Here is a 143468-nt window from a genome sequence, read left to right as displayed (position 1 = left end):
CTTGCGCAAGTGGGATATTTCCTAGCAATTGTGCATACCAATTAAGTGTCTTCTCAAAACACCTGAAAAATTAAAAAATAGAATAATAAGATAAAATAGAAGCCCACCCACACACAGATCCTGCCATTTCCCTACGTTATGAACTAATATGTACCTAGAGGTGGAAAACCTGGCTCCTGAACATTTACAGATCTGTACACAATCTGGACACAATTCTCCAGTGTTTTATGCCAATTACATGTGTGCCTGTGTCTGAAAAATGTCCTTTAACTTCCAGAATGAGGAGTTTGCAAGAAGCCTTTTGCTGCTAACAGCAAGTATCAACTGATTCATTACTGTTCACAAGACTTGAATGTTTTGGAACAAGAAAGCCTGAATTCTCCTATTCCCCTGAGTCGCAACAGTGAGCAGCACATCCCATGCCTCATAGCCCATGAGGTTATGGAGGGCTGGAGGACTCTCCTGGAATTGCAGGGACCTTGCAGAAAACATCAGAGATGTCAGCTATCAGGTAACTGTACTTCCTTCTTCATCAAAGCTGGGCAAAGGCCTTAAAAGTGCAGTCAGAGGTACTACCAGTCACTTCTTACTCCTGTCCATCAAACAGTGAATACAGGATTGCTATGGCTACTAACAGACCACAGCTTTCTACTAACTATTCAAGCCTTGTCTGGACTCATCTCAGCTTGCCTAGAGCATTTTCTTTTAGGTTAATCCCCTTGTAAAAGTAATTTTTTTATGACTGTGTGGTGATTGCTTTTTCTATTTTATTTCCTTATCTTTGGTTAATTATATTGTACAGCCCTCATTTTTATAGAGTCAAATGTAACAAGCAGCTCATCTGTCCTAATGAATGAAGTAGACTTAAATCATCTAGAGCAAGAAAATAATTCAGGTGTAAAGGCAAGGTAGAACAGCAGCTGCCTTGAGAGTGAGAATGCAGGTTAGAGTGGAGAGGAGCACAGGTAATGCACGACCAGAGAGAGGGCATGGGACAACATTGGAGGCTCTGGGGATGCAACTATCTCATTAATCAAAGAACAGCAGATTCAAGGAATGTGTAAAACTGCTATTCAGGTGAATAATGTGAACCAAAGTAAGATTCTAATAAGTATAGACACTCCAAACAGAAAATCTGGGTGTAATGCGGAGGTGCATATTAATGAAAAAACTGAAGTGTTAAAGCATGCTAGAAAAAAATAAATGGAAAATGTTCCCAAATGCACACTAGAGAAAGAGGGAAAGACTTTTAACACCACCTCCATAGCTCTATCTGTGTAGGACTTAGGAGATTGATGACACAGTAACTCCTAGACTGAAGACAGTGAGCCAAAGGGCAGGGGAAGATTGTGCATAACAGCAAAGACTGTGTAAAGGAGTGTGTATACAGCAACTTTAACTGCATCATTACTGAAGTATTTTCCAGAATTACACTCCATTTTCCTCTTCTCTTCATTATTCACTAATTATACTGATAGCAATTCAGTTGCACAAATAACATTTGACGTTACAGACAAGGTGTGTTTTCTTTCTGCAGATCAAAGAATACAGTTTTGAGTACAACACTACCTCTTGTTCATGGATGGTCTTTGTACAGGCCTTGGACCCCCATGGATGCAACAAAGAGCAGCATATTCATCTGTGTTAATGTATGATCAGGCTATAAATTCAGCACTGCCAGTGAGAGAAAGATTGCCAGAATCTCTTACCAGCACAAGGGCATATTTGTATTTTGCTTTCTGGGCTGAACTAAGGTGACTCTGCTTGTCCTCTCCAAGTGTGACAGCTCCAAACATGAAATCACACCATCATAGTTAGCCCAGAAATGAACACAAGCCCTGCTGGGAGTCAGCTTCAGACTACCCAGGTTCAGCACTGCCCTAACACAGCCACAGCACTCCCAGTTCACATCTGGCTGATTCTGTCTGCCTGCAAATCAACACAGACACATGCTTGAAGATACAGCCCAGAAATCCAAAACATTTGTGAAAACTTTTTGTATTCTCCATTTCCTATCTATTCTTTCTCTCCCCCTCCCTCTCTCTCTCTTGCTTCTTTTTATCTCTTTATATTTTGATTTTCTAACAGATTTTTGGGTCTGGCTCCTCTCCAGGGCACATGGATGGTTTACGAGCAAGAACTCTGCCTAAAATTTCACTAGTGGCTTAGGCAGGGACAATGTTAACAAGAAACACTACACAGTGGTTTCTGTGACAAGATGGCCACAGAATGGCTGGTCATCCCAAAGCAGCACTGGAGATGAACATCCAGATGAAGAAGTACATCTCAGCCCACTACAGCTCAGCACAACATGGTCCTCAAGTGGATATTCCTCTTCATCAAATGCTCCAGTGCAGTGTAATGCCAGCAGCCACAAGAGGCAGTCAGATCTAGTGTTCATTTTAAAAACAAATCAAATGTTACCTGGTTGAGCAATGACTAGTGAGCACTTTCAGCTGTAGCCAGAGAGGATGATGTGGCTCAGAAGTACAAACTGATTCAGTCTAATAATTGTCAGAGCTGAGAGTTTCGGGAGGAGATTTACAACGGTTCTGCAGCCTGGCTTTAGCCTTAAAAGTTAGGGTGGGGACTGTAAAGAATTGGCAGCTGATAACAGAAATGGAATGAAATCAAAATATCTATCCTTTGTTTATCCATCATCTTGAAATATTTATAATGGTCCAAGTAGCCCTCCACCCACCTCACACTTGAGCTTTTTAACGTGTGTCCAGATTCAAGACTGGCAACATCTTGAGTCCATCTCTGGATTAACCCAAACCCTTCTACTTTGACCATTAACAGATACTTCAACAAAATGAGACCAGAATCTCAGCTAGCATCAGCTTTCTATTTGTTGTCTAAATCCAAATTAATATTAGGTGTTACAAGAATAAAATAATGCCTAATGAGCCTGAGAAATGACATCCTGAGTGAAGACATGCAAGGCCTGACTTCAGCCAACACCCTTTTGTTTGAAATATACATATATATAAATAAATAAATACATACATACATACATACATGCATGCATAAAACAAATTTAGGGCCAACTGCCCTTAATAGAGCAATGTATATTTCAATACAATACCTAACTGGATTTTAAGAGTTCCTCTGACTTAAGCTTAGCATTTCCCTCCACTCTAACTATTTTCTTTAAAAAAGAATTGTATACATAGAGTCCATATTAAAATCACGACTGTCCATAATGCTCCTAGAGTTCACATCTGCTTTTTTCTTTCTTTTTTTTTTCTCTCTTTAAGGAGATGGTTGCCAGTAAGGAAGATTACATGCTGCCTTGAATTTTCCCAGAATACGTCCCCTTGGATCCAGCACTATGGTTCAGCCTTTTGTACACATGGAGAGGGCAGCTGGAACATTTCAGATACAGATGTGAACCTCCCCAGAGTTAATTATTCACATTATTGTTTGCATCTTCAATTTGAGTTACCCAGCTTGTATTAAAGTCCTGCATACTATGCACTAGTTTTGGTGAACCAATAACTTCTGGGAATTTTTGGCTGCAACTACTGATTCATACCTAAATTCCCAGACACTTTTTTATTTGCGTAACTGTTAGTGAGACGGTGAACACATAGGTAGGAAAAAAAAATCTACCAGAAAAGCAGTTATTTAAACAATTAGCAACACAGAGGAGACTAAGGATAACTCTTCTAAAACCTTTTAGCTGCATTCCTTATTCTCCACTGCCTACAGGCATCCCCTCCCTTTGGTGATCTGAAATTCCCAGCCCTGCAGATTGCTGTCTTGGTATACTATTTTTGCTGAAACTACAAGGCAGTTTATCAAAAGGTTTTTGAACGATGACACTTTCTCCCAGACCTGAAGGAAAAGCTCACTCATTCCTTCCATATCATCCTTGCACTTGCTACAGAAGAGCTGTGAGGTGTTTACGGTGATCTGTTTCAAACTTCTTTAACATTGGATGCTCTGGTTTTATGGTCTGACAACTGATTGATAAGTCCTCTTTTGTGGGCTGAGAATGACTGACCTTTTCCTCTGGGATTCCCATTATAGGGTAGCCCTGCGTCCTCTTTCTTGGCCAAGTGCCATGGGAAAGACAGCTTGCAAAGACAGCTCAAAGGATGATGTATGAATTTAAAAAAAAAAAAAAAAGAGGAAGAAGAAGGCTTTGAAAATCATTCAGCATGACTGTGCACACATAGTTTAATATACATGAGTCTTTTTATCCTGTAAGGATTCTTTCTCACAAGTCTCTGTTGACCTTGAATGTTAAGATGAGCCTCATTCTAAATAGGTTTCCCTGGACATGTCTGATCTCTAAGCACTTTTTTAAAAGAATTATCTGCTGGGATCAATTCCCAAACAAAATCCATCACACTCAAGACATGGATTTCCAACTTCACAAGCCATTAGTTAAGCTGGAAGAAGAAATTGCAGCAACTACCATGGGCTTCCCTGAAAGTTATACGATCTTGTCAGTGCCTCAGAGGCCAAGCGAGACCATTACTGGGGAATGGCTCACGGGAGGAGCAGAGGAAGGAAGAGACAGCTGCTTAAGATGTGGGAAAGTCACTCATGCTCCCTGAGAAACTTCTTGGATTCCCTCTGATTTAATGAGGTGTCTTTCCTTCACCAGTTACTGCAAAGGTACAGTTTCATTAAGCAATTGGTAGCTTATAGAGCTGCATTATCTGCTTCATATCCATACCACAATTCACTCATAACTGTAAGTCATACTCTGAAACTCTGAGATTCCAGAAAGGTCAGAGGAGAAAAAAAAAAAAACAAACCACAAACCAAATCAACAAACAAATAAAAACCAAAAACAAACAGTGACAGCAGAAAGGTACAAGAAAGACTGCTGAAAAAAGCTACTGAAATACCTTGCAGCAGAGGAATAATGGAAATGGAAATAACACTGCAAAATATTCAGTCTAACTTCTGTACAAAAGAGGTGACTAAAGTTACTCAGGCCCAAAATTTTCAGGCTGGACAAAAGCTCCCAAAGCATTTTTTTTTTTATATATCTAGTCATTAAACACTTTTCATGAAAAGCAATTTCTCAGAATCCCTCAAAGTTAAGGACTCACAAACCATTGTGCAAATTAAGAATTTAAACATGCAGACACTTTTCAATCTTGTTTGCACACTTCTTTCACTGGATTTTTGCATGGATTTCCATTGGATTTATCCTGGACTTGTTATATTTGTATAAGGTAGAAGTATTTCATTAGTTCTATGGCTTAGGACCTGTCACAACAATGGAGAACAGGGGGAGGTCTGGGAAAGTATTGGGATACCCATTGCCTTGGAGGATTGCTCAGGAATTTGTCAGTGTATATTTTGTCAAACATTCAAATGAGATGGGCACAGATGGAGGGAGATTTTTTTCTCTCTTACATATTAACCAAGTACTTCCCCAGACACAGCAAGATGCTCATCACACTATTCCTGACGAAACATATGCAAGTGTAGTGCTCACATTATCTACAAATTCAAGCACCTAGGGAAGTTTGCAGAGTGGCATCCTGAAGTTAGAACCATTAATTTATTTTGTTCCTATAATGTCCAAACTTAACAGCATTCCGAGGTCAAGTCACGTACTGGGAGGTATGTTTGCTATCTGCTGGCTATGATCAACAGAAAACTCTTTTTTACCATAAATACTAAGATAATAAGAGGAGGAATCATAATAGTGAAACACACCCTGTGGTGTCATTGCCACAATCCATTTTGGGTTCAGTTGTAGGGTGGTCAGATTTTTATTACAGATGAGTCAATTCTGGGGCCTGTCAAAATAACTCATTCATCTAAAAGATCTGCTGAGCTTGCTACTGCTTTTGAGCAAACCTAAAAGATTTGCCAAGGAAGAATTTCATAGGATAAAACAATATTAAATCCTATGGTGTGGGCCTCAAAATAAAGAAAATGCAGCCATATCAGATTATTTGAATTTTATGCATACATGGACCATCTGATGCTGAACATTTTCATCTGTAGAAACTTAACTCTACTTTTGCCTCATGAGTTAAATTTAGATTTAAATTCAGATCAAGTTTAAGGGTTAGATATACTTTCTAAAAAGTTCATGACAGATCTGAATTACCTGGAAGTCCTTACTCAGCTATAGATGTAAAAAATAGTATCAAATCCAGCAATTTCAGTTGTTAGAGCAACAAGGTCAGAATCATAAGCATTTGTTTGAACTTCAGTCAATACTTGTTACCAAAGTGAATGATAGAGATATAATCTAATACTTTTAAATTAGGGGTAAAAACACTTAGACAAGTTGATTTTTGGATTTCCAGAAAGAGAGAATGAGTAATTTCACTGAACAAACAGTAACCACTGTAACAAAAGCAAAATGAAACAGTCGAGGAGAAAGAGTGGAGAAATGGGTGCTTTAAGTCTTGAATACTTTTATGTCGGTTTTCTCCATACAGAGACACTGACATCTCATATTTGTTATAGTGTTTGGCACCATCACTTTAAACCAAGACACTGCTTCATCTGATTGGCCTAGGAAGTGAGCATAATGCTGTTTCAAACAGGACTGAAAATGGTACCAGAGTTTCAATAGGGATAGTAGACAGCCTCAAGGATTTGATCATGGTGTACACAGAGGAAGAACAGAACTTTACTCATTGGTAAGGGACCCAAGTATACCTGATGAGCAGGGGCACCTTTCTCCAGCATCAAAGGCAATGGAGCAGCATGAAATTCAGACATCTGAAAAGTCTAATGGCTGAAAATTAAAATAAGCTGTCAGTCTGCTAAAAATGATTTTTAGTTCAAAATAAATCAAACTAACAATTTACAGATGTTTGGAAAGAAAATGTTTAAGTTACTCACTTTCAAAGCCTGAGCCCTCCCTACCTTCAGTCTTCTACTTGTATTTTAATGGTTGTGGTGGCCTTCTGCCACTGTCTGCTCCCTCCTGATGCACAGCACAAATCTCATGAGCCAGCAGGTCTTGTACTCAGCCTTGACCCTGAAATCACATAATTTCTATTATCTTCAGGCTTAAGCAGTGGAGATAGAGAGAGAAACCCAAGAATTGATTATTCCTTAACAAAAAGAATTTATGAAGCATATATATATTTATATTTATATATATGTTTAGTGGAATTCTGGAAAACTTAAGCAGTAAAATAGATCCTCAGAGAAAGAAGAAGAGCACACCGATCATTTAGGATTTCTGCTTGTACTTTCTAAAAGCACACGTATGAAACCCACTTGTATTGACAAGCCAGAAAAGGAACCTCAAATTAAGTCTTCGAAGCTCACATGTCCAGTTGAATGCTTCCAGCTCTGAGGGAAGCTATGTGACTGGTGGATAACAGGAAGATAGGTCAGCCCCCACTGCTGCACCAGTGGCTTTGCCTCTGCTCCCTCAATCCAGAAAAACCTTAGGTGAGAAAGGATATGGCTCTTTCATCTCTTTCATCTACTGGTATTTCCATTAATGCTGTCCAGTTTATACTGTTCTGGCAACTCAGTGAGGGTCTTTTTCTACATTCTTGCCTCCATTATAGGAATTGATGGGAATTTTTTCAGTATTATATTTTTTCCACAAATATTTTGCCTCTCCAGTTAAAAACAAAGTGTATTGACACCATTATGCTCATGTCAGTCTAGCAAAAATTTTCTCCTGTTGGTTCTGTGTTCTGGGGGAAGAAAAAGAAGGGAAGAGGAGACTTTGATACAACCAGTTCATTATGAAGGACATGAATGCAGCGGAGAGAAGCAAGCCTCAACTGACTAAGACTCAGTGCACTGGCTTTTCCCCAGTGAACATATCACTATGGGTCTTTCTTCAAAAATGAACTTTGGAGCCTAAATCACTCTTGAAACATGATCAAAATTACCCTGGAAACATTTACAACATCAACAGTAGAGATGCAGAGAAAACTTTTCTAAATCAATCTCTTATGCATTTGTGCCACCTAGTGAACAAAACCCAGCTGAACTGCTTTTGTCAGAGGGAAGACAGACCTTGGTGTCCTCAGAAATGCCTGTTGGCTCTGAAGTGTGCTTTGGTGGCTCACTGGGTTGACTGCCTTTGTCCATTGCCGTTGAGCTGCCAGTTTCAAACCCTAGAAGGACAGCAAATGAATGTGACCTGAAAAACCAGAGCCACAAAAAGCTCTTCTGTGTCACAGGGAAAAAAAGTCAAATAGCTGAATCTCACTCATCCTCTCACAGTCCCGTAAGTGACATTAGCAGTAAGTGTGTGCAACAGAGTAATGAGCAACTCAGAGTCATTCTGGGTTCAGATATATAGAGTATAACACCTAAATTTAAGTAACTAGTGTCTGCTATTATGCAAAGGGAACCTTAATATTATTCAAATTAATATCCACTTGGACTGTAAAAACCATACTGGTATTATCCTGGGACACAGTTTCCTATATAGCTCACTGCTAATTTGGGACCACAATACATTATGGAGACATAGCATTATTCATAGTAATAGCAGCCTTGAGGCCCCAGCCAAAAACAGGGAAACCTGAGCATAGCTGTGATTTACAGCCTAATCCAATAAGAGGAGGGGAAAGGAGAAATCCTCATTTTACAGATGAGAGCAATGAAGTTACATAGTCAGGCAGGACATGCTTATGCCATATATTTTAGGCCAAATCCACGGTCTGGTGATGATGGGTTAGTATCCAGGTGTATACAGGGTACTGTATGCATGTCTATGAGGTTCTCTTGTCTCTGGTGTCAGGCTCCTCAAGGCTTCTAGTACTGCTCAGACAAGGGGCTAAGGAGGTTTGCAAGGATTTGAAGCCTGAATAAGTCTCCTAAAATGTTCATTGATTTTGGTTTAGTTGGTGTAATTTAAAGTTTTAGGTGTGGACCTTATTTCCAGACTCCAGACCAAAATCCCTTGGCAAGTGTTGCTTCATTATTTTGCTTTGAGCCAATATGTGTATTAAACAACAGCAATCAGATCGTGTGGAAGATGTTTATTTACCACTATTTCAAATGTAGCAACTATCCAAGCACTGACTTTCCCTGCAGAGGAATACTCAGTTGCAGGACAAATGACAGCTCCACACACTATAAAACAGTGCCATCTAGTGCATACTGGATGCTAGATTAAGCAACTTTTTCCCTAGAGGGGAAACATGTTGAAAGCAACTGCTGAGCACATATTCAACACAAAATTTCAGATTCCAATTTTCTGTAAAATTTAGGTTGGGAGTATGCAAATTAATTCTATCTGTTCAGCTTTTGAGTTCTTTCATTGCTTATGCAGAGAAAACATTTTCCTTACAACTAATTCATAGCCATCCTCAAAATTAGGCATGTATTAATTACACTAGTATTGGTTTCACAGCCTGTGTACCAAATTCTCCTGTGGAATAATAAAGCAATCAAAGAATGAATCACTTGTAAGTCTCAAGTAATTAAATTTGATTGCTTATTGAAACCTGCTGATACGGCATTTATAAGAGCTAAACACCCAAATTTACAAACCACTGTTTTGCTTCTTAGAGAAACATTGCAATTCAGAAAACCTAAAGATGCTGCTTATAGAACAGAAGAGCATAAAAATAAAACCTGCCAGAGCATCACCAGATGATCCTCAGCACACCTGCAAGAAAGCTCATACTGGAGAAGCCGGTGGAGCTTTTTCCCCAAATTTTCCACATCTCTGCCATGCTAGGACATGCTTAAAGCTATGCAAGGTAAAGCAGATTGTGTGTTCTAAGTTTCATCTGTAAAGTCTGGTGCATTGCAAAACTAAACCACTTTTTAGGTTGGACAAGTCAAGCTCCTGCCCATGGTAAAAGATAATGTGTGACAGTTATCAAAAGGGATGTGTGACCTTGCCCTCATATCCCTGTCACAGAATGGTCATTCTTCCTTAGTGCCCATGGGAAGCTTTCTGCATCTTCCTGCTCCTGGATATCTCACCAGACCCTTCAGGACATCAGTTACCACTGTAATTTAAAAGGTGCTGGATGCCTCCTAAGAAAGTACAACCAGTGCAAAATGGAGAAAATACTAGGTTTGTTACTGAAACTCTTTGTTAAAGGCTGCATTATTTTTGGTCCCAGATATACATCAATATCTTCAGCCACACTTGTCTGATTTCAGCAATTTTCATCCAAAGTATTTGTCTCACCAGAGGTATTACTATGCTAGAAGTGTACAGGCTGCAACATTGATAATGCAATACACAGATATCTTCCTCTGAACCTGCAGTGATCCAGCTGATCCACACCCACAGTAAAGACCCTGGTACCACTGGAAGTCTCTGCTACTGCACAAGGGGCATAGTCTTAATTTTTGCTCTGATTTAAGGGGTCTGGGGCTGTTTCAGCAATACCAGAAATGTCAGCTCAGGTGTATTGGATTAAGTCCAGGTACATAATTGCGTTCTTCCTGTCTACATTTCCCTTTTGCTTTTTTGTTGGATGAACTATTCCTCACGCTGCAGTCTAAATTGTGTTTTGCTGCTCTATATGCTAAAAAGCTGCCATATTCCACCCCAAAGCTGGCTGTATTTAAAGGATGGATTAACTGTTCTTTATGTATGCAGTTTGGAACTGGATTGCAAGGTCCATTGTGTGTTTTAGGATCACTGTTATTTAAAATAGTGGTTTACCACTGGTATCTTCCCTTAATATTCTAGTCTCAAAAGAAGCATATGATAAATAAACCACTGCAGAGAGTGGGTTAATATCCACAATGAGCCAAAGTCAGTGTTTGGTTTGAGTCTGCTGCAACGTTTTTTTGGAGGGGGCTGGGAGGGAAATGGCCTCTTCAGAATTAAGGAAAAAATAATCCACTTACATCATAGAAAGTTGGAATCACATCAAAGGCTGTGAAAGCTCAGAAATTGGCAGCTTGAGATCCACTAAGAACTGAAATGAATTTATACCTTTTTTTAATAAAGCTGGAACAATGATTCAAACAACTTAATCCCTTAGCAATTTCACAACCTTTTGCTATTTTTCAGAAGTCCCTCTCTTGTCTTGGTGTGTCAAATCACCCATTTAAATCTTTTGCATATTTAGGACCAAATTGTGCTCTCATAAGTGTTTGATGCTGTTGAGTTCAATGTGCTTGGGAGAGCTGTGGAGCTTGGCCTCTGGCCTTGACACAGAGGGGATGCCAAAGTGGGGCAGCACAGCTTGAGGACAGCACACAACTCTGTTCTCTGCACAGTTATGCTCTGCTGGAGCCTTTCAGTGAAGGGCAATAAACCTTCATTTTTAAAATGGGAGTAACACCAACCTATCTCCCAGGAGAGCTGAAAAGTTTAAGTTTAAGCACATCCATGTGACAAAGACTGTATGGTATCAGTGGGCCACCACAGACTCACTGGCCTTTCTGAATCAATGTACATATATAAATATATATAAGCATGACCTCTTCAGCCCAAAATTGTCAGTGGAGCATCATTTAGATGCAGGATGACTGATGAGATGTAGCATCTGATCTGAAGTGTAGGGCATGGTCTCTTTGGTGAAAGAATAAACATTCCAGCTGGACCTGTGGTGCAAAAAATGCCTATGCCATGCCCCAGACGGGCAAAGGGCACTAAGGCACAGGCCTAGAAGCTCCTCAGCCCAAGAAGGGGGTAAATCCATGGCATCCCCTCTCCCAAGTTTCACCTCAGCACAGAATATTAATAAACCATATGTGATCCCTGTCTATTCCCCTTTTGGAAGTACCTCAGTGGATAGCCAAGAGGGTAAAACTCATGAGAGGAAGGAGACTGATCCTGTACTTAAGTAGTTGAAGTGCTCAGCTGCAAAGAGGATCACCTGGGCTGTTTCCTCCTTTTAGGGGCCTGTTGAGGTGTTGCTTTTTCCACAGCAGATAAAGAAAGAAAATAGCCCGAGAGATCCCAAATAATCCCTTTCAGATAGAAAGTCTGACTATTGCTTTAGGTGCTGGTTTCAAGCTCTTAGCTGCAGGCCTGACACAGACAGGCCAGCTTCTGCTAGCACCAGTGTGCTTTCTGGAGTAAACATCACCCTTTCCCTGAAATCATGGGATGAAGATTTACACACACAAGCACACACATGCCTGTGTTGGCTTTCTGCAATGTTAATCCTGCATTCTTGGTGTAAATTCACTTTAGAACATTTCCTCTGTTGACAGCCAACTTCACTAACTAGCAGCATCCTGCTATCCCCCTGCAAGAGCTCAGGACTCCTGTGCTGCAAAAATGACATCTTTGAACAGGGGGACCGCATCACTTTGAAAGCCAGAGAAGGGGATAGGGAACATCCCAAGCAGGTCTTCTAGAGATAGGTGAGAGAGATTGCTCACAGCTTCCACTGAGAATCATGACAGTACATGGAAGAAGATCAGCATCTGTGGAAGGCCATGCCCCTAGCCACCTCATCTGCAACTGATCTCTTAAAAGATGGTGAAATAAAGACTTGCCAAGATATCACAAGAGCCCTTGCTAGTGCACTTCTTTCTCATTTTAATATGTAGTTCTAACCCATAGAACCTGGTTAGAACCTGGTTCTCCCAAATCTCTCAGTTGAGAAGCATTAATCCCCAGCAGTTTGGCCATTCTTGTCCAGAAAGTACATAGAGGAAAAGCTTAAATGGGTAACATTTTGGTTTCCTTATACAAATGTTTGAAAGCAATAAATCACATTTGTCAGTGAGGGCTTAGCCTCCTCCAGTTCTTGACTCAAGGTCCTGGTCTGTCTGACACAGTCACATTCAGATACAGACTAGCTGCCCCGTAGCAATGTCAAGTGAGAGTGCTTTACAAGCACGATAATTACAGCAGTTAATTATTTGCACAGTGTCATGGGTGTGCCTAGCAATAAAAGCCCCTACACCAAGGACCTTACAGTCTAATCTGGACGGACATAATTAAAGTATGACCCATAGAAATAAGAGCAGAAGCGAGTCGAATTTGAGCTCATCTCCTGTTTTGTCTGTGGCACACGCCGACCCCCTCCTGTTGTAGCCGGAGTTGTTTTCCAGCGGCGCTCGCAGCTCCCGCGGGCCGGCAGGACCAGGACGGGCAGCGGATTCTCTCCATTCCTGAGGCTCTGCCGCCCTCCCGCGGCCGCTCGGGCTCGTCCTGCCGGCCTTGAGCACAGCCTCCAGCCCGCCCTTCTCTTCCGAGATGTCATCTCGTGTCTGCGTGCAGCTGGCATCCTGCAGCTCCCGGGGTCAATACTCTGCCAGCTGAGGTAGACCTCTTCTCTTTTTTTTGTCTCAGAAAACAAAATATTTTGTCTCCAGAAAACATTTTACTGCCTTTTCCTTCAGAGCATAAGGTGCTCATAAAATCATGGAACCACAGATTATCCTGAACTGAAAGGGACCCACAAGGATCACTGATGTCCACCTCCCAGGATTGTCCAAATGCTCCATGAGCTCTGTCAGGCTTGTTGCTGTGACCACTTCCAGTGCCCAACCACTCTCTGGGTGAAGAAACTTTTCCTAATGTCTAATCTCAACCTCTGACACAGCTCCAGGCCATTTTCTCAGGTCCTGTCACTGGTTCCCAGATCACGAAGAAATTAGGTCCAGAGGATGATAAGGTGTGGTCAGTAATACATATTGACAAAGGGACAAACCAGCAGCCACAGCAGAACCATGAACTTCTGGAGCTCTTAGATGCATTACAATCCAGCCTGGATCCTAGGGCTGAAAAGAAACTCTTACAGCTAGGCACACTCACTCCTGAAAGGCTGTGCTGAACCCTCCTTGCGTGAACTGAACCAGAATGTCCTTCTACATCTGTTTGACTGTATCCTTTGATCAAATACTTAGTTATAAATGCCAGCAACATCTTTTCAAAGAACTAACTCTGAAAAGCAGAAAAACTGCATGAGTGAAGATCTGAAGTAGCCCTCAGCAACTGAGGAAAAGGACTTTAAAGGACTTGGGAAGACTTCTTAAGAAAATATGAAATAGCAGCAAGAAAAGCCACAGATTTAGTATTTTGCCTGGGGAATCTTCCCAGCTTCCCATACGCACCCCTGAAAAAAAATTTTATGGCGCCACAGATGATTCTTGTTGCATTTCCATGAAATAAACAAACAAATTTACACAGTTTTACAGAGAATCGACGGGCCCTTTGTCCACGCGCATGTCCAGGAAATGACAGTTCAAAAATCTGGGCTATCCCTGTCACACAACACAAAGGAAGAGATTAGGAGTGTCCCAGCCAGCTGAACAGCAAATGTTTACTGCATAAGAAAATTGTGGTGATATAAATATTGTTAGGTTGCCAAGGGAACTGTAAAAAACTTCACACCGTCCATAAATGTGTACACGTCTTTAGACAAAGACGTCTCTATGGCTTTGGGACAGAATATGAAAGACATGTCAAGCCTTAAAATATGCTTGGAAATGTTCAATGTGATATTGGAAAATCCAGACAATCCATTAACCTTTTACATGTGTATGTATACACGTAGTCATATGTGGACAAAACCAGCAAACTGAATAAAACACACAACACCAACAGTTTAAATGGACTTTATATGGACACCTATGCTTTAAGTTTTTATTGTCATTTTTACTGAAGTATGTTTTAAATATACTTTTAATAAAATTAAAAGAAAAATCACATCATAAATACAGGTTATGGAAAAAGAAAAGCATGAAAAAGATAGAAATTGTTCCAAACTCAACACAAAAATGTGTTTCACTTGCTCAGAAAAAAAAAGACCATAGGAAATGTCTCACTTCCAAAACAACTCTGCCTATTTCTGCTTCACTTTTATTTTCTTCTACTCCTTCTACTCAAAACTATGAAGAAATACTTTTTAGATATATACACACACATTCTTTCTGTACTCCTGAGTTCTCAAACCCCAACAGAAGAATCACCTACAAATTTCTTTCCAGTTTCTAGAGAAGCTTCCCACAGTCACCACCCTCCCATTAACACTTGATTAGTTATTTTCCCTCTCTTTTTAATTTGCACCACAGAATGCCATGTTTAACATCCAAAATTTATTCCTTATTGCTCAAGCCAAATCTGTAGGTTTCTTTACCTATAGCACGGACAACAAGGATTGTAACACTTGTTCTTCTGTACAAGAGCAGAGTAGATTATGTACTGCATCTCTCAGCTTACACTAGTGAAATATGAATAAAGATGCTACACACCACCTGACTAATGCAAACCCAAAGCCTGTTTCTGCTATGACTGCTTTGCAGCTCTCTGTGTGGTGTAAGGGAAATATTAGTGTAGAATAACATTACTCAGCTGAAATGTGAATGAATTGGAAGAACTGAAGCTATAGAAGTCAGGAAGTCACATCCAGCTTCCCATGCTAACGTCAAGAAAACTGGTTCTTTATGCTTGTGACAACTGCACCCAACTGTCCAATAAAAATGAGCTCTACTCAATCCAGTCATATTTCTCTGGAAGCTATGTTCATAAATCAGTTGGCAATTAACTTTTTTCCGCATTAAAATATCTTTGTGTATCTCTTGGAATGCCTGAGCCTCACATTGTACATCATACAGAGTACCACCATGCTACAGACACAAGAATTAGCAGTGATCTGGATGATTGTATTATCTTGCCATGTAAGAAAAGAACAGTGTAAACATACCTGGCAAACCAATATGATCACTTGCATAGCAAATCGTTTTCTTGGTCTACATTAATTTCTGAAGGATGTAGTTTAATAAAAAACAGCAGAAATAAATAGATATGCCATGTAACCTAACTTTTCCCAGCCCTTCTATGCTTACAAACAGTTGGAACTCTTTGGAAAATACATTGCAGACAATCCATTTCCAATATGAAATAAAATTTCAACCATTTAAATTTTTCTTAAAAATAGAAATTTCCAGTATCTCTTTTTCTATGTCCATGTAAAGGAAAAAAAAAAATATTTTGCCTATGAGAAGCAAAGCAATTAATAATTTTTCCTCTTCTCTCACTCCATTTTCTCATAGAGATTCAGAGGAGAGCTACTTTAGATGGGTACCAAACATAAAGTGCTTCCAGAAATCAGGGACAGTATGGTCTTAGACAAAATATATTTGCTCCAAAAATACTAAAAAAGGGTTCCCAGACAAACTGCTGAAAGTCTGGAAGACCCAGCATTGTTCTCAAAGTTTTCTGGCAAACCCGTGCTGGGGAGAATTGTGATGTATCTTAAGACTAGTGAAGATCCTAAGGTATCACCCCAGCGATATAGTCAGCTACTCTGTTTAGGTCAGTATTGTCCCTGTAATGACTCACCAAATTCAGCATTTCACAAAATAAAAAGCCATGTGAAATCTTAAATATTTTACCATGCCTACATTTCATGACTCCACCTCAAGAAGAAAATCACTGAAAAAAAAATCAGTCACTACAGAAATATTTAGAAGTGTAACTTCCAAACAATGCTCCTCATTCAAAACTACTTACATCTTCTTGGATGCTTCTAGCTGACAAATTAAGCTAACTTGTCAACATCAAACTAAATAAGTAGTAGATTCCTCATTAAAAGCTATTAGGACAGATTTTTTTTTTCTTTTTAATTTCCATGCTGAATCTGAAGTAGATTGGGAATGGAAATGAAGTACATTGGAAATGTGGAGGTATCAGTAAGTCAGTTAAGATTTATTATTTCTCTCCAAAATAAGTGAAGAACATACCATCTTGTACAACTTGGGTATCAAAAAACTTTTCAGAATTTGAAAGTCAACATAGACATAAAACTCTTTCCACAGGAAGTATTTGCAATGACCTCAAAAAAATATAAATGAAAGAAAGCAGATTGTGCAACAAAAACACAACTAACTTTGTAGTGGAAGTCTATTCATATTAATCATATCCAAGCATGTGCATAAGAAGAGCTTACATGATCCAGGGTCTGCTTTGAAAATAATATTCAGTATTGCTAACACTCACATCTGTACTTAGGCTGTACCTGCCCACATGTAAGCAGTCAGAACCATAAATACTAAAATGTCCATCAACTTACAGAGCTATGTGTCTGCAGCTTTGAGCTTTCTCTCAAAGCATAAGTGCAGAATTAACAGTCTCCATGAGCAATAGGTGAAGAGCTACGATATTGAGAATTCACAACTTTCCTGAGCTTTAATAACATAAATTAGAAATTTATTAGAAAGCTGTCTGCTTCAGGACAGACAACTGGAATCATGTGAATTTGGCACTTTCTTGGGCATAGTCCTAAAATTCAGGAGAGGAAACATGCTTTGTAACTCTCTCTCCCTTATGAGCATCTGCCCAATCATGGTTGAAAAGAGACATCCAAATGCACTCCAGCTTTTCAGCTGGGTTGCAAAATGTTCTCTGCCAAAAATGAAAAGGACATTGTTGGAAGCTGAGCTGCTTTGGGCTGCAGGGATTATCTTTCATCATTTGTGTGTCAGAACCATCACTCAAAAACGAAATACCAAAAATGTAAATATTCACAGTGGGCAGCTGTTCTGAATTTGGAGAACATCAGCTTCTGTTGGACAGTGGTTTACTGTTTGCTAAAGCTTTTTCATACAGAAAGAATCCAGTTTTTTGCAGGATCTATTGATTTCTGTGGCCATCACTTCCTCAAACACAAACACTCTGTGTCATAGTGGTATCCTGTGAATGGCTCTTGAAACTGTTCTCAGGAGCTACAAGCCTTGACTTTAAAAGCAGAAATAGCTTTTTATCACTGAGTGCTCCCAGTCTGATATGGAATCACAAAAACAAGTTTAGGAGCTATTCTTTTCCTGATAGATCAAGTGTTCTTTCAGATATATCAGGACTTGAAGAATTCTATATGACCAAAGTAGTATGCTGGGCAAGTCAAAGCTCTAATTCAGCCACCCTAGTCTCATAGATTGAAGTCCTCCCTGATGAAACACATGTTCTTGTTATCTTTCTTTAAAAGCAAATTATCTTTTTATTCTTCTGAAGGGATGAACTTGTAACTCCAGGATATTGGGATATTGGCCAGAACTACTCTGCTTGAGGTACAGAGGAGACAACTCAGACACTCTGCAGACCCTTGAATATGAAGCAGTGAGTCAGGAAAGCACCACAAGCTAGTGGACTGAGACTAGGAATAGTCCCAATGATTACACTCCCTCTGGTTATAGTTTATCCTATAAATCTAGTAGTAAAATAATAAAAGGCACATTCTGGCAACCTAGGCAAATTGCCTACAAAACACAGACTACAACATGTTGATTCCTCATCCAATTACCCTATACATTTAGTAGCTCTGGAAAAAAAATAGACCGATTAAATCTTTACAAACACATTCCCCTAAGAAAATTATTTTGAAACACTGAACTTTAATAAATGAATTAATGCTTTTCTCCAGCTTTCACCTACAAGGGTACCCATGTATTTTCATAACATGGGCAAGCTTCCATCTTAAGTCCACTGCATTATGAGGTACAAACTGTAATTAATCTTTGTTTTGAGGAACATTCTTGTCAATACTAAAAGGGCTTTTCACAGCTCTCTTCTACCTTCTCTTTAAACATTAAACACCAAATCCATTCATACTATGTTTAATCTTACGAGACCATGTTTTCTTCAACAGAAAATCCAGATCCTTCTCGCCCTTGTTCTCCAGAGGCCTCTCATTAGCATCTTTTTCATGGAAGGTGATCCTCAGAAACAAACATTCTGTCAGTGGGGAAACAACAGGAGAATTTAGACCAGGCATGACTCTGGGAATGGTTTTCCATCAGCCATCAGCCAATCTGCAGTGTGATGGAGACTCATCTCTGTGAGCCTGCTGATGGGCACAACAGGTAAGAGGGTGTGGGGGTTTCTGGAGTCCACACCCAGGTGCTGTTCTTGACAAACAGTTACACTGCCAATAAAAGAAGTGGACGTGTTACTCCTTTCACCCAGTCTCCTCTACTGTCACTTTTGACTGCGATTACCTGAACACACCTGAGCCCTCGGAGAATAAACTTCCTGTAGCTGGAATTGAAATTGAACACTTTAGTTAAAATAAAATGACAATTTCTAATTAAATTAATTTTAATTTTAAATTTCTTTTACTTTGTTCATCTTGCTTCTTAAATGTTCACTATTCAAGTGTGGCTATGTCCTGGGGTGACTTTATGATACTGGTATCCCCAGTCGTCTGGTTTATGTTATATATTAAGTTCTGCACCTTTAAGACTGGCTTTGAGAGCAAGAGAGGGAGAAGAAGAAGCGCGCAGTTTGTGTTAAGGAAAAACATCACTCCCACACATCCCGCTCCTGGACTGTGGTGTCTGCAGCACGGACAGACAGCGGGACAGAGCTTCTCTCTGGCTTTTAGTTAGTTCTAGCTACCTGAGGCAGAGAAGTTCCCTGGACCTTTGTTTTTTTCCCAATTTTCTTGGATCTGTGCAAGCCTGCTCTGGACTGAACACCCAGCCAAACCCCGGGAGCTCATGCCTGTGGCCCACCGGGGCCTGGGCCTCGGCACTTTCCAGCGCCGGAGGGACTGATAAAAACCTGAGTGAGCCAAGCTACACCACATGAAAAGGACCTTCTGGATTTCACATCTCATCAAACAGCGAGAGGTTTTATTGTTTCATATTATTCAATTTCTGTTAAATAAACAGGTTTCTTCCACTTTTCTCCAAGGAAATCTTTTCCTGAACCAGCTGGGGGAGAGGCTGCTTAAATTTGTTTTCTGGAGTGTTATAAATGCAAAGGCAGATTTGGGTTAAATAAAAACAATTTATTATAAAACAATTTCTATAAAAAAATAAACAATGAGGGAAAACCACAATAAAACAAACAGCGCAGCGCTGGGTGGACAGGGATCTATACCCAAAGGTATAGGTGTTCCCAAATCCACGAAGGAGGGTAAACTGTCCGGGGTTTTTATAGGGATTTTTAGCCTTGAGGCCAAATTCCAGGCAGGCACCATTCATCAACAGTCTTTGATTGTCGTATGAATTGATTTCCTGGCATTGGAGAATAGAGTCGAATGGACGTCCGGACCGAGTCTCCTCATATGTAAAGAAATTCTGAGTGGCTCTTGTGGTTCAGGCCATCCGGATGGGATGGCTGGATCCGGGTTGGAGCCGATGGATATTTCGGCTGGATTTTTCCTTTTGTTTACTTGATGGCTTCCCCCTACGGTAGCCCGCAAGGCGAGGTGTTCGGGTCCGGTGATGAATATCTCGTCGGTGCCTCTCCGTTTTGGCTTGATGTTTCGTGTCCTGCCTATTCTTCCCCGTTGATGGTCACCGAGCCTGTCCTTGTCAGTTTGAGGAGTTTTTTTTTTTCCTGTCAGCTTGATGGGCCGTGTCCTGTCTATTCTTTTGTTGATGGGCGCTGGCTAGGATCGTTATCCTTTGAGTGGGAATTCGTGGCTAGATCTGGGAAGGGCTTGTGTGTCATACTGTACTTTATATTTTATATCATTATTGTTATATACATTTATTTAGATTTTTACGAATTTTTACAAGTTCATTTCTCACAGTCCCTCGCCTAATAATTCATTACATTAAAAATTCGTGTTATTTCATCCAATTCTGCAGGGGAGGACTATAATTTTTTTACTCACATTCATCTTCTTCCCAGTCTGTTAACGAATTCTCACTATATGCTTGTGCCAGGTTATATTTATTTTTAAAAATTCTTTAAGGCTTTAATCACATTTTCGTTTTCTTTTTCCTCCTCTAATTTCATTAGTTTAGAGAGAGGAGTAGGTCTCCCTTGCGCTTTCTCAGGATCAATTGGAAGTGTGGCAATCTGCATTCCTTGCACAACAGAGTGAATTAGTCTGATGAAGCAAGGAATTAAGCAGGGAAGGAAAATGATTCCGGCAACTGAACAAGTGATGAAAAATACTAGCTTCTTCTACCAAGCTCTTTGCCCGAATATCTGGTCTCACCAGGAGGCTTGTAGGATTGAATTCCATTTTTGGACTGGCACATGAGCTACCTTTTTAATTTCAGCAGCCAATCCTTTTATTGTTTCTCCGTAATCGTCTATTTCCATACAACACTCGGGTTTGTTGTGTATCTGCCACACACTCCTCCCTCCTCGGCTAGCAAATAATCGAGAGCTAGTCTGTTTTGGTACACAAAAGCTCTCATTTGTGAATGTTGTTTGGCTAGGAGTTCTAGGGCTTCTGGAGTGTGGTTGGAAACTATCTCTACCACCGCTTGCAACTTGATAAGTCTGTTGAGGAGATAAATGGGGGTTCTGTAACCCCAGCTGCCATCATTTGCCTAAGTAGCGGCCCGTAATATTGAATGATCCTTTTGGCAGGTCATTCTTCCTCGTTCCACTTCTGGTTGCCTCCCGCCATTGGTAGTTTCCGTTTTAATTCCCTCCTTTGTCTGTTTAATGTCTCAAAGAGAGGGGCTCAATGATTTACTCTCTGTTTTAGGTAGAGTAAAGAAAAAGGACCGAATTATTTCAAGTGTGCAGGATCCTTTCCATTTTCTGGGTAGCTCGCTGTATGCCTTTTTCCACATATCCAATGTATACTATTAGGAGCTTCCCAACCCTTGTTCAACTTTGCCGGATCATCTCAATATTCTTTCAATCCTATTAGCTCATGGAAGGGATTGGCCCCAGAGTTTTTGTACCAGTAAAGTTCAATTATTTCCATCTATTCACAGTTATTCCCCCGGGAGCGACTCCAATAGCCCGCGGGTGGTTCGGTTTGCCGGGTTTTAGTCTTGCTTTCCGAATTCACCGTGAGTGTGCTTACACACGGGGTATAGCCTACTAAATCAGTGTATTCTTTTCCCTCTCTGCTAATGCAGACAGTACCGATTATTCTTTGGTCTATACCCCATCCTTCTGGTCTTTGTTTTGTTTTTGATATTTTAGAGCCTTCCCATTTTAGGAGTTGCTCTGGGGTAAGTCCCTCTCCCTTCCAAGGCCATCTTTCAGCTGATTTTAAACCCACCACAGATCCAACAACAGTTAGATAGACCTAATTCTGTGGCTATTTCTTGCATTAGATCTATAAAAAGATTCTGGTTGGGGTTTGGCAACCCCCAATTGCTGTATTGTTTCTCTAATTGCTCATAATGTTCACTAAGAGAATTAAGCCTTTCCTGTTCTAGCCTCTTTTTCCGAGCCTCCGCTTCTCGCCTCCTTAACTCTAGGGTTAATTGTTTTATTTTGTTTTCAGGGTCCACCCCTTCCTCATCCCGGGAGAAGCAGAATACTGGGTCGAATTGCAAACATACCCGGTCATCATTATTTTTTAACAAATCAAGGATTATCGGTTCATTATTAAAAAAAGCTTTTTCTTCATGTTTTAAGTTTCTTCCTTCCTAATATACTTTCCTTCCCATGGTACACATTTTCAAATTCGCTTTATTGTAACATAAAGGGTTAACCGTATAATATGCCAAAAAGGTGGATTGTCTTTTTCCCCTTATCCAGACAGTTTTGTTACATTGACTGCAGATTGGAATTGGGGAAATCACTCCCACTTCTCTCCTATACCTGAAATGGGAAGTTTCAGTCTTTCTTTTTATAGGAGTTTTAGACTGCCCGTCCTTAAGACTTGCCGCTGGGTGATAACACCAGACCTCCCCTTTTAGTTCACATAGATTATACTGAGTGCCATTGGAAATACAAAACCCCCTTTGTTGTTCTGGAGGACAATCGATTATTCGTCCGGCATCTGTGTTGGTCTGGAACCGCTCACACTTCTCTAGGGGAGGATCCCCCAGAGGCACCTCGGGGCTCATTCCCTTGGTCAAGCACATGGCTAGATTCAGGAACATCAGGATTCCCCACCGGTGTATCCCTCTGCCTTGCCCTTCGCCCGTATAAAAATATACGGCGGGGATTACCATCTTCCCGTCAGCAGGGATATTCTGCAGGGGCCCTTGTAGTTCTTATGGCGTATCTCTTTTTAAAGGTAGCCCACCGAGACGACTTAATCGTGTCTGTCCTGCACGGTACTTTTACTGTCTTTCGGCACTCAATTTCCAAAGCCTCTGCCTTGGAGTCTAGTTTCCCTCTTATCCCCTTTTTGAAAAAGTAGGAACCACTCAGGAGAGTCGAGTTCCAACAATCCCGCCCTGTGGTGGCAAGTATTAAGAGGACGGCTTGTCAGCTCCTGTTCTTTAGTCAGACAATTGGTACACAGTCTCTTAGGTTTGTACTCTCCCCAACATGGGTTACTCAAATTTGTTTACAACAAGCACATTTAAAATGTATAAATGGAAAACAATCACAGTTTTGCGTTGATGTAACTTATCTGGTCTGCAGCTCTACGATTTTAGAACAATCATGTACTAATTTTTCTGAAAAGGAACTGAGCAGGATTTTTTTGTGCAGTGGTTTTCAATTCTAAACCGGTGTGAGCTGATTTAGGATGGCTTCATATTTTAGAAGCCTGGAATCAGTCAGCCACTTCTCTGCTTTTTGCTGCAATATGTTTTTCACATCGTGGGGAGTGTAAACTACCAGGGGAGGAAAAAGTTATTTTCCTTGCTTCTCTTATTAACAGAGCCACTGTTACAATTGCTTGTAAACACGTAGGCTAACCCCGACTGATTGGATCTAAGATCTTTGAAGCCTATAGGCTTTCTTTTGTCTGCCCATTCCTGAGTCAGGACTCCCTGTGTTGTTTGTTTACTCACATTCACAAACAACTGGAATTCTTTATTCGTATCTGGTAGAGTTAGTACCGGGGCAGTCATAAGAACAGTTTTTAATTTCTGGAAATTAGACTCATCCTGTTCAGTTCACTTCAGCCTGTCAGTGTTTAATCTTTCATACAAAAACTTCACTTTTTCACTGAAAAACTCTCAATCCACTGCCTGCAATATCCCAAGAGCCTTAGAATTTGTCTAATTTGCTTTTTTGTTTTTGGTGCAGGCAATGCAAGGATGTCTGCTACCCTCTCCGGGTCTAATTTTTTCCTTGAGATATCCAATGTCTGAGGTATTTTATTTTTTTATTTCAGGCTCTGTGAATTGCAGCTTGGATTTTGATACTTTCAAACTTTTCTTTCTTAGAAAGTTTAACAAGGCAATCGTGCTTTTCTTCACACTCTCTTCAGTCGGTCCAGCTATTAGCAAGTCATCTACATACTGTGAAAGCTTTGTCCTGTCCTCAAGAGCAAATTGGGTTAACATTTGTTTTAAAGCTTGTCCGAAAAGGTTCGGAGACTCCACAAACTCCTGGGGGAGGACCGTCCACTTTAGCTGTTGCTTACGGTTTGTATCTGGGTCCTCCCACTGAAATGCAAAATAATCTCTACTCCTTTCATCCAGAGGGCAAGTCTAAAAAGCATCTTTCAAATCAATCACACTATACCACACATCTTCTGGTGTGAGTCTATTTAGTAAAGTATAGGGGTTGGCCACCACCGGGAATTTAGTCCAGGTCCTAGCGTTTACCGCTCGTAGGTCCTGGACTAATCGGACGCTATCATCCGTCTCTTTTTTTTTTTTTTTTTTTTTTTTTTTTTTTTTTTACAGCCAGGATGGGGGTGTTGTGTTGAGACATGCAAGGCTCTAAAGTACCCTCGTTTAGGAGGTCATCAATTATTTGTTTCAACTCCCTTCTCTCTTTGAATGCTATACTTCAGGGTTTATTTTTTCTTCATTTTTAGGAGTCAACTTAAATATTTTCACTACTAATTCAGAATTTTTAATCAAGATATTGATTTTTAAAGCAACAATCATGTCCCTTCCCAGTAAATTGTAATCTGCTTCTTCTACTAATAGCAAATTCCTTAAGCAAATTTTATTTTTAGATTCTATTTCCACATTTTTTATTATAGGTACTTCAAAGGGGTCTCCCTTTGCACCGATTACAAAAACTTTTTCTCTGCTAGCCACACATCTGTATGGCAATTTCTGCAGGGTACTTTTCTCTGCCCCAGTATCTACAAGAAAACTTACTTCTTGTCGTTAGGGGCCCACTTTTAATTTTATCAAGGGCTTCTTGGATGTTCTGGTCCCCAAATTAAAGAGCCCCTGACACTCTTAATCCTCTTGAAAAATTTTCTCATCTTTTATTCTTTGTTTACAATTCTGCTGAACGTGTCCTACCTTTTTACAGTAGTAGCATTCCGGGGGCTCTCTCCGTGGGGCCGGGGCTGCCCAGTGAGAACCTCGACTTTTTCCGGGTAGTGTTTTTAAACTTACCCTGCATCTGTTCTTGTTTCTGGATTTCTTTTACTGCAGTTACTAAAACCTTAGCCTGCAATTTCTGCTTCTCATCTTCTTTCTCTCCTCATGTATACTTTTTTTTTTTTTTTTTTTTTTTTTTTTTTTTTTTTTTTTTTGTGCTTCCCTTAGGAGCTCCTGGAGGCTTTTATCTTGCCACTCCTCGATCTTTTCTAATTTTCTCCTAATGTCCTCCCAAGATTTAGCAACGAATTGTGTTTTTTAACAGAACCTCCCCCACAGGAGAGTTCGGGTCAGTCTCAGAGTAAATCTGTAAACTTCGCCGTAATCTCTCGATCTATTCAGTGGGTGGTTCCTTTTTTTCCTTGACACTCTCTAAAAACTTTGCTAATGTTCTGGCCCCTAGGGACCGCTTCTCTTATACCTTGTACAATCATGCTCCTTAAATCCATCATGTTCTATCTGCTTTCCTCTGTTTGTGCATTCCAGCTCGGGCTTGCGCTAGGCCATTTCTGGTTACCTGGCGTCCCCTGTGGGTTGCGTCTGTCCCAGTCTCTGATCCCGGCTTGTTTAATCATTTCCCTTTCCTCCGGATTAAACAGTGATCTCAGGATTGCCATAAGATCGTCAAAGGTATAAATGCTACTCCCTAAAAATTCATCTAACCTCTCAGCCACTCCGAGAGGGTCATCTAACAACCGCCCCATCTCTTTTTTAAATGCTCTTACATCTCCAGAGTTAAGGGGGACATTCACAAAACGATCACTCCCGGGGCCGTCGGTACTATCCCTAAGAGGGAGCAAACCGGTGCCCCTCTTCACTCTCTCCCCATTCATTATCTATCATTCTTGCTTTTAAACGGGTTCTACTTGCGGGAGTGGAATTGGTGATTGTGTATTGCCTCCCTGTTATTAATTGTGAATTTTCTGCCGCCACCCGGTTGAAGGAGGAGCCCCCTCCGTTGTATGGGAGGGTCCCGGTTGTGGCGGCTGGGTCGGCAGGGGCGGGTAGGGAGATCCCCCGCCTTGCGCAGAAAAAACCTCCGAGGAGGTTGCCTGTGGTTACGGTGTTTTACAGGCGGGGAAAGGGGAAGGGCTGCCGGCATTGCTGCTGGCCCCGAGTCTTCCCGCTTGAGACACACGTATTCTCAGTGGGTTGGTCTCGGGGGCCCAAGGGTGCTGTGGGCATTACTTGATCTGCAGAGGAAGGTCCCGCTGGTCCTCGATACGGGGGTGGTAAGTGATCGAGGGGTTCCCAGGACTCAGTTTTCGACTCACGTTTTTCTTTTTGCTTTATTGGGAATAGCCCTACTCTGACATTTACCCAGAGCTTAGCGTATTCCCTCTCCTCAGGATCTGAGGGGACTTTGTTCTCCACATAGGAGAACAACTTGTTACACGTCCATTTTTCAAATGTGCCTAACACTGGCCAAGTGAGGTGACTTCTCAACTCCTGTCCTCCCCAAACCTCCATACAATAATGTATTAATTTCTCCTTTGATTTCCCCTTCCTCTGGGGGACAATCTTCCTAGTGTTTTAGCATCCTCCCCAAGGGACTTTCCAGTGGGATGTCTGGTGATTCCTCCCCCTGATCGGAGGAATCTTTTCCTGTGCTTCTTCCTTGAAGCTTACTCTTTTTTCTGCCCTATACTTCGCAAATATATTCTTACCTTTCTTCGACTTCTCCGTGAGTCGATATCAGTTTCTGCGTTGTGTACTTAGGAATCAAAATTTGCCGATACTCACCTTTCAGCGAGCTGAGCTGAGGTCTCTTGTAATCGGAACTTTTGATTCTTCCCTGGACCTCTCCCTGGGTCCGTTACTAAGAGGGTTTACCAGCCTCGAGCTCGACAAGGCGTCCCTTCCCCTCTTAGTACCTTGCGATCAGTTCCCGTGACACCCTTTGGTCTCAGGTTTTACGAGTGTGTGTCGAGGGAAAAAAAAAAAAACTTTCACTCTGTATCGCTTCCTTCGCGGGCCCGGCCAATTCCCTCGCGGGAGGATGGAAACGCGACCTTGAAGTCCGCACTCGCTTCGTGATCAGATCACGTCTCACACACTCGCTCGATCGCCCGCTCAACCAGCAGTACTTACAGCTATTTTCCTGCGTGGGGGTGTCCCTTGTGCGCACTAGACGTTTTACGAGCAAAGTAAGCCGCGGCTCCCAAAGGCTCCGTGCCTTCCGAGCTCTCCGATCCGGGATTTATCCTTTTTATTGTGGTTTTTACCTCCGCCTAAATTTGGTTCGGATATCGGAATGAACTACGGGGGTTCTTCACTCACCAGGCCGCCAAAATCAGCGGGGTACCCGTCCCGGGCAAGCGAGATTCCCCGCAGTTTCTCCGATCCGAGTCACGGCACCAATCTGTTATAAATGCAAAGGCAGATTTGGGTTAAATAAAAACAATTTATTATAAAACAATTTCTATAAAAAAATAAACAATGAGGGAAAACCACAATAAAACAAAAACAGCGCAGCGCTGGGTGGACAGGGATCTATACCCAAAGGTATAGGTGTTCCCAAATCCACGAAGGAGGGTAAACTGTCCGGGGTTTTTTATGGGGATTTTTGCCCTTGAGGCCAAATTCCAGGCAGGCACCATTCATCAACAGTCTTTGATTGTCGTATGAATTGATTTCCCGGGCATTGGAGAATGGAGTCGGATTGACGTCCGGACCGAGTCTCCTCATATGTAATGAAATTCTGAGTGGCTCTTGTGGTTTCAGGCCATCCGGATGGGATGGCTGGATCCGGGTTGGAGGCCGATGGATATTTCGGCTGGATTTTTCCTTTTTTTTTCCTTGATGCCTTCCCCCAACGGTAGCCCGCAAGGCGAGGTGTTCGGGTCCGGTGATGAATATCTCGTCGGTGCCTCTCCGTTTTGGCTTGATGTTTCGTGTCCTGCCTATTCTTCCCCGTTGATGGTCACCGAGCCTGTCCTTGTCAGTTTGAGGAGTTTTTTTTTTTCCTGTCAGCTTGATGGGCCGCGTCCTGTCTATTCTTTTGTTGATGGGCGCCGGCTAGGATCGTTATCCTTTGAGTGGGAATTCGTGGCTAGATCTGGGAAGGGCTTGTGTGTCATACTGTACTTTATATTTTATATCATTATTGTTATATACATTTATTTAGATTTTTACGAATTTTTACAAGTTCATTTCTCACAGGAGGAACCCCACTTGGAGGCTCTCTCCCAAATTTGCCCAAAACCAGGACACCAGGCCAGCTGTTTTCCTGTGAGATAGTAGCAGACAGTGACAGGAGACAGCCACAGCATGCCCCAGGGACTGCACAGCCCCAGCCTGGAAGAAAAGGGACCTACAGAAAACTGCAGGGAGCCTTCCTACAAGGGTAGATAGTGATAAAACAAGGGGCAATGACTTTACAATGACAGAGGGTAACTTTAGATGGGATATTGAGACAGAGTTCTTGACTGTGAGGATACTGAGGAATTGGTAAAGTTGTCCCAAGCAGCTGTGGATGCCCCATCCCTTGAAATGTTTACAGACAGCTTCTGAGACAGGCTCTGAACAACCTTTAGCAGTGCAAGCGTTCCCTCCATGCCCAAAGCAAGGGGATCAACGCTGGATGATCTCCAAAGCTCCCTTCTACCACAAACCATTCTATAGCTCCTCAATTAGTTACTGCCCCTCCCCCAGTGCCCCAGACCCCCATCCAGCACTCAGAACACGGAACCCACCGCTCTGTGACATCAGCCCCAGCACCGAGGGCACCAAGGGCAGCGTGGCTGCTGCGGGCATTGCGGCTGTGGCTGTGCTGCTGCACGGAGCCCTCAGTGCTTGCTGCTCACACGAGCCTCTGGCAGCCATGAACTGGCTCAGTCTCCTCGTCCTGCTGACCGTGGCCGGGCTGGCCCACAGCATAGAGTACACCTGCGGGTAAGTGGCCCCAGGCCCTGGCAGGGAGCCACGGCAACACTTGGGGCCTTCCCTGCAGGGCCCCGCCTGGCCCCCATGGCCGGGCCACAGCTTCCCACCCACCATGGGACAGCCTCAGCTCCTTGCCAGCAGCCAGCTGCTGGCACGGACAGACACACACCCCATGGGCTTCCCTGGCCTGCTGTGCCTGCAAGCCCTTGTGGGGAGGGCAGAGGGCTGAGCTTCAGCCTGAGCCACAGCAGGCCATGGAGCAGCATGGAAATCACTTTCTGCTTGCAGAGGGTCCTGTGGGTTTCGAGCTCCTGTCTACAACCGCAACATTGCTTTTGACTATGGCATGACACGCATCGTGGGAGGCGCAGGTGCCGTGGAAGCATCCTGGCCATGGATCGTCAGCCTCCAGCATCCCTGGGCACCATACCTAGGGCATTTCTGTGGAGGGTCTCTCATCACTGCAGAGTGGGTCCTCACAGCAGCCCACTGCTTCGATGAGTATAAGTAAGGAGGATCAGGGAATGGGGACATCCCCACAACACCAGCAGGTGCCCTGCCAGCAGCACCACCTGCTACTCCCCTCCCCTTTCCTCTCAGGCAGCCCAGCTGCCACACTGCTCAGGAGAAGCCTGGCCTTGTGCCAAGGCTTCCCAGCAGCTTTCAGCTTGACATTCTCCCAGCCTCAGGTGTACAAGGGCACTCACACCTGCCAGAGCACTGCTCCCTCTCTGCTTTGCCATGCAGAGGTCTGATAACTGCTGGGCTGCTGTGGCACATGGCTCTGCTCCCTCTCAGCCCTCTCTCCATCTCCTTTCCAGTAACATCACCATGATGTACGTGGTGATTGGAGCCACCCAGTTGTCTCAGCCAGGCGCTGGGGCCGTAGTGCGCAATGTCAAGCAGGTGGTGATACACCCATACTACAGTTCTGCCGACTACAGCTACGACATCGCCCTGTTACAATTGGACTACCCTGTCCTGTGCAGCCCCTACATCCAGCTGGCCTGTGTGGCTGACCCCGCCCTAAGGGTCTCAGAGCTCTACAACTGCTGGATTGCTGGCTGGGGTTACACCACTGCAAGATGTGAGTTCCAAGAACAACTCCTGAGCCAGTTAAGAGCACTGGGAAGAGGGTTTGGGCTTCTCCACAGCAGAGGCCACAGCCAGGCTGTTGGACAAACACCTCTGCAGAGATGGGCCTGGCCTGCTCCCCAAAGGCAGAGAGCAGGGACACAGCACCCCAGTGCCTCTGCAGAGGGAAAGCCATGCCCTAGGGAAAACCATCCCCCCCAGACAGATCATGGAGCTGCCAGAGGCTTATTCCTTTCTCTGCTCACAGCTCAACAGTCAGCTGATCGCCTCCAGGAGGCCAAGGTCCAGCTCATCGATGTCCAACTCTGCAACAGCAGTGGATGGTACGCAGGGGTTGTGCAACCCTACAACTTGTGTGCTGGTTACCCACAGGGAAACATCGATAGCTGCCAGGTAGGAGCGTGTGGTGAGCCACTCAGGCCCCAGAAGCACCGGCAGCACCACCCCAACACAGACCAGGACCTGCTTTGCCCGGCCACTCAGTCACTCTCCCAGCGCCCGGCTACCCCCGGCTGCTGCTGTGGGGACTTCCCACACACTCCCCATCCACACCTGCCTGCACAGGGCTCCCCTTGTGCCTGAAAGCCCAGAAAGCCCAGCTAGTGCTCCTGGCAGCCCAGAGGTGCAGGTGCCAAATGTTCATCCTCTGCACCTGCAGGAGCCCTGTGCAGAGAGGACAGAGAGAGCCCTACCCTACAGGATCCCAAGCCATTCACAGCCAAGCCTCTGGAGCCTCCAGCCCATGAGCAGAGCTTTCCTCTGCTGGGAATACAGCTCTGGCAGGGGCTGTGAGAGAGGAGGAGACAGCCCCAATGCTGGCAGGGGCCACCAACAGCACCTTAATCCTCTCTGCTCTGCTGCAGGGTGACAGTGGTGGTCCTCTCATGTGCCAGGACAACAACGCTGAGTACTGGTGGGTCATTGGAATAACTAGCTGGGGAAAAGGCTGCGCCAGACCAAAGCGACCTGGAGTCTACACATCCACTCAGCACTTCTATGACTGGATCGAGTACAACATGCATGCACACGCAATTGAAAGTGCTTCTTGAGCAGCAGGACAGGCAGGATCCAGAGCAGGCTGCAGAGTACCTCAACCATTTCCTGCTGGGGCAATGCCTGCTGATCCAAAGGTAGCGTCAGGGTCAAAAACCTGCTCTGTCCTGCCCACACTCCTCTCCTCTGTACACACAAACACTGGAGTTGATTTAGTTGTTGAAATAAAATTCCCATTGTTCATAGCTAACCATCTTTTTTCAGTGCAATTCCTGCTCCTGGGCAAGGCAACAAGTGCCACTCAGCATCTGCCGAATGGTTCGGAGGGCACAAAGGCACAGAGTGGATCCAAAGAGCCCCAAAGTGCCTGGTCAGAGAGAAGAGTGCTCTGAACCACCAAGGGTTGGAGGAATCTGGTCCATCAAACCCAGGAAGGGGATAGGAAAAAAACAGACACTTTTGGGGTGGTGCTCAAAGGCCCATGGGCTGCTCATTAGGGCCTGGTGTGAGCCTGGGCTAAGGCAACACATCTGGAAAAGTCCCAAGCATGACAAGGGAAACTCCTGGCTCCTGACTGGAGTGCCAGTGCCCCAAGGCAGAGCCAGATTTCACTGGTACTAAGCAGGGATTGATGTACCAGGAGGTCACACTTCCCAGATACTCAAAGGAAGAGCTGGGGTCATTCTGGGGAGAGGAACCTGGCAGGAACAGTAGGAGAGCACACCAGGAATGCCATGGGAGGCCAAGCTGAGTGGGCCAAGAGCAGCTGCAACACCAAGGCTGTTCACAGGCAGGGCCATCCTGGGAGGCAGGGGGAAAAGATTCCTGGGCTTGGCTCTGTATTTGGGAGGAGGTGAGGGCAGAGAGAGGGAGGAGTTGAGGAAGATGAGAGGGCTGTATAAGCCTGGCAAATGGAGAGATGGAGCAATCAAAGAGCCAGATGCACATACACAAACTGAATCTTGCTGTGCTCATTTGCCTGAGTGCTACACATAATCACCACAGGATGGGCAACAGACTTCCTAACTTGCCAATTTACAAATCACCTAGATACTGTAGAAATACTCCCCAAGATTTTATACCCATTTATTCAACTCCACAATATTCATGTTGGGATAAAAAATTAATGGTAGGCCATCCTGAAACTCCTCAGGGAAGGATCAAAAGCCATTGCCCCTTGTTCTATCAGCATACCTCAAATCATAGATAACCTGCAAGACTGTGTCCATGGTTAAATCCTCCCCTAGTCTTGGGCCCACTTATCGGTAGCCTCTCTGCCCTGCTGACCTGAGGTATCATGGGCCCATTGAGCTAGGAACAACTTCCCCTTATGTTGCCAATCCAAATTTATCTGTAACACCTTGAATATGTAGCCTGATCCACCTGTTCATTATTGCCTGAGTCCTGGACATGGGGACATCCACATGACAAACTTTAACAGTCAGCTCCTCTTCCCAGGCAGTGATGTCTTGCCTTTCTTCAGCAGCCCAGACTGGTTTTCCTCTATGCTGCATTTGGCCTCTTTCCACCTTTTCAGACACTGCCAGACCATTTGCTACCATGCAGCAGTCAGCGTAGAGGTAGAGTGTTGGCCACTTCTCTTATACAGCAATGTCCAAAGCCAGAACTTTCAGCTCTGCCATCTGACTGGATCCACTTCATCCTTCAGTAGCTTCTGCAACTCCCAGCATAGGGCTCCATACATCTCTTTTCCATTTCCTACTGGTCCCTACAATACAGCAGGATCCATCAGTGAAGAGGGTGTACCGTCCTTCACTCTCCAGAAGCTGGATATATGGTGGGGCTTCCTCAGCACGTGACACCTGTTCTTCCTCTTCTGAAGGAAATCAAAAGCTCTCACCTTTGGACCAGTTTGTGGTGACTTCCAAGATGCCAGGGCAACATGGATTTCCTATTTGACCTCACTGTGATGTGAGTCATCCATTTCCTCTTGGTAGCATTGGTGGCATGATGTATTGCAGGGAACTTTCCTTTAAATATCCAGCCCAGCACTGGTAGTCAGGCTACCAGAAGGAGCTGTGCTTCAGTGCCAGTCACTTCTGAGGCAGCTCAAACCCCTTCATAGCCTGCAAGCATCTCTTCCCTCTCTTGGGGTGTAGCTGGCCTCAGATTCTGTATGCATGGCTCCAAAACCCAAGAGGTCAGCCTCGAGTCTCCCCAGGTCTCTTCTGCCAGAGGCTCCAGGATGGACCATTCTCCGTGGCTGTGGTGTAGAGCACATTCTTCACATCCTGTCCTGTCCTGGCAGGCCCAAGTGCTGTTGCATGGGCAATCTCATGCTTGATCTGCTCAAAAGCTTGCCCTTGCTCAGGGCGCCAGTCAAAATCCTTCTTCTCTTGTGTCATGAGGTAATGAGGTCTTACAATCTGTCTGTATTCCAGGATGTGCATTCTCCAAAAGTCCACGGTGCCTAGAAAAGCTTGTGTCTCTTTTTTGCTGGTCATGGGGACACAGCACTTATCTTAGTAATCCTATCTGTTGGCACCTGTCTGCATCCAGCTTGCCATTTCATCCCTAGGAAATTATTTTCTTGGGCAGGCCCCTTTACTTCATTTGATAGCAAACCTGCTTTCAGGAGACTCAGGATTATTCTCTCTCCTTTCTCATAAACCTCCCCTGCAATGTTCCCCCACACAATGATGTCATCCATGTACTGCAGATGTTCTGGAGCCTCACTCTTTTCCAGTGCAGCCTGGGTCAGTCCATGGCAGATGGTGGGGCCATGCTTCCGTCCCTGGGGCAGTCAGTTCCAGGTGTACTGCACACCCCTCCAGGTGAAAGCAAACTGAGGCCTGCACTCTTCTGCCACAGGAATGGAGAAAAACTCATTGGCAATGTCAATAGTGGCATATCGCTTTGCTGCCTTGGACTCCAGCTTGTACTGGAGCTCCAGCATGTCTGGCACAGCAGCTCTCAGTGACAGCTCATTTAGGCTACAGTAGTCCACAGTCAATGTCCATTCCCCATCAGACTTGTGCAAAGGCTAAATGGGACTGTTGAACCATGAATGGGTCTTACTGACCATTCCCTGGCTCTCCTGTTCATGGATCATACCATGTATGGGAATCACGGAATCTCAGTTTGTGTGGTATTGCCGATGATGTACTGTAGTGGTAGCAATGGTACCTGATGTTCTTCTACCCTCAGGAGTCCTACTGCAGAAGGGTCCTCTGAGACACCAGGCAAGGTATTTAGTGCCCTCTGCCTTCACAGCAGCTATTCCAAAAGACCACCTGAGTCCTTTAGGGTCTTTGAAAAAACCACTCCTGAGGAAATCTACGCCCAGAATACGGGGGACCTCTAGACCAGTCACAATAGGGTGTTTCCTCCTCTCCTTACTAGTCAAGAGCACCTCAGCTTCCAACAGAGTCAACTGCTGTGACATCCCTATTGCCCCAACAACAGAAACTGTTTCTGTCCCCACATGTCCCAGTGGGATTAAAGTACATTGTGCAACAGTGTCAACCAAAGCCATGAATTTTTGTGGTTCTGTTGTGCTAGAGCATCTGATCCACACAGTCCAAAAGACCAAATTTTCCCTCACATCTACCTGGCTAGAGGCCAGGGCCCCTCTTGTCCTGCCTACCATTGACTCCCTTTGCATACATTCTAGAGGTTCCTTCAAGGAGGAGGACATAGCATCCTCCCTTTCTGTTATACCTGGCAGCTCAGTTATGGGAAACTGTAGCTACATTCCTTCTGGTTGAATTCCCTTGTTAGTAGTTTTATCCTTTAGTTTACACACCTGTGCTGCCAGGACAAAAATGAGTTTTCCATCCCACCTCATATCTTCCCCATGCTTACACAGGAAGAACCACAGGTCATCTCATGGGGTGTATCCCCTCTCTCTAGCTGGGGTCATCTACCTCTGATAAGAAGGCATCTGCTTTGTGTCGACGAGACTTAGAGAAGGTCCTCTTTTAATCTCCTTCCTGAGTTTCTGATGGGTCTCTTCAATCCTGTCTTCCACTTTCTGTATATGCTCTGCCAGGCCTGTTTCCACAGCTGAGATTTTTGCTTCTGTTGGGCCATGCACCATGTCTTCATTGTACCGAAGCCTCCTTGTCACAGCACTACTGTCTCATCCCTCTCCTTCCACTGCAGCGTTGTTATGGCAGGGCTGTACATTTGTGGCCAGATTTGAGCAAGTTGGAGCCATATCACTGCCGTACATTTTATGATGTCTGGACCTTTAGCGGCTTGGTCATCATCTGAGAAAAGGACCTCTAGCACTGCCAGTTTTCTCAAATGTTGGATTCCTTGCTCCATGGTCTTCCAGAGCCCTTGATGCAGTTGGAGATCTTCAGGGCAAAGTGTCTTTCTTTCACACTTATTAAGAGCCATGTCCAGAGGCTGAGAGGTTTGGGGCTCTTTGCAATACCCTGGTCAATACCCACATCACGTAACAGAGATCCCAAATGCCTCTCTTCAGTACCACCCAAAATTGTATCGTAAACTGTGGTGTCCCAGATTTGGACCAACCAACTCAATACAGACTCATTGGGCCGTTGGCTGAGATATTTTCTCAGATTGTGAAAGCATTCTAAGGATGGAGATGTGGTGATTATTTCTGCTTCCAATCCCTCTGTTGGTGGGAGGCTCCTGACTCCTCATTGCCATCCACTGGGTAAGTGGATTTGATTTTGTGTTTCCTTCTCTGGACTGGGGCAATTGCTGTTGGCTTAGGCCCTCCACCTGGTTAGCTAAACCGGGAGCAGCTGGAGTGACTGGGGTGTCTGCTGATTCATCCTCCAGCCCTTCTGGCTGTATTTGCTGCCCTACAGTGTCTAGCAGTGTGCGATAAGCAGTAGCCAGGGCCCAGCACATTGCAATGAGCTGCTTCTCTTTAGAGCTGCCATTGCAATTTTCTTTCAGATATTTCCCCACCTCAGCTGGATTCTGAATTTGTTCAGGAGGAAAGTTCCAAACTATTGGGGCAGAGAATTCCTTCAGGCTTTGGCCTATGTCCTCCCACATCCCACACGACTCAGAATTTTCCTGCATGGGGGCAGATGTCTCAACAACCTCTCTGGAAATCTCAGCCCTGATTCTAAATGTCCTGTAGGTCTTACGGAGGAGAGTTAGCAGAATATAAAAAAAGAAAATATGGTATCTTTAACATCCAGAGTAAACAGAATCTTCTCAAAAGATGATGTGCCAGATATGAAGAGGAAGAAGGAAGGAAAAGGCTGGGAAAAATCATCCCCTACTTTCCCCCCAACAGACTGAGAGCAATTGTTTATAAATCTCAAAAAAATACTGCCGAGACTGTCACAGGGAAACAGCAGAGAATACACATCCCAAATAGCTCTCATTCCCTCTGATGTTATCTTTCCATAAATTATTAGCACAGAGAATATCTACACAGCGATTCTGATTTGTGTCCCTGATATGAAGAAGATATATACCAGGGCCAGGATTGCCAATACATGTGGATAAGCAGCCATGCCTCGGTGCCAGGAGGCCGTGATTGAACCAGGCAGCATGGTGACCACTGACTGTTGTACCCAATGCAAAGTCTTTCAGACAGGAATGTGATTTTTTTCTTTTTCATTTTCTGTTGCCCCCTTAAGTTGGGCAACAAATTTTGTCTCATTTTGAGGCAATTTAAAAGAGAACCATCTGGGATATCTCCTTTAGACTTCCAAGAATCCCTTTCTGCCAGTAAGGAATGAATACTAATAAATGAAAGTGAAAAAAAAAAAACCAACAAAACCTCAATGTTTTAGTAACAAACCAAATGCCAACAGGCAGGAAAAAAATAAAAAGTAAATAACTTGTACATACCAAAGTGTTAGACCTCACCACCCCACCAGAACAAATGAGACCCAAAATGCTGGAGAATACCCATTCCTGGAATGTGATACAAGACGGCATCAACTTCTCCCCCTTTGGAAGGCAGTAGCCGCACGGAGCAGACAAAGGCCCAGCAGCAGACAAAGGCCTCATGGCTCATCTGACACCAACCTCCTCCCCACAGCAAAGAACAGCAGAACAGTGGTGTCAGGCAAAATAGCTGGGCTGGAGCCCCTTGGTGTGTTCTCTCCACAGCTTGGCACAGTTCTCAGTGGTTTGGGTCGGAGTGGGGAAGCTCTGCTCCTGCCGGTGTGATGTCCCTGGTCTCGGACAAGCAGCTGCTCGACTTGCCTCAAGGCAGCCCAAAATCACTACTGCAGATTCCCCAAGACAAGGAAAGGAAAATCTTTTGCAACACCCACACAAAAGAAACCCACTCCTTTCCCCCGGCCTCCCATGCACAAGGTCCCGAGGTTCCAGGGTTTTAATGATGCAGTAACAATTTCTGGAAAAAGCAGAGGATATCTGAATCCACTGCCACAGTAAATCACTCCAAGGCACTGAGGCACAGGCTGCCCAGAGCAGTGTGGAACCCTGCTTTTCCCACAGTCAGGGTCAGCACAGAAGACGCAGACACCAACCTCAGGATTAAGCATTAATTTACTGTCATTCAAAACTGCAAAGAATTGCAAAAGGATAAGCTAAGCAATGCATCCAATCATTACTGTAAAAGATTGCCTGCAGTGATGAAGAAAGCATAACATCACAAGTTACCCTAATCCTTTACCATCATCCAGATCTGCCCATCAGCTGGGGGAAGCCACTGTCACAATACTGGGGAACCACTCCTGGCAAGTGGGAAATTCTGCAGGTGCCTTCCCCTACAGGCAACGAGGTTTCTGACTGCGCTGTGAGAGGGCCCTGTTTTTATACTGTTGAATAAACAAATTGCCATATCTTCTACTGCAGGAACATCGGGTTTTGTTCTTGTATTGGGCTGCTCCCAAGGCCTTGGAGGGGTCCAGGAGGAACCAAGGGAGTTGTCTGTGATCCTACAACCCAAAAGAAGGCCAGATGTGGCCTTGTCCAGTTCTAAACAGGGAAAGGTAAATCCATGCTCTGCCAGTAAGTGGATATTGATAACAATTCATTAGAAGGTCAATCTAGAGGCCAACTTTTGGACAAGAGCTGTTGTTCCAGCTCTTGTCACAGGACCTTGGTCAGGTCCTGTGTATCAGTACTTATTGTTTCAATGTCTCATCCCTCAAAGAGTTCAACGACAGCTTCTGAGACAGGCTCTGAACAATCTTTAGCAGTGCAAGCTATCCCTCCACGCCCAAAGCAAGGGGATCAACGCTGGATGATCTCCAAAGCTCCCTTCTACCACAAACCATTCTATAGCTCCTCAATTAGTTGCTGCCCCTCCCCCAGTGTCCCAGACCCCCATCCAGCACTCAGAACACGGAACCCACCGCTCTGTGACATCAGCCCCAGCACCGAGGGCACCAAGGGCAGCGTGGCTGCTGTGGGCATTGCGGCTGTGGCTGTGCTGCTGCACGGAGCCCTCAGTGCTTGCTGCTCACACGGGCCTCTGGCAGCCATGAACTGGCTCAGCCTCCTCGTCCTGCTGACCGTGGCCGGGCTGGCCCACAGCATAGAGTACACCTGCGGGTAAGTGGCCCCAGGCCCTGGCAGGGAGACACGGCAACACTTGGGGCCTTCCCTGCAGGGCCCCGCCTGGCCCCCATGGCCGGGCCACAGCTTCCCACCCACCATGGGACAGCCTCAGCTCCTTGCCAGCAGCCAGCTGCTGGCACGGACAGACACACACCCCATGGGCTTCCCTGGCCTGCTGTGCCTGCAAGCCCTTGTGGGGAGGGCAGAGGGCTGAGCTTCAGCCTGAGCCACAGCAGGCCATGGAGCAGCATGGAAATCACTTTCTGCTTGCAGAGGGTCCTGTGGGTTTCGAGCTCCTGTCTACAACCATATCATGGCTTATGACTATGGCATGACACGCATCGTGGGTGGCACAGGTGCCGTGGAAGCATCCTGGCCATGGATCGTCAGCCTCCAGCATCCCTGGGCACCATACCTAGGGCATTTCTGTGGAGGGTCTCTCATCACTGCAGAGTGGGTCCTCACAGCAGCCCACTGCTTCGATGAGTATAAGTAAGGAGGATCAGGGAATGGGGACATCCCCACAACACCAGCAGGTGCCCTGCCAGCAGCACCACCTGCTACTCCCCTCCCCTTTCCTCTCAGGCAGCCCAGCTGCCACACTGCTCAGGAGAAGCCTGGCCTTGTGCCAAGGCTTCCCAGCAGCTTTCAGCTTGACATTCTCCCAGCCTCAGGTGTACAAGGGCACTCACACCTGCCAGAGCACTGCTCCCTCTCTGCCCTGCCATGCAGAGGTCTGGCAACTGCTGGGCTGCTGTGGCACATGGCTCTGCTCCCTCTCAGACCTCTCTCCATCTCCTTTCCAGTAACATCACCATGATGTACGTGGTGATTGGAGCCACCCAGTTGTCTCAGCCAGGCTCTGGGGCCGTAGTGCGCAATGTCAAGCAGGTGGTGATACACCCGTACTACAGTTCTGCCGACTACAGCTACGACATCGCCCTGTTACAATTGGACTACCCTGTCCTGTGCAGCCCCTACATCCAGCTGGCCTGTGTGGCTGACCCCGCCCTAAGGGTCTCAGAGCTCTACAACTGCTGGATTGCTGGCTGGGGTTACACCACTGCAAGATGTGAGTTCCAAGATCGACTCCTGAGCCAGTTAAGAGCACTGGGGAGAGGGTTTGGGCTTCCCCACAGCAGAGGCCACAGCCAGGCTGTTGGACAAACACCTCTGCAGAGATGGGCCTGGCCTGCTCCCCAAAGGCAGAGAGCAGGGACACAGCACCCCAGTGCCTCTGCAGAGGGAAAGCCATGCCCTAGGGAAAACCATCCCCCACACACAGAACAGTAGAAGTAGCATGGAGCTGCCAGAGGCTTATTCCTTTCTCTGCTCACAGCTCAACAGACAGCTGATCACCTGCAGGAGGCCAAGGTCCAGCTCATCGATGTCCAGCTCTGCAACAGCAGTGGATGGTACGCAGGAGCAGTGCACACCCACAACTTGTGTGCTGGTTACCCACAGGGAAACATCGATAGCTGCCAGGTAGGAGCGTGTGGTGAGCCACTCAGCCCCCAGCAGCACCGGCAGCACCACCCCAACACAGACCAGGACCTGCTTTGCCCGGCCACTCAGTCGCTCTCCCAGCCCCGGCTACCCCCGGCTGCTGCTGTGGGGGCTTCCCACACACTCCCCATCCACACCTGCCTGCACAGGGCTCCCCTTGTGCCTGAAAGCCCAGAAAGCCCAGCTAGTGCTCCTGGCAGCCCAGAGGTGCAGGTGCCAAATGTTCATCCTCTGCACCTGCAGGAGCCCTGTGCAGAGAGGACAGAGAGAGCCCTACCCTACAGGACCCCAAGCCATTCACAGCCAAGCCTCTGGAGGCTCCAGCCCCTGAGCAGAGCTTTTCCTCTGCTGGGAATACAGCTCTGGCAGGGGCTGTGAGAGAGGAGGAGACCCAATGCTGGCAGGGGCCACCAACACCACCTTAATCCTCTCTGCTCTTCTTCAGGGTGACAGTGGTGGTCCTCTCATGTGCCAAGACAACAACGCTGAGTACTGGTGGGTCATTGGAATAACCAGCTTTGGAAAAGGCTGTGCCAGGCCAAAGCGGCCCGGAGTCTATACGTCCATTCAGCACTTCTATGACTGGATCGAGTACAACATGCATGCACACGCAATTGAAAGTGCTTCTTGAGCAGCAGGACAGGCAGGATCCAGAGCAGGCTGCAGAGTACCTCAACCATTTCCTGCTGGGACAATGCCTTCTGATCCAAAGGTAGCGTCAGGGTCAAAAACCTGCTCTGTCCTGCCCACACTCCTCTCCTCTGTACACACAAACACTGGAGTTGATTTAGTTGTTGAAATAAAATTCCCATTGTTCATAGCTAACCATCTTTTCAGTGCAATTCCTGCTCCTGGGCAAGGCAACAAGTGCCACTCAGCATCTGCAGAATGGGCCAGAGGGCACAAAGGCACAGAGTGGATCCAAAGAGCCCCAAAGTGCCTGGTCAGAGAGAAGAGTGCTCTGAAACACCAAGGGTTGGAGGAATCTGGTCCATCAAACCTAGGAAGGGGATAGGAAAAAAACAGACACTTTTGGGGTGGTGCTCAAAGGCCCATGGGCTGCTCATTAGGGCCTGGTGTGAGCCTGGGCTAAGGCAACACATCTGGAAAAGTCCCAAGCATGACAAGGGAAACTCCTGGCTCCTGACTGGAGTGCCAGTGCCCCAAGGCAGAGCCAGATTTCACTGGTACTAAGCAGGGATTGATGTACCAGGAGGTCACACTTCCCAGATACTCAAAGGAAGAGCTGGGGTCATTCTGGGGAGAGGAACCTGGCAGGAACAGTAGGAGAGCACACCAGGAATGCCATGGGAGGCCAAGCTGAGTGGGCCAAGAGCAGCTGCAACACCAAGGCAGGGCCAGCCTGGGAGGCAGGGGGAAAAGATTCCTGGGCTTGACTCCTATCTCAGTTCTAGAAGACAGGTGTCTGCTAGGGATAGCAGGAGCCTCCCTTGGGATGAAAGAATGTAGACCCCCTCCCTCCGAATTATTATAATTTTGAAATCAAGGGGCCTTTAGGCAGAGATCTGGGAATAGGAATAACAGTTCTTTACTAGTATAACCAGGCAAACAAACAACAATAACTACAGCAATAACAAGAACACAGAACCAGGGACCCCGTGACAGCTTTCTCGGCTGAGACGGAATGGAGGAGAGGCTTTGTTTTCACAAACCCACTCGGGCAGTCAGTCCCGGTGCTCCTGCAGGGCTCTGAGGAACAGTTGGCTGGAACAGCAGGGACGAGCTGAGATCCTGGGCCGGTGGATGAGGTGTATCAGCAGCTCCGCAGCGGTGCCTGGCACTGGCACACGTCCCGGCAGGAGAGGGGGTGCGAGGCCACCAACAAAGAGGAGAGAAGGAGAAGAAGCAGCAGCTCCGTCTGGGTGATGGCGAAATTCCCTTCTCTCCACCGCAGCAGCTCCGCCACGCAGCAAACGAATATCTTTTCCCGAAGCCAAAGAAAGCAAGCCAAAAACTGTCCCCACCCTCCTTTCCTGCCCCCTTCCCCCCCGGGCCCGGCCACTCTTTGTCCTTTATCGAGCACCCACTAAATACCCACAGTTAGGTTGTCTCCGCAGCTAATGGCTAAAAATTCCACGGGCAGGCCAGAACAACAAAACAAACAAAAAAAAAGGACATCTAACCCTCAACAGCTCCGTATTTGGGAGGAGGTGAGGGCAGAGAGAGGGAGGAGTTGAGGAAGATGAGAGGGCTGTATAAGCCTGGCAAATGGAGAGATGGAGCAATCAAAGAGCCAGATGCACATACACAAACTGAATCTTGCTGTGCTCATTTGCCTGAGTGCTGCACATAATCACCACAGGATGGGCAACAGACTTCCTAACTTGCCAATTTACAAATCACCTAGATACTGTAGAAATACTCCCCAAGATTTTATACCCATTTATTCAACTCCACAATATTCATGTTGGGATAAAAAATTAATGGTAGGCCATCCTGAAACTCCTCAGGGAAGGATCAAAAGCCATTGCCCCTTGTTCTATCAGCATACCTCAAATCATGGATAACCTGCAAGACTGTGTCCATGGTTAAATCCTCCCCTAGTCTTGGGCCCACTTATCGGTAGCCTCTCTGCCCTGCTGACCTGAGGTATCACAGGCCCATTGAGCTAGGAACAACTTCCCCTTATGTTGCCAATCCAAACTTATCTGTAACACCTTGAATACGTAGCCTGATCCACCTGTTCATTATTGCCTGAGTCCTGGACATGGGGACATCCACATGACAAACTTTAACAGTCAGCTCCTCTTCCCAGGCAGTGATGTCTTGCCTTTCTTCAGCAGCCCAGACTGGTTTTCCTCTATGCTGCATTTGGCCTCTTTCCACCTTTCCAGACACTGCCAGACCATTTGCTGCCATGCAGCAGTCAGCGTAGAGGTAGAGTGTTGGCCACTTCTCTTATACAGCAATGTCCAAAGCCAGAACTTTCAGCTCTGCAATCTGACTGGATCCACTTCATCCTTCAGTAGCTTCTGCAACTCCCAGCATAGGGCTCCACACAGCTCTTTTCCATTTCCTACTGGTCCCTACAATACAGCAGGATCCATCAGTGAAGAGGGTGTACCGTCCTTCACTCTCCAGAAGCTGGATATATGGTGGGGCTTCCTCAGCACATGACACCTGTTCTTCCTCTTCTGAAGGAAATCAAAAGCTCTCACCTTTGGACCAGTTTGTGGTGACTTCCAAGATGCCAGGGCAACATGGATTTCCTATTTGACCTCACTGTGATGTGAGTCATCCATTTCCTCCTGGTAGCATTGGTGGCATGATGTATTGCAGGGAACTTTCCTTTAAATATCCAGCCCAGCACTGGTAGTCAGGCTACCAGAAGGAGCTGTGCTTCAGTGCCAGTCACTTCTGAGGCAGCTCAAACCACTTCATAGCCTGCAAGCATCTATTCCTCTGTTGGGGTGTAGCTGGCCTCAGATTCTGTATGCATGGCTCCAAAATCCAAGAGGTCAGCCTCGAGTCTCCCCAGGTCTCTTCTGCCAGAGGCTCCAGGATGGACCATTCCCTGAAGCTGTGGTGTAGAGCACATTCTTCACATCCTGTCCTGTCCTGACAGGCCCAAGTGCTGCTACATGGGCAATGTCCTGGGGTGACTTTATGATTCTTCTATCCCAAATCACCTTGCTTATGTTACATATTAAGTTCTACACATTTAAGACTGGCTCTGAGAGTGAAGCAGGTGGAAGAAGAAGTGCACAGTTTGTGTTCAGAATAAGCACTCACTCCCCCACATCCTGCTCCCGGAACATGCCGTCTGCAGCACAGACAGACAGTGGGACAGAGCTCTCCTTGGCTTTTTGTTTTCTAGCTACCTGAGGCAGAGAAGTTCCCCAGACTGTTTTTTTCCCTTTTTCTTGGATCTGTTCAAAGATGCTCTGGACTGAAAACCCAGACAAACCCCAGCAGTTCACACCAGTGGCCCACCTGGGAATGGACTCTGGGAATGGTTTTCCATCAGCCATCAGCCAATCTGCAGTGTGATGGAGACTCATCTCTGTGAGCCTGCTGATGGGCACAACAGGTAAGAGGGTGTGGGGGTTTCTGGAGTCCACACCCAGGTGCTGTTCTTGACAAACAGTTACACTGCCAATAAAAGAAGTGGACGTGTTACTCCTTTCACCCAGTCTCCTCTACTGTCACTTTTGACTGCGATTACCTGAACACACCTGAGCCCTCGGAGAATAAACTTCCTGTAGCTGGAATTGAAATTGAACACTTTAGTTAAAATAATATGACAATTTCTAATTAAATTAATTTTAATTTTAAATTTCTTTTACTTTGTTCATCTTGCTTCTTAAATGTTCACTATTCAAGTGTGGCTATGTCCTGGGGTGACTTTATGATACTGGTATCCCCAATCGTCTGGTTTATGTTATATATTAAGTTCTGCACCTTTAAGACTGGCTTTGAGAGCAAGAGAGGGGGAAGAAGAAGCGCGCAGTTTGTGTTAAGGAAAAACATCACTCCCACACATCCCGCTCCTGGACTGTGGTGTCTGCAGCACGGACAGACAGCGGGACAGAGCTTCTCTCTGGCTTTTAGTTAGTTCTAGCTACCTGAGGCAGAGGAGTTCCCTGGACCTTTGTTTTTTTCCCAATTTTCTTGGATCTGTGCAAGCCTGCTCTGGACTGAACACCCAGCCAAACCCCGGGAGCTCACGCCTGTGGCCCACCGGGGCCTGGACCTTGGCACTTTCCAGTGCCGGATGGACTGATAAAAACCTGAGTGAGCCAAGCTACACCACATGAAAAGGACCTTCTGGATTTCACATCTCATCAAACAGCGAGAGGTTTTATTGTTTCATATTATTCAATTTCTGTTAAATAAACAGGTTTCTTCCACTTTTCTCCAAGGAAATCTTTTCCTGAACCAGCTGGGGGAGAGGCTGCTTAAATTTGTTTTCTGGAGGAACCCCACTTGGAGGGTCTCTCCCAAATTTGCCCAAAACCAGGACACCAGGCCAGCTGTTTTCCTGTGAGATAGTAGCAGACAGTGACAGGAGACAGCCACAGCATGCCCCAGGGACTGCACAGCCCCAGCCTGGAAGAAAAGGGACCTACAGAAAACTGCAGGGAGCCTTCCTACAAGGGTAGATAGTGATAAAACAAGGGGCAATGACTTTACAATGACAGAGGGTAACTTTAGATGGGATATTGAGACAGAGTTCTTGACTGTGAGGATACTGAGGAATTGGTAAAGTTGTCCCAAGCAGCTGTGGATGCCCCATCCCTTGAAATGTTTACAGACAGCTTCTGAGACAGGCTCTGAACAATCTTTAGCAGTGCAAGTGTTCCCTCCATGCCCAGAGCAAGGGGATCAACGCTAGATGATCTCCAAAGCTCCCTTCTACCACAAACCATTCTATAGCTCCTCAATTAGTTGCTGCCCCTCCCCCAGTGCCCCAGACTCCCCTCCAGCACTCAGAACACGGAACCCACCGCTCTGTGACATCAGCCCCTGCACCGAGGGCACCAAGGGCAGTGTGGCTGCTGTGGGCATTGCGGCTGTGGCTGTGCTGCTGCACGGAGCCCTCAGTGCTTGCTGCTCACACGAGCCTCTGGCAGCCATGAACTGGCTCAGTCTCCTCGTCCTGCTGACCGTGGCCGGGCTGGCCCACAGCATAGAGTACACCTGCGGGTAAGTGGCCCCAGGCCCTGGCAGGGAGCCACGGCAACACTTGGGGCCTTCCCTGCAGGGCCCCGCCTGTCCCCCATGGCCGGGCCACAGCTTCCCACCCACCATGGGACAGCCTCAGCTCCTTGCCAGCAGCCAGCTGCTGGCACGGACAGACACACACCCCATGGGCTTCCCTGGCCTGCTGTGCCTGCAAGCCCTTGTGGGGAGGGCAGAGGGCTGAGCTTCAGCCTGAGCCACAGCAGGCCATGGAGCAGCATGGAAATCACTTTCTGCTTGCAGAGGGTCCTGTGGGTTCCGAGCTCCTGTCTACAACCATATCATGGCTTATGACTATGGCATGACACGCATCGTGGGTGGCACAGGTGCAGTGGAAGCATCCTGGCCATGGATGGTCAGCCTCCAGCATCCCTGGATTATAAATCTGGGGCATTTCTGTGGAGGGTCTCTCATCACTGCAGAGTGGGTCCTCACAGCAGCCCACTGCTTTGACAAATTAAAGTAAGTAGGAGCAGGGAATGGGGACATCCCCACAACACTAGCAGGTGCCCTGCCAGCAGCACCACCTGCTACTCCCCTCCCCTTTCCTCTCAGGCAGCCCAGCTGCCACACTGCTCAGGAGAAGCCTGGCCTTGTGCCAAGGCTTCCCAGCAGCTTTCAGCTTGACATTCTCCCAGCCTCAGGTGTACAAGGGCACTCACACCTGCCAGAGCCCTGCTCCCTCTCTGCTTTGCCATGCAGAGGTCTGATAACTGCTGGGCTGCTGTGGCACATGGCTCTGCTCCCTCTCAGACCTCTCTCCATCTCCTTTCCAGTAACATCACCATGATGTACGTGGTGATTGGAGCCACCCAGTTGTCTCAGCCAGGCGCTGGGGCCGTAGTGCGCAATGTCAAGCAGGTGGTGATACACCCGTACTACAGTTCTGCCGACTACAGCTACGACATCGCCCTGTTACAATTGGACTACCCTGTCCTGTGCAGCCCCTACATCCAGCTGGCCTGTGTGGCTGACCCCGCCCTAAGGGTCTCAGAGCTCTACAACTGCTGGATTGCTGGCTGGGGTGCCACCACTGCAAGATGTGAGTTCCAAGAACAACTCCTAAGCCAGTTAAGAGCACTGGGAAGAGGGTTTGGGCTTCCCCACAGCAGAGGCCACAGCCAGGCTGTTGGACAAACACCTCTGCAGAGATGGGCCTGGCCTGCTCCCCAAAGGCAGAGAGCAGGGACACAGCACCCCAGTGCCTCTGCAGAGGGAAAGCCATGCCCTAGGGAAAACCATCCCCCACACACAGATCAGTAGAAGTAGCATGGAGCTGCCAGACGCTTATTCCTTTCTCTGCTCACAGCTCAACAGGCACCTGATCACCTGCAGGAGGCCAAGGTCCAGCTCATCGATGTCCAGCTCTGCAACAGCAGCAGCTGGTACGCAGGGGCAGTGCACACCCACAACTTGTGTGCTGGTTACCCACAGGGCCTCATCGACACCTGCCAGGTAGGAGCGGGTCATGAGCCACTCAGCCCCCAGCAGCACCGGCAGCACCACCCCAACACAGACCAGGACCTGCTTTGCCCGGCCACTCAGTCGCTCTCCCAGCCCCAGCTACCCCCGGCTGCTGCTGTGGGGACTTCCCACACACTCCCCATCCACACCTGCCTGCACAGGGCTCCCCTTGTGCCTGAAAGCCCAGAAAGCCCAGCTAGTGCTCCTGGCAGCCCAGAGGTGCAGGTGCCAAATGTTCATCCTCTGCACCTGCAGGAGCCCTGTGCAGAGAGGACAGAGAGAGCCCTACCCTACAGGACCCTAAGCCATTCACAGCCAAGCCTCTGGAGGCTCCAGCTCCTGAGCAGAGCTTTCCTCTGCTGGGAATACAGCTCTGGCAGGGGCTGTGAGAGAGGAGGAGACAGCCCCAATGCTGGCAGGGGCCACCAATACCATCTTAATCCTCTCTGCTCTTCTTCAGGGTGACAGTGGTGGTCCTCTCATGTGCCAGGACAACAACGCTGAGTACTGGTGGGTCATTGGAATAACCAGCTTTGGAAACGGCTGTGCCAGAGAAATGCGGCCTGGAGTCTACACGTCCACTCAGCACTTCTATGACTGGATCGAGTACAACATGCATGCACACGCAATTGAAAGTGCTTCTTGAGCAGCAGGACAGGCAGGATCCAGAGCAGGCTGCAGAGTACCTCAACCATTTCCTGCTGGGGCAATGCCTTCTGATCCAAAGGCGGCCTCAGGGTCAAAAACCTGCTCTGTCCTGCCCACACTCCTCTCCTCTGTGCACACAAACACTGGAGTTGATTTAGTTGTTGAAATAAAGTTCCCTTTGTTCACCACAAGTCATCTTTTCAGTGCAATTCCTGCTCCTGGGCAAGTCAGAATGGGCCTGAGGGCACAAAGGCACAGAAGTGGATCCAAAGAGCCCCAAAGTGCCTGGTCAGAGAGAAGAGTGCTCTGAACCACCAAGGGTTGGAGGAATCTGGTCCATCAAACCCAGGAAGGGGATAGGAAAAAAACAGACACTTTTGGGGTGGTGCTCAAAGGCCCATGGGCTGCTCATTAGGGCCTGGTGTGAGCCTGGGCTAAGGCAACACATCTGGAAAAGTCCCAAGCATGACAAGGGAAACTCCTGGCTCCTGACTGGAGTGCCAGTGCCCCAAGGCAGAGCCAGATTTCACTGGTACTAAGCAGGGATTGATGTACCAGGAGGTCACACTTCCCAGACACTCAAAGGAAGAGCTGGGGTCATTCTGGGGAGAGGAACCTGGCAGGAACAGTAGGAGAGCACACCATGGGAGGCCAAGCTGAGTGGGCCAAGAGCAGCTGCAACACCAAGGCTGTTCACAGGCAGGGCCAGCCTGGGAGGCAGGGGGAAAAGATTCCTGGGCTTGGCTCTGTATTTGGGAGGAGATAAGAGCAGAGAGAAGGAGGAGTTGAGGAAGATGAGAGGGCTGTATAAGCCTGGCAAATGGAGAAATTGAGCAATCAAAGAGCCAGATGCACAATTTGAAGCTTCCTGTGCTTGTTTCCTGTGTGCTGCGTATAATCACCAGAAGATATGTAAGAAACTTCTTTTCTCATTTCACTTACAAATCACCTACAAACTTCACAAATTCTCCTCATCATTTTATATCCTTTCAATCAAACCTCAATATTTAGGTTGTTGGGAGAGGGAAAGAAAAAATGGTAGAGGAATGCCATGGGGAAGTCTTGTTGAAGGCAGCTGCTGTCTATAGCACTACATGTTGTTGTGGGTTTTTGGTTTTTTCAGGGCTGTGTTCTCTCTGGGATACCTCCTCAAAAGGGAGTTTCCCTTATCTCAGTTCTGTTTCAGAAAAGATTCTCCAAAGGCTTGTTTGCTTCTTGTTTCTAGTGTTTATTAATATATAGTATCAAAATACTTGGCAGGTATTCCCCAGACTTTCTGCAGAAGTTCAACCCAACACAGCTTCGATATATATTGATCAAATATCAATATATATCAAATATCAATAGGTATCAAATATCAATATATATATATATATATCAAATATATATATTTGATATATATTTGATATATATTTGGGCTTGAATGGCACAAAATGCCCTCAGACCACACAGTTCTTTTATCTTTAGACTTATTTTTACCCAATTAACAATAGAAAAGTAAATTATTTTCCTTAGCGATCCAATGACCTATCACCTGTGTGCTGCATTGAGGCATTTTCTGTCCAATCACCTGTTACTACACCAAAACCTCTAGAAGAAGATGATGAAGAAGAAAGAAGGAAAAGAGACAACACTAAATCCTCCATCTTGTCTTCTGTTTTCTAAACTAGCTTAGACTCTAACTTTTTCACCTAGTGACTTAAGAAAATTCTCTAATCTACACACTTACACTTTTAGTTTTTCTAGTTAACAGTTGTTTTCAGGGTGTTGTATGAAATTCAGTGTTTTTATTGGAGGTCAGAGTTAGGTATCAGAGACAAGGGCACACACTCTATGTCTCAGAATCTAACACTCTTTTCAGGTGAAGGTAAGTGTACCTTGACTTTCTCCACCTAACAGAATGCTTCAAAATGCCTTTTGTTAGGTGTCACTCCATCTGCTTCTGGATACCCTTCTTGGCTTCCAGGCCAATGGAGTCCTCCCTCATGGCAGGTGGCACTCTTTGTGTTAATCAAAATGGGCTATGCTGAGAACAATCACCCCACATCTGTACTGGTTCCTGCCACCCTGCCATAAGCTTCTTCAAATATTTCCTGAAGTAAATTTCAGAGGCTGCTTGCTCGCTGGAGACATTGAGTGCAAGAGTGACACTCAAGGCTGGGGATGGCCATTACCCTGCTCAGTGAGCAGATCAGCTTAGAGCTGCCCAATCATCCTTGAACAGCCTTATTGCTCTCCCTTGGCAAAATTCTTCTGCCCAAGCAATTTCTCCCAGTTCTGCAGAACATCGGACACAGACGCCTCCTCCCATAAAGCTGGGATATTTCCCATCACATCAAGAAGTACAAGGCACGAAACTCCTTTTTGCATGCCAAGAAGGGACTTCAGCCCCCTGTGCCTGGGGACCCTAGCACCCACTGTGTGGCACGAGGGACACAAAGCTCTCCCTGTGCCTGTCTCCAAAACCCTTCAAGCAGAGACTCAAGCATCCTAGCAGAGACTTCAGCTCTCCCCCCCCACCCCTTGCACCTTAGGGGGACCTCCACAACTCCTCTGTGGCCGCCTTACACGGACCATGCTGCACACGCCTTCTCCACCCTCTCTCTACCAGTGATTTCACCAAATCTGCACCAAAGTCTGCAACAACAGAGAGGCTCAAATCCACCCTTATCATTTACATAGAATCTGTGCATGGAATTGTAACACTCCCTCTTTGGCTCCGTTCTGCTCTAAAAATCCCAGGGAAACTCACCTGCTGCACATTTGGAGAAGGGGGGCTCCAAGTACTTCTCTACAGTCCTGTCTGGGATGCCATAGTGCTGAGGAAACTCTCCTGTGTGACTATTCCAAGGCAAGGGTTGCTCCAGCGAGCTAATGGATGCCCCATTTAATTCCCTACCCATGCCACTGTCACCCAGACAGAGCAGATTTCCATACCCGTTCTGCCCCATGAATCCCCCAGCAGACTTGCCGCCAATGTCATGTTCAATAAAGAGCCACCGGCTCCTGCTGCCACACTCAGTGTCCATTTCAAACCCCTGGCCGGTGGAACAGCTCCCTGTGCCCTCTGTTATGCAAAGTGTGGGGATTTCACTGCCTCTGGTCCTGGGCTCCTGTCAGCCAGAGCTCAATCTGCAGCTGGCATTGCAGCTGCACAGCCAGCTCCCCGCCCCAAATGGATTCCTCAGCAGCTGCCTTCCCTGGGAACTACACAATCTCATCCTGCAGAAAGAGGGGCTTAAAGACAGCAGCAGTGAGCCTTCTTACAAGGGCAGGTCCTGACAGGACAAGGGGCAATGACTTTACAGTGACAGAGGGTAGTTTTACATGGGATATTGGGAAGGAATTATTGACTGTGATGCGGCTGAGATACTGGCATCCCAGAGCAGTTGTGGATGCCTGTTTCTCATGTAGGCAGCATAGGCACAGAAGACACAGACACCAACTTCAGGAATAAATATAATTTACTATAATTCAAAACTGCAAAAAATTGCAAATGGATAAGTAAGCAGGACATCAAATCATTAGCATATATTTACAAAAGGATAAGACAGGCAACCCATCTAACAATTATTATAAAAGGCTGCCTACAGTGATGAAGACAAATGACAAGTTACCCTAATCTTCAACTATCGTCCAGATCTGTCATATCAGGTGGGGGAAGCCACTGTCACTATGTTCAAGGACAGCTTCTGAGCCAAGCTCTTTTCCAGTGCAAGCTATCCCTCTGAGAGGAAAAACTGTGGCTCTGCTGGTAGATAAAACTAACACTGGGAGATAAAAGAAACAATGGGAAGGATTCCACTGATTGAAGAATGGAAAAAAAGATATCTGCCTTTACAAGCAAACTGTATATTTGCTGATAAATGAAATTGGATATCGAAAAATAAAAGAAACAATGAAGAAAAAACATAAATTCCATAAGAATTCAAAATTAAGAGAGAGGGTTATACATTTGAGGGAATCTTAGATACTTGAGAAGTCTGTACCTCTCAAGTACCACAGCCAATATGGAAAGAGAGAGGGGCATGTAGCCAGGAAATTAGGACAAAAAGGAGGCTGCATCCTCCAAAAATTTGAGAGACCCCAGGGGAATGCCCCAGGGCCTCTCCCTTTATTCGAATAAAGTAAAAGAACTCCTCTTCCTCCTTTCTGGACATCAACCTCTGGTGTTTGTGGATTAATTTTTCTGACACCTCAATGCTCAAGGCAAGGGTATCAGAGCTAGATGCTCCCTTCCAACCAAACCATTCTATGGCTCCACAATTAGATGTTGCCCCTCCCCCAGTGGGCCCCCTAAGGCCCAGACACCCCAGCACTCAGAACACGGAACCCACCGCTCTGTGACATCAGCCCCAGCACCGAGGGCACCAAGGGCAGCGTGGCTGCTGTGGGCATTGCGGCTGTGGCTGTGCTGCTGCACGGAGCCCTCAGTGCTTGCTACTCACACGAGCCTCTGGCAGCCATGAACTGGCTCAGTCTCCTCGTCCTGCTGACCGTGGCCGGGCTGGTGCACGGGACATGGGACAACTGCGGGTAAGTGGCCCCAGGCCCTGGCAGGGAGCCACGGCAACACTTGGGGCCTTCCCTGCAGGGCCCCGCCTGGCCCCCATGGCTGGGCCACAGCTTCCCACCCACCATGGGACAGCCTCAGCTCCTTGCCAGCAGCCAGCTGCTGGCACGGACAGACACACACCCCATGGGCTTCCCTGGCCTGCTGTGCCTGCAAGCCCTTGTGGGGAGGGCAGAGGGCTGAGCTTCAGCCTGAGCCACAACAGGCTATGGAGCAGCATGGAAATTACTTTCTGCTTGCAGAGGAACCTGCGGACTCCGAGCTGTGGTGTCTGACTATGGCCTCATGAGTTACTACTATGGCAACCTGGCTTATGACAACGGCATGACACGCATTGTGGGTGGCACAGGTGCCCTGCCAGGGGCCTGGCCATGGATTGTCAGCATCCAGCATCCCTGGGCACCAGACCGGGGGCATTGGTGTGGAGGGTCTCTCATCGGCACTCAGTGGGTCCTCACAGCAGCCCACTGCTTCGACAAGTTTGAGTAAGTAGGAGCAGGGAATGGGGACATCCCCACAACACTAGCAGGTGCCCTGCCAGCAGCACCACCTGCTACTCCCCTCCCCTTTCCTCTCAGGCAGCCCAGCTGCCACACTGCTCAGGAGAAGCCTGGCCTTGTGCCAAGGCTTCCCAGCAGCTTTCAGCTTGACATTCTCCCAGCCTCAGGTGTACAAGGGCACTCACACCTGCCAGAGCACTGCTCCCTCCTGTGCTTTGCCATGCAGAGGTCTGGCAACTGCTGGACTGCTGTGGCACATGGCTCTGCTCCCTCTCAGACCTCTCTCCATCTCCTTTCCAGTAACATCAGCATGGTGTATCTGGTGATTGGAGCCACCCAATTGACTCAGCCAGGCCCTGGGGCACAAATACGCAGTGTCAAGCAGTTGGTGATACACCAGTACTACAGTCCTGCTGACATGAGCTACGACATTGCCTTGCTGGAATTGGACCATCCTGTCCAGTGCAGCCCCTACATCCAGCTGGCCTGTGTGCCTGATGCCACACTGAGAGTGTCAGAGCTGCAGAACTGCTGGGTTGCTGGCTGGGGTTCCACTGCTGCAAGAGGTGAGTTCCCAAGAGAGACTTCTGGGCTAGCTCAGCACAGTGGGGAGAGGGTTTGGGCTTCCCCACAGCAGAGACCAAAGCCAAGCTGCAGTGTGTCCCCCTCTGCAGAGATGGGCCTGGCCTACTCACCCCAAAGGCAGGCAGCAGCTCCAGTTCCTCTGCAGAGGGAAAGCCAAGCCCTAGGGGAGAGGATGCCCTTCCCTAGTCAGGAGAGGTTGTTGAGTCGTTTGTGGGGGGTCTTTGAATTTTTAAGGAGATAAGAGTAATTGTTGGTTGTTATAAAGATGTTTATTGTATGAATGTATTAGTTTTAAAGGTAAAGAGATTAGAGAATTAAAGTCTTTGTTAAAAGTTTTTGGTATAAAGTCCTGAATTCTGAATAGTAGCTTCCCAGCATAGAGTTCCGTTAGTAGAAGTAGTTGCAGTAGGTCTTCTTCAGGTGGTGATGATGGTGGAGTTATTATTTGTGCATGTTTTATCCTAATAAAGGGGATTAAATTCATAAATCATTCAATCAGCTAAAAACACGATTCTAAAACATTCTTTCTATACTGATCTCATTCTTAATACACAAAGTTATTGTCAGTTTTACTTAAATGTTATGTATAGAGCATTATTTTTTTGTGTGAATAATCTTATCTGTTTTATTTAAAAATGCAAGCTATGTTTTTATTGTGTTTGGGACTAAGTTGAATCTGTGAAGGGTAACATTACTGAACTATAAACTATGGTTTAGGGCTTTTCATTAGCTAACACAGACTTTTGAAGTATTTAAGCTATATTTCTATTAATTTAAAAGTTTAACTTTCACTCTTACTTTATATCTGTGGGTTAATATATTTAAGTTTCTCTAAAGGCTTTAATTCAATCCTTGTATTTCTTTTTCTCCCTGAGGGCCTCAAAGGAGTTTTTACTTCATGCATTCCAACAAGAGGAGAATGTGCAATGTGGTGCTCAGGGTTTATTCCTTTCTCTTCTCACAGCTCAAGAATCAAGTGATCACCTGCAGGAGGCCAAGGTCCAGCTCATCGATGTCCAGCTCTGCAACAGCAGTGGCTGGTATGCTGGGGAAATCCATACCCACAACTTGTGTGCTGGTTACCCACAGGGCCTCATTGACACCTGCCAGGTAGGAGCATGCCACGAGCCACTCAGCCCCTAGCAACACCAGCAGCACCACCCCAACACAGCCCAGGACCTGCTTTGCCCGGCCACTCAGTCACTCTCCCAGCCCCGGCTACCCCCGGCTGCTGTGGGGGCTTCCCACACACTCCCCATCCACACCTGCCTGCACAGGGCTCCCCTTGTGCCTGAAAGCCCAGAAAGCCCAGCTAGTGCTCCTGGCAGCCCAGAGGTGCAGGTGCCAAATGTTCATCCTCTGCACCTGCAGGAGCCCTGTGCAGAGAGGACAGAGAGAGCCCTATCCTACAGGACCCCAAGCCATTCACAGCCAAGCCTCTGGAGGCTCCAGCCCCTGAGCAGAGCTTTTCCTCTGCTGGGAATACAGCTCTGGCAGGGGCTGTGAGAGAGGAGGAGACCCAATGCTGGTAGGGGCCACCAACACCACCTTAATCCTCTCTGCTCTGCTGCAGGGTGACAGTGGTGGTCCTCTCATGTGCCAGGACAACCACGCTGACTACTGGTGGGTTGTTGGAGTGACCAGCTGGGGAAAAGGCTGTGCCAGAGCAAAGCAGCCTGGAGTCTACATCTCCACTCAGGACTTCAACAACTGGATTCAGGTCCATACCGGCTCAAACACAGTTAGAAGTGATTCTCCAACATCACAAGCCTGGAGTCATTTTCTGACTGCCCACCAAACAACCCAGAAGCCATGGTCAACACGACCCCCCACTTATAAGCCATGGACAACCCCCTCTCCCACTTATAAGCCATTGCCAACATCACTTCCCACTCATAAGCCATGGCCAACACGACCCCCCACTTATAAGCCATGGACACCACCACCTCCCACTTATAAGCCATGGACAACACGACCCCCCACTCATAAGCCATTACCAACATCACTTCCCACTCATAAGCCGTGGCCAACACAACCCCCCACTTATAAGCCATGGACAACACGACCCCCCACTCATAAGCCATTGCCAACATCACTTCCCACTTATAAGCCATGGCCAACACCACTTCCCACTCATAAGCCATTGCCAACATCATTTCCCACTCATAAGCCATTGCCAACATCATTTCCCACTCATAAGCCATTGCCAACATCATTTCCCACTCATAAGCCATGGCCAACACGACCCCCCACTTATAAGCCGTGGCCAACACCACTTCCCACTCATAAGCCATGGCCAACCCAACCCCCCACTCATAATCCATGGCCGACACCACTTCCCACTTATAAACCATGGCCAACACAACCCCCCACTCAGCAGCCATTGCCAACAGCGCTCCCCACTCAAAAGCCAACACCATCGAATGAGGCTAGCTCCTGCCCATTTCCACTCAACAAGCTGGTAGACTTCTTTACTAAAGTGAAGCAGCTCCTTCATGAGGTCCTTGGACAAAACACAGCTTGAGGCAGGATCCAGAGCAGGCTGCAGAGTACCTCAACCATTTCCTGCTGGGGCAATGCCTGCTGATCCAAAGGCAGCCTCAGGGTCAAAAACCTGCTCTGTCCTGACTACAACTCCTCTCCAGTGCGCAGGCAAATACTGGAGCTGACTAAGTTGTTGAAATAAAATTACCTATGCTCAAAGTGAATCAGTGCAGTTCCAACTCCTGGGCAAGACCCATTGGGACAAAGGGACAGAGTGCTCCAAAAGTGCCTGGTCAGAGAGAAGAGTGCTCTGAGCCATCATGGGCTGGAGGAACGTGGTACATCAAGCCTAGGAAGAGGGTAGGAAAATATTTTTGTTAAGGCTCCAGTATTTGTTGAAAACTCCTAGGACACATTACTGTCTCACTGTACTCAAGATAAATTCCTCTCATAGTAACCATTTGTGAGAAGAGTGTTGCTTTTTTACAGCACCCACTGCTCCCTTACATCATTACCCCTTCTCCTCAGTGGGAAAATAGGCATTGTGCTTTGCAGTGCAGACACTAGTATTATTACTTTTATTTTTTCATTTATCAGGTCCATTTTTTGCATCTCACCAGTGCCTGAAATGTGCTCTGATCTCTAAAAATCCTAATAGAAAAGGAAAAGTTAGGGGAGGGAGTTGAAAATCCCTCACACAAAGCACACCTTAAGCTGTGATATTCATAAGCACAAGCAGGCCTAAATTTCCATACTTCGTGGCCGTTTGGGACTGAGGGAAGCCGAAGGCTCTCATAGCTGAGCTGGTTGCAGCCAGCCCAAGCGACGCCCCCTGGCTCTTTATATCTCACCCGGACAGCCCTTCTCACCCGGTACCGGCGGGGCCGCCTCGGCCTCGCTCGGATCAGACCCCAGCTCCGGTCTCCTCCCTCCCTCGGGAAACGACCTCGGCTGCAGTGGCTGCTCCTCTGAGCCTCGGACACCTCCTGACCGCCGGCTCCGCTCCGCAGTGGCTCTGGGCCGAGACCTCCCCGCCGCGGTACCAGGGGCGCCGGTCCCGCGCCTCTGGTGATCCCTTGCTCTGCCGGCTCGGTGCTTCTCTCCACCCCGCCCGGCCAGGGATGGGACATCCACAGCTTCTCTGGGCAACCTGTTTCAGAGCCTTATCATTCTCACACTGAAGAATCTCTCCCTTAAATCTACTCTAAATCTACAGTTTCCATTTAAAACCATTCCCTTGGCCCCATACCTACAGAACCTAAGTCTAAACCAAGTAAACCAATACTGTTATACCCTTAATCAATAGCCTGCTGAAACACTCTTGCACTTAGTGAAAAGTGAAAGTCACCCTTTGCATTATGCCTAGCACCAAAACTCAAAGCCAATGGAGGGAAAGGAAAAAAAAATATTATGACATGTATTATTCATGCAATGGCACAAATTCCACCTGTTCTGCATCTCAAGTGCTGCAATCCAAAACACTTTCCTGCCCCATGCATTTAAAGCCCATGCCCACTCCCCACACTGCTGCATCCCCCAGTAAACACTTCCAGCCTCCCATCCAAATCACACAAATGTAATTCAATCTATGCTAATTCTCCAATTAATTCAGTATTGTGTTCTCCAACATTCTAACCTCAGCTGACATGAAAAGCAGGCACCCATTTGTACACTGCGATGGCAGAACAGCTGAATGCTCAATGACCTAAGTAGTTCAATTCACTGATGATTATTAAATCCTAGAAAGGTTTCCAAAGTGAAAAGTTTCCAAAGTGAACTGTAGGCATTTCCCACCACACAAACTAAATGTGAGACTATGAGCTTTATTTTAGAATTAGTGGAAAAACTTGCTAATGTTTGATTTTCTTCAAAGGAAATAGATGGTTTCAACAGACTCTAAAAATGCTTTGTTAAAAATCTTATTAGTTATGCCTTACTCAGCTAACACTTAGCCCAAATTGAGTCTGTTCCTTGGAGTTCTTCCAGCTACCCACACAGTTCCTCTGCCAAACTGCCTTGTCTTGAGCCTGATGTTTTCAAATCTGGCTCTTCTAATACTCCAGTCATCTGAGTGCAATGAAACCTTCAAAGACTGGATTGTCACCTGTGCTCAGAAATGCATTGCAGCTTTTCATCCTCAACCCTGCAAAGCAACACCCTTGCTCAATGAGAATATTTACTAAGAATTGATATATCTATAAAATGTGGAACTAAGCTGATTTTCATACTTGGAACCAAAACTTTACCAAAGCTTCAAAAATGCCCACATAAGCTCCACTTTATGGCAACCTTGAGAGCATTTGATGAGTACACTGTTGACATTTTAGAAAGCAGGGCAGAGTATTGTGATTGCCAATTACAAGGTTACATTGCACCCCTAGTTCTGCCAGGGTATAACCTATAATTAAAAAAAAAAATAAAAGCGGTAACCCAACAAAATCTCTCAACCACAGGGAAACCCTGTGGTGGTGTATTTTGAGGTGGTCTGTGGATCTGGGTCATTGGAGTCAACTGCCTGGCTAAGAGTACATTTGAGGCACGTAACAGCACTCCCCCGAAATCCATGGTCTGTCAGGTCTGATTGTTTACACCAGCCACATAATTGCATAAATTGCTTTCACTTCCTGTTCACTATATACAACTCAAAGCAATCAAATAACAGAGTTTGGGCAACATTAGCCCTTATAACCTATTCCTTAGCACAAACATGTCATTACATTAAATATAATGATGATTATGATTATGATTATGATTATGATTATGATTATGACTATGATTATGATTATGATTATTACTTAGGGGTGCATATCATATAAGAGCATTTAATTCTATAATGCTTTGGGTTGGAAGGAACTTTCAAGATCATGTTGTTCCAACCCCTGACATGGGCAGGGACACCTTTACTAGACTAGGTTGTTCAGAGCCACATCCAGCCTAGTCTTGAACACTTCCAGGGATGGGGCATCTACAACTTCTCTTGAAAAGCTGTCCCAGTGCCTCACCACCCTCACAGTAAAGAATTTTTTCCTAATATCTCATCTAAAACTACTCTCTTAGTTTGTAGCCATTCCCCCTTGTCCTGTCACTATATTCTCTTGTAAATGATCTCTCTCCATCCTTCTTGTAGACTCCCTTCAGATACTGGAAGGCCACTGAAGTTTGCAAAATAGGTTGTATAGAAGCCAATTTTATAAGTCTTCAGATAAGCAGGCAATGCATTGCAAATTTTACTGGTTTTCATTTTACCTGTTCAATACAGGACATTAGGCCTTAATTTCCCTGAATTTGAGTCCCAAACACAAAACCAACTTGTGTAAATGAAGACAGGAATCAGGTAAGAACCTGATCCAGTTCCTCCTAGTAAAAAGTTTCCACTGAACTTGCACCTTTATTAAGAGAACAACAATATGCAGCAAAACAATGAAGTCTCCTCACACAACAGAAGAACCTCTAGAAAACTAATACATGTTCTGCCTGCAAGCCATGTTCTACTTGAAAGGACCACTGCAAGATGCCCCTGGCCAGAGACGGAAGGAAGAGGTCACCTGTTATCCTACCTGACTATAAGACACTGCTGCCTGAACTCACACTGTTTTTACTCTCTGTGGCATGGAATGTCCCCTACAAGATTTCTATGAGAAGCTAAATTCAGCATAATGTCTGCAAAAATGGTTCCTATGAAGTACAGTTAAAACAATCATGAGAATCCCTTTGTTTCCATGGCACCTTGGAAAAACCTACAGACTAGGAGAGGAAAAAAATCCCAGCTCTCAAAAAAGCATCCTCTCTACAAAGATGAGTGGACAACTCTGTTACCGCTGAAGATGAATAGATCACGCGGACACAGGTCGAGGTGCAGTGGAAAGAAGAAGAAGGTTTATTTTTCCCCCCAGGATTTATAGGCTTCTGACCATGGCCAGGGATTGGATGGTCAGGATAACACTTTCTCACTGCACTGGCCATGAGAGATGCCCATTACAAGACGTGTAACAGAAAGAATGTACACATATCTATGTTTACAGTTACTGTCCTGGGAAAGTCCTTAGAAAACTATGTTAGCAAGCTCAGAAGCTGAGTTTTCAGGGCAACACAACTCCAACAACATCACTCACTGGAATTGCACCCTTACCAGCGTATTGAAGTCAGAATTTGATGGAATACTTTTGTAGTTCTTTTCAAAACAAGTATTTTTCCACAGACACTTTTTTTCTAATGCAGTAGCAGTTTAAATAAGTGATCCAAACATTTATCCTCTGATTAATACCTACAAAGAGTTGATTCCATACATTTCAGTGACTCCATATTCACAAACATGCCAAACTCCTTTAGCTCAGACGTGATTTTAACTCAAACTAGTATTAACTTTGCATCAAGGGAAGTTACAACTGTGGTCAGAGCTTCAAACATCTCTGCTCTGAAGCATTTAATATTCAATGTATAAGAGTGGAATTCTTCATGCTACCCCCAAGGGTAGAACTGTTCCACTCTTACTTAAGACCATGATGACCTCTCTTGTTGAAGTTCCTTTACTATTTCAGGAAACTCAGGGCTCTGTAATGATATCAAATCACCACACAGCCTCAGATTGACGTCAAGGTACAAGGTACTGTCTTTCTTTTCAGCCCCCATCTCATTTGCTTTTTCTATCTGTATGCCCTCCAAAATACACATTAATTTTCATCAACAGCTTATATTTTGTGAATATAAAAGAAAGAGTATTTCTATGTTAGCCCCCAAATGAGACAAACACCCTCCAGTGAGAGAGCACAAGGATGTATGTAGAGAACAGAAGCATTTTTGGATTATACATGGAAACTTCAATATCAGATTGGATCTCAGTGTAAGGATGGATCTCTTCTACCAAAGCTTCATGGAGCAGCAGCATGGACAAGCATGATTCATGAGTCACCATACACCTTCTGTGTAGCCACACACAGGGGAATGAAATTGCCACTGGCTGCCTGACTAGTGCACAAACACCTCACATCTCAAATCTGAAAGCAGAGATGATTGAAAATAAAACCGTTTAAAATTTTCACTTGAAAAGAGCTGTTAGCGATGCAGCTCAGACAGAAACAGTTCAAGAGGTCTGCCCTTGGCCAGGCACCCAGCTGGGTCAAGACAGGAACTTACACCAGGTCAGGAAAAGGGTGGGTTTTGTGGCTCACCTGGCAGAGCAAGCTCCACTGTTTGCTCAGGACACTGCAGCAAGTGGGAGGCACAGAGAAGCTGTGGGATGGAGGACCTGGGAAGGGAAGTACTGGAGTTAGATATAGAAGCTGTTGAAAGGAGATACAGGACAAACCCAAAAAGAACCAGATTGTGGTATCATAACTCCTGTCTACAGTCATGTCTTCTTCCAGTGAGCCAAGCAAGGGGCTGCAACAGGAGCTGTGATCCAGCAGTGGCACCAGGGTCACCTGGATGTATATCCAAAAGCTGTCAGATTTATCTTTACACAAGGAAAGAACACTTGGTGCAACACAGGGTTACAGTGTTGATCCTTCAGGAAAGCGTGGACTGCTACAACACCACATCATACAGCGAGGAGCTCTGCTGCAAAGGTTTGTCACAGTAACATCAACAAGAAAATGCTCCCTACAAATTACTTCTTCAAGGCAGCTACAGTTAACAGATACCTGAGAACTCCATCAAATACTGTCCAGGCGTGTCACACATTCCCTGCTCAGGCAGACACACCTCTGTGTTAGGGGGGCCAGCAAGATCGATGTTTTATGCCCTGCTCTTAAGAGATGTTATGAGGAATGACAGTAACGAGAGGCATATGATGGACCAGAAGCAAGTAGGGCCTGAAATCAGAGCACAAATCTTGATTTTTTTTCCTGGTTAGAAATTTTTTGAATCTCTTGGAAATATTTTTTGAAATCGCTTGAAAAATTAAAAAGTTGTCTCCATAAAAGGACTTCATGTTTTCATGTTAAGGAAGAAATTACAACAGGGCTTCCCTCCTCCCCTATCATTCAGAAAGTATTTTATAAATAGTTTATTCCTTTTCTCTCCCAAGGAGATGACAACACATAAAAAACAAATCTCATTATTTTGATGAAAATAATCTAAATAACACTGTTTTAAAGAGTTTTGCAGAAGTTACTGCGTGAGCGTTTTGGTGATGTTTACCATTTCTTATAACAACTACCTTAAGATCTTATTTCAGTGGTAAAATTTAGGAAAATACAGCTGTCTCTTTCATTGTTTGGGTTTAGTTTATTTTTCCCTAATATTGGGCAACTTTTTCATTTGTTCTCTGCTAAGGCTTCCCGCACTGCCAAGCAACACGACCAGTTAATTTCCAGGTGCCCACTAGAGGGATCATTTCCATAGGGCCCAGAGGCACAGAAGGCAAACCTCTTTATCAGCATCCACATCCCTGTCAGTGAAACCACGACACTGCGAGCCCCCGTGTGCCTGTCTGTTATTGAGGGGCAGTTATGGTTCAGCAATATCTCAGTTACCTGATGCATATTTATTGGCTGGTTTATGAGAGGGAATTGTTTGACTGAGTCCTTCAAGGTACTTTACATTTGCAATTAAAATTAACCTCAGAATAAAAGAATGGTACAAGTTGCCACTGGAGCACGCTTAAATGAGGTGGGATAAATAAGTATATCTACAGCCCACTGAAATCAATGTAAGGCTTGAGTGAAAATTCACTGAACAGGCAGTAGCTCATCATCTTGTAAAATTCCCAGTCTCCTTCAAGAAATGTAAAATGTAAAAATTGGTCTCAGAGTCCCACAATGAGACAAAGCTTTTGCTGTCTGGAGACTAAAGTGCCCTTAAGGATCTTGTCCACCTCTGGCTGCAGGCAGCACTGTGCCCTTGGAGTTCACAGCCCTGCTTGTACAAACCTCAGTGTCAGCAGCAGGCACAAAATCATGGCAAGTCTCCTCTTGTTGCAGTAGTTTATTCAGTTGCCCACCTAATAAACTCATGTGTGATTTCAGCTTTCATTTGGGAGTTTCTAATGTTCCTCGTGGGATACAAAACCAACTGAAAGAGCAGAAGTAATCACATCATAGAATTATAGAATAGTTCAGCTTGGAAACGACGTTTAAGATCAAGTTCAGCTGTAAACCTAACACTGCCAGGTCCACCACTAAATCTTGTCCCTAAGTGCCACATCTACGTATCCTGGAGGCTAAGGAATCCTTCCCCCTTTACTGTGACTATCCAGCCTTGCAGGGCTCACAACATACCCAAGAATGCAGTACCTCAAGCTGCTAGCAAAGCATGTATATTCGCAAAACAACCACAAAAAAATCTCTAAAAATGGGATCAATGAAAAGCACACAAGAATGAAAAGAAATCAAAGGCAGATAAAAACTCAACCCAAGAACAGGTTTTCTCTGCAAGGTGTGAAATACCAGACACTAAAATATCTACTAGCAATTTTGCTACTTTGCTGTTGTTACTGATTTTTCAGGGGTTGTACTCAGAAGTTTTGGTGAAAAGCAACTCTAAAATGAGACAAAAAGACCAGTTGTAAGAACTGGTATTGACCCTGGAGCAAATGATTTCTTGTTTGCTCATACAGGGACAGGTTGATCTCATACAGGGCACCAAGAAATGACACAAACAGGAGGCAGAAGTGGGTCAAATGGATGTTGCCAATGCCCAGAGGTGATCTTTGGCCTAGAAAGACAAAATGAGCCTGTGGACAGAGATACCCCAGATACTGGTGCCTTCACTCAAGGTGAGCACTGAATGGGCCTTGTTTGCAAAGAAACTGTACGTGTCAAGGGCATACAACCATTTATAACATCCAGAGATTAAGAGAGTTCAGGGTATACAATCCATCTTTACATGCAAAGAGCAAATTCTTAAAGGGCTGTTAACCACCTCATAAGTGAACTCAAATCATAAGGTGAACCCAATGGCCAGCAGGAAAGGCTGATAGCAGAGCAGCAAACTCAGTGCCCCCAGATTGCTCCAATAACTCACACAAATGAGCTCCAGGATCTGTGTCATGGATTGGAACTGCTGTGTAGGCAGAGGGTTTGTCATGATGGCTTGGTGTTAGGTAGAAAGTGTCTCATTCTTCCTCTGCTTTATTGGTCTTTTCCAGCAAAGAGTAACTTTTATTTTTTTCCTTCAAGAAAGGGTCTGCAGCATTGACTTCTAGTTGAAAAGTTGACTTCTTATCTACTCAAGTAAGGAATGCTTTCTGCAAGGGAAATCACTTCCATTTCAGATTAGCCCTGATACTAAATTAAATAAATTTAACACAGAGAATGGTCCTGCAGGGGTCGAAAGAAGAGCCTCCAGGGAGGACTCAGAAGCATTGGTTTGTTCTGCAATCAGAAGATGCATGTAACTTGTTACAAGGACATTCCACTCCTTACAGGGAAAACAGGTCATATTTTATGACTGGCCAGTGATATTTCAGTAACCTATAAAGAAAATCAGATATGTCCATTGTAAGGGAGCAAGCACAATGGAAAGTTCCTGTGTATTACAGTTATGAGAGTTATTGGGTTCAAACTGTTAGTTATTCTGGGTAAACTTTCTAGTTTCCATGTCACTTCTTCTGATTAAAAATGTCTCAAATGGTATCATGTGGATACCTGTGTCACAGACATTGCTACCTTTGTGCCTGTATGCGCCAATGATAACTAATCTGCTAGATTAGTTATTTTATAATATTTTAATAGAATTTTCTAGACCAGAAAAGAAACAAGGACTGTTATGCATATTAGGGAAGAAATGGCTAAAAAATTAATTTCAACACACTGAAAGAAAATATATTTTCTTGTACCCATAATTAAATTAATTTGGTTTGGGGTGGGGGGGTTTGTCTGGTTTATTTTATAACTCATAATTGTTAGATGTTTGGCCTTTGGAACAGCCAAGTTTTCTCCCAGCTCAGAGGGAGGCAGCCAAAAAGCAGAGAAATGTTCATAAAAAGAATTTCAAAAAGTTTTTGGAAGAAGGGTTTCAGATGAAAGAAAATGAGATCGCCTTTAGCTAATACTTCTTATAGCTCTTCCTTAAATAACTCCCAGACTTTGAAATACATTTTTTCTACTCTAACCTGCTTTCTAATACTTACACTTTTACTTTGGAGAGAGATAGGCACTGCTCTCTTCTCTGTGGTGACCAGTGACAGGACCTGAGGGAATGGACTGTCAGGGGAGGTTAGGGTTGGATATTAGAAAAAGGGTCTTTACCTAGAGGATGTTTAGGCACTGGAACAGGCTCCCCAGGGAAGTGGTCACAGCACCAAGCCTGACAGAGGTCAAGAAGTGTTTGGATACTAGCAGGTGCTTTTTTGTGCAGGGCAGAAGTAGGAAGATCCCTGTGGGACACTTCCTACCCAAGATGTTCCATGATTCTATGACTTGGAATATTTTACCACTTTCATTGTGTAAAAGCTCTAACTTTCTCTAGAAGCTTGTTTTTTCCAGTCTTCCCTGAACATTGATTTTAACTCCATCATCACTACGCCCCACGAGTCAGCTGATCATTAGAATGCAGCAATCAAATATAAAATAGCCTTCCTGGGACTATTTACATCTCCCAGATTTTAATCACATCATGCAGAAGTGTATCTTGAAAATGCTTTAACTCCACACTCACCAGAGTTTAGTTGTAAATGGGCAGATACCTGAAAAAAAACCTGTTCCCTATGGCAAAGAGGAAATTAGCTCTTTCAGGCAATTCTCTTTGAGACAGAGATCTAATTTAAGAAAGACCACCTTGACTGATCAGTTTATTATGATTTTTCAGACCTGATATTTGTTGTGTTCATCTCAGGTACTTGCAGCACTAGTTTTCTTCCAATAAGTACTATTTTAAAACCTTCTGCTTGCTAGGTACTGTTTATAATGCTGCAAAATGTCCCTAAAGGACTTTTTTTCTGCAGCAGAAATTTTACTAACAAGATTTTAAAATCATATTTTGGAGGAAAGAGAAGTGAAGATCAGTACTGTTCAGAGATCTTCCCTGACATACTTATTTATGCCTTGCTTCATACTTCACCTGAAGGATGGCCCTCACTGCTTTATTCATTATAATTTCCTCGTATGAAGAATCCTATGACACAATGTACCAGTTAGCCTAAGACAATCAGCACCACTGTTCTCTCCTCTGCTCTTTCATCTGTTTTTATCTAACAACCTCTTGAAACATTTGGGTTCATTATTTTGGGATTGTTTGTACTGGACACACATAAATGCTGCTGTTTTAAGAGGGGGTCTTAGCACACATTAACCTGAACAAATTGAACAAATGCATCCCCTGCAATATTGACTTAAACAAAAGGATGAGTCAGGAGTCCAGCAAGAGGTCACTCCCACATCCAAAAAGACCATAAAGCTACCTCCCAGTCCCTGAGACAGCAATGTGTGACTCCTTATAGGGACCCAAATGACCTTGGATCTTCAACAGGCTGAATTCAACCAGGTAGTGAAGACCTGTGTAGCTGAAGTACAGTAGATGGCAATGTGACACAGGTGACAGTTTAGCCTGCATCACATCAAAAAAGAAACGAAAATGAAGAGCAAAGAGGAAATACTTGGAGGCCATTCCCATCCTGACAGAGGGACAGCAGCTAGCACAGTTCCAGGTACCTCACAACCTGCTCCACACTGCAGCTCCTCCTGGCAGCACTGGAGGAGCAGCTGTGGTATCAACAGTCCAGCACTGCCAGACTCACTCTGTGTGTAGTTTGTGTAGAAGAGTAGAGAACCAAGGAGTGGTAATGAGGAAAGAAAATGCTGGTTTTAAACAAGTGCAGGATGATTTTGTTTGCAAAACATTGGTAGCCTAAAAATTGTAGATTTCCTGAAGCTACTCTCATAGAGTGATTTTGTGTAAAGCAGCTTTCTTCCAGCTTAGGAGGGCATGAATCAGTAGCAAAATGGAGCTTCACTGGCAGCATGATTCATCTCATCTTTGACCACCACTTTCTGTCTCTTCTATGAATCATTATTACAAATTATTACTAACTCAATAATGAACCCTTTGTTGATACCAAAATTCCACGAGTCACCAAAAGCTTTAACTTTGACCATGACCCAATGCCTAGTAAGTTCACTAGGATTTTTTATCTATTACACTTCAGACTAGACCTTTTACTGAGAATTCATGGCATGAATATAAAATACCATGGCACAGACCCTAACCTGACTTATTCCAGCATGAACCGGGATTAACATCCTTTGTAACATCAATATTGCACCAGAGCAAGTGAAAGATTTAATTGGTACAGTATTTATTAGGCTTCCATCTCTGGCTTATGTCAAGGCATAAAGAGCAACACTTAGAGCCAGGAGCTTACATAATGGAGATTACGCTGTTCTTCAAGTCTAAAGGTGAAGTCTGACTCAGCCCTATTTCTTTCCAGAGTTTCATATGAATTCCCATATGATTTCTCTGTTGACTGACATCTCACCTTCCCCCAGTGGATTTTGGGCATGGATGGGGACGAGAGATAGCAGTCACCCTTCATTCCTCAGAAATAAACCTGAAGTCTGAGCAGGCCACTTTTAATGTCTCTCAAGCAAGCACGGAACTGGACCCTGCTTAGCTGCATCAGACTCAGACCCAGATGAATGTGCAGCCAAAGACTTCACCAAGATCACATCAATTTTCTCATTTGGATTTTTCCTGTTGAACGAAAACTAAAGTGTGATTCAGTTTACATTAAGTTACCTTACTCCATTCTGAGATGCAAGTGTCAGACTGCAGCTGTAGGGGAGGGCAGCTCATCAGGGTCATACTTTTTAAGAATCATGCAAGACATGCCAGGGGATTACCATGTAAATATATGATTCTCTTACTACTGAACAGCTTCTGGTCCCTGGGCAATGTAATAGAAGAGATGCATGCTTTCAAAAAGCAGGCTAAGTAGCTAATTACTTGCTCACTAAGAAATCCACATAGTTTAAAATAAATAATTAAGTTGTTCTGCGTACAGCTTACAGAAAGGAGATTTCTGGCTGCACAGCGTGATAAGCAGATAAGAAACAAAGGAACTACTTCAGGCAGATGATAAAATTCCTGATAGTACAGACCTCTGCTCCCATAAAACTCCAGTTCAGCACAATTTCCATAAAAGAAAAGGTCATTATTTTCATGTAGGACTTCACTAAATATTTCTTGGAAAGCATTAATTGAATTATATTGCCAACCTAAGACCTAAAAAAGGATATTAGCTTTTGACTGCCACAGGCCTGTGACCAATGACCAAATAACCTCCTTTCTAAATCTACAGGTGAAGCAAAAAGCTTGATATAGGCACCAGGGCTGGAAACCAGTCTGAACATTCCTTTCAGAGCTGTAGACTCATTAACTCCTTAGCCTCTTTATTAAGCCTAAGGTATTTATAGAACCACTGAAATGAATGAGTCTGCAGATTAAAATAAATCTACATGCATAAATCTTGATGTACTAACTCATAACTGGACTCAACATCACTAAATCTGAAGTCAAGAAAAAGCAACCAAGAAAAAACAGTAACACATGCTCCTGGCACTCCTTTCATCATAGCTAGCTTGGCTAACCACATCAAACACCACTAAAAAGCAAAACTTACATCAAAAATTTCTCAAATCAAACAGAAGTTTGAGAATTTTGTCTCCATTTTAAATTCTTCAGGCTCAGAAACACCATCCATTTTATGTTTCTAGTACAACTGGCAAAACAAGGATCTGATCTTCATTCTCAGGTGCTCTCCTAATTAAGGAGCAATTAATAATATTTAGAGCAATAAATTTCAGTGTATTTCTATATAGATTAGCATTTCTAAGCATTTACCCCTTAGCACATGATCAAACAAAACTTCAGAGAGTTCCTTTACAATGCCCAGCTGGGCAAACAAAATTCAGCCATATTAACATAGTCTTATCACTGAAAGCCTAAAGGAGAGGGGGGATCAAAAAGAAAATAATTGAGAAGGCAGAGCCATTGGTTCAGCCAGGAAAAACAAACAGCTGTGATGGGTGCTACAGTGGGAGTTCATGAGGTTCAGTCCCACACTGCCCATGGTCTCAGAGAAGGTGGAATCATAGTCCTTCAAATCAGCTGAACTTAATTTTTAATTAATAAGATTGAAAAGTTAAGTTGGCCTGGAATTAGATTTCTTTTCTTTAAATGTGTAACAGCAGTCAAATTAGTCAGAATTGTTTAATCATTCATACAAGAAAAGTTGCTAATCTCAAGAGAAGTGCCCTTGTAATCATTATGTAAATATATTTGTATTAATCTGGTATAGGATAACAGGTTCAAAGCTGTAAACCCTGGAAATATTTTACCATATGAAAGGTTATTATAGGCATTAACCCAATGTCTGCTTGTTATCATGACAGTGCCAGTTCCCCAGGGGTCAAGAGGTTTACGCTAAAACACATAGTGCTGAGTAAAGCGCACGTATAAACCTCTACTCTCACTGAGCCCAAAACACCCTCTTTTCTTCCCTGCCATGAACAGTAAATCAAGAGCAAGAGATACATGCAAGTGCATTCTTCTTGACCATGTGCTCACCTCAAGTGCTTTCAAATGCTCTTAGTGTCTTGAGAAAAATCATGCCTCAGAAGATGCTCTGGGTTTTTCTGAACACTCCTGTTTGGGACAGATGGACCAAAGTGGCAAAGGCAGGAATGGGCTGAGCACAGGTCAGTCTTGTGGCAGACCTACCTGGCTGCAGTCTAGCCAGCCTGGTCTCAAATAAGACAAAAAGCAGATTTTAAAAAGAGATGGTTTGTCAGTGCTGTGGATGAGCAGGACCTCAAGGATGATCTTGTGGTTATCTGCGGTGTTTGCCAAAGGGAGAACACTCAGCAGCTGGAGGGAGCTTTGTCTTGGAGTCACTATAGTCTGAAGGAAGACTGTGGAAAACAGTCAAGTCAAACACTTCTCATAACCCTGATTTTACATGGTTTCCCACAAAATCTTTGAGGGTTCACAAGTATTTCCTTAAGCAGCAGTATTGCAGAGTATCTTTGTATTGATGCTCTTCTCCAAATTTCTGGAAACTAATCACCACAGCCTTTTCACATTAGTGGTGGTGGTGGTAGTAGTGTTAAAAAACACTTCAACTTAGCCACAGTAACTGAGTTTTCACATCTTCAAACTTTCTAACCTCTGGGCAGTTTTCAGTAAAAAAGAGAAAATTGGCCAGCAATGTATATTCAAAGTCCACATCTAGATATATAATTGAGCAGCAGTTCTGTAAAGGGCAAGTTAGTTTTCAAGCTGCCTGCACTTTCAAGCCCTAGACCTGGTCACTTGGAATGATTCCCTTTTAGATTTTTTGCAGGAGGAGACCTCCAAGCAGAAAAACAGCAAGTGCAAATTGGCCAGCAGCATGCTGGGGAGGGAGAGATTGGCAGCCCTGAACAGATGAGCAAGGAAGAAAGGAGATTAGGGGGCCCCTGGATGACAAGGGAGAAAGCATCTGAGAAGAGCAAGAAGAAGAAAAATAATCAAACTGATTGGAGGGGCCAAAGTTTGGAGTGCCCAGATAGAAGCAGGGTGGAGCGGGGCCCAGCATGCTTGTGGAGGGGTGATAAGAGCTGGTCAGATTGTGGCTGTTGCCAGCCAAAGAAGCATATTGTACTAGTAACTACCCACTGAACAAAGCAAGAGGATGACTTTTCCAAGGGGACTGGCTCTATTTGTATATCCATGCCGTTTTCTTTTCTCCCTGTGCATGTCTTGATAACTTCTAAACACTTCTTTTGTGCTCCTCTCTACCCAGATCAACCTCAGCAGGGAAAACCAATGTGAACCCCAGGACAATGAAAGGCCATTTATTATGCCTCTGCCCTTGACACAGCTTCAGTACCTAGAAGAAAGATGCCTCACACAGCTGGGATACACATGGCAGTATTCAATACAGAAAATATACCAAACACATGCAAAACCCTGATGCTAGGGTTTCTGCCAGGTAGACAAAAAGGGCAGCTGTGAAATACTGACATACTGAATTGGTCCAGTTTCAAAATGATAAGCAGGAAGGAGACACCTGAGAGAAGATATCAGAGATACCAAATAAACCATATTTGTATGGCACTGTGGCTAAGGTAATAAATATGGCCATATATGGTCAGTATCTTATGTGTGTGTGCATGCAAAAATAAATACATGCATATATGTGAATGTGCCCTAAATATGAGACATTTCTCCAGTTCACCAGACCCACTGCTGCTGGCACTTACTGTGAAAACAACCTCCATCCTACAAGAGACTCCATACATCTCTTCCTTATAGATCCTTGTCCTGAAGCCACATTTGCCCAGAATGATTTTTGCTTTGTGTGTGTCCCATACGAAGAAGGTTACCCTGACCCACGCCGTGCAGGCATGGGGCTGCACAGAGATGCTGGATTCAAAGAAGGCACAGGCATGCTGCCGAACTCTTTGGCCAAGTGAACAACTGCTTTGAAAGAGCTCTGTGAGCCAGGCTCCTCTCTGTTCCACTCAGCCTCCCATTGCTGCTGCCTCACATGATTATTCTCTGGCCAGGACACAAAGTGCTTGGAGAGACAGTGTTTGTCTTTCAGAAGGAAACTTAATGTAAGTGGGGCTTGGGGGTTGCAAATATAAAATAATTTGCAGAAGCGTTTGACATCTGCCAGAAATAATATTTACATACATATACAGGAACCTGCAGGAGTAAGGGGTGATTGCCTTGCTGCTCCATGGTCCCTGGAGATCCCCATTGTTGCCAGAAAAATAAATTTTCATCCCCTTAAGGTGACAGCTGAGTTGCTGTGTAACCCCTCCTTGCTGTGCTGGCAGCCCAGTACCCTGCCACGAGGAGAACAGCAGAGCACAGGGACAGATTTTCAGCTGGTGAAAATAGCCAGACCTTCCTTCTAGCCAAGATACTTCCACTTGCTCCCTCCAACAGATAGCTTGTTCCTGTATTCCTGCATCAGGAGCCAAATCACTTCCTTCTTGGGCCAGCAAAGAAGCACAAGGACATTGATGCTCAGTCTGCCAAAGGCAGGCTTTGGGAATAGCCTTCATGCCAGCCCAACCACTAACCCAAAAAGATCAGTTTCCTTCTTGGAGGAGCAATACCCTGCCTTACAACCAGGAGGAAGCATAATCCATTTCATAGCTCTTAGAAGAACTATACGGGATCTCTGCCTTTGATTTTTCTTTCTTTTCACAAACACAGTGCCAGCATGTTAGCATAAAAGTTGTGCCAGTGTTACTTTTAGGGGTAGATGGACTTGCTGTCATTCTGTGTGTAAGGAGCTGATGTGTTAAAATCAGATTCATATTTCATATAATAAAGGGTAAAGGCAAAGAGGAGCTACTGCAAACATGAAAAAACTGTATCTGGAGACAATGGGAATCAAAGGAAATTGTAAAAAACCCTCAACACATTTTCAAGTAAGCCTCTTCCCTTCAAGTAAAGAGCATCAGGAGTAGGAGGCAGAAGATGCCTACACCACTTCTAGATGGCCTCAGGAACTTTGCTGGGAAGCACAGGTGACACTCAGAGGACAGGATTTGTGGGGGCTACTGAGGGAGCTCCCCAGCCTCCCACTCTTCCCTCTCTGAAAGCCTCTGAGCAAATCCTTCCCCATCCCCAGTTGTCCTGGGAGATGCACAACATCCCTTTGCCACAGCACAGGCACAAACATGCAGAGCAGATGATCCACCATAGGTCTCCCCAAGAGCTGGCATGGCTTTTGGGGAGAAGCTTCTTCTTCCTCAGTGAGGGCTGGGGAGCAGCTCCTCTGAGCACCATGCAAAGGCCTCGGAGGCTGTGATTCTCTCCCCCTCTCATGAGTTATCAAGCTACAACCAGACAATATAGGGCTCACTGAACACTTACACTCCTAGAAATTACACACCAGAGATGTTCATGAGTAGAAGGGTCTTCCCCAGTTGGCAATGTCACCAAAATCACTTGGGGGCAATTGTTTGAAGCGTGCACCAACCAGCATAAAGAGCTGCAGGTACTGTGTTGTTAGGTGTGGTAGCTGTTTTGTCACAGCATAGACCCTGCACACTGCTGAGCACTTAAAGCCCAGCCATAAAAACACAGTTTCTGTGACCAATTTGGGCAAGAGAAGCTGGGGTATGCAGAAAGGCTACCATCCCTATTTAATATGGGAACTCTGAATAGAAACAGCTAATTAAAGAGAATGCTGCTCTGCAAGATGTCATGGTTTTCACTGTGCTGATTTCCCACTGCCTGTTGTACTTCCTAGTTTATAGTTTGGGGGATCAGCTCATTCACATCAGATACTTTTTACAAGACTGATTTTTAAGGTGTTTGTTTAAAAAAGGGTTGCTTTCTACCTCTTGAATTATGCAATCCTTTACCTGCAAAATTTTCTGTACTCTAGGCTGTGGACCTACCATGTCATGTCAATGACTTGTATAAAGTCATCCCTGGGTTATTTCCCCACATGTACCATGAAACCTCTTGCCATTGCTTTGTTTCCACCTCCTCACCACAGGGTGGTCAGCAATGTAAGGTTAAACAAACACAGAGCTTTATTAAAATGGGTGAACATTGAAAAAAAAAAAAAAATGTGCTAGGACTGGAAGGAGGTAAAGCAAAGGACAGTGCCATATCGAACGTACCACTTGCCTTGCACCTTCCATTTCCAGAGCCATGCAAGTAGCTGGGGTGATAGTGTTATCTGCTGACTGCACTGCTGATCAGGGCAGCCTCTCCCCGCCCAGCTTGCCCTGTGCACTAATGCAGAGGAAAGACAGGAAATCTTTCCACCCTAGAGCCCAAGAAACCACCAGCAGCCTCATTTCCTTTTCTACCTGCAGGTTCTGCTACCTTGCAGAGGAAAGTGGAAGCTCAGGGGCCAAGGCCCTCATCAATATTTGCAAATTATGCCAAAACTGGGAATGAACCATGATCGTCTGTATTAGTAAGGTGCTCAAGAATTTCACAGCCCATGCAAATTACTGCTGTCCCAGCCGTTCCCAGGCAGAGTCCAGAGTCAAGGATTTAATCTGAGCTGGCCCTCAGCAGGCAGCCACCCTCTCCCAGAGCATCTCCCTAGCACAGATACAAGCTTTTGTGTGCCGGCTGCTCTCTGTGCCCGGGTACAATTAATTGACAAATACACAAGTAGTTGATAACAATTCATGGTTGCTCAAATGCCTGCTATCGTTATTGACCAAGATATGTGCTTCTCTCATCAGACAGCCAATGTCACTTTGGCAGAGACAAATTCAACCACAAACCTCCAGTGTGGCTCTCTAGAAAGCTGATGGTAAGCACTGGAAAATTATGCTTTACCAGCTACCATTTTATAGCAAAATAACTCTCTGCCTGTAAAATACAACTAGGACTCAACAATAAATTCCATATTTAAGTCAGAGGGCAAAGCTTGTGTCCTTGAAGAGATAGAGGCTTGCTCATCCCTGTTGAATACCTCATTAACTTCCATTGGCATTTCATTGCACATTTCCTACTCTGTTTAACTGAACCTCCACCTTATCCTAACTGGAAGATTCACTAATTTCCCCCCAAATATATTCTAAATTTGCCAGAGAATTTAATTGACTCTTGATTCCCCATTTGTGATCACTGCTATTTTCTCACTTCTTACTGCAGCTTTGGGTCAGAACAAGATTTCCACCTGATCAGAAAGCACTTTCCCTCCGCAGATAGACATGCACCCATAAGTGGGGAATCCATAGCAGCCACCTAAAATGTCCATGCAGAAAGCTATGAGTTTAAAACAACTCATATGGAAAAACAACAAACTGCAATTGCAAATATACAACTTGAATGCATAAATATTTTGCATAAATTAACACTGAATGCATAAGAAGCTATACAGATTGTGGACATTTCTTTAGAAGCTGTTTTTAAAAACATCCAGCCCAAATTCATCCTGTTTCTGTGCCTTCCTGGAGCCTACAAAAGTACCAAAACAGTAGCAGCCCTCTGAGGTGGAAAGACACCTTCTGCTCCAAAAGGACTGAGATACAAAATAAAGGCCTCTGTGTAGAGAAGTTCTGGAATTTCAAGTGCCTTATGTCAGTCTGTGCAGCAGGGAAACTGTTCCTACACAAGGTCCTATGCCTGGGTCGTGGCAATCCCAGACGCACCCACAGTTTGGGCAGAGAAGTGGTTGAGAGAAGCCATATAGAGAAAGACTTGGAGGTGATAGTGGATGAAAAATTCAACAAGAGCTAGCAAAGTGTACTTGCAGCCCAGAAAGCAAAAGATATCCTGGGCTGCATCCAAAGCAGCGTGGCCAGCAGGTCAAAGGAGGTGATTCTCCCCCTCTACTCTGCACTAGTGAGACCTTACTTGCAGTGCTGCATCCTGCTCTGGTAACCCCAGCATAAGAAAGACACAGAGCTGTTGGAGAAACTCTGAGAAGGCCACAAAGTTGATAGGAGGACAGGACCACCTTGCCTAGGAAGACAGGCTAAGAATGTTGGGGCTGTTCATCATGGAGAAGAGAAGGTTCTGAAAAGACCTCTTAGCAGCCTTCCAGCATTTGAAGTGGGCTACAGGGAAGCCAGAGAGAGACTCTTCCTCAGAAACTGCAGTGAAAGGACAAGAAATAATAGGTACAAATCAAAAGAGGGGTAATTCAGGTTAGATATTAGGAAGAAAACCTTTACTCTGAGGGTGATTAAACACTAAATCAGGTTGCCCAAAGAGTTTAAGGATGCCTCAGCCCTGGAGTTTGAGACCAGGTTAGGTAAGGCCTTGAGCAACCTGGTTTACTGGGAGGTATCCCTGCACATGTCAGGAGGAGTAGGACTAATTAATGTTTAAGGTCTACTCCAACCCCTTAACAATCCATGAATCTATGTATAATTTTAATTTTGTTGGGAATTGCTTTAAAAATTTTTCAGTTCTGTCTTCCAAAGCACTAGTTGTCCGTCATCTACAAGCTGAGTAACACCAACCACACACAAAAGCACAGGCAATATATTGGCCAAACATGAACTGAATTTCTCATGGAACATTTATGTAGCGTCTGCCACTCAGACAGACTCACAGAACAAAAAAAAAAAACCCGAAATCCAAGCACAATGACCACGGCCACCTTATTGATTATTGTTAACTAAGTAAGTAGGGACATGAACAACTGGAGAACTGGACACAACAGGGTAGGGACCAGGTAGCAGATACCCTATATTGGTGCTAAAAACATCTGAGGGCACCTCCAGGATTGCTGCTCCAAAAACAGCTCCTAAACTTGTAATGTTAGGCCTCTTCCCATTTCTAGCATGTACATTCAGGTCATAAAACCCAGAAGTGAGAACCACAATATGCACGTTCAACTTTCTCTATGTGGCAAAATGCAAGGCAGATTGCAGAAGAAAAGCTTTTGAGTGTTCCTTTTCTTCTAAACACATACAAAACTTGCAACATTAACGGTCTCATAGGATGAGAACAAATTTCACTCACACAAAAGTCTTAAAATTATCCAGAGACACAAGCTCCATATTGCTAGCGTACATCAAGCTCAGAACAAAATTTTATTTAAAAATACACTTTATTTACAAGACATTCAAACTTAATTTTAATAAAAATATAGCTGTACCTAAAACCTTAAGTCAATTCTCACTAATGGTTAATAAAACCACAGTGAGGTTCAGCAATCATGGAAATTACATTTTGGCACATTAAATCACATAAGGAACAGAAAAACTGGAGGAAACTTTTAAGCAACACAGCTCCATAAATGTAACAATCTTACACAGTAACATCCTGACATCAAGGTATCACTGTTCAAATAAAGTATTTAACGTAGAAAGTGCTTCCACTGTACAACAGAGTAAGTAGTAGAACTTATAGGAATGTTCATAGCTTTTGAATTGTCTTTTACCAAGCTTTCCCCCAAGATGTTAAAGAATGACCAATGAACCCTCCTGATTTCATTATACCTTCCCAAGTTTTGAAATCCACTTTTCTTAAGGAGTTGATTCAGGTAGAGTGGTTATAAAGAATTTAATTATACATAAACACATGTGTTCATATCTCAGGATGACTACTTAGATAACACTTCTACACAGACCCCAGGACATGAAATAGTCTTCAGAGTAGATCACATCAAGCCACCCAAAGAACCTGGGTAGTGAACTTCAATTTGGGAAAAATTCAAGTGCTGGCATGTTCCCTTCGAGGTTCAGAATAGAAGGGAGTCTTCAGGACAGTAAGCATTATAATCAGGAATTGGAGAGGAAAAGAATAGGGACAAATAAAGAAGGTCAAAAACTGGCTTGCAATGGTAAGGTGTGACACATGGCAGAACCAGAAAGCGGGTGTATTTTAATAGAATGGAGTGCAAAAATTAAACCAGTGCATAAAAACATACTTCTAAACTATTATTGGTAGATCACCATGACCAGGCTATCAAAATCACCTTGCTTTTATTGAAGAGACAAGAAAAAACATTAAGAGGGAAAACACACACTTGCATTTTGAGTCAAGGTAAGTATTGTAAAGAAGACAAGGAAAAGGAAGTCAACAGAAAACCAACAAAACAAAGACAATACTCCTGAAAATAGTAGCAGTTTTCTTTATAATGAAGAGTAAAGGCAACATCTGCATTTAGAGGGTTTCAGAAGAAGAAAAAAATTTAAAAACAAATTGGCACTTTTGGCATGTATGAAAAGGTGACGAAGAATTGATTCCCTTTAACAAAAGGCACACGACTGATGAAGGCCAGTAAATTTCTTTTGCTTTCATTGTTGTTAACTTATCCCAGGTTTCACTTTTACTGCAGAATGATCTGGCAAGCCTAGCAGAGATTTTGTCATCATCCTACTAGGTCACATGACTGGCTACGGATCACATCTACAGGAGCTGGACAACCAGTTGAAGGTCACTCATAATTTAAGCAGATTTCCTTTCCCACCAGCAGTAATGGACAGAAGGGACAATCATTGCAAAAGAACCCAAAAACCAAGAGAGACAACCAAAGGGCAGTGCTTGGAGAGGACAGAGCGGCACAATCAACCTGCATTTGTCAGGGAGGGAAACAAAGTAATTCAGCTAAAGAGGACAGAACAGAGCGTTGATTATAGTGCAATAGACTACAAAACTGAATTTAGAATAAGCGCCCATGGGTCTGGGCTAACATGGAATTATACTGTATCTCAAAATGAGGGAAGCCTGCTTCAACAGAATTAGAAGAGATATTCCAAGAACTGAAGGGAAATAGGCCAATACAAAATACATACGGATTGGAATGAAGTCTCCCACAGAAGCAGAGAGGGGACACACCGTACAGGAGAAACATATTTTGTTACTCAAAGGAAGGCAAAGATGCTGGTCAGAAACTTTAGTTGAATACCCTGAAAGTCCCAATACAAAAAAAAAACAAAACAAAAAACCCAAAAAAAACCCACCAAGGTTCATCTCATAAATAACATAGCACTGTTGGTTTTGCTTGCTTAAGTAATAAAGCAAATTTAAAATCTGTCATTATCTGTCAAAATCTATGAAGATTTCTATAATCCCTGGTATTTTCCCATTAATTCACAGGCAGCAGTTACAGTATATTCAACTAGACAAGAGAAAATAAAGTTTAAGAATGTTATTTCATTGTATTTTCAGGTTATAACACTTTCAAATTTTTTAAAAAATACCCAGCCACGGTTTTAACACTGGAAAAAATTGTCCATTTTGACAAATGCCCCAACCTCACACCACTAGTTTTCTTTAATCCTAGAGTAAATAGTGCCATTCCAGCTTTCAACCATTTAATAAAATGTGTGTATATATATATACATATATATATATATAAAATTACCTGACTTAAGATACAAATAATTATGTATAATTATGAAAGGACTCTGTTGTTATTTTGGAAGATTTCTATTCCAGTTCTCAAAAACATGATAAATATATTTGCTATTTACATTTAAGCATCATCATAGATGAAACTAAAGAGGGAAAAAAAAGAATAGAACAAGTCTTACTTCCTGGAACATGCTTTTAAAAGACAGAGCAACTCTTACAAGGTTTCCTGATTTACATTAACTTCTGCAATAATTGCCAAGCAAGATCCTCCTGCTGCAAACAGAATCAAAGACACTGGAGGATCAATCTCTTAATTATATTAACAAATAGTTAATTTTTATGATACAAACTTACAATGAAACAGTATAAATTATCTTAATTCGTCCAAAATCTATTTAAAAGGGGTAATTATAATTCTAGAAATGTTCTATTTAGGCTGAAATCACTGCTTCAGTAAATACTACATTCCAAGCAGTAAAATATCCTGCTGAGTGTTTTAATATTCATTGAATTACTGTAATCATCTTTATTAATAAGGAGTTGACTGCTTTTAAGTCATCCTTACAAAGAGGAGGTCCTGGTATTTTCCCAGCCAAGGCTGGAAATCAATTTGCCTTTTCTGTTAAGGTGTCACTGAGGTAAAGGCACCATGATTTTACAAAGGTGTCCCTGTGAGTAAATGGATTAAATAGCCTGCCCAGGCCACACAGGACATTGAAAGGCTGCTTTTGCCAGCAAAATATATTTGGAATCTTCTAGATCTGATCTGCATACCCACTAGACTCAGTGTGGATTGAGTAGTGGGTTTCCCCTGTGGAACACACCTGACTGAAATCCAGCACTGGTGACAGGGCACATCACCTTGTTTTCCTTAGAGCACCCCTGCATACCTTCAGAAAGAGCAAGCAGCAAAAAGATAGTGAACTGCTTCACTAAATACACTTTGAGATGCACCTTTGGGCAGGGGGGAGGGCCAGGGCAGAGGGTAGGGTTCAAGGCATCAAGACCTTTAAAACCAACCAACAAAAAATGCTTGAGACTAAACCAGGAAAAAAAATCCTGGTTTAATTTTTTAAAGCTCCCCTTAAGTGATAATACTGCATACAAGACTTGAAAGGTGCCTCCTTAATGAATACAATATTAAATTATGCCTTAATAATAGAATTGCAGAATTTCAACTGTTCGTAATAAACACATTAGCTTATTTATTCAGCATGAATAATGACAGACTCAGTTTAAAAGATAATGCAATCATCCTGCACAATGATGAAATAAGACTGTGGCTCTTGGAGCCCGTGTTGTCAGGAGAAGAATAATAAGAATTTTAAAAGACTGAGTTATACAATCACAACAGTGTAAAAAATAAAAGTCAATTGTATGACTGCCTGCATTTCCATTTGCTAGAATCAGTACAGATATTAGTAGGTACTTATTTGTTTTCGTGACAAGCGGTCTATTCCTTAGCACACATCTGTGATTAGGCTGAGACTCCAGTATTACCTGTAGAGAAGCAAGACCAGCTTCTGCTCTGTCCTTAAATACAGGAGTCAATCAAGAAAATAACACAAGTCAAAATTCCTGAGTGCTTACCCTTAGACACTCTTAATTTCATTCACAAATTCCACTGGCCAGAATTGTTACTGTTAAAAATGAACTGTCCATGCAAAAATGGGGTTTCAGGATCAGTAAAGAATCTCTACTGAAGTGCTTTATAAATATACAGTACTTCAGCCCAGTACAATCATTAACTGGCCACAGGGCTTTCAAGGAACAGCTCACTCCAGCATGAAAGGCCAGAGGTTCTTTCCCAGTGCTACTGGCTGTGAACTGCAAACATCAGTGCAGACAGAGAGCGATACACCCCATCCACTCTAACAGTAGGAATTCAGCCTTAGTTTGGTAAGGAACTGGGTGAGGCTGCATCGCAAAAATCATGCAAATGCAACTGCCTTGGTGGAAATCTTAATCCTTATTTCAGGTACAAGGGGGTTTTAGGTGTATTTTGGTTTACAGCTAAAGCACAGAAATCTTTTTGCCTCACCAGCTTCAGCTACAACCACCGATGCCCCCCTTCCCAGCCAGGATTTGTTTGCTCCATGAGAGCATGACACAGAGCAGAGCGAATTGCCTAAAATCGTGTACTACCCGACTGTGATTTGTCATCGGACATGTCACAGTTTTTCACACTCTCCTCTACCACTGGGTCCTCCATAAGGATTTCAATGTCACTTTTCCTGGAACAATTGTCTTTGTGCTGTGCAGAAAAGGAGCTTTCACTTTTCTCCAGGTAGCCATTCGTTTCAGCCCGGGGGGGCTCCCTCTGGCTGCAGCACAGGTGAGAGTCACAGGCTTTTGAGATGCAGGGCGAGTTGCACAGGAGACGCGAGTTCTTGTGGTCCGCATACTCGGGCTGGATGGTCACAGAATGGACTCCTGCCTCATGGAAAACCTTCCGTATTTTGTAATCAGCATCTTGGTAGTCAGAAGGGGCTTGGCACTTGATATGAAGAGTGGCAATGTTCTTCCCACTTGCAAGCTCCCAGACATGCACCTCATGGAGGCTGCTGACCCCTGGTACATGAGCTAGTCTGTCAGCTGGAAGAGGTAAGGGAAAGGTGTTAGGGGCTTTGGTGAGCTGGCTAATTATCAGCTGTCTCACTAGGCACCCTACCCAAAAGCAGCAGCGGTAAAACTATCATTTTAGAAGATATATTCATGAAACAATGTGTCTACTCCCAGCTGCCTTCAGTTCAGCCTCCAGGTGATGAACCCATCCTCCCTCAGGCTCCCTAATGGCAATTTACCAGCTGTTCACAGAGAAAATACTACAGCATCACTTCCTCCATCAAGACCCCACATCTTCTGGTTTCTTTAAGCCCTGAGCATGAGGGAATACCAGTTTACTCCACAATTAACCAGTGTGAACAGCACCTAAGAGCTACAAAGTTAACCAACATTAATGGAAATTTCTAAGATGTTTTGAAAGCTTTTTGCAAGCAGCCACTGCAAGGCTGGAAAAGATTGTAGCTCCAAGTTGTTTCTTTCATAAATAACCCACACAAAGCACTAACAGCTCAAGACCTGGTACGTTTGATGTATTGTTGGAGTACCACATTCTCAAAATGCATGCTTTAACTAATCCAGAGAGATTTGAGTCATGTTGCTAGGACACAGGCATGTGACTTTCTCACTGTTCTTGAGAATTTAGAGCTATTATAAGTAAATAATCCAAACATGTCATTCCACAAATAACATATGCATTAAAATACACCATTAAAATTAACAGCATTTCAGCAACAAATTTGACTTACTCAATAGTTGCATATTAACACCTTTGGGGACCATCTGCAACAAAATAGTTGAGGTCTCCTTTATAAGTGGGAATGCAGAAGACAAGATGATGAACACCATAGCTATTGTCAGGCTTGGATCAATGTAGCACTGCCAATTACACGGAGCATTTCCCAGAGGACGCACATAGAAGATAGTAGCAGTAACTACCACAACCACAGATCCAAGTGCATCTCCCATAACATGCAAAAGAACACCTGAAACAAATGACACAATTTCCATTAGTGAGGTGGGTTTGATGTTTTTTGCTTTGTTTTGGGTTTTTTTCTAGGGGAGGCATTATGTTGTGTTTTTCAAGTATGTTCCACTTGACATGAAGAATGCAATATTCCAGCCATTAATATCATAAACGAAGTATTCAGTAACAGCTTTTGGAATAAACAGCAAGGGAAATACTGACTCTGAAGCACTGCTGTTTGAGTGGGATGCATTATTAAGCACGTAGGGTATGCTAGTGACTGCTGTCCAACTGCAATGCCATGGTAACACAAAATGTGCTTGCTTAAATGCATGAAGATTATTAACAGATCCTGGCACATTAAATCTAAATTAAAAAATGATGACTAAATCTATCCATTCTACCCTGGAAGTTGAGAGCTGCAGACCACCCCCAGTAACAGTTGCCTTCCCCCACCTGTTTCTGTGACACTGCTGAAATCTGAAAAATTGCCCATGTGAAATCTAAGCTGGCTGCAAATACCCTCAGACTCCAATGTTTAGATCAGACTTGATTACCAGTCAAATTAAACCTTGTTCCATCAATACTACTAGCCTTCAGACCTGCCAAAAATCAAAATCTGGTTCTAGAGTCACATGGTTTAGTGCCTGGACTACTCAGAGAAAGGCTGGGTACCTCTTTTTACATCTTATAGAGATGGTTTTATACAAAAGGCAAAAAACAAGCTCTTACAGTAACATATTTAGCTACTCTTTAAACTATCATGACCAAAGCAGTCTTCCTGCTATAGTCTTACAATAATCCAAGCAGTGCCTTTTTCTTCTTCTTACTACTTTACATAAACTTCCCTTTTCCCATCACTGCTCAAACATACTCCAGTTTTGTTAGTTTTTACTGTTCAGACTCAGATTTTATTCCAACCCATGCCTGAATTCAGAACATCTCTCTCTATATGAAGTGAATTTCTTCTTCAATACTTTTTGTTTTGGGGCTGTGAGAGAAGAAAATGAACCATCTCTTTTTAACAACCCTATCACATACGCTTTCAAGTGAGAAGATGTAAAAGACTCCCCCAAAACTCACTAAAAACACAGCAAAGAGTTTTGATGATGCTGTATACTGGATTAGCCCCAGAACTCTGCCCATGCTGCTGTTTCTTGCCAGCTCTGTACACATACCTTGATCTGTGTGAGAAATAAAGGCCACAACCTCTGGAGTTCCTCCAAATCCCTTGGGTCAGATAAGAAAGTACAAGCTCCTGGTGAGTCCAGCTCTTTCTGCTGGAGTCAGGCATGTTCTGCCCCATTTGGCAGACTACCACAGGGTTTTACTCCTCCTAACAGTGTTGCAGTGTTTCCTTTTCATTAACAAACAGTCCTGATTCAGCATGGGCTATCAGCCGTTGCACTAACAAGAGGAACAGGCAGGATGCAGTTGCATTGCCCAGGCAACAAGAGAGCACAGCTTATAAAGAACAGGAAAATGTTTCAGAAAGCCTTCTTTAGAGTTAATAAAAAACTAACTATGTCAGAATTTTGATGAATTAGTAATTGAGAATACAGAATTTGGAAAAATATTTATTTTACATTCTTAACATCATTAATACGTATATCCTGGTAATGCATCATAGAATTAGGGTCAGGCAGAAATGTATCCATTTCCCTATCAAATCCCAAAAACTATGATTATAAACTGGAAAGAAAAATGATTTTTTTCTAAATTAAGTCAATATGGTAAGACCATAGGTAGCAGTTTCCAACAGCTTGCATTCCAAAGTCTAACTGCACTACTCTGCATATGCTTAAGAAGTAAAAAGAATAATTTCACAATACAATAATGAATCCTGCCAGGCAGAATTTATGGATTCCTGTTCCTACCAGTTATAAAATCAAGGAAGCCATTCCTCTGCCGATCCATTTTGTCCAGCCATGTTTTTGGAGGCTCCAGTTCCACAAAAAAAAACCCAAAACCAAAAAAAACCCTAGTGACTCTGAAGTAAGTACAGCTTGTAACTAACTTAAAAGGAAAAGTATGTATTGAATCAGAATTTCAAAGACACATATCTTTATGACTACAGACTCAAGGAATACTTATAAAGACAATAAAAACAGATTTTGCAAAGGTGATGTACTAAAGTAACACTTAAAAATTTCTTTTTAAAAATCAAAGATGACACATATCTTAAAATACCTGTCACAATTCTTTATCCTTCCAACATTTTTGAAAGCTTCCAGCATTTTTATCCCTAAGCACTATAGTTCAGGCAAGCAAGGCCTTCTCTAAAGTAGTAGGTTCCTTACTCTTCTCTCCTCCATCCCTGAATGTGAAAGTTTGCTTATCTTGCTCCAATAACCTTGCCACTATAATGCCATAATGTCCAGTGACACCAGCTTCTAGACATTCGAGCAAGTGTTGTGGCTCTAGCCCATGGTTTGATCTTCCAAAGCATCTTCCCTTACAGATGCATTTGTGTAGCTCTGCAAACACTTTTGAAAGATGGACACACACCATAAAACCCCAGCCCTGACCACCACATTTACCTCTCAAGCTGAATTCATGCAAAGCAAACTCACACAACCTTTGGGGAATATCAGTTGCTGATCAGTGATGGTAAGAAACCTGAAACTACTGTTCTAATTGAGGTTTCTGACAGTCCTTTCCTTGGGGACAAACTCTATATTTCATATCTTCAAAGACATTTGCTTTTGGCTCTGCTCAGAGTAGGTACATAAATGTGCATGCATAGAAACACCTACACAGACAAGGAGAGACACGTGGGTAATTTATTCCTAGGAGTAGCTTTATGTTTCACTCCACAGATTCCCAGAGGCCTGCCAAATTACAACATGGGAAGGGCCAATCCTCTCACACACTCTCACAGGGATGGGTTCACACCTGCAAAAACACCATGCTTGAAGCACCAGTTTCAGAATCTTTTTCCTTATGCTGACAACAGAAAGTTATCAACCTTGAGATTTAGAAGGATTTCTGTTTACTGCCTAAAAGCATTTTAAGGTTGAAAACTGCTCAACTACTACATCAGTGACACTCAAAGATGCACCTCATATCTACCTGTGTCACCTTCCTGTAAAGCCTCTAATGACTTAGCCTAGTGCAACAGGGTTTGTGTCCTTTCCAAATGTTCAGCGGCACTCTTCTAAGAATAAAATTCAAAATGTGAGCACACTCAAAGCTGAATCAGCATGACAGTATCTTGTCTTCTGCTATTCCATACAATCAAAACCTTTCTGCTAGGCATAACTGGGTCCAATTACGTAGAAGAGTACTGGGCTTCTCCTCCCTTTCTTATCAATATTTGTGGGTGTGTTTGTAAATCTGAAATAGAAACCACAAATTGTTTGAAATTAATTTAACATTAGCAATATACACCTTTGCCATACCTCTGATGTTCAAGGCTTCAGACTTTTTCTCTTTTTTCTTCTCAGACCCCACTTCAGGGCTCTTTTGGTCGTTTGGTGAATCACCTGCATTCAAAGAAGAAACGCTGTGTTGTGTATAAGTTCTACAAACAGAAAAAACATCGACCTTCTCAAAACCAACTCACTTCAAAGATGACAAGAAGAACAAAACCAAACCAAAACATTTCCCATGCAGCTCCCTGGGGAACGCCTCCTTCCCCCATCCCAAGGGTACGCCCAGCAGCCCGGGGTAAAGTACAAGGTGAAAGAGGAGGCGGGTGCCTGCGTGAGCTTAGTGAAACCCCCGGGGCCCACTGGTGGCCTTGGGGCTCTGAGAGGGCCCAAAGGATTGGGCCAACAGCTCGGCGGGTCCCGAGGGAAAACGAGAGGGAGAGAGGGCACGGGGAAGGGTGCGGGGCGGGTGAGAGGGATGCTGAAGGGAGGGAGGGGTGGGGAGAAATGCGGGACAAGAGGGGAAGGCAGCCGAAGTGCAGCCGAAAGGCACCTGCTTCATCCTCCTGGCCGTTCGGGGTGCCACCGGGCGCGTCCCGCAGCGCGGCGGCCGCGGGCGGAGGGGGGGACGGGCGGCGGCCGCGGCAGCAGGCGCCCCAGTCCTGGAAGACGAGGAGCCCCACGACGTTGACGGCGAGGCCGAGGGTGCCGACGATGAGCACCAGCTGGGCGTCGTCTATGGGCTCGGGCCGGGCGAGGCGGAGGACGGAGTCCACGAGGATGGTGAAGCAGAGGGCGGTGAGGAAGACGGCGTTGCTGAGCGCTCCCACCGCCTCGGCGCGGCTGTAGCCGTAGGTGGCGCGGGGACCGCGGCGGCTGCGGCGGGCGATGCGCCCGGTGGAGAGCCCCACGCAGAGGGAGATGAGGTCCGAGAGCATGTTGAAGGAGTCGGACACCAGGGCGATGGAGTTGCCCAGGTATCCGGACACCAGCTCGGCCACGAAGAAGCCGGCGGTGAGCACCAGCATGAAGATGAGGCGGCACGTCTTGCCCGAGTACCGCCCCATGGCGGCCGTGCGCTGCCGGCCGGTAACGCTCCGCCGCCCGCAATAAGTGCGGCCCGCCCGGCCCGGCCCGCACCGCCCCAGGGCACCGCCCCGCACCGCCCCGGGCACCGCCACGGCGAGACACACCAAGTCAAGCAAACCCGGAATAAAGAGGAGATAGGTGGGCCGCAGGGAGGCGCGGAGCCGGAACGGCGGCGGGGGAAGGGCCCCCGCGGGCAGGCAGAGATACCCAAGGCTGTCCTGCCTGAGCTCCTGCCACCCCGAGACGGTGAAGTTACAGCGACGGAGCCAATAATTACGGACCTTTGGTGCTTTATCGGGGACGAAAGTGCCAAACCAAAGGACAGAGTGCCATCTACTGAGCCAGTTCATTTCTAGCCAGCAGCCTTTAAAAAGGTGTGTCAAAAAGCCAGGCGAATCCTGGGCTGCATCCAAAGCCGCTTGGCCAGGAGGTTGAAGGTGATTCTCCTCTCCTCTGCTCTGCTGAGAGCCCGCCTGCAGTGCTGCACCCAGACCTGGTGACCTCAACAAAAGAAGGACACGGAGCTGCTGGAGCAAGTCCAGAGGAGGCCACAAAGGGGCTGAGGCACCTCACCTGTGAAGACAGGCTGAGAATGCTGGGGCTGTTCATTGCAGAGGAGGTTGTGGAGAGGCTTCATAGCAACCTTCCAGTAACTGAAGTGGAGCTACAGGGAAGCTAGAGAGGAACCCTTCATCAGGAATGGTAGTTATAGAACAAGGAATAATGGTTACAAATTATAGAGGCAAATTTAGGGGGGTAAGATACTGGCACAAGTTGCCCAGGGAGACTGTGGATGCCCCAGGCCTGTCAGTGTTCAAGGCCAGGCTGGATGGGGCTTTGGCCAACCTGGTCCATTGAGACCCCCATGGGCAGGGGGTTGGAACTTTGATCTTTAAGGTCCATTCCAACCTTAACATTTTATGACTCTATGAAAATAGTACCTTAGTGTTCACAAATCTATCACTATCCTGCAAGAAAAATAATTGCATGCACTTTTTAACCTACAGGATAGTCTACAAGAATCATGATAAGGTAGTAAACCTCCATCTTTTATTTGTAGATGTTTTGTTGCTGTTGTTCTTATGACAGTTTGTGCAAAAATAACAACCCTGCTCACAAATGGAAGAAGGACAGAGCTGGACTACTAATACATAATTTCAAATTAAAAAACTAAAGGATGTGCTGTGAAATCAAGTAATCCTCAACTACGGGGTTCTCAGTATCCGAACTGGGCCCAAAAATAATAAATAAAATATGTAAGACCTAGAGAACATAATGTCCTTGAAATGTTATCCTGTGACAGTTTGGAGTGTTTCAGCTATACCAGAGGCAGACCAGTGCTGAGGTACCACTTCAGCAGCTACAATTCACACTGAAGTGCCACATCACGCATTTCATCACACTTGACAAAGCACTCATTTCTGTCAGGTCTGAAACCAGCATTTATCTTGTCCCACATACCCAAGGCAGTGTTCTCTACAACCAGAAATTCCTTTAGAACTTCAGGAATTTCCTCTTTGTTCTAACTCTGAAGAATTGCATTGTCACTGCTGTTGATTGAGTTGAGCCCCTGCTTGAAGACATCTTTTAAATGAGGCCTCTCCATTTCACCTAATTCTGTGCACAGAACCCAAGACATGTGTTAACCTCTGGAGTGGACTTGAGCAGCCTTTCAGGGGATAGTCTCCCCTGCAAAGAATTATCACACAACTCCCAGTTAAGCAGAGATTCACACATTCAATATCCTGCAATACGCAAATTAACAAATGCATAAAAATAAATCTATTGAAATGAACCATACCATAAAAATAAACAAAATTGTGGGAGAGGATAGAATAAATTACATCAACACACAATTCAGCTCCAGAATTGCAACTACCGACATAGGATAAGAGATGTTTAATGTCTGTGCCAAATCAAAAGCACATAGGTAGAACAATAAGAAGAAAAATCTGAGTTATAGAAAGTTAAATAGATATACATTTTAAACAGACTACATCTTCTTTACTATATAATTAAGGATAGAAAACTCTGCCTCTGGCACTTCACAAAAAAAAAAATAAAAAATAATAATAAAAAAAAAAGACAGCTCTCTGAAGCCCAGCTAATTGCACCTTCATAGAACTGAAAGGAATTTCCACTGGCTTTAATTTTAGGAAGACATAATACAAGTATCTGAAACATCATTAATCCTCCTGTGAAAAATATACATCAATCTTCTTTGAAAAAAAAAAAAAAGAAGTTTCATAGCCCTGAACTCACTTCAAAACATAAAAATATCACAGTTATCTTGAAGAAATAGTGTTAAAAATATTGTTTTCAGCAAATAAGGCTCTGACTAAGTCCTCTGACATGGAGCACAATTACACCTGACTCTCTGAAGGTGTCAGAAACTCAATGTGTTCAGAGCCTCAGCTCTGACACTGGATCTGCTGATCCACTGATTATTCCTTCTGTCAAGCTCACACATCTCCATCTGCTTGTCACGGCACAGCCACACACTGACACAAGAGCAGAGCGGTGTCTGCTGGGTCAGATCACAGATCCGTGTCTGGACTACTTCCAGTTCTCATCTACACCTTTGGGACACGAGGGAACCAAACCTGCACAGTCTTCAAAAGGCAGGGCAGATACAGAGGAACAGGAGATACACAGATACACTAGCACAGAGGAACAACGAAAATCCTGACTGTCTCCTTTGTCTGTGTGGTCTCACATTTGATTCACTTTTCTGTTCTGAACATTTAGCACATTTTTATGGAACTAATCACTCACTCCTGCTTTCTGCTTTCTCATCTTCTGTCACAATTTAAACCCAGCTGGCATCTCTGCCTGCCACTCAGCAGCTTGGTCTCCCCCACCCCAGGGGGATGGGGAGAAGAATCAGGAAAAAAAAAATTAAAAAACCTTATGGGTTGAGATAAGAACAGTTCAATATTCTAAACAAAGTAAAAACAAATTCAGAAAAAAAAAACAAACCAAAAATAAGCCAAAAAAACAAGTGATGCACGAACAGTTGCTCACCATCCTGTCCACCCTCTGACCAATGTCCAGCTGTGATCAATGACTTCTGACCAACTTCTCTTAACTTATGTTCTGAGAATGACTCTGCTGTATGGAATACCCCTTTGACCAATTCAGGTCCTGCCTGTTCTGGCTGTGCTCCTTCTCAGCTTCTTGGGCAGCTCCTCGCTGGCAGAGCACGGAAAACTGAAATTCTTTGACTTAGAGTAAGCGCCACTCATCAACAACTAAAACACCAGAGTGCTAGCAGTTCTTTTCTTATGCTGAATCCAAAATACAGTTCTGTACCAGTTTCTATGAAGAAAATGAACTATCCCAGCCAAAACCAGGACATCTTCTGACCAGGTCTTCATCTATGCAAGGACTTTTGCACTATGGCTGCTTAAAATCCTCCTCAAAATCCAAGCTTTTGCTCTTCTCATTATGCATTCCTGTCCCTCTTCATCCAGGTGCCACATTCGTTTCAAGACAAAAGACACCTAAAACTGCCAGGTGAGTAAAGTTACCCTAATCATTCTCATTCAATAAGTTGTTGCTTTCAATAACAATAATAATTAATTCAGGTGAATATCCAGAATAAAGTGTGTGTTATCCCTGCAGCTCTTTTGCACCTTGACTTCCTTCCACACAGTCCAAAAGAAAGCCATGATCATGAACATAGGAGTCACTGACCCCATTACCAGTGTTTTAACTCAGGCTCTTCCCACTTTCTGGCACTTCCATTCTACAAGCACCAATCCCCCTGCAGTATCAGAACATTTGGTCTCAAACCCTTTTAGAAAGGAACCTTGTGTATGATTGCTCTGCAGTGTGCTTGGCATCCGCCTGTGTTTCACACTGACTGGACATTCAACAGCAGAATGTTATGATTTCCCTTGGTCATCCAGTCCTGAGATGGCCTGAACAAGCTACATATTATTAAACTAAGAAGAGGCTTAAATATCCCAGGCTCTCCATTTCTGACTATGCTGAGTTGGAACAAGTTCTTAGGAGGTACAGAAAAGGTTGTCCAGCACCTCAGTTTTCTGAATGATTTGCCAACTTTACTTTCAGCTACAATGCTGCTAGAAAAGCTGCGGTTTCCTCATCCTAACCAGGAACAGAAATTAGAAAAATTCTTCAGAAGTACTAAAATTATCAGAAACAAGAAAACTTCCCTCCTGAACCCCAAAGATGCAAAGCTGTAACCTTCAAGATCTCTGTGTACCAAGCTTTCAAAGTACTCAGCAAAGCAATTTTTAACACTTAGCCATGGGCAGCCAAGAGGCTGTCCCCACTTGTGGCCATAAGGGGATGCTTAGGTAAGAGTAAAGCAGGGTAAGTATATATTATACTTTCCCTTAATACTCTCTTATTCTTCAAGTATTTTCAGCCCAAGTGAGTTTCTGAACTAGATATCTGTATCTAGTAGCCCTCAATGGATTTTTCTTTCATGTCCTAGTCCAGCCTCTCGCTCAGCAATGCAGACTTCAGCATTGGAAAAAAGCTCCACACATCACCTCTCATGGTGTGAAGAAACATAGGATAATTAGTTTGGAACCTCCCTGCCACAGGAAGAGACATGGACAGGTTGCTCAAAGCCCCATCCAACCTGCTCAGGAGCACTTCCAAGGATGGGGCATCCACAGTTTCTCTGGGTAATGTATTCCAGTGCCTCACCACCCTCAGAGTAAAGAATACCTTCCTAATATCTAATCTAAACCTACCCTCTGCCAGTTTGAAGCCATTCCCCCTTGTCCTGACTTGTAAAAAGTCCATCTCCTGCTCTCTTGTGGGCTCCTTTAGATAATGGAAGGTGCTTTAAGGTCTCCCCAGAGCCTTCCCTTCTCCAGGCTGAACAACCTCAGTTCTCTCAGCCCATTGCCTTTCTTCTCCTTGTTTTGAATCTGAATCCTGCTAGTTTCACTTAACATGTTCTTGTTTCAGAAGACAGGACAAACATTCAATGGTTACTGACTTGCCCTGTGCCACTCTTGGTTTTGCAGGGTTTTGCCACATCCTCCTTATTAATTTCCAAGGTGGTAGGTAAAAATGTACTTCATTCCTTCCACAGAAGCCATCACCAGACTTTGAAAGTAGGGTATCTCTGTAATTATGAAATATGGCAACAATAACAGCAGTAATGGTGGGAATTTTCTTCTACTGCTGAATGAAAACAAGGTCACTCATAGTCTTGTGCTTCTGTAGAATTTGGATAGCAAAAAGAATCATGAAAGTAAGGAAGTATTAGCATTAACATTAAGAGAGATCTCTTTCCATTCTGCTTATCAAAGTCCTGTCAGACTTAACTTTTCAACCCATCATAAAAATTATTTACAAAAGACATTTCAGGAATGACCTGGAAGAAACTAGAGAATAAAAGAAGCCAATGCCCAGACACTGCTCTACAAATTGAAGGAGTTATGCTTCTTTAAGGCTGTGGGGAGGAAAATATCACATTTGTACTAAAAAGCTGAGGCTGATCCTGGGCACGTGACATTTAAAGGCAGCATCCCTAGCCTGAAACTAAGTGGACTAGTCCTAGGTGGACTTTAAATTTCATTCCAAGAAGACCTGGTGACAGCCTTGACTGTGAAGCTTATCAAGTTTGTTTCTCTAAATTAGGAATTATCGACCAAATTAATAGCAAATCTAAATGGAAACCATGTGGTTGGCTTCTGCCACAGATAAATTCAACCACAAAATGAAGAACAAAATAAACACCTGACAACAGACCTAGTTGTAGAAGGTAGTTTGTTCCTCATTTCTTGCTCATTTTATTTGTATCTCCCTCTCACACCTGGAAGAGGAAGATGGGGTTTCTCAGCGTAGACTGAAAGGTGGAATGGCTGGCAAGTCACTAGGTCTGCATCAATCCAGGGAGCAGAAGCCTAGACTGGCAAGACTTCAGTAGTGTGGGGAAAAGTTTTATCAGTGTCCTTGGCAGAATACAGAGGTGAATGTTCCTGGATTTTTAATCACAGCTGTGACTCTTCATGACAGTCCTGAAACTGTCCTGGGGAGAAACCCTGTACTGGTGTTTGGCCTGAGGATGTATTTTTCACACTGTCCAACATTTCACTTGAATATACTGGTGGGTCAATCTGAAATGATGAGACTTTGGGATTATTTAATTCCTAGGCTGGAATGTCTCTGTTATATTTTTTCTTATTTTAAGATGGTTGTTCAGTGTTTTCTGTTAAATATCACCATTCTCTGCACTTAATACCCAGCATAAAAAACTTTTTGCATACTTTAGGACATATCCAGTCAGTCTCTGCTCTATCACCTCAATAAAGTTTCCCAAAACATTTCAAATACTTCACTTGTTTAAAAAGTGTAGTTCTGTTACGTTTCTCATATAAATGTACATGTGTGTATATTTATATCTACATATGACCTTTTCCAGGTAGCATGGCACATTGCAAGAACATGAAGATGAGAAAACCACTCATCACTGTAAATTGCATTGAGTCCTACTGCAAAAGCTTAATTTTCTATATCAGCAGCATTTATAGACTGAAACTGATACCAGACTTATGCCTGTGTCAAACTGTCTGCAGAATGTCCAAATAAAGCAATTGCAGTTAATGTATAAAACATGTCAGCCTTCAAAACTCTATTGTATTGAAACAATTTATGACTTCGAACTCAGTCATCTTAGAGTCCTTTTATTTCCTTACAGCTCACCCCAGATATATCACTCCTGTGATGTAACTCAGAGTCTGTCCATGCCCTTACTAAGAAATTGGTTCAAGGTTGAAAGTGAATGTAGGCACCCAAAGTTCAGCAGTGCTAGCACTGTTGGAATCTAGGTTCAGAGAGTTTAATATCACCTTTATGGTGTTGCATAAAACATCCAGGGATGCTTTGCTTGCTTTACCCAAAGCCTTCACTTTTTCATTCTACACTTTCCATTCTGGACACAACATAGCCCTAAAACATTTCATTTTACTCACTTTGATGCACGTTTTTCTCATTGACAACTAATCCTCAGATTCTCTTCTTAAGTTTCTTTGAAGAGTACCCAAAATTCTGAAGGAAATTTAGTGAAGAACATTGCTAAATAAACTTTCACAGTGTGTTGCCTTTTCTTTTTTAGAAGACTTTGTTTTAGAGCTCCACTGAATATAAATTAACACAAATCTGGTTACCTTTGCAGTGGCTGCTCAGAAAAGCTTGGGAAAATTTTGGTGAGCACTATTTGCCACACTATTAAACTAAAGATGATCTTCAGATAAATATGTGTCCAGTCTTAGGCATTTGATAAACACTTAAAAATATTTTGAGAGTGTCCTTTGGCCATTTTATTCCATTTGAGAGGACTACATCCAGCAAAGCCATAAAATCTAAATATTTTGTTACAGTAGGCTCTGTTTACCTGCACGCCAACACATTAACACCTCTGGGATTTATGGAAATAAATGCATAAAGAATACATTATTTCATTTATGCATAACATAAATTTAGGAGTTGGATGTCACAGTGCACTACAGAGACAACATAAATCCTGTGGAAGAGGATGCACTGTGTGACAGAACTGTCTTTTGGCAAATTCTGATGCTGTGCATTCTGCAATCATCTGTATGAATGCAGCCAGGGGATGAATTGGCATGAAGGGTTTCCTGAAGGCTTTCAGGGAAAAATAAAATCAACCTCATGAAAATACACTCAAAAGAGAGGAAGCACAGAATGATGCTGATCTTGAGGAAAGGATTTTAGGCTTTTCAGGTGTGAAAAGCAAAGCCAAAGAACAAAGAGGTTTGTTGTTACAGGTGTTGCTTCTAATTCCTTTGAAGGTGTCTAAGTCACCATCACCAGGCAAAGCCTGTCACACTTTCAGCAGTGCATTTGAGAAAGAAAGTTATTCTAAAGAGGGAGCTTACTTTGCTCTTTTAAATGGGTTTAAATTAAGTCATCATGAAATTCTTCAGACTGACAACCTAAGAAACTGAAATCCTTTTCCCTGGAAATTTAATTCCCAGGCCATTTTTGCCACCTGCAGTATGCATTTTTGCAACCATTGAATCAGAGAGCACAGCTACAAGTACAATTGTTCTTTGATACCTGCACATTTTAGCTTGCCAGGTCACCACTGGGAAGGTCTGTGACATCAAGATACAGATTAAGCAGCTATTTATTCACTTATTTTGTTCTATAAATGTTCTCATTTCGCCTGTGATCAGCATGTTTGCACCAACAGATGTGAATATTTAGTTCAGCAACGAATCCTTCCCAAATCACCCAGCCAGTAAAGGTGAGTGCCTCTCTTCATTCACACATCTGTCCCCAAATCTTTCCTGCTTACAAAGCCTGGAAAAAAGATTTACCTCACAGCAAGCCTCAGAATAAACAAACTCACTCTGCATAGGCCTGGAAGGAGAAAAGAAGGGATGTTTTCCGTTTATGTGACTGCTAGCTTACTTTCCAGCTCTTATCTGAGAGGCAGGCTGCTGGTGCACACTGAAAGAGGAAACTCAAGATCCAGCAGTGATGCCACACTTAAAGCTCACATACCTGCTAAATTGCACAAATAGGGACATTAAAAGCAAAAGGCACTTGGCTGCTAACACAGAACATGTTTTATTTAATGAGTTATGCAAAGGCCATGAGGTCTCTCATGAGAAGATGAGAGCTGTTTCTCCCAGTCTGAGAGATTTTGTGAGTGGCTCAGTGTCAGGTGGGTTAGGCTGGGTGACATCTTTATTTCCTACTTCCCTCCCCACCTCCCTGTACAGATCACAAGGTAACAGAACAAATGTTTTCTCCAGGTTAAACCTTTATTCATTTTCTCAAGACAAACAAGAGAGAATTACTATGATCAGACTAATATGGTGTTTTTCAAACTGTGATTCCTGTAACAGTTTAAAACTGTGTATAAATGAGTAGAAGAGACAATTGCACTGACCTAGACAGACTAATTGTGTCTCTGTGTGCAGTAAAACAGGCTTCTGTATTTTTATGACAGATTGTAAGGTGTATGGCCAGTATTAAAATTGTCTGGTATTTATTATGAGAGCATGATGGGGTTTTTTTTTTTCATCTGTTTGTTACTCAGTCACGTTCTTCATCTTTGTGCCAGAACTTTCTGCATAAGATACAAGACCTCAAAAGTGTCAGAAAACCCTAGCTGAAGGTGCTGTTGGTTGTCCAACAGCAACAGCAAGTCTTCTGTGAATTTCAGTTTCTGGGAAAAGCTTTAATATTTCTGTGTTTTAACAAGTATTTCCTGGATTTTAAGCCAAAGCACCAATTAGTCCATGATGCCCTTTGCCATGGGTGGTCCAGCTGGCTCAAGCTCCCCTACACAGCACTTCCTTTAGAGGGTATAGAAATATTTTTATACCTGTAGTAGCTGGTCTGGGCCAGCATCAAAAGAAAGAACAGGGGCATAGGGGCAGGTCCTCCCTGTTCTCTTGCTGACCTCTACTCTTAGTCCTGACTTGGTGTGGGGAACTGCACTTGTCTGAATCAAGTGCAAGGATGGACCTAGAGGACAGAGAGACCTTAATTCAACCTGGTGGGAAGAGAGAGGTGTTTACAGCTGGGTAGCTGTAATTTGAACAACTGAGAGAGAGAGGCAAAGGGGAATGGCAGCAGAAGAAGACTTAGGGGGTAGGACACAGAGCAGAAGGGTAACAAAAAACAGAAAAATGAAGGGTGAGGAATTGAAGAGTTAGGAGTGAGAAGCAAAACAAACCTAGAAAATGGGAGAAGGAGGAATATGGATCTGTCTGGGTAAGGAAGGATGGTAACTTGGAAAAAATAAATTTATACTTGCTCAACAAGAATATTCACAGTAAGATGAGCACTTGGGCAGTGGATGTTGCAATGAGTTAAATGAGGGGTACAGCTGTAGAGAAAGGGAAACCACGGAGAGCTGAGTTGATACCTGTAAACAACACCTCCCTCAGAGTCCACTGGGCTCATTACAGACACATCTCACTCTGCCCCTGCTGTCAGCAGCATCCAGGAAACCCACCAGCTAATTTTTCCATCCCTGATGGCAGGCCTTGCAACAGAGGAATGAGATGAGCTGCTGCCTGTGGTGATGAATTGTGGCACTAATCCACACAGAAGAATTTGCTTCAGTGGATTCAGATGCTCTCATTGCCCTCAGCACACACAGTTCAGCACCAGAGCATGGACCTGCTCTCCTCAATTTTTGCTTTGGTTTTTTCAAAGTGGTGCAAACAAAAGAGAAGAGGGTGGTTTAAATCCATTCCCTACCTGGGGAACAGAGATGTGAAGGCAATTGTCCCCTTTCCCTAGAAAGCTTAAGAGGTAGAGAGCTACTCTACAAACCTTTACCTTCCAGCAATCCATCACTGGTGTCAGGAACCTGCCCAGGTGTCTCCAAAGGTGTTGCCTGTGGACAGCTGGAGAGCACCAGCACCATGTCCATCTGCTTGAATTTCTGCTAGTGGTGCTGACACACTGAAAAGTTCACCTTGCCTCCCAGCTCCAGAAAGAGCATATTTTCCTCATATGCAAGATGACAAGAGGCAGAGAGATGGAAACCCTCTTTTTTCATGGTTTTTAATATATCCTTAAAATATATGTAAAACTTACAAGTATACTTTTCAGACTACAGCTATCTGTTCTTTCTTTTGAAAGAAATGTAATAGAAATCCCACTCAGGTTGAATATAGAGAGGCTTAGAGGAAATAAATGTGAAATTTTACCCAAGTGGGAATTGCAAAATTAAGTCCAGAAGAAAAGAACATTCCCTCTACTGTATAAAAGAGCATTATCTTGACTGCAGGCACTATTGGAAGCAGAGAAGTTTCACTGTACCAGAAACAGGGAGGCAAAACCACCAGCAAATCTACACACTATATTTATGGGATAGTACAAAATTCACCCCTGGCTCATGCAACTTAAATTCAGTTGAAAACAAAGTCGAGTTGCCAGGTCTTTGGACATGAGTCTATTGGAGGGAGAGGAATGGCTGTGTTGTGCCAGAAAGTCATTAGGTACAGGATCCTGGAAATTGTCAGATCAGCATTTAGCTACACAATTGTCATTAATTTTAGTTAATTCCTTTGTAAGTGTTGATGTGTTCCTCCCCCCCGACTTCACTCGGAAACACAATTTCAGAAGCTGCCACCCGAGAAATCATCGTAAATAGAGACATTGTCAGGAGTTGCTGACAGTTCCCAGCACAAAAGCCAATCAAATCCCCCAGAAAATTACCTGTCACCAGAAATTTAGACTAAGAGCAGCTTCAGTTTTAAACAGGGAGGCATATAAACAAGCAGCCACCAAAATCAGTTATGCATCTGGCCTTAATGTCAAACTGCAACTAAGTTAAAGCTTCAATATGATCTGGAGATGCCTTTAATAATGAACAGAAATATTTTCCAATTTAAAAGTCCATCAGAAAATACATTAAACACTATAACAGAAACTAACAAAACTTTAATTTTTAGTTCCAAAGCCCTGTCCAGCCTGAAAGTCAAACACCAGACTTACCTCACCTAGAGCAGTACGTAACAGCAGCTGCTTTTTCAGACAGGCTCTCAGCTTTCCCCCCAGCACATTCAGTTAACACTTTGCAAGTATCTGGCTCCTATCTCAACTGAAATGTTTCTAGTTTTAAGAAATGCATTTGTATGTGTGTATAAAAACATTCAGAGAGAGAAAAAGGCTTCACATGTATCTTACATCAAATGAAGAGAGTTTCTCCAGGAATAAAAAAATCAGTCCCCATCTCTCCTCCCAGATGTAGAAATTTTAAAATACTATGCTAAGAAAAATAATGTGAAAGGTAAAAACTCTATGCACTGAAGAGAACCTCCTGCAGAATGTTTCTGTGCTCAAGTATGCCCGTTTCTCCTCTGCATGCTCTCCCAAGCACGAGTTAACAAACATTAAAGAATCCTCGGCACTGTAGTCACAGGTTTTTTCAGTCAAATATTTTCACAACATATTCCCAAATCAAGAAAGGGTGAGACTCTCCTTTTGCCCTTACCAATTCTTTTGTCTCCTGCAAACAGTGAAGATAACCTGCTCTAAAGATAACCACGTCTCTGATAAAAATTACAGCAGAATTACTCAAATATTGAGAGGTGGAGATTGGGGATGACTGGTATTTCAGGATTAGGTATTTCGTAGCAAGTAGCTCCTTAGGATGGTAGCACACTTAGTCCTGTTTTTGGCCAGCCAGTGGTTTAGGGAGGAAATTTCCCTTGCAGATCACTGTGTGCTTTTGGAAATACAACACTTAAAATGCTTGGCAGTTACTGATAAACATCTGTGGCCATAGCTGGAAACATGCACGGGCTCAGGCATAAAATCCATCACCCTTGCTGACAAAAGAGTGAAGAAAACTACATTTCCTTGCCCATGCCAGAGAAGCAGTAAAAAGTGTCTATAACCAAGCAGAGGTGCAGAGGGGCAGAGCAGCCACATGAGGTTATTTACCTGTTTCGGTGTCTCTGGGGGGTGCACGGCAATAGCAGCACTCCATGAAGATAACGTAGTTCAACAGGTTGAAGAACAGACCTGCAACCCCAATAATGAGGACGAGCAGCGCTTTCTCAGTCTTCTGAGGGTTGATGAACCTCTTGACAGCCTCCACGAAGATGCTGAACGTCAGCGCGGTGGCAAAGACAGAGTTGCCAAAAGCCCCCAGCACGTCTGCCCGGCTGAAGCCGAAGGTGCTGGCCTTGTGCCACCTGACACGGCTGAAGCGGACGCCGAACAGCCCGATGATCATGGACACCAAGTGGGAGAGAACGGCGAAGGCGTCTGAGGCCAAGGAGAGAGAATTGCCCACGTAGGCAACCGAGATCTCAATGGCGAAAATGGCGAGGCTCAGCACGCACATGAGGACGAGGCGGCTGCTGCGGCCCGAGTAGCGGCCCATTCCTGCGGCTCCCTGCTCCTCGCTCCCGGGATCTGCGGAGACAGCGAGGAGCAGCTCCCTGCCCGCGATCCTGCCCTTCAGCTGTCACTACTGCTCACATGTGGGAGCCACTTTTATAGGAAGCAGTAAAACAATAAATCAGTTTAAAGGGCAGTTCAGCGAGATTTGCCATGTGAAGACACTGTGAGGGCTCCAGTCCTGCAGGTGTCCCACCCTCAGGAGGCATTTTTTCCCACAAAACACACAAAAATAAACTGAGGAAGACTACTGGGAGCAGCAGCACTTGCTACTCAGTGTCCTAAAAAACTGAATAAAGCCCAGAAAGGAGAGCGTAAGAAGGCTGCTCAGAATTTTAAGTGATTAGAAAAGACCTCTCTTTTGCAAAAAGCTCTCCTCTCATGCCTGTTCCTGCCATTTGTTGTCAGTAATTTTAATACTGAAAAAAAACCTTACTATAAACCTGTGGAAAAAGACATTCGAAATCCATGGGTGGACGTGATTTTTAAGAGCACAATCAACATGCACTGCCTGAAAGAGTCACTGAAGATGTTGTCCATAGAAAAAGCTTCAAAGATAATTGATCTTCCATTTTAGCAACTTCAAAACAGCTGTACAACAACTTCTTGTAATTTTGGCACATTTTAACTCTGCTCATGGAAATGGAGAAAATTTGGAGGCTATTTTCTAAACAAACTGCCAGTAGACATGGAAGCTGAGGCTTAGCAATAAACCCAAAGCACATTGTTTCTTTCCTATTTTGAAAACCCTGTCTCAAAATCTCAAAGTAATTCTTATATGCTCGCACATAAAAGTCAGAGTTGAGGAGACCACAACAGGAAGTTCAAGCTGCTGAAATCCTAGCTTGTACTTTGTGCCATTTCTGGAAAATAGATCCTGAAGCAGTAACATTTTTTGTCACTCATTGCAGTACCTGTTGAACTCTGAGTGTCCCCATCGTTAACACAAACTCACAAAATACCGCTAATGGCACACCAGGCAGCACGGGTGTCTTCCTGGAAAAATTGATGATCCAGCTTTTTATTTAAAGTGCCCATTTGTGTACATAGATGCACACAGTTAGTTATGAGATAGGACAGAAGGAAATTACATGAATTACGTGCAATACAGCAATGGAGAGATAATACTGATAACCCGAGCTGACCAATTGTCCCTGCTGGCCTTAGGCTTCCCAAGGTGAATTAACTTTAGGTTAAAAACAAACACCGACTCCAACTTTTCATCTGGATTTTTGCTCACAGGGTTTCAACAGCCAAAATATTTATGTTTAAAGTCCAGTTTGCTAGAAGCCTTGCCTGCCAACATACGTAATCTTTAACATTTGGTCGTTTGCCTACCTACACGCTGCAGCTGCAACTCAAGGGCTCCTCTCCTCCTGCCATTTTAACAACATCATTTAGCCTGGAAGGGTGGATTGCTTCAACTAATTACAACACGGAAAACACTTCTATCCCAGCTATTTCTACAGTGCTTTTTTTCCTTCCTGTATTTAAGTGATGTTGAACTACTTATTTTATTACCTGAACTACAGAGCATGAAAGATGAGAATTATTTTTCAAGTTACTCTCCTTTCAGTGGGTACAAACCAAGGTCAAACTTCAGCAGTCTCAAAAGCCCTGCCTTACACAAGGTTGTGATTACCAAAACAATGGTAGATAAATGAAGCACTCCCTTTGCAGCAGAGCTAAAATGTTCACCTGTGCTCTATTTCCAATAAGGAGCTGCTAGCATGATGTTAAGGCACTTCCCTTATACCCCCCTTACAATTTAACCCAAATCTATCAGTATACAAGAACTAAAGAACACCAGGAAGTTTGCAGTGCATTATTCCCATTCATATACCTATTTTTCTAACAGACAGAATCTACTCAGGGTCTGTAAGTTTTTTTCTATATTGCTCCTCATATAGCTCAGATTGTGCTTTTGGCAAAAGGATGTTGTCTCTTCCAGGCAAACATTAGCCTCTTTGTGGAAGATCATCACAGGGATATCTGCATGTGAGGTATCAATATTTCAGACCCTTCAAGCCTTATTATGACCAGGAAGAAATATGTTCAGGAAAAGTATGAGATAAAAAAAAGAAAAAAATACGGCTGGCCTTCTGTGAAATCTGTTTTCAAACAAACTCATTTACAGGCTCAGAGCAACTCATTTCTAAGAAGTGTGTCAACATGTTTACTCGAGGATTTGATCCAGTCAACTGGTTGAAGGTTGGCTGTTTGTTCAAACTGATAAGGTCAGAGACTGCATTTAGTTTTGCCTTTCCTTTGTTCTGAGTTACTAACAGCTTCCACATCTTATTTTTAAAATATGGGTGTTGTAAAGCATTTCAGTGGGAGCTGAGAGCGCTCATCTATTCTTATAAATCTGGTTTGCTCTGCCAAAAAATCTGGGCACATTTCTGCCTCTTATACCTGAGGACATTGAAGCTGCTGGTTGCTGCTTTTCCCCTTCCCCAGCACCAGGGAGGTGCCATGGCCAATCCCTCTCCAGACTACTCTTAGTCACCCACCATTTCAGGCTGTGAAAACATCACTCTGCTGTTATTGTTCACCCTCCTTCTCAAAGTATAATCCCAGCCAGCATTAGAAGCAGCACACCAGGACAGAGACCTTAGGGCTGCTCGTCTGGTTTGTCAGCTGAATCCAAAGATAAATTCATGCACAGACACATCCTTCCCTAAATCCTTTGCTCATTACAGCACCTGAGAAAATACCTAAACAAATGCAAGATAGATGATTTTAAAATGCATTTGAAGCAATCCCTTCAGGACTAACCATAATCTAAAGAATATTACAGAGAATTTCTAAGTTTCAAGTATTCTGAGCATGCTGATCTGAAATATTTAATAATTTTTGCACTTTTCTGTGGAAAAACTGGGGTCTCATCACAAGGGAGTTGATCCTAAACTGGACAGGCCAGGTTCAAATTTTAATATTAAAAATTTTGACTAGGAAGGCTGACCATAGGAATCTGAGGAAAAGCAAACATTCTGCATGCCTTTGAAAAGCAGAGATCTGGCAATAGCACTTTAAGTCTTCTGCGTATTTAAGACTACGGCTGCTATATAAAACCAGATTTTTGGGAACAGGCAGACATGTAGTGTTGGCCCAGGAAAAGTTTGGAGAGGATCTTACTGGTCCAACTTCTTAATTGCCAAGTTTTTACTATACTTTTTTCAGGGAAAGGTGTTCATGCATAACATATAGGAGGAAAAAAATAAATCAAGTGTATGTCATCTAACCACTGTTTTGTGCCAGGGCCACCTCTTTATTTTTTAAAGCCAATCTTGCACTCAGAGTGGAAGTAATGTTATTTTTAAAATGATTTCACAACTCTGTAACATCCATCCTCCTCTGCTAGAGCAACACTTGGTAAGTGTAGGAAAAGCAAAAAAGGTTTTATGAAACTTGCTGTAGATATAACCAGAGGCTAAAATCTCTAGCACTGAGCTTAACTCTCTTCAGATTGCCTTTGCATTAGTCATTGCAATATCACTGCCAGACAACCATAAAGGCCAGTTTGCAAAATACAAAAAACAGAACTTGGCAAAATATCTGCAAAAAATGTCCACCACCTGCACCTTGCTACAATGTAGCATTTAATCTTTCAAATTTGCTTTACAAGGGGGTGAAAATCCGGGAAGTGATTCTTTCCCTCTACCTCTGCTCCGTGAGACTGGAGTGCTGTGTCCAGCTCTGGGGCCATCACCATAAGAACAACGTAGAGCTATTGGAATGAGTCCAGAGAAGGGTGATAACTCTTCTTATCTTCTTCTTAAGGGTGAGGCTCAGGGGGCTGCAGCACCTCTCCTGTGCAGACAGGCTGAGAGTTGGGGCTGCTCAGCCTGGAGCAGAGAAGGCTTCAGGGAGACCTTGGAGCACCTTCCAGTACCTAAAGGAGCCTACGAGAAACCTTAGAGGGACTTACAAGGGCAGGCAGTGATAGAAGGGGGAATGGCTTTACAGTGGCAGAGGGCAGGTTCAGGTGAGATCTTAGGAGGAAGCCCTTGACTGTGAGTGTGGTCAGGCACTGGAACAGGTTGTCCAGGCAAGTTGTGGATCCTCCATGCCTGGAAGTGTTTGAGGACAGGTTGGATGGGGCTCTGAGCAACCTGGTGTAGTGGAAGGTGTCCCTGTCATGGCAGGGGAGTTGGAACGAGACGATCTTTAAGGTCTCTTCCAACCGTTCCAAGCTATTTATGGTTTTATGTTTTTATGAAAATATTCCTTGAAAGACTGGGCTTCAGAGGGGAGTTTTCTAAAGGTAGTAATTGCTACACCTACAGGTTAGCAAGTTTCTACTGAAAAACTTGAAGGCAAAATTAAAAGCAGATGTTTTATCTAGAAAGTATATGTGAGCACACTAAAGTGTACTGTAGTTTTTATGACATTGCCTCCAACTTTTCAGGCATTTTCTCAATGTACAAGGAAATACATGCACCAAATCAGAAAAAAAAGACATAAGCAAAGGATACCTATTCCTCCCTACTGAGCAATACGGAAAAAAACCCACCACAGCATGTTACAGCTCACAATACATCTTTATTATTGGAGATGTTTACAGAAAAGTCTGTGAATTACTGCTAGCCTAAGACTGACCATTGGGGAGCCGGGTTATGGTTTATGGCTTTGTCTTTGAATTATTTAAAAAGGTCACAAAACTGATTGAAATTTAAGGGGCTATTTCAGTCTTATTAAAAAAAGTTCAATTCACAGATAAAGGAGAAGGTTCTTTCACTAGTGATTTAGTAACTACGACCAAAGAGGGTGTAGAACTTGGCAGGGTTTTTGCCGCACACACATCTTGCTCCAGGCTGGAGTTCACGGAGAGGCTGGAAAGGTATGCAGAGGCTTTTTGCTCCCATGGATGGGGCACCAGGCTCAAGATCTTGATCCCTGAAATAAAAGGATATAAATAAATAAATATATTCAAAAATAAATATTTCTATTAAAAAATAAAAGCACGATAAAGTGTAGTACACATGAAATTTCAAAACAGCATTAATTACTCTGAAAGTTCCAGAGCTAAGGGAAGTAAATATATTGAATTATGTAGGAGAGCAAGAGTCTGTAAATAAGTGTTATACCCAAAGGCACATTGCATTCCTGTTTTATATTCAAAACATTTTGATTTTGATCTTGTTAAATACTCTCCAGTTCAGTTATATTTTACCTGGCAGTGGTCTTCTTGATCCAATCTTCACACTCAATTTCCCCACAGAAAGGGATTTGTACAATCTGAAGGGAGGGGAGGAGGGGAGAGAGAAAAACCCAACAGTTACACACCTAAAAAAATCATCTTTGTCTTTGGAAGTTTCCTAAACCTTCAGATCTCATATATAGATCTCAAATTGGGAAAAGTTCCAATTGTTCCAATTGAATTTCAATAGCTCTTTTTCATCAGACAAATACATAAGCACAGTCATTCCTCCACAGTGCAGTATGGAAAATCCTACACAAACCCAAAGCACCATTTAAATTTAAATTATTTTTTTTTAACCAAATACAACTTTCTTCCATGTGAAGTATAAACACTGTTTTCTCATTAAATGTTCTGTTCTTCAGGAAAAGTTTAAAATTTCCAAACTACTGAGCAAATGCTCACCTTACACACTGCAAGACAGTGCCCTAATTAAGTTCCCATTTTAATTTCACTACTATGAATTTTCATTTTTTCTTAGCATACATTATTTTAAGAAAACAGAACTGCCAACAGCACATTTTTTGGGGGTGTGGGGGTGGGTATGCAGCCTTCTGCTATTTCCTTAACTTAACTGAAGAAAATTGAGAGAACAAGGCTGAGAAGATAATGTCACACACTCCTCTCTGTACTACTCTTAGCTATTGCAGCAGATCTCTTGCCTCTAGTTTTATATTCAATTTAACTGACTTTTTTTTGTTTGTTTTTTAATGGAGTTCCACAAAGAAAATCCAGTTTGATACCAAGAGGTAGCATTACTGTTAGAAAGACACCCCCTACACACATTACAACACTCATGAAATGCTGATAGCTGAGGGCAACCTCACCTACTAAATTCAGCCTTCATTCATTTTAATTCTATCCAAACTGTGAATAAGGTTTACTCAGTGCATCTTTCTTTCACCTAATTTACATTCTTACTGCAAAATTCTCCATTTTCCATTAACTGGAGCACACCTTTATTAGACTTCACTTCGTAGCTTCACTTTCTTGCAACTGAAAAAAGGAACTATTACTGCTCTACTACACCATTCTTCCATTAATCTTTTGTAAGTGAAACGAAAAACATTCCACATTTTTAAACAGCTAAGAGTCTGCAAATCCATTAAGGGAAAAACAGCAGCAGGAATTAAACAGGAGCACTTACTTAATCTTAAAAATATTCTTCTTAAACAGTAGTCAGTGCTAGCAGAGTGTAATTTCAAGTAATTCAGAATACATATGCTATAAAATTATGTTAATACAACAAAAATAGATAAAGAGTGAAACAAACACAAAATGGCATATTTTTTCTTTTTTTTTCAATTCAGATATGCAGCTCATAATAAATTCATACAACCTAAGTACCAAAACACTGGAAGTATCCAATGTGGAATGTAAAATTACTTGTTCACATTTCCAATCTTAACTACATTTTGATTACATTAGAATTCTAAGCATTATAAAAACAGCCTAATTCTCTTTGTCATATCTAGAATCTAGCTGCACACAACAGTGAGTGCTGGACATTATTAAATCAGTCCCTCCTCTGAAGTTCATCATTATTCCTTTAAATTTTGTTCTAAATTGAATTTAAGTGCAATAGAAATACAGGAAAATAGCATAATGGAAGGTCAAGCCTAACCAGGAATAACTTAAAATTATTTTTGAAATTCAACAGAGTATTTATAGATTCTTGGCACTTGTACACCTTTTGTCAAGAATCTTGAAATATTCAGAGTGGATCTAACTGGTACACAACCCCCCTGTCTCTCTCTATAAAATACACAACCTTACTAACTAATGTTGGGGATCCTATGTCTTGAACACACTAATCCAAACACATAAACGAGTTCTCAACCTGATCTATGACAGAATTTCAGGGTTAAAAAATTCTGTCACCATTCTTTGTAAAAGAAACAGCAGCTCAATTCTGTGCTGAAGGCTTAATCTCTCATCTAAACTTCCATGTTTTTTCACAGATGTTGAGATCAGTAGAGCTCACTCATCCACATGATGGGTTATTGTTACTATAAATCCAGGGAGGTTTCTGACTTGCAGTAATTCTTAATGAACCCAATGGCTTCTACTCTGGTCATAAAGGTAAAACTTCCTTGACGTAAATAGCTTGTACTTTAAACTCTTACCTGGACCTTTATATGAGACTTAATAAGTGTTTTGTCACTGTTTGCATTAGAATAATGACAGTGAGGTTATTGTAACCTGAATTAAATGTTTACATCACTCTCTCTTATTAAAAGCATTTCCTGATAAAACCATTATGTGTAAGGGATAAAAAGGGTGTGAAGCACAAGAATAGAAGTAGTAAATTCCCTCACCTTTCCTGAATCAAGCTCTTTTTGAAAGTCCTCCATATTACTGGCCACCACCATATGACTTTTTAGGTCCTCGGATGCTCTAAGAAAAGGAAAAAAAAATCAGCCAGGGCAGATTTATTCACATAAACTCACTGGCCCAATGAGCTGAGTTTTCAGAGCCAGTCAAAACAAAACATTACCAAAAGAACTACATATTCATTAGCATCTTCCTAATCAGGTTATGTCCTTCTACCACTGATCCTCATGGAGGTGAAACTTTGATTAATGGCTGATGGGGTGTTCTCCAGGTTGCTGCACATTTCACCATGTTTGTTCACCCTGTTGTGCTAAACACTGACCCAAAGCAGACAGAAATAAATACTACAGATGTATACTTCTCTTTTTAAATTATCCTCTAAATCTAAATCACAAGATGCTTTTTAACTAAATATTCTGCCTGTAAACAATTTTGATCACCAGAGAAGTAGAAAAGCTCATTTACCATAGGGCTGTGTCAACACCCTGTTCTTGTGGACTTACGAGCAACAATCTGCAGTGACAGACCTGTGAGGGATTTTGGCATTTGTATTAAGGGCAAAAAACATTTTCAAAAGTATTTGATTGCTTACAAGAAAACAATCCTATGAAGGTCAATAGGGTCTTAAAATACACTTCTGAACACAGAACTTCAGCTGCTGAAGTTTCTTGGACAGCTTTGTGTCTTTTAAAATTCTGCACCAAAAGCATCTTTCACAAGTGAGTCCTGAACATAGGATCATGGAATTATTTAGGCTGGGAAAGACCTCAAAGACCATTGACTCCATCCACTAAGCCAACACTGCCAGGCCCACCACTAAACCATGTCCATAAGCACATTCATGTTTTCTGAACACTTCCATGGATGGGTATTCCACTACTGTGCTGGGCAGCCTGTTTCAATGCTTGACCACACCTGCAGTGAAGAAATTCTTTCCAATGCTCAATCTAAACCTCCCCTGGCTCAACCTGAGATTATTTCCTCTTATCCTGTCACTTGTTGCATGAGAGAAGAGACCAGCTCTCACCTGGCTACAGCCTCCTTTCAGGGAGTTGTAGAGTGATAAGGTGTCCCCTGGGCTTCCTTTTCTCCAGGATAAATATCCCCTGCTCCCTCAGCCACTCCTCACAGGACTTGTGCTCTACACCCTTCACCAGCTCTACTGCCCTTCCTTGGGCAGTGTTAAGGTCATTGGGATCTATTTACGGTGTGTCTATGGTGTATTTATTTATTAATAATATATGTGAACTCACTGAAGTATTTTTTAAAATAAGTTCACAACCTTTTACTTTCCATTTCACAAGAACAGGCAGCTTCTATCACTGTACATGAAGGAGTTTAAGAGGCAGAAAATTACATGACACAAACAGGAAGATAAGCCTAACCTGTCTTTCTCCACAGATAAACCATTCATGTGAGAAGTTCTTCTGACAGGAAAAGGGCCTCTGTGATTAGCAGAGCCATTTACTGTAACTCTCAGTTTACCTGCTGTAAAGGTTTGCATGGATCTCCTCCAAGATCTGCTTAAGTTTCTCTTCTGCTTCATGTTCAGACAATGTCAGCTTCTGCCCTGTGTCTCTTCTAACAGCTACAAACTGTTGGCTCTTCATGTCTCGTGGTCCCACCTCAACCCTGACTGGGACACCCTTAATGAAAAAAAAAATTTAGAAGTTATGATGAAGAAGTAATTCTCAGAAGAGTTCATTTTCTCTCTCCCTCTCTCAGGCATTTTGTTTGTTTTCAAGTCCAGTCTTAATATAGATTCACTTTATACACTTAAGTTTCTTGGAAAAAAAAAAAATACCATATATTCCAAATCTTCTATGCATTTCTGTGTTTCCCATCCACATTCTCTTCACTTGTGCTTTCCACCTTCACTAGCTTGGAGACTGCATCAGTGCCCACATGTAAGTAATACTGAAGCACCGCTGAAACTGCACTAAGTTATCCCACATACTGCAAATCAGATTTTTTAAGTCTGAACAATTAAGACTTCTATAGCAATTGTAACATTCTAGTTCACCCAATAATCTATTTAATTCTGTTTTTACAGAATGTTTTCAATAGCATTCGACAGGTATTGTTTAAAAGTTCTGTTAAATACAATCCTAATATCAAGATTAATTACATAGGATATTTGACTACAAAGAGCTAATTGCTTTAGCAAAGCTTTTATGCTTTATAAACTTTGGTGATAAGATGTAATTTCTCATCCTCCCCATAATCAGACAAAATGATTTTCCATGTTACTGAAAAGAGTCAGTTAAGAGTCTACCATGTAACATATTTTCTCTACATCCTAACATGTATCCCAGAGTGTACATATACACAGGAAATGAAACGAGTGAATGCAAATACATTTTGGAGGATTGCTTCCCCCCACTCCCAAGGAAACTGAATCAGTAACTTTATAAGCTAAAACCATTCCACAATGTGCAAGAGACAAAATTAAGAGAATTAAAACCTGTACCCAAGCTTTCTATGCATTGTGTACTCTGGAATCTCCTCAAGTTCACAGCTTTCAAATGATTCCCTACACTCCCTCTGCCCCCACTACCTTAACTATGCTAAAAAGGTATAATAATACCTTTTAATAATACAGTAAAATCCACCTGATCAATGAACTATTACTGCTGCAAAGTTACATAAAGAGCTATTCAAAACTGTTATTAACAAGCAATTCAAACTGAACATTCTAGTGTATGACCCACAAAACATTGTCTCCATCATAAAAACTTGAGAGCATCCAGTACTTCTAGTTGTAATACTACTAAGTGAAAGAATACCTCATGGTCCCTCAGGAACATTTCCTAAGAAAGCAATGGAACTAATACCAGACAATACAAAAGAAGTACCAGTGACTTGGTTTTTTTTAGGAAATAACATCAGAAATCTGATACGCTGAAAAGTACATAAGGCAAAATATTTTCCAGTTAATTCTTGTACTTCTTATTCCAGCACCTTTGTATTTTTTACCCTATGAAATTCTGTATATACTCAATAAAAGGAGTGTGTTATTCCTGCAATGAGCCTGAAGATGCAGCTTAGGTATTATGCTGGACACATTAGTAGATTTTATGAAAAACATCAAGTTTAGTCCGTGCTGTGTGCCTCCTAGAAAAACCTAATTTTATTTAGGAAATTTTCCAACATGGCTTCATGTTACTAGAGCTCCATTAAAAAAAAAAAAAAGGTTACACATAGGGAAGAGAACTTTGAGACAATGGGAACTTTGAACAATCTGGGTCACTTCTATCATGTTACTTTGAAGATTAACATATTGAAACTGATTTTAAATTCAGACTAAAAATATGATTCCATAGCAACACTCAACAAATCATTCAATTTTTAATTACCATTATTACCATTTTTTCATTCTGCTCACTGTTTTTGTTTTATAAAAGCCTCTTATATTAGAGGAAGCAGAACTGTTCCTCTCAAGTGCTATATGAGGGAAACATGGAAATTTTGAAACAATAAAATCGCTCCTTTACTGGCACTGCAGCTTTATCTTCTCTGTTCTGCTGTATGCACAGAAAGGTGTGTTGTGAGTCAGGACACACTGGAGTATTACTACACATTTTTAAAAATGCAAGTAGTTTATACTCCTAATTTAAATTTCTAGGTATAAGTAGAGCCCTGGAGGTTTAAAAATCCCTAATGACATGCAAATCCTAGCTAACAGAACAAGTCTCAGAAAACATCTTTTCTTCATTTATTCACAAAAGCAATCGCTGATTATCAGGCAGCAATTCTTAATCTACAGAACACATTTGCCTTCAGAACACAGGGCACATATAGTATACCTCATATATACCCCTCATCTAGGCTTCAAAAATCCTCCTGGAAAGAAAAGTACCTTAAGTTCCCAGTGGTTGAACTTCCAGCCAGGTGAGTAGTTGTCCCTTAAATCAGCCCGGACACGGATGCTGACAGCAAGCAGCCTGCTGCGATACTCATTACATTTCTTCAGCAGAGCCTCTCTGTCCTCTTCAGAAAGGGAGTTTGTGATACCACAGGGAATAATTACAACCTGCAATAGAATAGGACATGTACTTTATGCTGCAAAAAAAATTACCTTATAGTTATAAAAAACTTAAAACCGATATTGTGGCCCTATATTCAGGTAATTTCTTTCATGCCCTCAGAAATGAAGGACACATTTCCCTTTTCATACTAATGACACAGGTAACATTACTTCAAATGGATGAAATACCAAAAGGGTCTTGTCCACCACAAATATACTAATGATTTGTATTAACTTCACACAGCTACAGTTTAACTAGACAGCTCCATCCTATATTAAGTCTTCCAGCTGCCTGATATGAAATGCTCATGAATTCCAAGACAAGAAAGGAAACTAAGGCAGCTTAAGGCATTTTTACACACCTGAATACAGGCCACACGAGGTGGGAGTACCAGTCCCATGTTATCTCCATGAATCATTGTCATTACACCAATAGTCCGAGTTGTAATGCCCCAGGAATTCTGATAAGCAAACTGTTTTTCTCCTGGCTTCTTGGGATCTTCAAACACAATTTCAAACATCTTTGAGAAATTCTGCCCTAGATGATGTGATGTTGCTCCCTGAAATAGATGCACACAGAAAATTCTATCAAATATAAAGCTAATTCTATGAAGCATCAGTTTAAATATTCCATCTTGCTACATTCAATGAAAAAGTAATTATTTTAATAGATAAATACCTGGATAGCTCTTCCACTGGCAGATATAAATGCCTCTAAAGTGGTTGTATAATCCCCCCCAGCAAACTTCTCCTTCTCTGTCTTCCTTCCTTTCACAACAGGTATTGCCAAGAGATCTTCATACACCCGAGCATAGAGATCAAGAATCTGCAGGACCTATGACGAACAAACTGCCTTCAGAATTACTCAGTATTTTTCATTTTTACCTGACAGAGTCTGAAATCTTAAAAATTGAATACTTTCTCAAGATTTTGTTTAGAAACTAAGATTTCTTAAATTACTTGAAACTTTGTATGTTATTTTCCCTGAATCAAAAAGCAACAACTGTAAGTCATGAAGGAAAACAAGAGTTGTGGCAAAAATGACAGTCCAAGAGCTATAATGACTTCTAAATTCCACCTAAAAGTCTGAACATCTGCTACATAAATAAAGATATGCCACAACACTCAATGAAACATCTGCCTCATAGAAAAAGAAAGTTTTAAAACTTCTAGCAGTAAACACGTGAATGCATTATTTAAATTTTTAAGGAAAATTTATTTTCAAGCATTTTTAAGAAAAAAAAATTTAAGGAAAGTACAATCTGTGTATCACACTCTGCAAATTCCACATATTGTTTGTAGAGACTGAAGCCTCAGAAATGGGTTACTGCTGAGAAAAAAGTGGGTTCTAATAAACTTGGTATTTTTCACAGAGGCTCCAAAAAAACCCACATTTTTACAAGGTTTCAGTACAAAGATTTGTTTGTGCTGCTATGGAGTAAGGTAACTTCATGAAAGGAGAAACACCAGTGCATTTGTTTTTACCTCCTCTGCTGCTTCTTCATATGTTGCAAATGCTGTGTGACCCTCTTGCCAAAGGAACTCACGAGTGCGAAGGAAAGGCTGGGGATGTTTGAACTCCCAGCGCTGGAGGGGCAGAAGTACAAAAATTTAACACTATGAAGTGTCAAATTATTGTTAAAAATAATGTTTATAAGCAACTATAAGAAAATTCCCAATAAAGATAAAAAAGCCAACTATTCACAGATTTCTACTTCATAGAATCAATCACATACACATTGATAAAGAATGTTCTATTAGAAACACTGATAAAAACATACCATATAAACCATGGTAATAATTTTGCCTTGAAATATGTGCTGTGATCAGTATGATCATGCCAAGCCCACAGAGAATAACTCTCTTACACTGCACTTGTGATAAGAAGAGGTACTTAGAAATTGTGTACACATACCACAACACTGCACCACTGATTAAGTTTGATAGGAAGATCCCTGTGTGACTGCACCCACTTTGCATAGGAAGGATACATGACTGTAAAAAGAAAGCAGCTTTGAGTCTCCACACAATAAAGACATTTATGGCAAACTTTCTTTTTGCTACATATAAGCTTAACATTCTCTGCTGTGAGAATTACGCTTTTATATTTAATTTCCTTTAAAATACATTTTTTGTCTTAACACATAATATTTTCACCAGAGTACTTCCACTTCATCCTGAGTCTCTGCAAAACAGCTTGGTTGCTGCTGGTCAAAATACAATCCAAAGTTTATTATTTAATGACACTGTCAGTCACTGGCTTACAGTATGGTAAAGACACCTTGGAATAGGAAATCACTGACCTCAAGATTTCAGGATGCTGTACTAGACCTGACTCAATTAAAAACTCATCCAGCCTTAGGTCTAAAAAACGATTGTTTAAATTACTCAGAGGAACAGTTACAGTCAAAACACATGCAAAACTGAAGTGAATTATGAGTTGAAAAAGATTTCTTATAAACACTATAACCAAATAAACAAATGTGTTTTCAGGCAAAGTAAGTCAGTCTTCAGGATATTAATGGAAAAAAATTCCTAAAGTCTGCATTTCCTAAAAGTGTCTATTTAAGGAAACATATAATGTGAGATTTGCTATGAGCAGCAGCAAAATTAGGAAATCTTCCTAAGGAGTTACAGAAAACATTCTGAAAAATGAGGGCTTCCACTTTTCAGAAGGGACTCCTGCCTATCAGCTACACTATATGTAAAACTTCACATAAAAGTTTACACCCAAACTACACGAAAAGAAGCCCACCAGTTTCACTTGTGGGACGTATAGCAATTGGTTCAGCCAGTTCTGTTTTCCCAGATCTTGTAACCCAAGCAACCTAAAAGAAGGAGAAAAGGGGAAAAAAAAAAATCAAACAAAACAAGTTTGGAAAAAAATCCTCCAACCCCAAACTTACTTTCACACCCAGCTGCAGTGGTTGGGTTTTCTTATAGTCAGATTAAAATAAAGTTATGAAGTGTACCTCAGGAGCAAAGTCAGCAATATGAGACTTCTCTGTCTCTAGGGCAGCCTGGGAAACAAACATGGGGAAGTAGCAGTTTTCTACTCCAAGCTTCTTGATCTCTGCATCGAAGAAGTCTTTGATGGCTTCCCAAATAGCGTGAGCCCAAGGACGAAGAATGTAACAGCCACTCACATCATAGTATTCAATCATCTCTGATTTTGTGATCACCTTGCAAAAGAGTAATCAGATGCTGAAGTTTCAGTTTGAACACAGAGAACATTCAGTAATTCAAGTGTGTCATGCAATTCAAGAGAAGTGTCCTACTTAAAACTGCTCAAATTGTTAGCAGCTAAGATATTCTTTAGGGTCACTTGTGTTACCTAGAGAAGGCTAAATGGGAACAGTAAGTTTAACAATAGTTCTGAATAACATAAACAGTTAACTAAAACTGAATTTCATGAACCCAAGTAAGAGACTATAGCTACTTTCCAGGAATAAAAAAAACTGCACTTCTGTAAGAAATGTATCTAGATAATGTCAGAAGAGACTTATATTTCTTAGAGTACAGGCAAAAAATTATACTACTGACAGGAAATGTACACCACTGACAGCTACTTACAATCTCTCATAACAAGACTGATCTAAACTAATCGTCTGTATTTGGGTTGTTTTTAGTCTCACAAGCCAGCAAAATTGTTCAGTATCAAAAGATATTAACTTCTGTTATGCATCACCTTGAGGTGAAATAAAACTGTCAGGTCTGTGAAATTCCTATAATTTCAATTAAGTTTTGTACTCTTAACAAAGGAGGAATCCATGTATGAACCAAGAAAATCATATATATATTATATATATGAGGTTGGGTGGTTGACACTCATCCTTTTTACAGCTTCGTAAATTTATTCAGCTCTTTACTCCAAGGCACTTCTATTTAAGACTACGATAACAACATAAGACATAAAAAGAGCCAATGCTTTGCTTTGTATAAAAAAAAAAAAAAGACTCAAACAGAAAATGTAAATCCCAAACAGACATTGATTTATAACAGAATGAAACAATTAAATCAAACTGATGTGCACTTACCTGAGAGAACCACTCTGACAGATTCTCTTCTTTTTTAGCTTCTAGACCCAGCCTATGGTATGACAAAAAAACACAGATTCGTGCTGTTCAGCATTTAGCAAAGAAACTTATCCTAACCCTTTTCTTCTCTCTTTTATTTTGGGGCAGGAGGTATGACATAATAAGGTGGAAGAGAATGTGTTTGTTTTCCATCAAAAGTCTAAGTCTTGGCTGGTGGGAGTTGTTAGTATTTCCTTACCTTAACAAGAATATTTGATAAGAACAGCTCCAATTTTTTAGTATGGTTTGAACCCTTCTAATTCTCACTATGGCTGTATGGAAGAGCCTCACAATAACACATTAAAAAACCCAACCAGTAACCAGTCCAGTAAGAACCTAAGATTAACCAGACCTGTGTGTAGGCCATTTTACTCTTTATTTTAAACATTTCCTACCTAGCCAGTAGCTTCAATTTCAGGAAAGACAAGCAACTCGAATTCACCATTCATGTGAATGTCAGTCACATTGTTGGAGACAGAAAACTGACCCTACCTTAAAATAAAGATAACCAATAAAATGACAAGATTCTAAAGAAGGTTAAACATACCAAACTCAAATGACAGAACCCAAAAGCAAAGGTTTTACCTCTACAGAGAAGTTTTAAACGTGGGAAATACATTTTTTCTGGCAGTATTTCTATACAAAATAAACATATCTCTGTCTCTAATATATGATTTATGTATATGAAACAGGAAATACATAGTGCTGCATAATACAGGCTGTAAAAAAACCTCTAAACTTTCAGCAAGACACAGCAGCAGATTTGCAGAAGCAAATAATAAGCACAAAAACTTCTCAGTGACAGTAATAATACAGGATGATGAAGTACAACTGACACTAAAACTCTGGTAACTTGCTTTTGGCTCAATCCTGAATATGAAAGTCAACACAGTTATTTTGCAAATGTCCACACTTTCAAGTGAAATGGGACATGTATCATACTCTAAATCTGAACAGAGGTAGACAGTTGACATTTCTATACAATAAGATTAAAGATTGCATCTTTACCTGGTTTGTTTCTTAGGGCCTTGGCCCTCTCCTGATCCATTTGAGGAGCGCTCATTACCACTCTGTCCTTGGAAGGGTTCTTTTTTGGGGCCATCATTTTGCTTCTGTTGCTTACTCTGCTTTTCAGACTTGTTCTCCTTCTCTTTCTTCTTTTTGTCTTTGTCATCTACACCACTATCAGACACTGGTTTATAGTCAACTCCTGTAACAGACTTATACTGGGCCTTCAACTGAAGAAGTTCTTTAACAGCCACATCTATCTTTTCCTTGAAGAACAAAAAGAAAAAAAATAAAAAGTAAATGTATAGAGAAATCACTGGAATAATGTGGCTCTATTAAAAAAAAATACCTATATGGCATTATGGACATTCACAGACTGTTGGCAGAAAAATCTGCATAAGCCAGTATTTAACTTTAATATGCTGACATTTTAAAGGACCATATCTGACAGTACATCTAATTTTAAAAGTATGTTTCAGATCTCAGAATTCAAATGCTGCCTATTCTATAGGGACATTTTTAATTTCCATAATGATATTGAATTTCAAACAGATTTTTAAATTTAAATACATACATTACATTTTTACACTACAGTGTATATGTAATTACCTTGTCTGCTTTTTCTGCTTTTAATTTCCTAACTTCATCTCCTTGAAGAGCTACTTTGCTAAAGAGGGCTTTAGCTTCAGGAGTGTCTGGACCGCTGGGTTCTGTGTTTGATGCCTGAGGCAAAGCCCCCTGAGCTGCTGGTGGGTGTCCTGGCTTGTACTCCTGCCCAGTCTTCTCCTTGTAGTCAGCTTTTAAAGAAAGGAGGAGTTTTACTGCTTCATCTATTTGATCCTGTGTGGAGGACAAATAGCAAAGATTTACTGGTGAGAATTAAAGAGAGAACTGGCCAAAAGCATTGATTATCAGGCTACAAAACCAACCTAACCAACCAACAAAAAGCCCCCAAAAAAACAACCCAACACAAAACCAATTTTGCAAGGTAGAAATACAGGCAGAAAAAAAACAACCCAGAAGAACCTAAAAAGCTGCAGGTTTGTCTTGTGTTCTTTTTCACAACCATCACTGAATCTGTCTAGTTTTGAAAAAGTCTTGCTATTGCTGCAGCATACTAGATACTTAAACAGTCACTTGCCCCAAATAGAGCAAGAGATAGTAAAATACATTAAACACTTCTGCAAGGTTGACATCTGTCATGCTCATGCCTTTTCATCTAGATATGAGAGGTTAAGTTTGACTTCATATATCTGAGTCAAGAAAGTATCCAGCACCAGAACGGTTTTGTTTGGCATTATCAGAGCATGCATGACCTAGACATAGGGGAGTTTGATCACTACTTGGTAAAAGATTTTCCCCCAGTAGCAAAATGTGGTCAGATTTACAATTGCTCACTCTAATGCCTATTGTACCTTGGAAGCTTTCTCTGCCTTGAGTCTGCGTACCACTTCCCCTTGCTCAGCTACAGTATGATAAAGTGCTTTGCCATCCACTAAGCCACAGCTTGCCAAGTTGCTACAGCAGATAGGAGATGGAAGTGCAGTAGAAGATAGACAAGGAGGGGTTGAGGGTGGATTTCCAGGCTTGTACTCTTGACCTGTCTTTTGTTTATATTCTGCTTTTAGGCTTAAAAGAATTTTCACAGCCTCATCTATTTGTTCCTGAAGCAAGAGAGAAAAAACAGCCATTGCAGATAAGGGTAGAAATAACAGAGGCGTAACACAATAGCTGAGATAACACAAGTTTTACTAGAATGGCACTAACACAGCTGTTGTAATAAAACTTCTAGAGCTATCCTGTTAGTATGAGTTGTTATTATTGAGTTACGTGGTAAAACTTAGCCAGAATATCTACAAGTTGCACAACAAAGGACCAAATCAGGTAGTATAGGTAAGGGCTGATTTCTGTGCTATAAAAGCCTCCCATTTAGGTGGGCTTAGCCCCCTCCAGTAATAGCAGCCCATGAGTTGCATGCTGGAGAATAGCAGCAAATACATAGACTCTGAATAAATAATGGCTCTTTGGTCATGATCAGGTAACTCCCAAATTCATTAGTGCCAACCTGGCTCCAAGTTAAAGCTCTTCTTTCAAGTTACTGCCTATACTTTGCTTTGCTTATCTTGTATGACTAAAAAAAGAACTTATTTATTTTCCATGCACTAACACAGAACTCATGCAGTCAGCCTATCATCAGCTCAAGAGAATTTGGGAAAGCACTTCATGGAACTTGCTCATGTTAGGCTGCTCAAATTTCACAAAACCCGCCATTGGGTTTTAGCCTAAACTGAAGACAACTGTTCCACTCAGAGGTATCCACAGGTAGAAAGAACACCTTTGAAGCTCTCTCCAATTTGAGCTTGCGGACCACCTCTCCTTGTTGAGCTACTTTGCTGTACAGAGCCTTGCTGTCTACTGGACATGGGGATGGAGAAGTGGCAACAGGAGAACCCTGAGGAGGGACAAAGACCACAGGTGGGCTTCCAGGCTTGTACTCCTGGCCTGTCTGTCGCTTATATTCTGCCTTTAGGGATAAAAGGACTTCCACAGCAGCACCTATCTCATCCTGAAAGAAGAAAGGAAGGGACAGAAAGAGGGAGGAACAAAGATATAGAGACATAAGACTCTCAAGAGTACCATAAATACTTTCATAAAAAGACCCACAGTTGATGCGCACCTATTCAATTTTCCTAAGTACTTAGAAGAGTTATTCAGAGAAGTTTTCTCTACTACTTTCCTATTTTAACAAAGTAACTCCTCTTAAGGGATATACAATCCCAACTGTCCTAAGTAAAATTATAATAAATTAATTTAGATATTTCCATTTATTTTGATTTTATGATGCCATCAAGACACTACTACTATCAACATTATTTAACCACCAGGAAAACGATGTTATTTTCCCTCTCTTCTTGTTCTGCATTAGAAAGAAAGGAAATAACACAGCTAATAGCTATGTTCGCTGTGTACAGTTACAGAGAGGAAGAAGTCTCAGAAACATCTGTGGCTTTTGGATCTTTCCTTTCTGGTTTTAAGGTCTAAACAGCAGCAATTCAAACCTATGAAGTCACATAATTAGACCATACTGCGTTAAACAAATGAAAAAATTGCCAGGGCATTTTAATCTCGACTTGATTTGGATACTTAATCAACTCTTGCTGTTGGGTTAATTCTGTTCATGTTTCAGAGCATCAGCCTAAGAAATACAGGAATTCACCAATACAAACTTGGTCATACAAATCTAACTAAAGTATTGGAAAACACAAATCTTGACAGAACAGAGCCCAGTCCAAATGATGAGCACTATAAAAACCCTGGATCCATAAGCACTCATTCACCTCCACAGACAGAGAACAATGGGCTATGCAAACCCACACAAAACCAAAGGATTATTTTAATCATCACCTTAGATGCTTTCTCAGCTTTCAGTTTTCGGACCACTTCTCCTTGTGCTGCTACTTTATCATACAGAGCTTTACTGTCCAGGGTACCAGAGGTCTCAAGCTTTGATGACTGTGCAGTTCCAGATACTGGAGGATTTCCTGGCTTATACTCCTGGCCTGTCTTCTCTTTGTATTCTGCTTTCAAGGCCAGCAGTTGTTTCACAGCTTTATCAATATCTTCCTTTGCTGCCTTCTTAGCCTTCAAGTCACGAACTACATCACCCTGTGCAGCCACCTTGTTGTAGATGGTCAGGTGACCTTCAGATACAGTACAGGCTGGAGTAGAGGCATGACCAACAACTGGAGCAGATTTTCCTTTTACAGCTGAACTAGCCTTAAAATAAAATTAAAAAAAAAAGCCAAGTATTCAACGTGTAATCTTGGTACAGAAATAGATGCATACATTTTATGGTACTTCCCTAAACCATCGGTTTACCTCTTTCTTTGCAGTTTCAGCTTTGGTCTTCTCTTTTGACCCAGATGTTGGCATTTCTTTAGTGTGTCCATCAGGGATGTAAATCAAAATGCATGGGGCATCTTTGCAGCTGTAAGGACTATAAAAAGATTTATAGAAAACACAACAGTAAAGGAAATACAAGATAAATATCAAACATTTATTGAAACAAACAAGCTACTCTTTCTAAAAGATGCTCTCACACAACTGCAGGTTCATCTTTGTACACAGCTGAAATTACCTAATTTTACATAATTGGGGACCTGAAATTATTCCTCTTACATGCAAGTTTTACTTTTTTTATAATATTTATATGTTTATGTTAAATTGTACATAGATGTTTTGTTAGCTTGCTAAAGAAGCGTTACAAATAGGTATGTGCACACTCTAATTGGAAAAATGCCTGTTTTATTCTGTAGCACTGCTCCTTAATTTCTATACTTCAAATCACAATGAAACCATGGCCCCACTACCAAGTCCAGGTTAGCTGGGGTGCACTTCAAGTGCCATATACTTGGCTTAAGACAGTTTGAAGAGGCAGGAACATGCAAAATAAAAGCCATGCCAGTCCACAGAGATATTCCTCAGAAAGATCATGGTAAGGGGGAAAATATTTGCAGACATTATTTGTGCCAATGTGTGTGTGTGAAAACACTAAAACACAGCAAGCTAGAGCAAATTCTGTGAAGTCTGTTTAGGCCATTCTCAGGTAACTTACCTCACTGGCTCATAGGGCTGATCACAAATAAAGAATCCTCTCCTCTGAAGTTGTATGATGTCTCCCTTTTTTAACTCCTTAAGGCACGGATCACCCAGCATCAGTTCTTCTTGCTGTAAGTGTTAAAAGAAATCATCCCATGTCTAACAGAGCAAAGGAACAGTAAGAAATAGAGCACAGATGTAGAAGGATGGTGGTGATTTTCTCCTTTTCAAAGTGTCAGAATGTTACTTAATTCCAGCAGCAGCAGAACAAGTACTAGAAAGAAGATGCCATACCATAAGAATGTATCAAGACAAAGTCTTAAACTATTGGTCTCAGACATGTAAAAGCCTGAAAACAACTGACAATAAACAAGACTCATATTTTAATTTTGAGACTATGACAGGTTACATGGAAATATGGAAACTAGATACACCAGCACAATTTATCTGTTTGACAAAAAAAAATTAGATTTTAAAAAGAGCAACTAGAAACAGTGAATATTAAAAAAAAACCCCAAACAAACAACGAAAAATAAAACCCTACACCAAACCAAGCAATACTAAGTTTTGTGAAATTAAAGGGGACAAAAATATAACTCACCTTGCTATTTCGGTTGATATATTGCTTGAAGTCTTCATCTTTACCTAGAACTGGCTTAGTGATCAGATGCTCATAATTAACACAGACAGTTGGGATGAGGGGTGCACGTGGAGTTTCTGCCAACCAAGTGATCTTAGTAGTTTTTTTGAAGTCCTTATTATCTAAGTTCAACTTGGCATTGATGGACTCAATTTTTCCACTTGAACTTCTACAGGAAAACAGAAATTATAACAGTATAGCCTAAATGATCATTTCTGATTCAATACCACAAGAACAAATGTTCAGAGTTCATTTTTGAATTATGAATCCTAGTAAACGAAAGAGTGCATTCACTCCTGTTGAAGTTCTCCATTAATTTTGTTGTCTTAAATAAAAAGCATGGGGGAAAAAATCTTTGCATATTTATGTTCTCTATGAGAGCTCACCCCATTCTGGCACTACCTCAACACAACCACTTCAAAGATACCATGATGACATTAAATAGTCTCCTTCCCCACCTCAACAGCTGTGCAACTGAAACTGTGACAGGTTTAGTTTCTCAGTATGCAAAATCAGTATTTTTTATGGGGTGAAACCTGTTAAAATTCCAGGTGATTTTTTTCTGTCTGAAAAAGCTGTTTTACAGTGGCAATATTACCAAAGAAACATGGAGAGCACTGGATGAGAGACATGCAGTATCAGGACTGAGTAATGACTTCAAACCTGAACATACAGTAAAAATACACTCTATGCTAAAATGCAGTTCCATGGCATATTTCAAAGTAGATTTATAAATAAAGAATCATAGAAATTACATATATGGCCAACAATCAATTCTTTACAGTTACAAGCTTCCTGTTAAAAGAAAAAGCAACAAAAAGCTGAAAAGCAAAATTTAATCTCATCTGCCACTAAAAAGGTTACCTGTTTAATTTGGTTATGATGATATTGCCCCAATTTATGAAGGTAACCACCTCTCCCTCCGACAGGGTCTCTGCATCTGCGCCCTCGATGAGGACTCTGGAGCTGTACCACACAGGCTTCAACCCAACATCAGCATTCTGTGAATAATGGTTTACATTTCAAAGACAACAGATGAAGACAGAAGAGGGACAATGCACAGAAATGCAAAGCTACAATTTTTCCTCATCTCTCTCTAGCTTCTTGTTCACAGGTGTTGCCCACATTCCCCTGACAGTACACTCAAAAAATCCACTAACAGCATATCCCATTTCCTTAAGGTCCATACGTCTTTAAGATCCCACAGGTAAACATGAAGTTTTTCTCAAGTCTACATTTTACTATGCTAATTCTCTTCAAAACTAATTTCAGAACTCTCACTTTTGCTTTTTTATAAAACTATTGTGGAAATATATATGGAGCTTCTTTCAGCTACATAGATATATAAAGATGGAAACCAGAACTACATCACTTAAAAAATACTCAACTTTAAAGAATCTCAAAAATTGAGATAAACTTTTATTTTCTAAAAAAGGCTGACAGCTGTGAGTTCAGACTTTTTCAGCTGGTCAGGAGTTTTCAATTTGTTTCTTCGGGTCGGTATTTATTTCATTACATATTGGAGGCAGCATTTACTGGTACTACCAATGTTTTAATATGCTGGCTTGTATCTGACCCAATTTCAGACTTTTTGAGCCTTGAAGAGTTACAATTCTCACTTGCATCTGCTCAAAACCTGTTTGCTCCTCCTCAGCCAGGGGGATGAAGGGAAACCAAATTTCCACCTCTCAGTTACAAGAAACAACTAAGGAAGCACTCAGAGCAACAAAATCAAAACAAAGAAATGAAGCAAAGTCTCAGCAATATTCACTTATTTGTCAGTGAAGTGTATATAAGTGTAATTAAGGGATGCTTTCTGTGAAGTTTAAGCACCATTTTAGACATCAGACTCAAAGGAAAGCATCTTTGTTAATTGTAAAACCAAGAAAAGAGTTGTATCAGTAAAACACTCCCTTTTAAAGGATATTGCTCTGTTTACTGGGTACTAAAAGTATCAAATCAGCAAGTTCTTAGCTTTTGATAAGAACTATTTGCTGTACAAATTTAAAAGGTATATTAAAAATCCAGAGATTGACAGAATCAACAGGTTAATATTACCTCTCCACATAAAACCTGATTTTATAAACCACATAAAAAAACACTTCACTGTTAATGGATAGAGTGTCTACTGTATTATAGCCATAAAGCTTGAATAAAATTTAATATTTAACTTCTCTGTCAAAGTTAGCATCAAACAATAGGAAAACCAGCTTGAGCAGGACTCCAGGCTTGTAATGCCTCACCTCTTCTGAACAATCGCAGAGAGGCCTTTTAGGGAACATTTTATATGCACTCTATATATTTAAAAAACAGTTCCCTCTTAAAAAAACAAACATGTTTAGTAGTTGCACAGTTTTTGACAATTCTGAGGCAAAAAAAAAAGTACCCCTTGGATAGATCTCATGCTATCTTGAGAAAGCTAAAAGCAGAACTTTCCTTCCTGACTGTTTCATGCCAAGGTACTTCCCAACCTTACTGAGCTGCAGTACAAGAATATTAAGAGAGTAAAGCAAAAACCTTTGGATGTTTAGCCACTTCTTTCATCTCCTCTTGAGCTTCAGGAATATTTACTGGGACCACTGCATCTTTCAGTAAAGCAGTGTACCGAGGTGCTACTGGGTCTATAACCTACAGAAAACAAATGAGGTGAATCATGAATATATGCCACTGACAGACAAATAAGATGCTTTTACAAAACAATAACCACCAAAAAAAAAAAAAAAAAAGGAATATTAACTGGTATTCTTTATGTTACTGCATTTTTTTCAAAGTTTGCTTTAATGTCACTTTCATCCAAAGCTACAGGATAGAGAAAATAGTGGCAATACTTTACAATTTCCAAACTGTACTAAAATATTCTGAGTAAAAAGTGGATTGGGTACTACTGACAGCAGAAGTAACTAAATTATGACCCAATGCCTTATAGGAAGACACAAAAATGTGCTCTGATACAGTTTTACTGTGCACATAGGCTATTACATCTGAACCGCTTTTTCTCTAGTTAACTAAATTTAAAGCAATAATTTTTAAGTGGAATTTGTTCTTTTTCCAGCAGCACAAGACCTGATCTCATTTTCCAGGCCAGTACTCCAGCAGAATCAGTGACAGAAGTGGCTGTAGAAGAGGCACCAGTAAGTCTGCAATTTTAGTACAGACACATTAGATACTATAATAAGGCAGTACCATAACATTGACTTCATTAGGATTTCTACAACATAAGTTTGGCAAGAAAAAGTTCTGTAATTTTAAAAAAAAAAATCTAAAAAAACATCGCTAGGATGTCTTCCTGTATTTTTATTGCCTATTATGAAACTAAGCTACTGTAGTTTTTCATAGCATTTTTTATACTTGAAATACTGGTTTGTCAAACTGTTCAAGAGACACTTAAATACATATTTCAAGCAAAGCAGTCATCTAAGGCCAAAAGGAATATCCAAGACCTACCAGGTTAAGTGGAAACTAACACAAAGGAAAACACCTGCTTTTATTAATATAGAGTGACTTTTGCTCTCCTGGGTTTGTTCCTGCTCAAGTGAAAAGCTACACACCTATATATGTCTCTGTATTTTTGAGAAAAGTATTTAGCTTCTAATTGCTTGACAATAGCTAATAAAGTGATATGATGATATACTTTTAAGAAGACACAGTTCTGAAAGTTAGTAGCCACTGAAGTCAGACTCCTAAATGTTAGACATACACTTTGAAAAAAGACTTGTGTATGTATCTCAAAACATAGGGGTATTATGATTTAATATCATAATTTTGTTAATTAAATGACCAGATTTTATAGTGTTGTTATAGTGTTATAGGCTCTTTATCTTATTCATTGAAACTCACAATCCCTCATCAGGTGCTAAAAGTTACAGGATCATGTATAAAATATGAGTTGTCACACTGATAAAGTCTTTGAGCTCAGAACTACCTGTAAGCAGCCAATTGGTTTTGCTCATATTGCAGATAGCTTACAATCTGCACAGCCACACATAAACAAAATTGGCTAATAAATTTGGTGCTGTACAAGGAGCTGAGTCAGAGGTCTAAGAAACTCAGTTTAAAAGACAATTTAAAAAAATGAGCCTTGACAGCCTGTTGTGGATTCTTCCCCTCAAACCAGCTGTTAGTCATAAATATGTTTATGCAGCAACAGAAAGAACCAATTCATAAACCTACATGTATGTAGCAAATCAAATGCAAAATACATGAAGAAATACAAAACACATGCCAGACAAGCAAAAACTATTTAAATGAACAAATCTGGGTACTATCTAAGCAAAACCAAGCAGGAATCCCAATGCAAAATAACAGGTGTTTCCACAATCACACAAAATATGCAATCCTTATGAAAATAAATCGCCTTATTATAGTGTCCAAGCATCCGCTGCCAAAAAGCAACTCATCATGTCAAGATGCAATATTCCTGATTTGCCATTCAGTCAGAAACTCCAGCAGTGCTGGCTTGATCTCCCCAGGCAGAGCACGCAGTGCGTTCGTCCTTTTGCCACAGAAAGGAAACGCAGCAAACGTGAACCAAATTGGGGAAAATTTGTGTTTATGTTGACAAATCAGCCAAACCAGAGGTGGGCAGCCTTTGAAAACTAGGAATAATGCATTTTCAGTGGGTTTGTAGAGCTCCTGTTATACAAGCAAGTGTGACTGTGCTATGAAGCTGCAAAACGATAGCTTATGCTTACAGCACTGTAAGCTATATGCTAAGGTAAAAAGCATTAAGTAATACCTTCTTACAGATAGCTCGCAGCTTGAAAGCAGAAAAATGAAATGCAGTTTTCAGATCAGGTTTACAGCAAATACCATTATCTTTTCCTACTAAGGAAGGCAAGTAAGTACTGGTATAGGAGAATCAATAGGATTAGTGCTTCTTCAGGTTAGAAGGGGGGGACATTCCATTTTCCTGAGTGTGCCAAATGATGCAGCATACTGTAACTGCTACTTGTTGTGATAAGCACTCCAATGAACGCTGGATTCTCTACATATCCTAGAAAGAGGATATCAGGAGTAGCGTCAAATCCGAGTAAGCACATACCTTTTTGTTAAAGGACCAGATTTTATCCCATTCCATATTCACAACAGATCGAGAGGAGCCCTGGGGGGGTGGAAAAAAAAAAAGCCTGAAGCAACACCACATTAATATAAATATTCTAGCTCTTAGACTAATTTCAAACGAAGTTCTTTAAACTGAAAACCCTCTATGGTTTGCTTTTATCAAAAACAGTTTTTGAGCTTGCAAAATAAATGCTTTTCAAGTAAGAAACCTGCAAGTCCATTTTGCCAACACCTACTCACAGGTGCTACCATTGTTGAAGCAATACACCTCCAAGTAGCAAAGCTTCAAAAGAAGAAACCTCCCAGTGACAAGTACATTAACTGAAGCTTCACAAAAACTTATGAAACTTATCGAGGGAAATTCAGAGAATCAGAAGAAAACACCCACCTGAGCAGCAATGAACTGTTTTAGCCCTTCAACTGTCATGCCTCTTCTCAGGACACCACGCACAGTGGGAAATCTTGGGTCATCCCTAGTGGAAAAAGGTATTCCATTAGTGTCATATACACTAAATTTTCTAAATCCTACACAGATCAAGAACTGTACTAATACTGGTACACATGAAAGGCACAGACTCAGTGTATTTTACCTGGTGAACTCACAGCTAGGTGAGAACATCTAACAGAGAAGACTGAGCTCTTATCCATACAAAATGTTTGGTGAAGGTTAGGTCCCTCCAAAACTAGAAAGGCAAAAATTATGTCTCTATCCATTATTTCCTTTCCAAGGGCACAAAGAAAATGTTACTGGAAAGAAGTGACAATGCTACCTTTTGATATAAGCGATAGAATTCTACGATTTTTTTTTTTCTCTTACGGAAGAAATGAAAAGGCCTAATCTGCAATGTAACACTTGAGTTTGGAATATGAATCAAACCCTGCTGAGGACCTAACAGGAGGCTTAGGGAGGGGAAAGTCATCATAAGACCAGCTACACCTCTAGGGAAAAAAAACAGGCAAAGCAGGAAAGAATAAATTTGGCCCTAGCCAAGTGGCTCCATGCATAAACTAGGAATTTAAGCTTCCAACTCAATTGACAACTAGTCCACCAAACACTGTCTGCAGAAATCAAATTATCTGAAAAAAATTAACAGAAAGAAGGAGGGAGAGGGCAGGTGGGAGAGAAGTGGGATGGATTTGACTAGATGGACAGGACCAGAAATACTTCAATCCAGGCCCTCTTCTGGCACTGTTTAGGAATGACTCCAATGACAACAACCCATGACTCAAGAGCGGAAAATGTGTAAATGCCACCCACAGCAAGAGCCAAAGTCCAAAAATAAGCTGCCTCAAGTTTATTACAGGACATTAACATGTATGTACGCAGCTACTGTAGAGCAGGAAAAAGACAAACTGTACATGCAGAAGCCAGTACAATTAATTAATTAATCTATATTCTTTAATATTGTTTAAATATTCATTCAAACTGTCCTGAAACAAAAAATGTGCCAGCTATGAGGATCTTAGGGAACAGTGCTGACCTACAGCCATGGAACATACCATCCATCCACAAGGCCTTCGTTGACAAACCACGTGAGTTTTCTCTTGGAAAGCACAGTGTTGTTGAGGTTTAGCCTGCTATACTCCCATATATAAGGTTTCCTTATGCCCAGAGCCTCAATGATCCAATAGAATTGTTCATCTCTGTCATGGTATTCAGTTGTTCTCAGTGCATGCGTGACACCTTCAATACTATCAACAATGGGGCAGGCAAAGTCGTACGTGGGATAAACCCTGACAAAAAAGATCTTTAATTAGCAAGAACAAAACACTTTTCTCCCACCTAAACATTTAAACTCAGAGCAGTTTATATTCATATATTATAAATATTTATAACCTATGATCCTGAAAACTTTCAGATCAAAACTGAAATAAAGCATGCACAACAAATTGTCTGTAAAAAGTTCCAGAGGGCAATATATTTTTAAGACAAAGAAAACCTTCAAGAAATTAACTGATCACAGCCTTAATATTCAAGTCTAAAAAAACAACCCTACACTGCTAATGTTTTTTCAAACACATATAAGGACCAAAACTGAAATAATATTCACTGTTGACCATGATGGCCATATCACAGGTTTTAAAAGCCATTTGCACAAGTTTCAGAAAGTCAAGAGACTCATTACATAATCTTGAAAAATGCTAGCAGGTTCCAAGTACTAGAAGAAATTTAGGAATTGAGGAATTCACAATTGAGGAATTGTGAAAGCCCTGAAAAGAGCAAAAGCTACAGGCCACACAAGAAGAAAGTGGACATACTTGTAGGTACTTCCAGTCCGAGGGTGAGGCTGGTTTTTACAACGATATAGAGTTGGATCCCTCATACATCCATTATTACTACTCATATCTATTTTTGCTCGTAGACAACAAGTCTGTCCATATTCTGTTCCCTTTTTCATTTCTTCCCACATTTGTAGATTCTTATTAACACCTAAGAACAATAAAAATAAACCACTTTCTAAGGTGTTACGAAGCTGATACAGAATCATGTTTTATTACTGCAGTAAGAAAAATCAGTGTCACCCCCCTCTTTGGACACTGGAATTAATGTTCACACATTTTACATTTTGAATTTTTTAAGTGGTAATGAATGGTGATGAATTCATACCTACACAAGTTCACTGCCCTGGTCTAAAAGTATACTTAATCCATCCAACCTTGTAGAAAAAAGCATTAAACACTTTCAAGTCCCTATAAGGACCTTGAACAGATGGAATTTAGTAATCTCACTCATATTCATTGACAAAAATCAAGTTTTGATGCCAAATCAAAAAGGTAAGAAAGCAAGACAAAAGCTTATAACATCTTACAGTTATTTCTGTGCTTAGATTCCACTCTTTGCTCACGCTCTGCTTTCATTTGTTCCGCAGGAGTATCATCCACATACGCCTTCCCTTCTTGAATAAGCTTCTCAGCATATTTCATTATTGTTTCAAAGTGATCTGAGGTATATGTAAATTGATCTGGTTTGATGTGCAGCATGGCAACGTCTTCAAGAATAACCTGCAAAGTGTGAAAACGTACACTCTAATATTCAGGAAAGGTAGTTTTCTTACATCTTTATCCTCTTCATGTCAGATGTGGTGTCTTTAATGCTCCGTTGTCCAGGAAGGATAAGCCATAAGAATAGGCATGAAAGAAAAGAGAGGCATGCACTTATCATTCTTTCACAGCCTATAATCACTCTGCTATCTTATCATACCTTTTCAAAGTCCTCTTTCTCTTTTTCTGGATTTGTGTCATCAAATCTCATAATAAGTTTTCCTTTGAAGTTAACTTGGTAGTGCTGATTTAGCAGGGCAGCTTTGGCATGACCAATATGCAGATATCTAAAAAGGAAATTAAAAAATAAATATATACACCAAAACTACTTCAGCTAGACTTATTTATTTGTGAGGGAAGGAGAAAGAATGGAAAGCAATACCTAAGTGTAACAAACAAACAAACCTAGGATATTTGTTGAAATACCAAATGTTTATTAAATATGATTATGTTTCTTCTACTACAAATTTAGCAGTTAACTGTTAAAAATATCTAAATCTGTAAATTAGAGTGTTGCTATGAATATAATGATTAGACTTCAATTATCTCCATTTTTACAGACTAACTTAAACCAACTGTTGATGATATCCAGTAGCTGCTACGAGATAATCTGAACCTACCACATTTACAAGAGTGGAATTTTCTGATTGCTGTGTATTTTTTAATATAAGCCATAAAGGTACTGACATTTTAAACTAAATATAAATCCCCAAATCCACAGAATTAAATTTTCTTACAAAAAGAGAGTAACATGTCCCTGAAGAATGGTGTTTTAAAACACCAGGATTAAGACACTAAAAACTACTAAAGTAAGTTGAGAATCTATGTCATAGATGTACATGTACATAATATATTATTTACAATATTTGAGTAACAGTTTATGTTGGACCAATAGAGTAAGAAAACAACTACAGAAGTCATGTGATGCTGAACAGCCAGTTTAATGAACAAATGCAATCATGGATATTTTATAGGTCATCAGGCAACTCCAAAAAAAACAGAAAATGAAAAGCAGGCTGAAAATTGTGTTTATTATACTGCCTCATCACATCTCCTCTCTGTGGTCTTTAAGGAGTTTGTGCCTTGGTATTCCACACAATCTGCCTCCATCATACATCTGGTGTCAAGCTTCCCCAAGGAAGTCTATGCCATACATCTTTCCTTTGTCAAACCTAAGCTTCCTTGGGAAGCACTGAGTCCCTTGACCCAATTCATAAGGACTGCATGTCCACACTATAGCCCCTGGCATGGCACACACATCCATTATCCATGCAAATGCCATCCTCCTGCTTCTCATCCCACTGCTGAGCAGTAACAACATCACCTCACAAGTAAACTCCCTATTCCAAGTTCAGGCAACAGTGCAATGAAGTACAGAGGAGAAATGAACAAACAGCTCTAGTGGAGACAAAACTTTAAACACTCATTTGGTTTAGCAGCCTTGTCTGATAAGCTGATCAACATCCTCATCAAAGCACTTTTTTTTTTTTTTAAGACAAAACACAAATATAATCTTTCTCAAAGTATTCATGTTTCTTACCCACTTGCTTCAGGAGGAAACCTCACAATGACCTTTCCCATCTCTGCGCCAGGAAGTTCAACAAACTTCCCAACATCCGCTTTCTTTTCCTTTTCTGTTGCCTTGAAAAGAGACATAATTACAGATTGTATGAGCTGTAAAATCTGATCTAAAACTCTGGATAATAACTGTTGTATCAAAGTCTCCTTTCAAACCTACAAGCTGCCATACTGGACCCCAAATTCATCTCTTCACAACTTTCATATTACTCAAGGCACTCCAAATCAAGATTAATTCTAAAGTTTTAAGTTATTTTGTCTTCAATTCTGGTCCAAGACTGAAGAGTCCCACCAAGTTGTCTAATTTATTCCACAGAAGAAAATAATTTCTAGTTATGGTTTTGTATCTTACCGTTCTTAACCTGAACATGATTAATAAATTCAGTAAACTGAATAGAGCAATCTTTGCAGCTCTATCAGGATCTCAAACTCTCTTTAGAAAAAGGAAACAATATATCTAAAGTGCGGTGCTGATTAAAAGAGGAGGTGCCATATTTCCATGAAACAACTCATGCCTCTGTAAACTTGAAAGCAACAGCTTTAGCTGTAAACAAGAGTTTACAAAAGTTTAGTTCACTGTGCGCCTTCTTACTTTTAGTTTTTAACTCTCTAATTAAAAAAAAAAAAAATCCTTGCAGTGTATTCTCAGAAAAAACCTACTCTCTCCAGAAGATCTGAGTAAATCTTACCATTTTAACCTTTGGTGTACCAGCAGCCCATTTGGCTCCTACTGACTGGAAAGCACTTTGTACCCCAAGGAAGCTGTACCATCGCTTTGCATGCACAGGAGCTTTGTTTTGTTCTAGCTGCTCTTGCCAAGAGCTATTATCTGTTAGAAAAAAAAGAAGTTTTAAAAAGTTAAGAAACTATTAAATTATAAAAATAAAATTATCAATGGCAGCTTTTTAAGACTAAGAAAAGTTTATTTTAAAAATCTACTCTCTCTTCTAAAGAGATTTATTCATGAGGACACAAGCCATTCAAAAGCAAATTTAATAAACAAATTCCCTTCAAACCCAAAACATACTGCATTCCTTCTTGGATTTATCAAGGCAGAAGGTAAGGGGGAACAGTCAACATACATTTTTTCTGGTATCATCCACCTCAAAATTAGTAGCAACTTTATTTCAAGACAGAAATATAGGATATCCTTTTATTGTGTTTACATTTGATGTTTTCTGAGATATATCGTAAGTGAAACATGTTTCAATATCCCCCTTTATTTCTGAGGGGCTGTATTCCCACAATCTAATTTCCAAGGAACCCAACTCCACTAGAAGGATTCCGATGGAGAAAAGGAGAAAAAAACAACCAAAAAAGGACACTCCCTTCAGATTGCTCTTAAGAGCAACAACTTTGAAAAAATACCAAAAACTGCTAGCTTTTAATCTTAATTATTCCCTTTCCTTTCAAGTGGAATTGGATTATACTGAATGGTAGGTTGCCACATATCACTTTTAGATATAGAGCTAGGAGAAAATAAAAACCAAATCCATAAAAACAGATCATCAAATCTTCTTTAACTTCTAAAGGGTATTTTGCAGAGTAACATCTACCTCTTTTAGTAATTCAAAATAAACACCGAAGAAACTTCCTCTGCTAAGATAATGTCACAGAAAGATCTGTGCATATAATATTACATTGCACATTTTCATATTGAGGTAGCATGTAATAAAGGATGTTCTTACAATTATTAATACAAAAGAATTCAGAAAAAAACTCCAGCTAGGGATTAAAGCTCATAAATTTCCAAATGCAACAATTTAAAAAAAAAAACCAAACCTAGGATTTCCTAAGTTATACTGTTGCCATCACAAGTGATGCACAGGTCACAGCAGTGTGCATGACAGTACTCGGTCTGTCATACAGCTAGGAGTCACTACTAGCATCCACAAAAAAGAAAAACTGGGGCTTCCTGTTGCATACTGGTTGCAAGCCAATGAAATAGAGAAATAAACCAATAGAGACATAAACCAATACCTTTTAGTACAGCCCAGACACACAAGTCTGCGAGACTCAGAGAGTTTCCCACCAAGTAGGTCCTTAGAGACAGACAGTGGTTGAGTTCTTGGATGGCTGAAGGGAACTGGCTGGCAGTGGATAACTTTGTAGCACTAAACTCCAGCCAATGATCAATCTTGTTTGAAGGGACAAAAGATAGTTAAAGTTACTAAAGGAATGAGAATAAAACTTGTTAAATAACTGAACAATACACAATCGATCTATTAGCTGAACAGAAAATATTAACAGGAACATTAGAATTAAATATATCAGATAATAATATATCTTGAAGGAATATTTAAAATAAATCATTCTGAAAAATTCACCCAGAACTACACTAAATGATGAAATTTAATTTCTTCCTTCAGCAAGAAGTCAAACTGCAGAAAACACCAACTTTAATGAAGTTATTCTCATTGGTAAAATAATAAGCAATTTTTAGATACTTATCACATACTCTTCCTGGGGCTGATACTGGTTAGTATGCCATTTTCCCCTCAGTCCCTATCTTTTCTTCCTCATCTCCTTTTAGATTTGAAGAAATCAAACCCCTTCACAAGTCCTATTCCCCTCTCCTGCAAAAGTCTCTTCCTGCAACTTGGCACATAAACATACCAAAAAAAATGTTAAGAATTAGGCTGGTTAATAATGTAGCCCTGTCTATAAACAGAATCCCTCAACCCTGCAAGAGACTAAGTGTCTCTTCTACTCCTCTGGTCCTATTTCATGTGTAAGTGTTCTGCTGACTGCAGTGGGAATCCTTCCAACATTCAAGCCAACGTGGCAGGCACAGATGTAATTACAACTACCGCAGAATTCAGTTCAGTCATTTGCAGTTGCACGCCAAAATATGTGCACCACAAATGCAGCTGTCCCTGTGCTTCTCCAAGTACAGTACTATTTCTGAAAGAAGCAGGAGTGAAAAGAAGTATTGTACCAGAAATACCAGCCTTGAAAGTGTGTTTGCTGAGGTCTGGGCTTAACTTAAAAACAAGGAATTTGGACAAAAATTTTAGATAGCCACAAGATAACTTACAGCTTTTTAATGCCTCACAGGTAAAGTACTAAGACAACACTTCCCTTGAGACCAGCTATGAGGGTTGTAGAGTGATTGAAGAGTGATTACCACTGGCTTGAAGAAAAGACCTGAATCAAGTCCTTCAGTCCCTCCCCAGATTTCAGAGGAAATAAATTTCAATTTGTCTGCTAGTTTCAGTTATTAATTTAAAATTTATCATATGATTAATTATTCTGGCCTAGACCCAGGAAGAAACCACGGTCAGGGTTTTGCCTATAAAATACAGGAAAAACTACTGCAGGATTTCAATGCCACATAGTATTCCTTGGTGTTACACTGAAACGTTACAAGATAGCAACTGATGGCAACAGAGCTGAGGAAAGTGAGGAGGGAAAATCCCAGGTGTATCACCTTTCAACCTGAATTATTTTATATTAGTGAGGCACCAGTTTATGAGTTGCTGTTGCAGGGGTGGACAAGGGCAACCCTTTCAAAGCTCAGACTTCTTAGTCTTCTTTATATGAAGGAGGAAGCTTAGGAAAACAAAACCCTCAGCATCGCACATAGCTGGAACCTCAGTCTAACAGTAAAATGCAGAACAATAGACACAAGGTAAAAAAAAACCCAAACCCCCTCCCCACCCCCACCCCCCCCCCCGCCCCAAACTTAGAACAGGCCAAAAGAGAAAAAGGGAAAAGAAAAAAAACAAACCAAGAGACAAGAATGTGATTCAAGGCCAAGCTGGATGGGGCTTTGAGCAACCTTGTCTAGTGGAAAGTATTCCTACCCATGGGAAATAGATGGTCTTTAAGGTCCCTTCCAACCCAATCCATTTTATGATTCTGTGATTCCTCACCTCAGTGTGTTCCAACAGATTTGAGCCATACAACCCAGCAGAGGCAGCAACTCGAGCCAGGTACCGAGCTATTGTATTCACATCGGTAAATGAAACTTGTCTAAAACCAGAAAGAGGCAAGACAAAGGTATAGTAAATTACTACCTCCAGTCAGTTCGACTTTAATTGCATACGCATAGTTGACACATGTGCAAAGCAAACATAAAATAGATTCCGGGTGAACCAACAGATACTATGTCACCAGAAGGAAAAAATAAACCCAACAAAACAAAAACAAAACAAACAAAAAACCCCAACAACTAGTACAAAAATAAATAAGTCCTTGCTTTTCTATCACCAGATGGAATAATAAGCTTCTAAATGTGAAAGAATTTTGTTTAGGCTGAAAATAAGAAAATAAGACTCTGATTATTCTTTCAAACACTAAAACTCTCTCTACATCTGACAGAATTCATAAGTATAACCCAAGCTACAGATTTTCCTACAGATATAAGGAGCTAATCAATATTTGTTTTCTTTTCATAAAAGAAGGATGACTTTGAAGAGGATTCCCAGTGAACCAACAGAAGAATTGAGAGGTCTTCACCACAGTTTTAAGGGCTAGCATCAGGGGAAAAATCCTACTCATTTGTTAGTCACTTTATTCAATTCACACTTCACAGAGACCATCCCCAGTGAACAAACTTGCCTGCCTGTATTTGTTTTTTCACCCAGTCTTCTCCACATAACACTAATTTGAATTTGTTGTCCCCATTCCGCTTATGAAAGTTCTCAATAGAACTGCAGAAGAAAGGCTCTCCAAGGGGAGTATTTCTTTCTTTGTTTTTGTGTCCTTTTTCTACAGTATGTACAGTATCAAAAAAAGCTGCACACTGTCACAAATCTCACTTCCAGTCATCTAAGATAAACTAATATTTACCAAAGAGCTTTGGAAGGAAGGTGCATCAGAAGCATCAGTTCTCCAGGTAATAGTCTTTCTACTCTGCAGTCCCACATAGATGCAGACTGCAAAAACAGAGCTCCAATTGCTTCTAAATCAAGCATTGATATCAACAAAAAGAGTCCCTGTAAGTGCTCTTTTTATCATTTGTTCACTTTAATGGACTGAATGCTACACTCCAACTTGTCCAACCAAGGTTCCACTTCTGTCCTGTCATTGTTCTCTATTTCTTTTTTTACCTACTGTGTCCTCTATAAAATTAAAAGAATTCTGATAGCCCTCAAGCCTTGCAAACATCAACAAAAGTTCTGAAAATTATATGGAATGCACTTGATATATCAACAATTAGAATGTGTCCCATTTTTAGAACAAATGGACCAGCCAGTCTCATTAGCTTAATTGCAGTAAAACCTAAGGAATATAGTTCACTGGGAGGAGTTTTTTTGTTAGCTTGTTCTTAATTTTGCTTGCTTTCCAAGCATCTAGGGTCCAGTATATATATAGAAGATCCATAAAATATAACTAAAATCAAAAGTCACAGTAGGGTGTTTGAATTACACAAAGTATAATTCTATTCTAATTTTCCACTATCAGGTTTTAAGGAAGCTATTTTAAACAGAGAAAAAAAATCAAAACATATCCAATATATTTTAAATTGAAAAATCTGTGAAATACACTTTTATTGTTTTCACTAGTTCATACCAAAACAAATACCCCTTGATTACTCAAGCAAATGTTGGGGAAAATTGGAAATTGTTACTCTGAGTACTATCTTACTTCAGGCTTTAAAAGTTGTTATTTTCTTCAGGAAAAGCAAAATACTCCCACCCAAACATCACTAATTGACCTCTTTGGAGAAGTTATAAAAGGCTCTTTGCAGCCAGTGCTTGCTAACTCCAGAGCTAAGGAAGGAAGAATGAAGAGAGACAATGCAATGTTACAGGCAAAAAGTGGCTATTAAAAGTGAAATTAAATGACACATAATTAAACACCAGGGCAAATACTCAAGAAGACAAGATGGGAAAAAGGGACAAAAAAAAAAAGCAGCAAACACAAAATACAAAAAAAGCCCCAAAATGCAAATTATTTCCAATCATAATAAATCTATATTAAATTGATTTGTAAAAAGCTTTGCAGAATGGTTGGATTGATCTGCCTAGGAGGAATAACTACTCTGAAATGTGCATGTGCTCACCACACAAAATACCAGTTGTACTGCAGGTTGTTTTCTGACAAGACACAGGTACACCAAAACTCTCCATAAAGCCATCAGCACTTGGCAGAGTGGTTTGCTTAGGAGCTATTACTATGTGAAGTTTTGAAGCTAAGGCTTCAAAAATAACCTCTAAAATGAAATTCATCATCTCATCAAATGAGCGATAAACCTTTCAGATAGCTAGCTGACAGCTCAGTTTCAGCTAGTTAGCTGAAAATTTTGTCACCAGATTTTAACTGAGCTTCAAAACAGAACCTAGAAGAATCATAAATAAAATGTTATTTCTTATTCAACTGAAGTCATTAGAACTAATGTATTTCAAAAAAAAAAAATCTAAATCTGAGACATCCCAAGTGATTTTCACATCATGCCAATACAAGATGCTTCAGCAGAACTGATGCCATGAAATCCATTTACCAAAAGCATTAGTTGAGATATGAGTTCAGCTGATGCGTCTCACATTGCAGATATACTTTTAACAGACTTTAAGACAGAGAATCAATTTTTTAAATGATTGTACAACAAAGCAAGGGAAAATTAATGCTATAGTGAGGTCTGGAATAACTTCTTGAACATAAGCCAATGCCAGGGATGAGAGGACACTAACACAAAAATTTCCATCTGATGGGACCATGATTCTAGATACTATCTACCTGGGGCCAAAGTGCAGGAGAAGAGTGTTTGCTCAACATTTCTGACAAGCTGTATTACAACCAAAATGAGTGGTGGTTTTGCAACATAGTAGGAAGAAGGCATGGTAACATTAAATTATTTAATGAAATAAATATTATTTCAAAGCCAACTATATACATTTAAAATATTCCAAGATTGTTTCCATGTGTGTTCACACACAATCACAGGAGTGTATTCATATATTTTAATATATACATCCATACACTGCCTAAACTGTCAAAGTACAACAAAAACTAAATCTGGCTAAGGCTACTCAAGGGGAATACTTTCTCCTGCAACTAAAAAATATTCAATTAACTTTCTGTTATATAAGCTGTATCCCACATGTGCAAAACGCACTGAAGATTATTAAAGCTGTACCAATTAAATCCCAATACAACACGTCACATTTCCCTTGTTTTAATTCAAGACCACAAATTCAATGCCATCACCAGGCATAGCAAAAGACAACATGCAATATCAAATTATGCAAGAACTCCTGAGTTCAGGTCTAACATTTTAAGCAGAAAGCAATGTTTGCAACCAGTAAAACAACCATGACTGAAGACTGTGAATTTTCCTGTGCTTTGATTTTCTGCAAATATATGTACATAGTGACAAACTCTTTACCTAAGGTTAGAAGACATGGAAATGCTCAGTTGGTGTTAATTTATGAGGAGCAGGTCAGTGACTGCAATGCAAGATGAAATATGTTGCTTCTATAGCCATTCTACAGACTAGCAGGTATTCCAGTTTATGATGCACTGGTGACTTTAATAGCATCTTCTACTGAATTAGCTCACAATTTGAGTTTGTCAGCAAGTCTGTGAACAATAGACTTCTCCTGATCTTCAAAAAAAAAAATATTCAAAAAAAATACAGTTATAATCAGTAATTCCAAATTCATCATGGTGTTACTATACTTTAAGTTACAACTGCAATGCTCATGTGTACAAATATGCTCCTTACTGTAGATACTAAATGCCAGAGTTTCCACTGATATGTCAGACAGAAGGATCTCTCCTCTTGATATATCCAGATATCTTAACTGATATGGAATCGAAGACAACAATGCAGCTTCCCAAAACTAACAGTGTTAGTCCTGCATTTCTGATAGGCATTTGAACTTTCTCAGATTGTAAAATCCATCTTCATGCTCCAAACTTGAAATTATCCATTCCAACAGCAGAGTATTTTTAGAAGGACAGACAATAGATTACTACCAAAAATTCCAATATTCTTTTTACGGTGTGCAGATGGATACAATGGATAGCACAGCACATTTAATTAGCACTATCCTGAGATAACATCATGCCTTTGCTTATACACACACAGGAGGGAGCCTAAAATAATGTCATCTAAACATTCAAATTTCAGCCCACCACACATGTACAAGCTCAAGGAATCTTAAATATTAAACCTCTCTAATAAAGAATGGCCTTGCTGTTGGTGATCCACGGCACCACAAAAAGTCCTAATTAAAGTGACTGGTATAGCATAAGTGATTACACATAGGTACACATAAATAAATAGAGTTTTTTCCATAAAGATCTAGTTCAGAATATACTGTAAATGTTTTGCCTGTGCTACAGAGGCATCAGTAATGCAGTGATAAATAAAACTATTTTTTTTCTCTCCCTCCTACCTCAAAAGGTTACTGTCAATGTTACAACCATGTGATTTTTAAAACTGCTGACCCAAAGGTAGAAGGAGAGATGCAAAGTCACTTACTCAGACACAGAGAGGATGGTTTCTTTGCCTTCTTGCACTGAAATTTCAACATCATTCTTCACATGCTCCAGTGTCAGCAGAGCTCCTTGAAAAAACAAGAGAAAAAGATACTGAACTTCCTTCCTGGAGAGACACCTTTCACAGTTACAACCAACCAGTTACATCTCCTATCCACTAGGACCAGGCGACTGAACCAGCTCCTTCAAGTAAGAAAGCCCAGGGAAGCAAAAAATCAATGTTCAGTCTCACATGCAAGAGGCTTCTTCTTGGCAATCCTTACAGCTTCAAGTTGATAATGTCCAGCACACAGTGATCTGCAGTCAGCTCAGCAAGTGTCAGCTGTAATGCATTTTTGCTTCCTAAGGGTATGGTAGAAATTAGTCCTGTCCCCCAGTATATGAGGAGAATGTAATCAAAAAGCTCTTAATTATTGAACAGTGTTACTAATGTTCTTCATCCCAGACCTGACACATGCATCAAAGGAGATCAATTACTGAATATACCAGCACTTTCTGAACAAGGATGAGACTATTTTTAACCTGATTTAAAGTTTATGAAAAGATTAGCCACTCAAAACCAAGAAACTTTATCCATGTAAAAGCGCAGGAAGCTTACACTGGGTTTTCAAAGTTGTTCACCAGTGACAGTGAAAAATGGTCTCCAGAAAGAAAAGAATTATTGAAATTTTTAGGCTACACCATTGACTGGAGGACAGCTCTGCCCACATTCAAAGAGGCTTGATGCAAACCTGCTCTGATCTCGAGGCTCTACAGCACCACACAGCAGCTCAAACAAAGCACCGAGCTCACTTGGCTGCATTTCTGCACTGGCTCTGCTCCAGAGTCAGCCTGCTGAGCATTAGCAGAGGAGCTTGTGTTCTTCAACTTTGCTCAGAAGCACGTACAAAGGCAGCAAGCTTTTGCATAGGCAAACCAGCCAAAGGACTGTACTCTAGGTCTGGAAAGGCACCTAACCTGTTACAGCCTCCATAGCGTGCTGTGCACTTTATCTTCCCTAGGACAACACTCCAGCTACTGAAGCAGATGATACTATAAGCTATTAATACACTGGCCTAAATACAAACCACTGGAGCTAGGAATTCCCTAGCTCTCACCTCTGCTCAGCTGAAAACCCTTCTGTGGAATTAAGAATAAGTCAAGGTTCTTCTTCTCATCCCTCAGCTATCCATCTGTGAAATTCAGCATGACATCCCTAATGCAATACGTTAGTAAGACACTTAAGTATTTTAATAACATGCATGGAAATGCTTTGAAAATGACAAGTATTATGTGCAACAAGCTATGTAATTAATACTGATGACATTAAAAACTACTACCCTTTTCCCACTGCACAGCAGACATGATGAAGAGTATGAAGCAGGGATGAGTAAGATGAGTGGAATTGTCTCCTTGATATAAATGTTTCATCTCTGTAATATGCAATGTTTCCAACGCAATCATGCACTCTCCTGAAATAAACCTCCAGTGCCACTCACCAGCTGTCAAAGAAAATAAGTCTCCAAAGCCCCTAAACCTGATGTTAATCATGATTCATATTGCATCATATTTTTTTTTCTGGCAAGTCAGTATAAACAAGTATCAGGAGAAATTTTACTTAAAACTTTTATGTTTTTATACCTTGAATCAGTAGTCATACAAGTGGTATTCAACTCTGAAATGCATTTGGGAATAACAGCGAGAAAAAGAAATCAATAAAGTACGATGAAAAATAAGAAGAAAATTTATTTTGAATAGCTATAACGAAATGGAGAAATTCTATGGAACGCATACAAAAGATTGGTTCCAGATGGGTGAAAGTCCAGCGAAGGAGGTTCTCACATTTCTAAAAGCAAAATAACATCGAAGGGCAGCGAGCAACTGAGAAAGCAAGATTTCACAGCGCAACTTCGAGCCAGCTCCCCCCAGAGAGGAATTTTAGCAGCAGATTAGAACTGAAAATGAAAGATAGCAACACAGCGACAGAGCTCAAGCACAGGCAGTGTGAACTAGGGCTGCCTTGAACACTCAGCCTCAGCGTGCCAAGTCACCCGAGGCTGCACCCGTGCCCGAGTCCCTGCAGCCCGAGTTATGCCCAGCGCCGGCCGCTCCGCCACGGCCCCAGCAGCTGCCCAGAGGGCCCCGCAGCGGGCACACGGCCCCGGGAAGGGCGGCAGGGATGGGAAGGGGGCAGGAACGGGAAGGGCGGCAGGAACGGGAAGGGCGGCAGGAACGGGAAGGACGGGCACGGGCCCCGGTGCCGCCTCGCCCGGCCCCGCACGCGGGCACGGCCGGCGCCGCATGATGCAACACGGGCGGGAGGGATGGAGGGAGGGAGGCAGGGAGGGCACAGAGCCCCGCCGGCAGAGAGGGAGCGGGGCGGCGCGGGGCGAGGCCCGGCCCGCACTTACCGAGCGGAGGACTGCCCGCGTCCACGGTGAGGCTCAGCGCCGCCATTCCCGCCGCCAGCGCCGGAACCGAGGGAGGCAGCGGGGCGGGGCGCGCGGCGCTGCCAGCGCGGCAGGGGCCGGCGCGGCCCGGGCGGCCCGGCAGGACCCGCCCCGGGGCGGGGGAAGCGCCCGTCACTTCCGCGGGAGAAGCCGGAGAGGCAGCGGAGCGGGAGATGAGGGTGTCCGGTGGGTCTCTTCGCCGCCGTTCAGTGCCGCTGCCGCCGCCCGGAGCTGCCCGGAGGAGGCGGCGGGGCCCTCCCGGCCGCGCCGGTGGAGCCCTGGGGAGCCGGCCGGGATGAGGGGCGGGTGCTGGCTGAGAGCTGCCCTGCCCGTCAGCAAGCCGGGCACCGGTGCTTCCCTTCTCACGGCTCCTCCGGCTGAGCCTGGCCCAGGGCTTTGCGGGCGCTGCCTGCCAAAGGCCTCAGCTGGATGTGTAGCAGCAGCCGTGGAGATGCCTCCAGCCCCTTTTCTGAGGGTGATGATCCAGACAAATCCGGCAGCGCAACATGCACCGACACGTTTGAGTACGGTGGTTTCACTCCTGGTTTTGTAGGATGTCGCTTGTTAAACTCCTGACAGACGTGTGGGTCAGCGTGCAGAGGGTCAAATGAATCCTAGAATATCCCAAGTGGGAAGGGACCCGCAAGGATCATTGAGTCCAGCTCCTGGCCCTGCACAAAGTGGTCCAAATGCTTTTGAACTCTGGCAGGCTTGGCACTGTGACCACTTCACTGGAGATCCTGTCCCAGTGCCCAGCCACCTTCTGGAGCCTTGGTATGAATTACAAAATGCTGCATCACCGAGTTTTTCACAGGAGACCGGCTCAAATTCACTTTGTTGCAAGGACAATGCAGTGTCACTGTGATTTTTATTTTTTTTCCCCCATCTATTTTATGGCTGTTACTGTAGCACCTAATGTGCTAACAGAGACATTAGCAAATGCTTGATTGGTGAACCAGTGTTTTTTATGCAGTGGAGGTAGTGGTATAGCCAGAGCATGACTGCACATTACATGCTGGTTTTTATGCTTGATTCTTGCTGCTGGATTTAATCTCAGCTTTCCTTACTCTTGTCCTGTGTTAGCAGTTCTACAGTTTCTGTAAGAATGGAAAGTATTTTCACATGTTTCCATACATGAGTATCTTTACACATCATGCAGAAGCTGATACATGCTGTGTGTTCTACTCCCATTCAAGTAACTAAATGAGCAGACAGAAATTACAGTAGAATTAGAGGCTTATGCTGAAGAGACTTTCAAACCTATTTCAAGTTTCAGATGAAAGTAAGGTTATAGAGTATAGCATAATATTACTAACAGTGATTTCTGTCCTTTGTTTTTTAATGATTGCATGGAAAGAATGATTAAAGCAGGCCTTTGTGTTGCCTGAGTTGTTTTACATTTTATCTTAGCATGTTTTGCAAATTCACATGCAGATTTTGATGGGAATGTTACAGCATGTAT

The 143468-nt window shown here is 42.5% G+C and overlaps 6 protein-coding genes and 1 pseudogene across 8 annotated transcripts; 4 read left to right on the top strand and 3 right to left on the bottom strand.

Annotated features, from left to right (window-relative positions):
- Positions 1–28846: 28846 nt before the first annotated feature.
- LOC148184602 (acrosin-like) lies at positions 28847–31052 on the top strand. The gene is made up of 5 exons (XM_088052366.1): positions 28847–28917; positions 29197–29415; positions 29730–29995; positions 30251–30396; positions 30867–31052. Exons 1-5 carry the CDS (start codon positions 28847–28849, stop codon positions 31050–31052), a joined length of 888 nt encoding a protein of 295 aa, XP_087908492.1.
- A 7361-nt stretch (positions 31053–38413) lies between these two features.
- LOC148184601 (acrosin-like) lies at positions 38414–40627 on the top strand. Its single transcript, XM_088052365.1, has 5 exons — positions 38414–38484; positions 38764–38982; positions 39297–39562; positions 39830–39975; positions 40442–40627. The coding sequence occupies exons 1-5, from the start codon at positions 38414–38416 to the stop codon at positions 40625–40627; spliced, it is 888 nt and encodes a 295-aa protein (XP_087908491.1).
- Positions 40628–45592: 4965 nt separating this feature from the next.
- On the top strand, positions 45593–47809 carry LOC102100912 (acrosin-like). Its single transcript, XM_088052359.1, has 5 exons — positions 45593–45663; positions 45943–46161; positions 46476–46741; positions 47009–47154; positions 47624–47809. Exons 1-5 carry the CDS (start codon positions 45593–45595, stop codon positions 47807–47809), a joined length of 888 nt encoding a protein of 295 aa, XP_087908485.1.
- A 4461-nt stretch (positions 47810–52270) lies between these two features.
- On the top strand, positions 52271–55993 carry LOC102100726 (acrosin-like). Its single transcript, XM_088053369.1, has 6 exons — positions 52271–52347; positions 52627–52869; positions 53185–53450; positions 54434–54579; positions 55043–55514; positions 55665–55993. Exons 1-6 carry the CDS (start codon positions 52277–52279, stop codon positions 55991–55993), a joined length of 1527 nt encoding a protein of 508 aa, XP_087909495.1. The 5' UTR covers positions 52271–52276.
- A 20408-nt stretch (positions 55994–76401) lies between these two features.
- On the bottom strand, positions 76402–87759 carry LOC102100537 (calcium/manganese antiporter SLC30A10). Its single transcript, XM_014252967.2, has 4 exons — positions 86132–87759; positions 85609–85692; positions 81990–82226; positions 76402–81273 (listed from the first exon to the last, which is right to left on the bottom strand). Exons 1-4 carry the CDS (start codon positions 87015–87017, stop codon positions 80807–80809), a joined length of 1674 nt encoding a protein of 557 aa, XP_014108442.2. The 5' UTR covers positions 87018–87759; the 3' UTR covers positions 76402–80806.
- Positions 87760–88189: 430 nt separating this feature from the next.
- LOC148184600 (calcium/manganese antiporter SLC30A10 pseudogene) lies at positions 88190–99541 on the bottom strand (annotated as a pseudogene).
- Positions 99542–104083: 4542 nt separating this feature from the next.
- EPRS1 (glutamyl-prolyl-tRNA synthetase 1) lies at positions 104084–142075 on the bottom strand. 3 transcript variants are annotated; one of them, XM_014252867.2, is made up of 34 exons: positions 141968–142075; positions 139561–139645; positions 135002–135101; positions 133107–133263; positions 131816–131955; positions 131089–131189; positions 129709–129835; positions 129317–129509; positions 128766–128937; positions 128007–128240; positions 126895–126979; positions 126487–126546; positions 123963–124073; positions 122310–122446; positions 121407–121614; positions 120822–120934; positions 120086–120203; positions 119612–119983; positions 118542–118772; positions 117622–117870; positions 116816–117046; positions 116207–116472; positions 115160–115211; positions 114095–114304; positions 113878–113950; positions 113038–113117; positions 112608–112709; positions 111802–111957; positions 111485–111682; positions 110955–111128; positions 108581–108741; positions 107080–107158; positions 104735–104799; positions 104084–104457 (listed from the first exon to the last, which is right to left on the bottom strand). In XM_014252867.2, exons 1-34 carry the CDS (start codon positions 142011–142013, stop codon positions 104307–104309), a joined length of 5037 nt encoding a protein of 1678 aa, XP_014108342.2. In that variant the 5' UTR covers positions 142014–142075; the 3' UTR covers positions 104084–104306. The 3 variants fall into 3 exon arrangements, with proteins under 3 accessions (XP_014108342.2, XP_005523377.2, XP_005523378.2); XM_005523320.2 differs by lacking the exon at positions 118542–118772; XM_005523321.2 differs by lacking the exons at positions 117622–117870; positions 118542–118772.
- Between the last annotated feature and the right edge of the window lie 1393 nt (positions 142076–143468).

This window comes from Pseudopodoces humilis, chromosome 3, assembly GCF_049639895.1.
Source record: "Pseudopodoces humilis isolate 2021_Gansu_Grassland_sample_001 chromosome 3, ASM4963989v1, whole genome shotgun sequence".
In the NCBI taxonomy this organism is placed as follows: domain Eukaryota; kingdom Metazoa; phylum Chordata; class Aves; order Passeriformes; family Paridae; genus Pseudopodoces; species Pseudopodoces humilis.
This window is presented reverse-complemented; position numbering and strand designations above follow the sequence as displayed.

Bases quoted from the DNA above. Each gene is read 5' to 3' on its own strand.
- EPRS1 (XM_014252867.2), bottom strand. From the start codon at position 142,013: ATGGCGGCGCTGAGCCTCACCGTGGACGCGGGCAGTCCTCCGCTCG. The intron at 114,305-115,159 runs GTAAGTGCACAT...CTCTTTTGCAAG, and splicing joins TGTCAGAGTGGTTCTCTCAG to GTGATCACAAAATCAGAGAT. The intron at 104,800-107,079 runs GTGAGGGAATTT...CCCTCCCTTCAG, and splicing joins AAGAGCTTGATTCAGGAAAG to ATTGTACAAATCCCTTTCTG.
- LOC102100912 (XM_088052359.1), top strand. From the start codon at position 45,593: ATGAACTGGCTCAGTCTCCTCGTCCTGCTGACCGTGGCCGGGCTGGCC. The intron at 46,742-47,008 runs GTGAGTTCCAAG...CTCTGCTCACAG, and splicing joins GGGTGCCACCACTGCAAGAT to CTCAACAGGCACCTGATCAC. The intron at 47,155-47,623 runs GTAGGAGCGGGT...GCTCTTCTTCAG, and splicing joins GCCTCATCGACACCTGCCAG to GGTGACAGTGGTGGTCCTCT.
- LOC148184601 (XM_088052365.1), top strand. From the start codon at position 38,414: ATGAACTGGCTCAGCCTCCTCGTCCTGCTGACCGTGGCCGGGCTGGCC. The intron at 38,485-38,763 runs GTAAGTGGCCCC...TTCTGCTTGCAG, and splicing joins AGCATAGAGTACACCTGCGG to AGGGTCCTGTGGGTTTCGAG. The intron at 38,983-39,296 runs GTAAGGAGGATC...TCTCCTTTCCAG, and splicing joins CACTGCTTCGATGAGTATAA to TAACATCACCATGATGTACG.
- LOC148184602 (XM_088052366.1), top strand. From the start codon at position 28,847: ATGAACTGGCTCAGTCTCCTCGTCCTGCTGACCGTGGCCGGGCTGGCC. The intron at 29,416-29,729 runs GTAAGGAGGATC...TCTCCTTTCCAG, and splicing joins CACTGCTTCGATGAGTATAA to TAACATCACCATGATGTACG. The intron at 30,397-30,866 runs GTAGGAGCGTGT...GCTCTGCTGCAG, and splicing joins GAAACATCGATAGCTGCCAG to GGTGACAGTGGTGGTCCTCT.
- LOC102100537 (XM_014252967.2), bottom strand. From the start codon at position 87,017: ATGAACTGGCTCAGTAGATGGCACTCTGTCCTTTGGTTTGGCACTTTC. The intron at 85,693-86,131 runs GTGCCTTTCGGC...CTTTGAATGCAG, and splicing joins CGGCCAGGAGGATGAAGCAG to GTGATTCACCAAACGACCAA. The intron at 82,227-85,608 runs GTATGGCAAAGG...CATTTGTTTCAG, and splicing joins TGAAGCCTTGAACATCAGAG to GTGTTCTTTTGCATGTTATG.
- LOC102100726 (XM_088053369.1), top strand. From the start codon at position 52,277: ATGAACTGGCTCAGTCTCCTCGTCCTGCTGACCGTGGCCGGGCTGGTG. The intron at 52,870-53,184 runs GTAAGTAGGAGC...TCTCCTTTCCAG, and splicing joins CACTGCTTCGACAAGTTTGA to TAACATCAGCATGGTGTATC. The intron at 54,580-55,042 runs GTAGGAGCATGC...GCTCTGCTGCAG, and splicing joins GCCTCATTGACACCTGCCAG to GGTGACAGTGGTGGTCCTCT.